The sequence below is a fragment of the Amblyomma mixtum genome, chromosome 2, assembly GCF_055824585.1.
Source record: "Amblyomma mixtum isolate Tamu chromosome 2, ASM5582458v1, whole genome shotgun sequence".
Lineage (NCBI taxonomy): Eukaryota > Metazoa > Arthropoda > Arachnida > Ixodida > Ixodidae > Amblyomma > Amblyomma mixtum.
Genome location: NC_143013.1, coordinates 132,593,658 through 132,737,836, shown reverse-complemented (window position 1 = coordinate 132,737,836; position 144,179 = coordinate 132,593,658). Strand labels below are relative to the sequence as shown.

The following is a 144,179-nucleotide window of genomic DNA, read 5'->3' as shown; positions in this document are numbered from 1 at the left end:
CTGCATGCGCAATCAAATGAATACGCATGCGCGTATTTAGACGACATTGCAGTCTTCAGTCAAACCTTCGAAGTGCACGTCGGTAACCTACATGCAGTGTTCACCACGCTCACCAGAGCAGGCTTAAGTGGTAACCGGGAGAAATACAAGGTCGCACAGAGTTCCATCAAATGCACAGGACACGTGGTGGGCAGCGGAAGACATGGTCCTGACCCGGAGAAATTAAAGGCAATTGAAGAGCGACAAGAACGCCGTTGGCGCGAAGAGGCAGGAAAACGGAAGCAGCTTGAGATAAAACGGCTTGCTCGCGTAAGGAAACTGAGGGACCTAGAGCTTGAAGCGCATCGGATGAGTTTCGAGAGAAACAAAACATTATCCGTTCTGAATGAGACTAACGATCGGCAGCCGAGAGACAGGCCGCGGCCCTTTTTGATCGCCGAGGATATGGCGAAGTATTTGGCGGAGTTCGAGCGCGTCTGCGAGAGAAAGCGCGTTGAGCGGAATAGTTGGGCACAGGAGTTGGTAGCCCTTCTTTCCCGCGAAGCGTATGACGTTATCAAGCGCTTGTTGCTCGGCGGCTTGGCGAACTGCGATGAGCTGAAAGGCTTTTTACTGGTGAGATATGACTTGTCACCGGCGGACCTTCGCCAAAGGTACCAGTGCGAGCAGAATAGCACGAAATCGTTTTACGATTTTCCCTACCAGTTTAAAGCCAATATTTTAGAATGGCTGGAAAATACGGAAGATTCGGACGATCGTGACACAGAGGTAGAGTGCGTAGCTATGGAGCAGCCCTGCCAGTGCGGTACAGAGGAAGGTAGTCCGTACATGGCAGATGTAACTGCTGCTGTAAGAGTGGAAAATGCCCCACATTCGTGAACTCAGGAGACCTCTCAACCTCTCTACCTTCGGATATAAGGTAGCCACAGCATCGGACGATGCAGTTACAGAGGTTTCGCCCCTTGAAATTGGAGTGCAGTCGAAGGAAAGTGGATCTCCTAGCGTGTAAAAAGCACGATGAGTTGAAGGGCATTGCATAAAGGATGTTCGGGTGGACACTAATGAAAAATTGGCGGGGGCTTAGCTTTGGTTAAGTTTGGTAGGTTGCGAAAGCAAAAGCGCAGCGCCTCCAACTGAAGGAACGCAGTGCGCCGCGCCTACAGGTCACGCGTGGCTACCGGCCGCCGCTGCGCGACGACTGAAAGCGCCTTGGAATGCAGTGCGCCGCGTCTACAGGTCACGCGTGGCTACCGGCCGCCGCTGCGCGACGACTGAAAGCGCCTTGGAATGCAGTGCGCCGCGTCTACAGGTCACGCGTGGCTACCGGCCGCCGCTGCGCGACGACTCAAAGCGACTTCGGTAATTTTTTTATATTCTGTTTTTGATGTTGCGACTGAGAGAAAGATAACATAATCTACAGCTGGTATGACGTGACAGCGGCAGTAGCGCCACAGGTGCGCAGCGCGGCAAACACACACCGTAACTGCGGCCGGGCTCTCTGAAGGAGCGAGTTGGTCACCCATAATCTACAGCCGGTATGACGTCACAGCAGAAGTAGCGCCACAGGTGCGCGGCGCGGCGTAACTGCAGCCGGGCTATCTGAAGGAGCGAGTTGGCCGCCCATATTCACTCTGCTAAACGTCAAACGTAACTGCGGCCGGGTCACGCGAAGGCTTGAAAGTGCGAGTAGTATTGCTTTCGCAATAAAAAATTGGCGGGGGCTTAGCTTTGGTTAAGCCTGGTAGGTTGCGAAAGCAAAAGCGCAGCGCCTCCAACAGAAGGAACGCAGTGCGCCGCGTCTTCAGGTCACGCATTGCTACCGGCCACCGCTGCGCGACGACTCGACTTGGTAGCCCATCTCTCACCCAGGTATGACGTCACGCTATGACGTCACTAGGTATTTCATGACGTCAGAGGTCATTCTAAATGTCACGCGTGGCTACCGGCCGCCGCTGCGCGACGACTCGACTTGGTGGCACATCTCACACCCTGGTATTATGCCAGTGGTCATTCTAAAGGTCAAACGCGGCTACCGGCCGCCGCTACGCGAAATGCCGTTCATGAGAGTAGTATTGCTTTCGCAATAAAAGCGAGTGCCAATGCAAGCGAAGTTAAAGAGTATGACACACTGTGTGGTGCATCGCGTTCAGCAGAAACGCAGAAACCTGACACTTTCGGTCAACGGATTCGGACGCATATAGAGTTTGCGAACACTAAGTTGGACGTTAGTCTTTGCGGCGATCGATGCAAAATGAGTGTCGCGTTTTCGCTGCGCTGTGTGCTTTATCATATTCCAGAAAGCAGCTGCAGTAGCGGAAACGCCGCAACTGATTGCAAGGCAGACCGTCATCTGCAATCGGCTGGAACGCACCAGGAGCATGACGAGAGCTGCGTGCCAGCACTCATGTCGGGAGAAAACGCTGGTTCGTCTGCGCCTAAGGAGCTAAGGTGCTGGAGGGAAGTGGACTTCGGAACCTTGTAGACGACATGGGGGTTGTAGATGTCATTCTATCCGAGAAAGATGAGGACGGATGTGCACTCAAGGACGGTGAGGAGGAAGAGCGCAGGTTTGACTAATTTAGTAAAGGCGCCATAGACAGACTTGAGCCAGGTAGCGCACGTGAATCGGCTGACAATCAGAGTGATATTGTCAGAGAGCAGCAACCTAGGCGAGAGAAGCAGCATGCGCTTTCACAGGAGAAAATGAAATGAAAGCACAAGAAAGAAAGTTTATTTATTTATTTATTTATTTATTTATTTATCATCATACCCACAGCGCCATTGTCTGGCATTACAGTGGGGGGGGGGGGGGGTTGAAGAAAAAGTACACAAATGCCACCGCGTGCAGGCGGTTAAAAAAAATAACAAGGAGATAGAAAGAAAACGGAATTATTATACATTAAAAATGTCACAGCATGGAAGAATATGAATCATTTGATAATATGGACACTACTTCCTCAGGCAGCTTGTTCCATTCCGAAACCGTTTTGGGGAAAAAAGACATTTTAAAAATGTCACTACGGCATCTGTATTCTTTAACTTTAAGTGAATGATGTCTTCGTAAAGACACATAATCAGGGTTGGCTATATATTTGGTTCTGTCTATTCCAGTTCTAGAATGAAATATATTATGGAATAATTTTAAACGCAGTACTTTCCTACGTTTTTGAAGTGAGTCCCAACCCAAAGAATTTTTCGCGCTCGTTACACTAAAATATCGCCCATAGTTATTGAAAACAAAACGAACGGCCAAATTCTGAACTCTTTCTAGCTTTTGAACGTCAAGAAAGGATTTCGGATCCCAGAATGTGCAGGCATACTCAAGTATGCTTCTAACATTTGTATTATACAGCAGTTCTTGAGTCTTTAAAGGGAAAATTTTAGCGTTACGTCGCAGGAAGCGTAAAACACGACAGGCTTTGGCAGTAACGAAATCCACGTGACGATTCCAAGACATTGAACTTGTTAAATATACACCAAGATATTTAAATTCCAACACTGAAAGCAGTCTGCTATTATTTATGTTATAAGTGAAAATATGGGGAACCTTCTTTTTAGTGAAATACATATGTACAGATTTTTGTAAGTTAATATGCATTCCCTAGTTCTCACACCACTGGGCCACTTTACACAAATCCTGTTGTAATGCATCGCAGTCACTTTGATCGTTAATAATTCTATACAATACACAATCGTCCGCAAAAAGACGCATGTATGAAGAAATACCTGAAAAGATGTCATTCATGTAAATTATGAACAGTAATGGGCCCAAGACGGATTCCTGAGGCACCCCTGATGTTACAGCCACCTCATGCGATTGTTTCCCGTTGACAACAACACATTGACGCCTAAAGCTCAAATATTCCTTTTTTTAAACGTCTTTATTAAGGCGGAAGCCTTTAATGTCTCATCGTTGTAAGCAGCAGTTGTCGACAGAAAATGTCACGCTTTTCAATTGGTGGAAACGGTCGTGACGTCACAGTGCGCGAATTTCAAACGGGGCCAATTACACTTTGGCTAGTAACCATACAACCAATTGAAGGGATCGTATAGTGATGCTCCAAGTAAGTGGGACTGAGCTTAGTTAATTGCTTAATTACCCAATTAGCCTAATTAGCTTTACTAGTCAGGCCATATAAATAAATAAAAGCGATTAAGAAATTGGTCGATCTCAGGAATCGAACCCCGGTCTTCGGCGTGAGAGACGAGCACCTATCCACTCCGCCATGCCAGCTTTTTTTTTTTTGTCTTTATTGCCTGTTTTGACAGATTACAAAAGATCATAAACAGATGTTCTGCGCTGCACACTCAAACAACAAGAACAGACATGTGTTTCACTCGCGTGAGAAAATCAAAACTGTCTCAGGGAACACAACTCTCCCATCAACTCGATAACTTCATCTCCAAAACATAGCTCCTTGTACACTTCACGTAGCTTAAATATGCTTTCTTTGAAGTAATCGCGGACAGAACGCGCATCTTCATCACAGTGTCGTACAGCCATCCTGCTTCGCCAAATACTGTGCAGGCCAAGCAGGAAAATTACATCATATTTATAAAGATCCGGCTCTATGTCCAGGAATCGTATCCCATACGGCGTTAGGGGTAAGTCTTTCTTTATTGTACGCTGGAGCACGTCCCAAAAGAGCAGCGCATCCCAGCAATCAATAAAAACGTGTTCTATTGACTCTGGTTTGCGACACAACAAGCAGTCAGTACCCCATGGTAGAAAGCCGCCATGCCAGCTCGATGGTTTGGAATGAACAAAGGCGCGTCTAGTGAATACGGTGTCTTCACTCACTCTCATCCTCCTCCATTCCCTTCCGGCGAGGTTTAGGTGTCCACCGACAAATGAGAGACAGATACATTTCCTTTCCTCAAAAACCAATTTACCGACGAGCGAGGCGTAGAACCGAATGGGCGATGGCGTTCTATGGACTCCTTGGCAGCGTTGCAAGACGCTGTCGCGTTCCACTCTTGGGGGCGAAGCTTAACATCTTAACCACACATCAGTGACCACGCTTTAGGTAAAAAAAGTGCCCCCTGAATTTTGACGGGTGTTCACCAAGATATGTGAGACAGTTACTGCGTAATTTCCTTTCCTCAAATACAATTTTCATTTTCTTCATTACGGCTCCTCTTTATCTATCTTCTTTCACTCCCACCTCCCTTCCTCTACGGTGCGGTTCAGGTGTCCACCGAGATGACAGAGAATTCCTGCGCCATTTCCTTTCCTCAAAAAGCGTTGCGTTCAAAGCGCAAGGCATCGCGCCGAACGGGTGGTGGCGTTCCGTGGGCTCCCTGGCAGCGCTACAACGCGCTGTCGCGTTCCACTCCTAAATGCGAAGGTTAAGCGTTATTAATTAGCAGTTAATTAGCATTCAGGCATTAATCAGTAATTAACAATTAATTAGTGATTTGCCATAACTTAGTAATTAGTACTCAAATATATGTGACGCCAACAGGGCCACAGAAACAGCGAAGGTGGTGCGGAAAACGCTTCCGCCTCTACCCACTTTAGACAGTCAAAGTGCCCCTGAATTTTTTCTGCATTTAGTAGGCCGATACCTAGCGGCAGAACTGAGGTGCTTCATGGAGGTTGGGGTGGGAGAGTGGTTAAGGGTGGGGGTGAGGATGGGGGTGGGGGTGAAGGTCGGAGTGCGGGTGGGGGACCGGTGTCCGCCTCTTCCTCGAGGTAGTTTCGTCCCGAGGTCGGCTCCGCGAAGTGATGGCCTGGCCCTTCATCTCACCTAATAACGTTCTCATTTATGTTGTACCAGTATAATTTTTGTATTAATAAGGAATGTGATGCAACGTCAAAGGCCTTCTTAAAATCTAGAAAAATACAGTCCACAGAATATCCCTTATCCAAAGCACTTGACAGGTCATGTACAAATTCGGTAAGCTGGGTGACACACGAGTAACCACTGCGAAAGCCATGTTGATTAGTATTTAATAATGAATGTATACTAAGATGATTCATAATACTAGTATAAAACACATGCTCTAAAACTTTGCATAAAACACTCGTCAAGGACACTGGTCGATAATTTGAAAGAACTGAAGCGACTTGAAGGAAAGGAACCGCCAGTTAACGAAAGTGACCTATCACGACAAGGTGAGAGACAAACAAGAGAAACAGTGGTGCTGCCGAAACGAGAGGAAAGGCAATCACGAGAAAGAGAGTTGCCACCGAAATATGAAAGGCAGGCATAAGAAACAGTGGCGGACTGTGCGGAGTTTCGAACCCGCCCGACGACCACAAGTGCGCGCCCAAGTGCATAATCTGTGGCGAGGCACACCGGACCGGATCCAAGGAGTGCCGAGAGAGATTAAAAAAATTACGAGGAACTTTAGCGGCTAAAGTGCTGAAAGGCGAAAGCCTGAGTGCTGCATTCTGCTACGTGATTGTTCACGGCACATTTTGTTGGTGCATTAATTAACTGCCAATTAATGACGCTTAAGCTTCGCCTTTAGAAGTGGAACGCGAAAGCGTGTTGTAGCGCTGCCACGGAGTCCAAGGAACGCCACCACCCGTTCGGCGCGATGCGTTGCCCTTTGAACGCAACGCTTTTTGAGGAAAGGAAATGGGGCTGTAATTCTCTGTCATCTCGGTGGACACCTGAGCCGCACCGTACAGGAAGGGGGGAAGTGTGAGTGAAAGAAGAAAGAGGGGCCGTAATGAAGAAAATGAAAATTGTATTTGAGGAAAGGAAATTACGCATTAACTGTCTCACATATCTGAGTAGACACTAGTCGAAAATTGTATTTGAGGAAAGGAAGTTGCGCAGTAACTGTCTCACATATTTCGGTGGACACCCGTCAAAATTCGCGCGTGGTGACGTCACCACAATTTGGACCAATCTGAAACGCGGACAATTACGCCTTGCTCGTCGGTAAATTGGTTTCTGAGGAAAGGAAATTATCTGTCTCTCATATCTCAGTGGACACCTAAACCTCACCGTAACGGGAAGGGAGGAAGATGGGAGTGAACGAAGACACCGTATTCACTAGACGCACCTTTGTTCATTCGAAACCATCGTGCTGGCATGGCGGAGTGGAAGCGTGCTCGACTCGCACTCCGGAGACCGGGGTTCGATTCCCAAGCTCGGCAAATTTCTTACTTGGTTTTTGTTTATTTATCTGGTCGGACTAGAAAGGTTAATTAGACTAATTAGTTAAGTAAGCAATTAACTAAACTCAAACTTACTTGGAGCATCACTATACGACCCCTTTAATTGGTTGCATGGTTAGCAGCCAAAGTACAATTGGCCCCGATTGAAATTCGCGCACTGTGACGGGACGACCGTTTCGACCAACTGAAAAGCGTGACATTCTCTGTCGACAGCTCCTGCTTACAACGATGAGGCATTAAAGGCTTCCGCCTTAAAAAAGCGAGGCCAAAACCCACAGGAGGAAGAGGACGGAGCGACCAACGCGGGCGACCACTCAAGCGATCGCTCAGCTCAGAGGGAGAGACATCGAGGAGCCGATCGAGGTCCAACTCCTTCCCTCCTCTACCACCAGCCGGCCCACAGGAGGGGGAGAAGCAAGAGAAAAAGAAAAAGAAGAAGCCTTCCCAGACAAGCGGCAGCAAGGTGAGCTGGGCTTCTACCACTGCTTCGCACTCGGTAAGAAAGGGTAGTGACATAAACAACACAAACAAAAAAGACCGTCGCGTCACAGAACCGAAGGACGCGAACAGCGAAGCGCTCAGACGCGAGCTAGAACTCGCTCGAATCAAACAAAACGAGCTCGAACGCAAAGTTGAGGAACTCACAAAAACACTAAAGGAACAACAGCGGGAACTCGACACGACTAGAGCCCTTCCAAAACGACAACCACAGCATCGAACGAAGGAGACCTTGAAACACGAATGCAATAGATGATGCAGCAGATGATGCAGGATATGATGCAGCAAATCCAGTCGCAAATGCAACAGATGCAAGTACAATTCCAAGGGCAGATCTCCGAGATCAGAAGCGCTTTTAGAAAACAAAAACATACCGAAAACCCTGGATTGCGGACGCAGAGTCCACGGCTTCGTCAAAGCCTTCCTGTCCGATAGAACTTCCACCATCGGCATAGGAGACCTTCGATCGGACAAAATTCGCACTCCAAACAATGGAACACCCCAAGGGTCAGTTATCTCACCCCTACTCTTCAACATAGCTATGATAGGCCTAGCTCGAAAACTAGAGAACATCGAAGGCATCAGGCATGCAATGTATGCTGACGATATAACAGTCTGGACAAACACGGGCTGTCTCGGAGAGAAGGAAGAAAGGCTACAGCAAGCGGCCTCTTGTGTAGAGCAATATCTTGCAGAAAGAGGACTCGCATGCTCGACCGAGAAATCGGAACTGCTGAGAGTCTGGAGAGGCAAGCAAAACCGGACCGTCCCAACCAACCAGGACCTAAAACTCAACGTCTACCTAGAAGGGACGCCCATACCCGAAAAGACAACAATAAGAATTTTGGGCATGTGGGTTCAATCCTACCAGCGCAGTACTCACATTTTTACATTACTGAAAGCAGCAACGCTACAAGTCGCACGCATGATCACCCGCATCACCAACAGGCGACATGGCATGCGTGAAGAGGACACACTAAAACTAGTAAGAAGCCTAGTAGTTAGTCGAATCACGTACAGCCTACCCTACCAGTGCCTCAACAAAAACGAAATACAACAAGCGGATGCCCTGCTACGCAAAGCGTATAAGACAGCGCTCCGACTACCACGCTACACGTCTACAGAAAAACTCATGGCCCTGGGATTACATAACACCTTTGAGGAGCTACGAGAGGCGCAGCTTGAGTCGCAAAAACTCAGGCTGTTGCAAACAACGACTGGAAGAGCGCTCCTGCGGAGGTTCGGATACCGCGAGCAGATGCGAGAAATGTCGAGGACGGCAACGATCCCCGACGAGCTTCGCAAGACCCTCAAAATAGCTCCAATACCAAAAAACATGGATCCCAACCTCCATCGAGGCAGAACAGAAGCGAGGGCCGAATTCATTGAGAAAACATACGCTCCTCAAGCCACGACCGTGTATACAGACGCGTCTTGGAGAGGAGGAGATACCAAAATCGCTGTAGCGGCGGTGGTCGATTCGTCTTTACGCGAAATGACCAGCGCGTCTCTCCGAGGCTGCACAGCTGCAGAGTCCGAGGAAGTAGCCGTTGCTCTAGCGGTGGCGGAGGGCTATAGAACCGGGCGGTCACTAACAATACTCACGGACTCTCAAACAGCCTGCCGAAATTACATGAATGGCAGGATAGGTCGTCACGCGCTCCGTATACTCCTCGCAGCGAGCGACAGAATTAAAAACCAGGAAGAACAAAACGACAAGATCCCACACAAAATTGTGTGGGTACCGGGGCACACGGGGGTGGCAGGGAACGAAGAGGCCGACAGGATAGCTCTAGGATACATTACTTTCCGAGCATCCGACGAGACCGCGGAACTCGCGCCAGCACCAAGGCAATCCTCGGCCATACTACAAAACTATAGAGGCAGAAGAATGCGATATCCCCCACCGCACAAATCTCTCAGCAGAGAGGAAGCTGTCACTTGTAGACAATTACAAACAGGCTCTTTCCCAAACCTACATATACTAAACAAAATGCACTCTACGATATACACGGACAAATGTCCCTGGTGCGACGAAAAACCTACTCTATACCACATCACATGGACCTGCCAAAACATACACGTTGTCCCCAAAATACAAAACCCGAGTGCGGAGCAGTGGGAGACTCTGCTGTCCAGCGACCGCTGTGAAGACCAACAAGGTCTGGTGCAGCGAGCTCAACGGGCGGCAGTGGCCAGCGGAGCCCTGGACTGAGGGCGACCGACGACTGATTAGAGGCAGACGACTTCGACAGAGAAGGCTCCTGGGGGTAGAACCAAGACGTCTCTGAAGATGCCCCCAAACCGCAGGAAAAACCATTAGTGTAAATAAAGTTTTCCCTTCCTTCCTTCCTTCCGCCGAAAAGAGAGAAAGAGCAAGCGTGCGAGAACGGGTCGCCACCAGCGGAAGCATCAGCTTCACTGGCACATGGACAGCAGCAACGTCAGTAACGTTGTTAACCCGGAAACTAGGTTCAGAATCACAGCTAAAGAAATGTTCGAGGCATCGCTATAGCGCAAAGATAAACACATAAGTGGGCCGAGGCAGATGGATCTGGACAGTAGGATAAACTGCAACAAGAAATCGTACGAGCATTCGCGCGGGAAAGAGTTTCAAGGGAGGAAACAGAGATACAAGAGAGCGCTGCCTGTGAGGCGAAAAATTAAGGAGCGGGACAGGGGTGACACTTGCGCCGAGCGAGCGCACAGAGAGCATGGTGTGCGAGGGCACGGGCTGTCATGGAGGCAGTCACGGGAGAAACCGCGGTCCCAAAGAAAACGGCACGCGCGCTCAGTGAAAACGCGTGTATGGCTCATGAAGCGAAAGATTGTACGGGGCCGTAGTGACAGAGGTAACAAGTTAACTGGCCAGAAGGAACCGTCTAAGCGCACCGCCAAGTACAGGTATAGCGACGGAAAGCCGCGAGTTGAGATGATGCCATTTAGTAGGCGTAAAATAAAAGGGCCGGATAAATGCGAATCTCACATCGGGCGGATAGCCAAATGGGCGCGCAAGGAATTAATGACTCGTAGAAGGTCTGATTCGCCACCACGAGCGAAGAAAAGAAAGGACGGTCCAACCGCAAGCGTTGCGCACTCGCAATTGAACGCAGCGACTGGCGTGAGAAGCGTACGGAAAGGGACAAGTTGCCCGTGAGAGAAAAGAGCTCGTTCTTGTCTTGTTTTTCCCGTAGAAGGTGCAATTTGTGATGTGTTGTTTAAGAAGACCCTGCTTTCGGCGGATCCCACGGCAGCTCCACTGCCATATTTCGAGGGTTTCCAACTTGACCGAGCGTTTACGCTTGCTCGCCATACTGAGATGGCCTGTTATAGGGTTTTCCTCTGGATTTCATGGCTGTGAATTGTACTAGACGCTCTCTATCCTTGCGCGTCTCGTCTTGGATGTTGGAGATGAGGTTGCTAAGATTTGCCAGTGCATTGTTAACAGCAACCATGGCAGTTGTAAATTCCTGGCGCCCTATAGTTGTCGCGTGATCTTCGTCTGTTCGCGGGTTAGTGTTGTTCTGCCCTGTTCTTTGGGCCTTTAGTTCGTCTATCAGATCGTTTAGTTTCTGCCTCAGCTCGGCGTTTTCTGCCCTGAGCGTCTGAATTATTTGTCTCAGCTCTTGAACTTCCTCGTTAGCGTCCCCATTAGCGTTGTTGCCTATCACTGCTTTCTGTGTGTTTTTGTTTTTTGGAGCAGTGGGAGAGGTAGGGAAAAGATGCTCTTATCCAGCTCACCCTGGTTGCTTCCTCCTTTTTTGGTGTGGTCTTCTTCTGCTGCTGCTTCTTTTTGGTTTCTGGATCCTCCCGGGTCCTGGACCCCGATCTCGACTTTGATCCTGATCTCGATGCCGATCTGGACTTGGATCTCGAACTGGAGTCCTCGCTGAACCAGCGTTTCCGGGCGCGGCCGCGTCCGCCGTTGTCTCCGCCGCCTGGTTCCTCTTTTTTTCTCGTCCGTGGTCTCGGTTTCCTGAGGCGTTCCTTGCACTCCTTTGCCCCTGTAGGATGCGCTTCCGTGCATAGCACACACCTGGGCTCGCAGGAGTGTCCGTCCTCGATCACTGGCTCGGAGCAGACGACGACGTCAGGTGTCGGCCATACGTCCGCCCTATGTCCGGCCTTTAAGCATGTATAACAAACTTCCGCCAGACATAATCGCCCTACAGGAAACCGGCTGCTCACTCACTCTCGCGGGGTACTCCGTCTACGAGGGGCAGGGGCAAAGCAAGGTCGCCACGCTGGTTGCGAAAGAAGTCACCGCAATCAGACACGACATCGACGGAACGGACATTGACCACGTCCTTATAGAAATCATTACCCAAAAGAGAAGCCAAGAAAGCACCTTCCTACTTAACGTGTACAGCCCGCCAAGCCAGAGGAAAGCCAATTTCAGCTACCTGCTACGCAAAGCAGAAGAAGCAGCAGCCAAGAACGGTATCGTTATTCTGGGGGACTTTAATGCCTGGCATAAAAGCTGGGGCTACGTTCGGGAAACCCAGAAAGGCAGGGATCTAGCCAGGAAAGCTGATCGTAGAAGGCTCACCCCCATCACTGACCACATCCAACCCACGCGAGTGGGGAACAGCATCAACCGAGATTCGTGCCCAGACTTATCACTTGTCAGAGGGGTAAGGCACGCAAGATGGGAAAACGACGGCGAAACTCTCGGCAGTGACCACTGCATCCTGCGCATCCATATAGAAACCCTTCCGATCAGGAGACAACATGGCCAGGCTGGGCTGACAAACTGGGAAGCCTATAGGAAATCCAGGGCACAGTCTGAAGACGCTGAGATCACCGACATAAAAGGCTGGGTCGCAAGAATCAAGACAGACTGGCAAAAACTAACCCGAATGGTCGCCCTCACTACCACCACACCCGAGGTGGACAAACATCTCTTACACCTTTGGGACGCCAGATGGGGCCTACTAAAGGGGTGGAAAAGGCAAAAGCATAATAGGCGGCTCAAGCATAAGATCGCTGAGGTCACCAGACAAGCCGAAGAATATGCGACGGAGCTCTCGATGCGCGACTGGAACCAAAAGTGCAACGAACTTCAGGGGACTCTAGGTTGGGCCAAGACATGGGCCTTGCTAAGGGCTCTCATAGACTCAACCACGACAAAATCCGAAACTCGTAAGACGACCCAAAGGATCGCGCACCAGTTCCAGGGCACTGACGAGGAACTGCTACAGAACATCAAGCAGCGTTATATCGGCAATGCAACACACGCCGACATCAGCTTGGCATACACGGGCGAAGCGAATCCCGCTCTGGAGGAACCCCTAACCATAGAAGAAGTGAGACACGCTGTGATGTCCGCCACAAAGAACACAACACCAGGGAGGGATTGCATCACCAATGCCATGATAAGGAATCTGGATGACAATTCAATGAAAAGATTCATGGAATTCGTCAATAAACACTGGGAACAGGGACCCTCCCGGACGACTGGCGACATGCGGAAATAGTAATGATTCCCAAGTCCGGAAAGTCTCCAAACCTGGAAAATCTTAGACCCATTTCCTTAATATCATGCTTGGGAAAAGTGTACGAGAGAGTTGTGCATCACAGGTTGCAGACCCACCTTGAGGACAAGGAACTCATGCCGGACACTATGTTTGGATTTCGAAAATACCTATCGACACAAGACGTTCTCCTGCAGATCAAGGAGGAGGTGCTTACTACCGTTCCAAAATATGGAGAAAACATCTTGCTCGCTCTCGATCTTAAAGCGGCCTTCGACAACGTCAGTCACAGGGCTGTGCAGGAGGGGCTCAGCAAACTGGGTTGTGGGCAGAGAATATTCAACTATGTGAAAGCCTTTCTGAGTAACCGAACCGCTACCATTGGAATAGGAGGCATCAGGAAAAAGGAACACCGCAAGGCTTTGTGCTACCACCTATGCTTTTTAATATTGCAATGATTGGTTTAGCAAGGGCGCTCGAAGAAATTGAAGGAATCAGGCATGCCATCTACGCAGATGATATCACAATCTGGGTGACAAGGGGATCCTTAGGAGAAAAACAAGAGCTTCTTCAGCGAGCAGCAGACACGGTCAACGCATACGCCGGACACTGTGGACTCGCATGCTCCCCTGAAAAATCCGAGCTGCTCAGAGTCTACAAACAAGGGTATGATCTCCAAACTCCATAGATATCTACATAGGGGAAACGAAGGTTCCGGAAGTATCGAAAGTTAGGATCCTCGGCATGTCGATAAAAAGCAACCGTCGTATTGATCACACGATCAGACAGCTAGCAAATATCACAGCACAAATAACCAGGATGATTGCAAGAATTTCCAACAGAAGAAGAGGTATGAAGGAGGAAGACACATGTAGGCTCCTTTTCAACATCGCCATGATGCACCTGCCCGGCCGACTGGCTCAGGTGGAGGGCATAAAACACGCACTCTACGCAGGCGATATTACAATCTGGACCACCGAGGGGAGCCTTGGGGAGATGGAGGACCGCCTTCAGCAGGCCGCTTCCATAGTCGATGTATATGCTGCCGACTGTGGTCTCCAATGTGCTCCCGCCAAATCAGAGCTTCTACACGTCAGGACAAACCACAAGGACAACACGTCTCTACACATATCTCTGTCGGGCGGTCCCATCAGAGAAGTGGCAGAGCTCCGGATCCTGGGTCTTTTCATCAATAACAAACTTAAGCCGGACTCTACTATAGCAAAACTCAAGAGCATAGGTGAACAGGTAGGGCGCATGATCCACCGTGTTTCCAACAAGCGGGGTGGTCTGCGGGGCAGGGACGCGCTACGGCTCGCCCATGCCTTCGTGACCAGCCGGATCCTCTACGCCGTGCCGTACCTACGCACCACCAAACAACAAGACGAGCGCATTGACGCCATCATCAGGAAGGCAACAAAGCGAGCATTGGACCTCCCGGTGGCTACCTCCAACGCCAAACTGAAGGCGTTGGGAGTGGTAAACTCCTATCAGGAGTTGCGGGAGGCCCACCTCGTGAGCCAATATACGAGGGGGTACCCAAAAGAAACCGGACTTATTTTTGTTTGAACTTATTTGTTCACATTTTAAGCACAGACCTTCAATCTCCTTCAAAGTATTCCCCACTTGCAATGATACGCTTGTCGAATCTTTGATTCCATTTTTCAAAACATTGTTTAAATTCATCTTTTGTGATGCTTGACAGTGCCTCCGTCGTTTTTTTCTTCATCTCAGCAACATCAGCGAAACGGTTTCTATTCACCTATTTTTTCATTCTAGGAAACAAAGAAAGTAGCACGGGGCAACGTCGGGAGATTATGAGGGTTGAGGAATAGGGGTCATGCCATTTTTGGTCCAAAATTGTCGTAGAGACAGGGCTGTGTGAGCAGGGACATTGCCATGATGGAAAAACCAGTCACCCGACCGCACAAATCTGGCCGCTTCCACCGCACACTGTTGTCCAACCTTTTCAAAACATCCAAGTAGAAAGCCTGGCTAACTGTCTGACCCTGCGGAACAAATTCTCAATGAACGACTCCTCTCACGTCGAAAAAAACAAATCAGCATTGTTTTGAGGTTTTGTTTCACCTGACGAGCTTTCTTGAGGCGAGGTGAATTTGAAGTTTTCCATTGGCATGATTGTTGCTTTGATTCAGGATTCGATTCAGGAACACTTGAGTTGTCCCCATAGCATCGTCCTTGTACGTCTTTCTTAATATTTCAAGAGTTTCCATTCAACTTTTTCCGAGCAAAAATCAGAATTTCACCGGCGCTCGCTGTTCACGAAAATCATCCATTGCAAAAACGACATTCACACAAAACAGTCGTCACTCTAAAACTCTGCCTAAACTAGTCTGACCTCCTTCAACGACGGCACTCGGCTTACTGACTCTGGAATGTTCGTTCTATGCGCTCGTAGTGGCAAAACGCGGTACCCCAGATGCTTTGCCGACCAAAAAATTTAGTCCGGTTTCTTTTGGGTACCCCCTCGTACGCGGCTATCGCAGACGGTTCGTGGGCGCCGCCTGCTAAACCGCTTACACATCCAACACACATGCATACCAGAGGGAACGGAGAACATCCCGGTGCTGTGGGGCCACATGCTCTTGGTCGCTCCGCTCCCTCGTAACATGGACATGGCTTCACATGAAGGCAGACGACAAGCGCGGGTTCGCACGCTTGAGAGGCAGTATGGATATAAAGAGGGCGTTTACTACGTGGACATCACAGGGCCGTCGCCCACGGGATTCTTCACGGCTGCCGTAGTCCACCGGGGAATGAATGTCGATGGGCTATCTTTTCGGGCCCCAAATTCAACGCGAGCGGAGGAAGTCGCAATAGCTCTCGCTGCCACCGATCCAAAATCGAGAACAGTTATCACGGACTCTCGCCGGGCCTGTGAACATTATCTTGCAGGCGAAATATCCCCTCTTGCCTCCCAAATTCTAAGACGCGCTCCCGCCGATCCAACTCGCACAAAAGTGATCTGGGCTCCTGGCCACCAGGGTCTACGAGGCAATGAGGCCGCTGATGCGGCCACCCGAGCGCTCACACACCGGGCTCCTCATCCTAGCTCTCCTGGCTCAGAAGCTCATAAACCGCTTCTGCGGTTCCGCGAAATCCTAATTCATTATTGCGACAGCCACCGTCTCTGCCCAGTACCTGCCAAGGGGCTGAGTAAGGCGGAGGAGCGAACTCTGCGGCGCCTGCAGACAGGAACTCTTCTCTGTCCTGCCATAGCAAAACACTTCGATCCAAACACAGATGGGCGCTGCCCGCACTGTGGAGAGATCTGCGATATCTTTCACATGGTGTGGGCATGTACTCGGAATCCTCACCTTTCACCTTCCCCCACCCCCACCCGAGAGGCATGGGAGACTGCCCTCCTCAACTGCTCCACACTGGAGTCTCAAAGGGCTCTAGTAAAGCGGGCGCGAGACGGGGCCTCGTCATGCGGTGTCCCGGACTAAGGATACCGACCATGTAGCAGGGTTTCTTGACCCTCAAACTCTCTTTGTAAATTAAAGTTTTTCACCACCACCACTACCAAACACCGCACGAGCAAGAAAAAGAGCAGTTAGAGGCAATTCTTAGAAAAGCATACAAATGCGCTCTAGGACTGCCGGTCAACACTTCGACGGAGAAATTCCTTAAACTGGGCATAAACAACACAGTACAAGAACATATCGAGGCCCACCTTCTGGCGCAGAAAACAAGACTGATGCTGTCCGCAACAGGCCGAAACACGCTGCGGTTGCTCGGCATGAGGGACGCTTTAAAAGAAATCAATAGCACAGCGAGCGTTCCAAATGAAATCAGGAGGATCATTGAGATCAGTCCGATTCCAAAAAACATGCATCCAGATATACATAAGGCGAGAAGAAAGGCAAGATCTGAATTCCACGAAAGATGCTTCGCCGGGGCAAAAGACGTATTATACGTTGACGCAACAACATACAGACACCGATACGGCTCGGTAGCCAGCGTGGTGGATCACCAGCTCAGGGAAATCAACTGCGCTTCGATAAAAACCAACAACATCCTCGAGGCTGAGGAAGCAGCAATTGCACTCGCCATCACCCAGCAGAGTGACGAGCCCCATGAATACATCATTACAGACTCGCAAGAGGCGTGCAGAAGGTACAGCAGTGGACGCATATCCACTGCAGCCATTCACATACTCAAGGCGAGGACAATCACTTTTACGAGATGCTTCATCACGTAGACACCAGGCCATGAGGCTGTCAAAGGGAACCAATGTGCGGACGCCAGTGCCCGAGCATACGCCAACCGGGAGGCGCGCACCGAAGGGGAACTGGACGCAGTCACTACACGGTTTGGAGCCATCTTAGAACACCAACGAGCCCGCCGTAGGACCTACCCTTCTCCCACAAAGACCTTAGTAGAGAGCAGTCGGTTGCCTGGAGACAACTACAGACTAATACATACCCCAATCTGAGTTTACTCAGCAAAATCTATCCTTCCACATATGCCAACAAATGCCCGCTATGCGGTGAACACCCAACGCTTTACCACGTTACATGGGCCTGTCAGAAAATGCAGGCAGCGCCGATAAACAACACACCAACACCGGAGCAGTGGGAGGCTGCGCTGTCCAGCTCGAAGCCTGAAGAGCAGCTCAAGCTGATCGACAGGGCTTGCAAGACTGCAAAGGCCGCTGGGGCCCTGGGCTGAGGGCCCCACCTACGCTGCGAGAAAGAACCCTTACACAATAAAGTTTTTCATTCATTCATTCGTTCCCGTAGAAACTGGAAGGACAAGTACAGGGAGAGAGGAAAGCGCAGCTACAGCGAAAGAGACAGAGACATTAGCTTCCACGGTAGCGAGTGTTGTCTGACATTCGTTAGAAGCGAATTAAACGCTGACGTAGACACACTAAGCCGTGCGTTCTAAGCAAGGCTCTCTCCTACCTCCTCCTGACTTACGTTTTGTCACTTTGAGCACAGCTGTCACGTTCGCTCGTAGATCAGGGCAAAATTTATGTCCTCATTTGTGGCCTCAGCTGAGTGCTTTCCTACCCAAGTGACCTCAAGGGACCAAATTTATTTTGCATACATTTTGTTACGTGTATTTGACACTTGTTTGAGTTATTACTTTGTAGTTCTGATATCGCACATGTCTCTCTTGTTGAAGAAGAAGCAAAAAGTAGACAGAACTATTGCTAGCGGAGTTTTTGTGACCTTGAAGTCTGGTGTTTTGATGGGTGACAGAAGTAAAATTGATAAATTGGTTTTTTGAGGAAAGGAAATGGCGCAGTATCTGTCTCACATATCTCGGCGGACACCTGAACCGCGCCGTAAGGGAAGGGAGGAAGGTAGGAGTGAAAGAAGAAAGAGGGAAAGAGGTGCTGTAGTGGAGAGCTCCGGAATAATTTCGACCACCTGGGGATCTTTAACGTGCACTGACATCGGCGCCTCTTGCGTTTCGCGTTGTGCTCTCGGCCCTTGCTCCTATCATGTAAATAGCCTTGTAAATACTGGATATAAACGCCCGTTCACTCACCCTTGCCTCGACCGTTCTTCGCTCAGCTCTTCGCAACAGAGGCAGCAGGCTGAGGCGCTCCAGTCACAACAGTGGTGGCTGAGACGCTCCAGACTCAACAGTGGTGGCAGCGGTGGGACGCCCCAAAGCCCCAACAATGCTCCCTCTATTTGACCCAATTATTAACATGACTTATTTTAGAACCACACATTCGGAAGTTTGCAGTAAATTGCAGTAAACAGAAAGATTGGATAATGGTATACTTCCTATGCGGTCAGGCGCCGTGGACCAATTCACACGGACGTCAGGTGAATGCAGAGTTAGATCTACAGCTGAGGCTGAGGCTGGGGCCCGAAAGAAAGTATGACTTCTCTTACTGGCCGCGCACAGGTCCAAGTTTTCGATAACCTCTACAAGTTTGCGCCCGCGGGTATCTGTGCTCCTATCACCCCCGACAAGTGATGGGTGTTGAAGTCGCCGCAGATAATTCGGGCGCTGGGCACCAGTCACAAAGCTGCTGTAGAAACAAATCCAATGATACCTTCTTCCGCGGAGACACATACACTGATGCATCAGAGAGAGTTCGGGAGCCGAGGCGTATCCTCACAGCCGCTACCTCAATATTGTCAGTGCAAATATCAGTGATGTTCAAAGCCGCATGAGGAATCTTTCGGCGTGCGTAAAACAAGGCACTTCCTGCAGGAAAAGACTTGATACCGAAATTTTTATCGGTGCCATATCGAGTCAATTATCTTCCACTTGCAATGCCAGCCTCCGAGAGCGCCAAAATGGGAACACATGTGTCTTTTAAAAAATAATTTCAGCTCTGCTAAACGACCTACAATGCCACCGCGGTTCCACTGCTTAAAAAACGGCACTTTTTGGTCGTTTTTTGTAGCACGAGGATAAAGAGCAGCCATATTAGAGGGTAAAGTTCGCTACGAAGGCGATAATCATGGGCTCAAAGGAAAGCACCAACTGCAGAAAGCTCTTCAGCGAGCTCGCTGAAGCTCTGCTGGGAACGCAAACCACGAGACTCAGAGGCACCCCCACGGGACGAGCGCTCCTGATAAGGTTGGGTCGGGACACGAGCGGACTGGTAGACAGATACGCGGACGTACCGGACCACCTTAGGAAAACCATCAACGCGGGACCATTGCCGAAGAACATGGACCCCAATCTTCACGAAAACAGACGAAAAGCGAGGGCCGAGTACGCGGAGAGAACGCTAGCCCAGTTAGACAACACCGTATACACGGACGCTGCCGTATATCCGCGCGAGAGAGAACGCGTAGCCGCGACGGTAGTGGTAAACTAGGAAGGAAACATGATCACGTGTGCCACGGCAAAGGTCGCCGGCACAGCGGAGGCCGAAGAGATTGCCGTTGCGCTGGCGGCAGCAGAAGGCTACAGAACGGGCCGATCTCTCAACATACTGACGGACTCGAAGGAGGCGTGCAGGAACTACACGAGGGGCAGGATCAGCAGAACAGCCCTTAGAATACTCAGCGGGGTAACCTCCGCCGAGGAGAAACCCAGGCGTAACCTAATCTGGATCCCGGGCCACGCGGGCATAGGGGGGAACGAAAGGGCAGACAGCCTAGCTCGAGGTAACGCATTCCGAGCAGGGCAGTCAAATGCTCCGGAGCTCCGCCTACAGGCTTGCGAGGGGGGATACGCAGAGACCTTGCACTTGCATAGGGGAGCTAGAATTAGATATCCACCACCACACAAAGCCCTAACAAAGGAGGAAGCGACCGGCTGGCGCAGATTACAGACCAACTCCTTTCCTAACCTACACATACTTAATAAGATGTTCCCGACACAATACAGAGCCACCTGCCCTTGGTGCCATGCCACACCTACACTTTATCATATCACGTGGGAATGCGAACGCAACAAAGCATTCCACCAACACGAACACCCGAGTGCGGAGCAATGGGAGAGTCGGCTCACCAGCGGCGAGCTCGCGACCCAAAGGGCCTTAGTGCAGCACGCGACTGATGCAGCACGACTCAGTGGAGCCTTGGAATAGGGGCCCACCCTTGCTGACGAGAAGCCTCAAGTCGCCAGCGCCAGAGAAGACGACGGAGACTTCCCAACCGCGAAACCCTTGAAATATCCAATAAAGTTTTCACTCACTCACTCATGGTACCAGGCTGCATTGCTGGGATATGTGACCGCAGTGCTTGATATAAAACACGCAGAAGGTCAGACAGATCCATACTACTTTTGAGCTCCTTGTTTTGCGCAACGCACTGACTCACAACTTCGAAAAAAGATGCGGACTGAGACACGCTCTTGCCCACTGCAGCTGCTTTCCTCGCCTCTTTTGTGGCAAGGGAATGACCTCCATGTGGTATAGTCTGGCGGTGATCTCATCGCTGAGTAACGTGGACACTTTTTGCTGCAGCAGATCGAACAACCGACTCACATGCAGAGGTTTGTGCTGTCTTGTTCTGGCCAGGGCACTCAGTGACATTGCTTGTTACCACACCACTAACTTCCGACTACAACGCAGGGAACTCGTCACTTCCATTTAACGGCTTCTGATTAGGTTGTGGTTTGGGGCCACTAATGAAGGACATTTCACGATGAAAGGCGCTGACACGGAAGGGGCACTGATTCCGTAGCGGTGAATAGGCGTCCATGAGCAGGCCCCCCCCCCCCCCCCCCAACCTTCTACAACCTGGTACTAGAATATGCAAGATCATCTAAGCCGCCTGCTCCCCACTCAAGAAAAGCCTCGTGGGAACACTGGCTTTCCCTAACATCCAAGAGATATTTTATGGAAATCGGCTGTTCTACTATGCCTTAGTAACTCACGTTATATTTCAGATCCGCTGTAGCTCAGTATATTGAAAAACACAGCTAATCGTGCCTTTTTGCTAGTACAGTGTACAATTAAGATCTCGGCCTACACTGATGACGTCACCCTCCTTTGACCTTATAATACGAGTACGATAAAGAAAATCAGGCTTGGATCTCTGCCTGCATGGACACAAATGTGTAACATCCTCGTAGCGACGTTGCGTTGCGACACTGTTGCAAGTGCTGCATTCTGCGAGGAAAAAGGTACATGCGTTTCATACAATTTTTGTTGTTGTTATGGGGCGCTAACAACGGGAGCTTAAGCGTCGACGCAATTTCTCCTTCTCATGACAAAGTTCGCCAACTTGTTTCGGGGTTTGTATTTTTCAAAACTACAAACCACCCCTTCCTGGCAGCTGTGATTAATAGGCCACTAAGTGTTCATCTGTCTTTTCTGGACTTGGGCATGTGAAATAGTTGTGGCGATGCATTTGGTTTACTCACTCATCGCTTTTCCTCAGAATGCCTGTACGACCTCTCTAGCAGGCATATGACAAATTTTCTGATCGTTAATTACTTCCTCTACCCATATACATGCAGCCTTACCTAGCCTTTCTTGACACCAGTGTAGGCGAGTTCAGCTTATGCAGGTTCAATCAGCCGCAAAAGTATTTTTAGAATTCAAACGTGCAACGACGCCAATTGGCGCCTAGGAGACGTTTGTGCCGTGGTGAAATCGTACCTATGCTAGCAGCGGAAAGCAACTGAACAGTGATTTGATATTTGTTATGTCGTGATCCTGTACTCTTTTAGTGCATGCTTCAGCACATACTTAAAAAGGACGTTGATATCTCGCCTTACACTACAGGGTGTTTCACCTAAGACTGCACAATTTTTAAAAATAGGCTTTTTGCCTTAGAATAGCGCTTTTTTACGGCATCGCTATATCAGCGGTGTAGTACACCAGAATACAGCTAAGACGTGCTAACAAGCAGGCTGGTTAACTAATATTGAATAGTTAACTTTTTATCTATTACGGTTAGGCTCCTTATTTATTGAGAGGCGTGTAACCCACCGAAAGCAATATCCGTATCAGTTTTTAGAATTTCGAAGACGCTGTTACCTTCGGCGCTGTGGCCCAGCAGATTTTGGCTATTTCGATAAGTTACAAGCACTGGATACGTTGCTTTACCTGCAAGCTTCGCGAAAGCGCATGCATTTTGCCGCGATGTAGCCAAAATTTGTTAGGCCACAGCACCGAGGATAACCGCGTTTTCGAAATTCTAAAAACTGATATGGATATTACTTACGGTGGGTTACACGCCTCTCAATGATTAAGAGTATTAGTTTAAGAGTAATAGTTAAGAAGTTAACTATTAAATAATAGTTAACCAGCCTGCTTAGCTGTATTCTGATGTACATCGCCGCTGATAAAGCTTTGCCGAAAAAAAGCGCTCTTCTAACGCGAAAATCCTATTTTCAAAAATTGTCTAAAATGTTAGGTGAAACACCCTGTATAAGATCCCTACATGTGATAAAATACACTGGAATTCCCTGGCAACTTTTCGTGTTAATAGGACTGTTTAGCGTGTGGAAAAGCCGAACGATGGATAAACAGGAATTGCCATGTTCAACGAGGTCATTGTTCAAGGACAGTTCATTTTAGCTCAGGAGGTATATGCTGCTGAAGGTCAAACTCCTGACTGGTTGCCCTTTCTTGTCGTGTGCATCTTCCGGAATTTTGTACGATCGTTTTTGGGCGGATCCGCCAGCGAGCGAACCGCTGGCTTTCGGCCTTCGCTCGGGCGTGGGGCGGAATGGGTGTTGTACGATCATTTTGGAGCTGGCGGACGAGGCGGATGGTTTAAAGCGTTCCGATTGGCGCACCCGGCATTGCCGTCTGTCCAATAGCATGCTCCTGTTGGCAACCTAGACGGCGCGACAACGTGGTCTTTTTTTGCTCCTCGGCGACCGCCGACCGGCACCTAGGCTGAACTTCGGCATAGCGATGGCGTGGTTTTTGAAGTTCTTGCTATTGTACGCGGCTCTAGTGAGGTAACGAGTTCTCGAGCCCTTGTACCTTCCACACCCAACAGCTGCCGACTGGAGACGTATAGCTGCCGAGTTTGAAAGCCTGTGGAACTTCCCAAACTGTATTGTAATTGATGGCAAACACATTGATATAGAGGCTCCTGCTAACTCTGGAAGTCTGTTCCATAACTACAAGGGCACCTTTAGCATAGTCTTACTTGCTGTGTGTGATGCCAAATATCGGTTCACGTTAGTAGATATTGGGGAGTGTGGTTCTCATGGGGACAGTGGCTTATTCAATGACTCTGACTTCGGGGAGAAGTTAAAAGCAGGCCACCTGTCCATACCAGAGCCGCGACTGCTCCCAGGCACTTCTGTAACACTTCCCTATGTCATGGTCGGAGATGAGGCCTTCCCACTCTCTGGAAATCTCATGAGGCCTTTCCCAGGAGCAAACCTAAATTCAGAAAGAAGGATATTTAACTACAGGCTTTGTCGAGCTAGGCGAATTGTAGAGAACGCATTTGGTATTTTGGCTAACCGGTGGAGGATCCTTCGTCAAGACATCAGGGCATCTACAATATCATTGGATGCTATAGTGTATGCCGTTGTAGTTTTGCACAACTACCTGAGGACACTGGACGACGAAGAGCACACCATATTTCAGTACTGCTCTCCAGCTGATGTTGACAGGATGGCGGAGGATGGGCAAGTAAGTGATGGCCAGTGGAGAGCTGATGCAAACACAGGTCCCTCCTTTTCAGATCTCCGGAAGTGCAGCAGCAACAACTACACAGTTCGGGCAAAAACAGTGCGAGAACAGTTCATGCGGTACTTTCTCAGTGGTCATGGGCGTGTACCATGGCAGGACAAAGTACTCGAATCTGGCTTTGTACGTCCTAAGTAGAAGGCTACATTTTCCTGGAACATGAACTCTGTGTCGCCTTTGCCATGTTCTGGCTTGCGGCTGGTTCAACGGACCCTTTCAAAGGCGTTCGGATGGCCCAGGTTCAAACCGTTCGGCCGCATTCAGTGCCCTGGCCTCGCTGCACAGCTCGCACTGCATTGTAAATAACCATCTGCATGTGTTCTGTGTGCTGCATTTAGGAATTCAAGCAATGTCTGGCTTGCAGTGGCAGCACAGCGCTAGGACGCTACATGTGTTGCGCACTTGTAGGCTGGGTTCCCATTTCTTGAATCCTTAACGGTGTTGTCGTTCTGCTGCTGCTACCAGTTCTCGGCCTGAGCCTGGTTCAACGGGCCCTTTCAGAGGTCCTCGGATGGCCCAGGTTCAGACCATTCGGCCACATTCAGTTCCCTGGCCTGGCTGCACAGCTCGCATCACATGTACATGTGCATGTCATTCTGTTGTGTGAACGTTGCCTGTAGGTTTTCATCTTTTGCGTGCACCATGCCTGATGACATTTCATTTTTTTCGTTCCTTTGTCTCTTTGTGCCTGTGCCTGTCTGTCTGTGACTTTGTTTCTTTTCAGGCTTGTGGCAAAGGTTGCTGTGAAGCTGTATGGAGGTGCTGCAGCCCACAGTGTAGTCGTGTGCATATCCTTTTCCGAGATTGTTGAATGTGTATGTGCCACTCCATGTGTTCTCTGGACTGTGTCGAGTATCACCTTGGCCAGCACCATTGTTTATGTGCCCTGATTATGTGTTTGTGTGCTTCACGTTTCCACCTTCCTATCCTTTAAATGGCTGGGGAACCAGACCATGCAGTGGCACTCTCGGCAGAACCTGCCTGCTAGAGAGTGCGGTCCCCAGGTGGCTGATAGGCGGCCTGCTGTAGTGCAGTGCAGTGATGAGCACAGCCTACAGTAGTGGTGCTTGCACCTCGCGGACCAACAGGCAGATGCAGTTTCACTGAGGAGCACCGCGGGCAACCGTATTGTGGATTCCTTTCTTCTTACAAACTGAATAAACATGCAGTTTGAAACAACTATTGCTCATGTTGCAGATTGTTCATTCCTTATGCATGCAGCCTCATGCCGTGGTGCGCTTTACTGACATCCATGTAGTGTCATATGTTCATATAAGCTCTGGAACACTTTGCATAGCAAAGGTTACTTACAATGTATATGTACAGGGCAAACCAATTCAAGAGAACCTCACCAATGCAGGGCAACAAGCTGAACACTCCTGTGAGTGTGTACTTAACAGAACATGTGTTCTAAGGTGCTGTGTTGTGGACTGGGCATTTTTGGCTTGAGCAGCACATTAACCTTTCAGTCATTTCGTTCTGACAGAACTGCTCGAGGTAATACTTGACAGTTGCATTCTTGGTGTACATAAAAGCATTGCAATGACTTTGCACCGTGCACATTTTCAAATGATGCCATGCTGCATGTGCTGCTGAACAGTAACACTACTTTGCTTTAGTTGCAGCACATTTCCAGCAATGCTGATTGCGTGAAGTTATTTGAGTACAAATGGATTTTGACACTCTATAGCATGAAGCTTCGTAGGCTGTTAATTTGTGCAACTGTAGGATCATGCCCTCCAAGCTGGGTGCTTTTGAAACCTACACTACACCTGTTCCCCATTTTTTGACAGTGCATCTTACAATAACGGAAAGTTGGGCTGGTTGGATTGAAGTATACACCATAGTGCTAAACAACTAAGACAAAGGAGAAGAGGCTTCTCTGGTGTTTGCGTTGTTTAGTGCTATGATGTATAGTTTACAGTGCATATTGAAAACAAATTGGCTTTGGTCTTAGTTGTCTCCAAGCATGTATGAGGGTCACACTGATGAATGTTAACACAGTGGAAAGAACTGGCGCGTACAATATAAGTAGTTTTAAATTTGAGAGCAGCTTTAGCGTTTGTCGACTGAAAGAGGTGGCTTGAGCACTGTATTGAGCCTTGGGCCTTCCGTCCCATCATGTTGACATTGCGCAGACCGGTTCTGTTGCAACTGGGAATGAGTCGGTTGATTCTCATCCCCCTGTGCGCCTCTTTGAGGTACGATTTCAACATGGTGTATGCACATGGTGCTTCCCTGCCCATTTGGTGCAATTATTTTTCTATAAACAGAGTAAATGCTCATTAGCATCAATACAAGTGGGGGCATATTTGCCTGAAAGAAAAGGCTACACAGTGGTAGAGCTTTTGTTTGTAGCATTAAGGCGGCGCTTGGGTGGATGATTGTGAGAAATTCATCTGTTATTGCAAATCTACTCCACCGTGGGGGAATTCCCCTGAAACACTGCACGAATAATGCTTAGTATCATAATATTTCAAGTTGTTGACAATTGTACATAGGCTCATGCCTTCTGGTTAGCATTATTACTTGGTTGGTTTTAGGGGGTTTAACGTCCCAAAGCGACTAAGGCTATGAGAGACGCCGTAGTGCAGGGCTCCGGAAATTTTGACCACCTGAGGTTCTTTAACGTGCACTGACATCGCACAGTACACGGGCCTCTAAATTTCTCCTCCAAAGAAATTCAACCGCCGCGGCCGGGATCGAACCCGCGTCTTTCGGGTCAGCAGCCGAGCACCATAACCACTGAGGCACCGCGGCGGCTGCATTATTACTGACTTCCTCAGTGTGAAAACTTAAACCTAGGCATGCCTACAGTTTTCAGCACATGCCTGCGTACGCTGCTTTATTTCAGCATCTACATAGTGGTCTTGTCGGAACAGAGTTGCAATTTGAGTGAGGAGGGGAGAAAAATAGCGGCAGCCCGCATGACAAGTGCGCTCAGCTCCTGTACAGATGGCAAATGACAGAGGACGATAAACGCTTATACAAATGTAGCGAGTCAATTATTTACTGTAACATAACATATAAAAAAAATCACCTATAGTGTGCACAGTCGAGCAAAATACGTGGAAGTAAATGTAATGAAACGATATGCAGGTAAGCATCAAGGAGCAATAAAAAATAGGAAAATGCATTACAGAGCAGCACAGGATGTATTAACAATAACTGAAATGAGCAATAGCGCTTTGGAGAGATGACATACTAATATCAGGAAAGCTCTCCTTACGTGGAGTAAAACTATTCAGGAAAATCTGTGACTGGTAACCAACCTTTTCATGGCCGTGGTTACTTGTTGTCATGGGTGAAATTCAGTGTGGTTTGTAGCGGGGCAGATATAGGGCCACTGACTTTGATGCCTGTGAGCCAGTGATGAAATGGTGTTGATTTGTCTTTTTTTCTCAATTTTATACCAGTGCAATAGCTTATGCCCATAAATATTGTGTGTCGTAATAATTGCATGGTTAATTGAATGCAAGTAACTTGGAAGACAGTGATACTAACGACACATCATGGTGTAAATATCCTAGATTGTGGGTGGGTGTATGAGGATTATTAGGTATTTGAACCAGTATACAGTGAATATACCTTTATCGGAAGGCCTTATAAGTTGCCAAAATGTAATGCTGACAATAAAAAAACAATATTAGTGCATTCTTAGTAACATTAGCAAACAGGACAATCCAGGGCATGCTAATTGTTGTTTTGGAGAGCTGAAATGCTGGTATTGATTGCAATATGGCAGACCCCATATGGCTGTCAGTGAAGGCATGTGACAAAACACTGAAGGGACGGTAATAATGCAAGTAATAAAAAGCTGAGGCCCAAAGGAATGCCTTGGCGGATGTCCGAGATAGCAGGAAAAGGCAAGATACATGAGAATTGGCAAGGGAAATCTGCCGAAGGCTGGCTGTTTAAGCTTGGATCCAGTTTAGAGCTATTGGATGCAAGTTAAAGCACGAGAAAACCAGCCTCCCATAAATAGGGGAATTGCATGCTTTTTCAAAGCAAAGAACAAAAGCATCACAGGGGGATGTTGCAGTCAAGGTGCATGTCGTGAAGAACAAGAAAAAGTTGGCTATTGCAGAAATGTCTTCTAAAAGCTTGCCAATTTGCATCAAACAACTTAATGGGCCAAAACAATCTAGCAGGGTCAAGAGTATGAAATGCGTTTGGTGATTTGCAGCACATGCCAATAACACAAATAGGGTCATAGGTGCTGGGTGATGAAGGGTTAAAAACAGAGGGGCCAGGCTATAATAAGGCAGGAAGCTATCTGTACAGCGTACACTAGATATGCCTATACAACCTGCTTCTTTTCCCGTTGTTGCTGTAAATTTCACAGAACTTGATCATAGCGTACTGTGGGGTGCACCGCTGGCAAGTTGGCATGTCGAAACTGTGCTAAGGGACGACGACAGAGCAAGAATTCGTACCCTGTGCAGTGATGTTGTTACCATCGTCTTTGTTCCTAGCGTAGCTTTACCAGCTTCAGAGGGCTTATTTTGCAGTCTGCAAGTAGTCATGTCTGTAGCAAGCAGTCACAGGCAAATGAAGGTGGTAGCAGACAGACATATGCAAGTGCATCGATGAGATCTTCTCAAAGCTTCGAGAATGTCTTGTTAAACAAACTGCTGCGGCTGACCCAGGAAGCGCCGCTGAACAATCGTTGAACACCAATAAAGCCGATTTCGCGAGCAGCTCTGCAACAATAGCATTGCGAACACATCCAGTTTCGTACCACTGATCTCCGGATCGAAAAGGACCATGAGCAAAATCAACAACAGACACTGTCATTGCCTATGAGGTGCTTCAAGACCACTGTATTTTTCTGATTGCAGTGGAAACCAACATCCCACTTAAACTGAATACTGCCAAGCATTTGTCAATATTGACTTAACACTCCTAAGCAAAAAGAGAAAAAAAGCAATGGCAAAGGTTTTCTCAATATTTTTTTCTTCTTTTTCATCAAGACTCGTTATGCTCAACTTGCTCGGTGGACAGTTTTGATTGCATAAGCTGCTGCCACACTTTTTTTTTCTGCGCTACATCAATTGAAATGCTCATGAAAAACAGACTTATGAGTTGGCACATATTATAGATTTGTACACTGTCAATCAGTCGTTATTTAAAAGCGACAATGATTCTTGTTTGTAATCGCGTAATACCATGTTACAACCTAAACCGAAATGGCTAGAGGAAGTGTTCAGTCACCCATTCATCACGCCGATATGTTTATTGCAGGCAAATGTGCGCACAGCCGGCAGGAAATAAAAAGAAATGACGCTCCCGAAGATACATTTGCACTGCACCGATGTTTTCACACAGGTTACACAGTTTCTCCGGCGAGTCGTAACCCGAGCACCCATCATCACAAAACGGAATGGAGCACCAAAGCGCAGAAGGACGGCGACATCGCTGTTGTCGCCGCAAAACAGTCCTACGGCCGTGCAGCCAAGCTCGCGTCGCGTCACGTCGCACACACGGCAATTCTCAAGCACAGTGCCAACACGAATCGCGAACAAAATGGTAACGAATGCGTAGCCAGCAACAACGTCATGTGCACGCTTCGGTCGCGATCACTGCAACCATCGCAACGAATGCGACTAGCTGCACAACGCCACGTTCATTTCAGCATTCGGAAAGCACGGCGTGCGTAGTGAGCTCTCGAAGGTGCACATTTCACTGCCTTGCCGTAAAAGCACTCGCTTCGATCGCAATCACTTTCACTACGCGGATACTAGTCACTGCTAGGCAGCTCATGCACACACAGAAGTTCACCGTGAGCAGCTGTTGTTCGCCGCTGTGCGTGATGATCCTCGCAGGAATTAGGAACGCTTGCAGCAACCACAAACAGCTCCATATAAACACTTCGTGACACCGCCAACGCGTAGGTCTTGCGTCGGTTTGAAGAGGCGCTCTGTCAACTACATCAGCGTCGATTTCAACTCGGGAAACTGTCGCTGCTCGCCGCTGCTGCACGCGGAGAAGTTCGCAGCCGCTCTGAACACTCGTAATATCAACATGTGGCCAATATAGTATGCCTCGCGGCATAGGTGCCACCACTACAGCCACGACCTATGCCTCGCTCCCCAGTTCAGTCGACGGACGGCCATCTTGCCCGGCAGGAGCGGATGCCTACGTCACGTAAAAAGCAGCCAATCGCTGCAATTCGGTCGCCGGGCGGTTCGCTCGTCCGCCCCAAAGTTGAAGTTCACCAACTTTCCTTTCGCCTGCCGAACGGGGCGAATGCCTATTGTCTGGTCGTTCGGTCCGCCAGTCCGCCTGCCTGGCGGATCCGCTCAAAAGCGATCGTACAACGGCCTTAAGGGAGCGGTGGTGGCGGGAGGCCGTATGTCCATATCGCCGAAACCGGCCTGGTGAAGTAAAGCACCGAAAGGGTCAGGAAGGTTTCTGACATTTCATGCAACAACATGATTTCTCCCGGCCTGGTGCTCGGTTTTTCTGGGGTGAAATGCTTTGGAAAAGGGCCTTGAACCGAACCGTTGCGTTGACGGGCAAGTAATTCGTTCCGCCGGCAAAGAACCCTAAATCCGCCTCGTGCGGTAAAGGCCCGCTTGAGACCCCACTTGAGACCTCCGGGTTCAATCCCCAGTGCCGTCGGGTACTCGTCGGTTTTCTAATTTGCACAAGATTTCCCCCGGACTGGTGCTTGGCTTTTCAGGGATGAGATGCTTGGGAAAGTGGTCTGTGGGTAAGAAATAGAGGTATGCAATAATTTACAATTTCATTGTCTTTTTTTTTAGCTTCTGAAGTTGTTCATTCGCATAAGCAAGACTCTCGCTATTCTTTTTAATCGGAGCAGCTTGTATTTCGCGAATTTGTCTTCAGCGCCGCTTAGCGGTGTCCTTCAGCATCTTCATTGCTTGCCGACACTCCTATTTAATCTTTAAAAAATCCATTCGCATATCATCCTTTATCTTAGCCAGCTCTTTCGTTAGTTTTCAATAACGACAAATTTCAAGTTCCTACTTGGCAGTGGAAGCAATAAGCAGTCAGCACTAACCTGCAGCAAAGAGGAGAAGTGGGATTAGGCAATGCACTCTAGACAAAAAAAGTATGGAGAGTGGTCCCGTGACGACAGCGGAGTGGTGAGGAAAAACTCTTATTCAGTGCCTTTTAATGCCTGAAAGAAATGGCTGCCGAAACTTTACTTGTTGTCATCGAGGAGTGATTGTCCAGCTCATACTTAGGGGCCAACTGTCAAGGTGCTAGGTTACAGATGTAGCGGAGCTTGGTCACAGGTCAATGACAAGATTCTTGCAACGAATATTTAAGCGTCACTAGCATGGAGTGAGGCGGGATAATTGCAAGGCTGACCCAACCAGCAGCTAAAAACAACTGAACTCAGATTGTCTTGGCTTTCGATAGCAGGGTAGAACGCACACATGCTTTGCGGGATGACGGTTGATTTGATTTGAAATTTAGGTAGCGATCCGTGTGCGTGGGGTTAGTGTACAAAGAGAAGATGAACTGCGTTCCTATTCACGTCACTAGCACGTCGGGAAACGGAAGACCGATGCTTGTTTCGTATTCCAGGGAGAAACTGATGGCCGCTTCAATATAGTTGAGGTATGCGAGGAATTCTTCTGCGCCGGATTTTTCGCGGATGGCAAAACGATTATCCCCGCACGTAAGGAATACCTTAGGCCCGTTCGTGAGCGAGTGGAGCGCCCGTTGTTCAATCACCTCCAACGCCACGATCGCTACAGTCATCGAGTTTGGCGCTGAATTGGTTGAAGAGTGCTCCTAAAGCTGGGGCTCTGACTCTTTGGCCGGTAGGCTGCAATGGTGGACGCATGCTAAAATGCGTCCGCTTCGAAATAAAATGGTTCTCGGTGAAACCAGGCCCATTTCCCCCCTCTGTTTTTCAACTATTTCTGTTGCCCCCCAAAATGCATGGTCTTTTCACAATGCAACAAAACAAAAAACATTTTTTAGTGAGATCCTCAGACATTGGCCTCCCAGCAAAGCGGTACCGCAGCAGAAGAGGCCGGGTAACAACAGCTATTCAAGACTGTGAGCGCTGAAAAGTCGGCGCACGTGTAATGGCCTCGGCCACAATAGAGACTTGCACGTGTACGTTTACTGTGTCCGTGTAGGCGTGTACGTGTACCCCTTAAGCGGTCGCCGGTTGCGCACGTGCAGGGGCGCTGCCTGACCGGAATCTTACCACTTCGCGTGCCCAGTCGGTGTCCAGTAAACCAGTAGTCGTACACGCTAGTAAGTCTCCGCTATGCTAAATGCTTGTAAAAAGAAAAAGAAAACGTGTGCAGATTCGTCACACGTGCACTAGAAGGCAAAATTCAGGCGTGTTGTCTTCAGGTACTGCAACATATCGCCGCCTTGGGCATGCCGCCTTGCGGGTGAAGAAGAGGAAGCTTTATTCGCGCATGAAAGAAGAAGTCTCCTTTCATATCGGGTCCACTTGTTTTCCCTGGAATGCCCTCCTAGAAATTGCAAGAATTCCTTCGGCACTTCGCGGGACACAAGACATGTTCCTTTTCCTTCCTCGTCGACTGGAAAATCAGGATCTTCTAACGAGCGAAGAATTCGACTGTTACGACGGCTTCGGACAAGGCGCCTTCCAGAGACGCTTGCTGCTACTCTGCGCCCTCGCAATATTTCTCAAGAACTGTCATGTCTACGCCCTCATGCTTAAAATGGAGGACGTCGACCATTGGTGCAAGCGACCCCAGCATTGGAACATGTCCACACAGCAATGGAAGAACGTGGCCATTCCCCTGGAAGCAGACGGACAGTACAGCCAATGTCACCAGTACGCAAATCCGTTCGTTGACAATGACACCAGGACGATACCGTGCACCGCGTGGGAATACGAGGAAGAGCCGGCGGCGACTTCCGTGGTAAGCCAATGGGACATGGTGTGTGAGCGGCGGTTCCTGCGTGCGGCACTTGCTTTCTTGCACGCTGCCGGCTTGATCATTCTGACCATTGCTGCTGGGTCTGTCGCTGACGTTACAGGCCGCAGACCCGTCCTTCTGGCAAGTTCAGTAACCTTGTTGGCATCGACTACTGGCCTCTTTCTCGGAAGGACCTATCTCGTGCACGCTGTGGCCCAATTCTTCGCTTCAGGAAGCGCGGCAGCCCAATTCATCGTCGCCGGCATCCTCTTCTTCGAAGTCACAACCCACGAGAACCGGCCGCTGCACGTTGTGATCGCCTGTGTTTTGGCGGCGAGTGGATCCGAGCTGTGGTTCGCAGTCATGAGACTCGTGAGAATGGACTGGGCTTCAAAGCAGGCAGTGTTCTTGGCGCCCACGTTCCTATCAGTCGCAGCTTTCTATGTGGCTGTGGAGTCTCCACGTTGGCTGATCGCCAAGGCCCGGTTCCGCGAGGCGGAGGACGTCATGCTCGCCGCTGCCAAGACCAACCAGTTTCCGCTGTGCAACACGGCATGCCTATTGGACAAGCTGAAAAGTAAAGCCACCGAATCCTGCCCTCTAGGCCAGTGTATGGACGCATTGGAGATGCTCGAGGGCACCGCAATTCGCAAGCGAGCTATGGCCGTGTTCTTCACCTATTTCTCCGCGTATTTCGTTTTGCGGCTCGTAGTCTTTTCCTCGCTGGTTCAGCAGGATCTCATGTTGCCCTGGGTCTCGTTAGCGCTGCTCGCACTGAGTTTTGCGGGGACACTGTTTGTGATTACTAGAGTCACCTTGCTGCAGTTTATCAGTGCGTGCTTCGCAGTGATCGGTGTCCTCCAGTGCATGTCGAGCCTGTCCATCGCCTTCGATTCCCTGGTTGCGAAACAGGGCCTTATTGTGTCCTCCAAGGCTCTTGTCTTTGTGGGATACTTAACGCTCGCCACATATAGCCTTGAGCTCTTCCCGACTGCGATTCGCGGTACCACTCTTGGGTGGATTCACGGATTCGGTGGTCTGGGCGGCATCATTTCCTCCGTTTGCATGCTTTTGCACAATGTTGGTCGTGAGGACTTGGCGTTTGCCATTGCAGGATCTCTGATGTTTGCCTCCCTGCTCGTTCTGCGAACGTTGCCTCGCAATACCACGGCTGAATGCGCCAAGATCACCGTCAAACGAGCATCACTTTTCAAAGAACAAAACGTCGAGCGGATGAAGAAAACACTGGAACAACGGGAATGCAGGGAGAACAGAGAACCCAGCTGCCAGAGCAGAAGATCCAGGTCCAGTACCACTACGGAGAAATCGGCAGCAAGCGCTCGCAGCCGGCAACGGTAGTCGATTTGTCAAGAGCTGCTATAGCAAGGTGTACGTTAACTTCAACTGCCCTTGAGCTTCTTTGTTCCTCTGGTTCTGTTTTTGGGCAGCGTCTGGACATAGGCGAGTGCACGTTTTTCTTGAGTGATACTGACTGTGACCTGCTGCTGAAAAGGACCGGCTTTTGAGCTGGTACATTGTGGGAGCTCGTGTGCTCTTGGGGATTTTTTTCTCCTGTTAGTAGTTGCCCTTAATAGATGGTCGAGGCACTCGAAAAGTGCCTAGCAGCTCCTTGAGCTCGCTAGGATGTATATAGCATAGACACATTCTACGCCACGACATGACGTTGGCCAGCCTAGTGAAATCTAGAAAGAAGTGCCATCGAAGAAGTTATGAATGTATTATTGCGTGCGCCATGCATAAGTAAACGCCGATTACTTTTTTTTGCGCATTCTCGTGCATTTTAAATTTTTTCCGTCATTCGTCAGCTTAAACTGCGTTAAATATGCTGTTTGAAATGTTTGTTGCTGCGCTGCGATATTTTTCTCTACACGCCGAAGTATGGTGATGTGCATCATAAAAAAAAAACAACCTTCGCGAGGTATTCGGCTGTCAGATTGTCAGGTACTATGCGTGATCTGCCACAAATCATATGAGGAAATGCTGTGAAAGTGGAAAATTGTTACTGTAATACTGTTGGCAAACTTTGTAACGCACTAATAGCGATATGCATTTTTATTTGCATTTCGCTTTTGTAGGGGCATCAGTCGGCGCCGCCACGGATTGATTTGCGAAGGAAGAGAATCAATACGGCATGTGAAAACTAGAAATTGTGAGACAGGAAGGCTGTAAGCAGCCCTTTGGAGACCGCCTCAGACCGGGTCCGGAAAACCAGAGTGATCTGGCTCTCGATGTACTCTGCCCGTAAGGCCTTCTTCCGAGAGGATGTGGGAGGGCAGAGAATGGAGTGTGCGCCCTGGGTTCTGGTCGCGACCGTATGTCGTGATATAGATCCGCTTCCGGGTGACGTCATTGGCTTCATTCTGCATGGGCTGTCGGATGGAAAATGCCGACGAATGTGGGCGAGATGTGGAGTTACTTGGTATCTGCCTGCAGATTAAGCTCCCCTAAGGCGTCAGCCGTTTGTGAGGCGGGACATACTCCTTCCGGGCTTGTCTATGAGATTTAATAATGCCGTTCTGTCCCATAGATAACTCGCCTTGCCCGAAAATGGGATAGAGTGAGGACTCCACCAATTGCCGCTCTATGTACTTGAGCGCGCACGTTATTGCGTTTGTGTCTGGGGATACCTTCATGCCCTACATGGTAGATTTGATGAGAGAGGGTGGGAGTTGCTGAGAGGAGGTTAAGTCCTTCCACTGGTGCTATTCCGCGAAGCAGGAACCGGTAGGCGGTTTGCGAATCAGTGCATTTTGTTGTGATGTCCAGATAGCGGCAACCTGCATTGAGTGCTGATGCTATGGATACCCACTCCGCCGTCAGATGTGCAGATTATCATTGTTTTAGCTCCTTCCGATCGCATGGTTACCGTGGCAATCACTTCTTTTCCCCGTTTAGGACTTATAGCCTCATCGATGTAATAATCTCATGCCTTTGGCTGAATGTGCGGATAAGGAATTCTGCGCAAAGGTGGAACCAGCGGAACAGACGCAGGACAGGAACAAGGAGGCACACGCCGGTGTTGCGTGTGTGTGCCTCCTTGTTCTCGTCCTGTGTCTGTTTGGCTGGTTCATCATTTGCACATTCTGAACCAACTAGCTCAGCAATTAACTCTATTGAAGGAATTTTGCCTTCTCTTTCTGCACACCATGTTGAGCTCGGGATGCACACTGCGCATTAGGAGAGTTAAACTAACCTGCTTGGGAATCTTTACTACGATGTGCTGCGTCTCCGCTTGTCCTATTTTCGGGTAGGGCAAGCGTACGCTGCAGAGAATGTGGCAACCCATTGGGGTCGTGCTAATTCTCTTAGTTTGGCCTGCGCGTTGGGCCTCATCTCTTCTACTGTGTTGTGTGTCCTTAGCAATGGTGTCGTTCTCGATGAACGTTGAGGCCGGCGCATAGGCCCTGCGTGGAAGGGCTGCTCCTAGGCCTCCCTGACGGAAGGGCAATAAACGTTTATATATATTATGCACAAGTGGCTGAAAACACAGGGAGCAGACAAGCATGTCTTAACATCAGAAAGCTCCTCATCAGCAGACCTCACGGGTCCAAACCGCAAGAGTCCACCACGAGCTGTCTGCAATTCGGCCATGTCAACTTTAATAGCACAATAGAACTGTAGAGGCTTTAAGGACCGCACTAAGTGGGCCAATTTCTCTCTCTACCTTGAAACCATCCATGGTTGCCCTCCAGGAGCCAGGCCTGGGCGCCACAATTCCAAATTACACGGCGTTCCAACTGGATCCCGCGTCTTGTCTTCTCGTGCAAAAAGCATACATAGCCAACTTAGTGGATTGACCTCCAGCTCGAGCATTCCTATGGTTTGGTTTATGGGAGTTTAACGTCCCAAAGCGACTCAGGCTATGAGGAACGCCGTAGTGAAGGGCTCCGGAAATTTCGACCACCTGGGGTTCTTTGACGCGCACTGACATCGCACAGTACACGGACCTCTAGAATTCCTATGTAATGATTGCTGTCCTACCACTCTGCCGCAGGGACCCGTCGTTGCATGTACGCAATATGTATTGTCCCAAACACAAGCAAGTGACTTTCGCGGACCTCTTCAGCATCGCGCTAAGAGTAGCGGGTCGCGATCCGCTGTTGATTGTGGGCGACATTAACGTCCCCAGTCAGCAGTGGGGGTATCGCAAGGAGGAGTCGCGTGGACGTAAACTGTTGGAGCTTGCGTCCACGTTGGGCTCCACCCTCCACACGGACCCCGTCCATCAAACTCGGCTAGGGAACTCCGTAACACGGGATATGTGTCCGGACTTAACGGCCACTCGCAGCATAAGACATGCACACTGGATGAACAGCGAGGAAACCCTAGGTAGCGACCACTGCACCTTCAACACTACACTACGCACACGCCCCCTCAAGCGTCCCGCAACACAAGGCCACATCTCAGATTGGACGAAATTAAGGCAAAATTTTGACTCACTTGATAATACACCCATTTGCGATCAAATCTACTGAGCATGTTCCTAACAGCTGCTGATACACCTCCGCTCGCGTGAAATTCAGATCCAGCTCTCAGTAGCGGTGACGAACGTGGAAAACCACCTACTACACCTTTGGGAAGCCCGTGGCAGCCTTGTTCGCCGCTGGCGACGCCAGAAACACAGTAGAAAGTTTGAAGTTCGAATTACTGAGCTCACCCAGAAAGCGGCAGAGTACGCGGACCAACTCGCCAACTCCTACTGGGTGGATGGATGCAACACGGCCCCGCTACAAATGTACAGCCGCAACACATGGCGTCCCTTTCGAGCCCTAATCCACCCAACCCATACACGAACCGAAACACAAACATTTGCCTCGAGCCATGCACGCTTTCTCTGGCAGCACGACTGAGCTGGCACAGAAACTTCGGCACCAGTGTCTGTGTACACCCGAGACACCCGTGGATCTGCATGCGCTTATGCGCTCAGAGAGAACATGGAGCTGGATCAAATTTTCCAGCTCCATAATCTGCGGGCGGCTCTCGCCAAAATGAAACAGGGCACTGCGTCGGGAAGGGATAAGGTCACAATCAAGCTTTTGACGAACCTGCCTGACTCAGTCTATCGGATCTCCGCGACTAAATCAATGCAATTTGGCGCGGGGACATCCCCTGCCAATCGACTGGAAAACGGCTCTGGTAACTTTTGTTCCGAAGGCAGCAAACCAATTGACACAGATAACCTCTGCCCCATCTCTCTCATCTCCTGTGTGGGCAAACTAAGGGAGACGATGGTGCGAGGTCGGTTATCTGCATATCTTGAACACAAACATGTCTTTGCAAGCACCAGGCTCAGATTCCACCCGCACAGATCAGCACAGGATGTCCTCCTGCAATTAAATCGTGAAGTCCTTGACCCCCTCGAATTCCTCCATAATGACCGAGTAGTACTCGCCTAGGATGTTAAAGGGACATTTGACAATCTAACACGTGAGATCGTACTCACTAACTTAAGCCAGACCGACTGTGGCCTCAGCAAATTCTGATACATACGGCAATTTCTAACGGGTCTTCAATCGTACATCCGCATCCAAGATAGCATGGTCGTTACCTACTCGGCACGCATGGAAATCCCCAGGGCGCGGTACTTTCCCCGCTGCTCTTCAATCTGACTGGCCCAGCTGCCGGCCCAGCTGGGTGGTGTCGCCGGTGTGCAGCACGCCGTGTACGCCGATGACATCACCCTGTGGGCTGTGCAGTGCAGCAGAAGAGACATTGAAACCCGCCTGCAAACAGTGACGACGATAGTAGACCCCTACACCTGCCGCTGCGGCCTTTAATGTTCCCTTCAAAAATCGAAATTCGTGCATTCCGCCCTTCAACAAAGTGCACAACTCAAATCTCTCTTTCTCTTGACAGTGGTGCCTTGCACGAAACTGACGAGATACAGGTACTCGGACTCTACATCCACAAACACAGATGACCAGACACTACATTGGACGAACTCCCTACGGTGGGGGACCAGGTGGGCCGCATGGTCTGCCTGGTTTCCAACAAACATGGAGGGTTATGAAGTAAGGATGCCTTGCGGCTGGCAAACGCCTTCGTGACCAATCGAATTCTCTATTAGACTACTTATCTGCACCTACGGAAAGAAGTGGAGGATGCCCTTGAGATCATTGTTCGCAAAATTATTCAGCGCGCCCTGGAGCTCCCCATCGGTACTTCAAACAGCCGGCTTATGGCCCTTGGGGTGGTGAATACTTTCCGGGAGCTCCGGGAGGCGCACCTTCCAGACCATTACACACGCTTGTCGCTAACGGAGTCGAGTCGCCGCCTTCTTACTCGACTCCATATCCACCACACTGCTCTCATAAAGACGGGTTTTGCAACCCAGAACTGTAAAGACGCATTGTCCATGTGCGACCCCTTCCAGCCAACATGTCACACAAATATCATAATGGTCGGCGCCTGGGACGAGCGGAAGCCCTAGCCCGACATTATGACAACAAAACAGGTGTGCACTACGTGGAAGCCTCAGGCCCTCACCACGGGGATGGTACACGGTCGCGGTAGTTCCCAACAGCAAAACAGTTAACGGCCTCACCTTCAGAGCCCGCAGTGCAACACAAGCAGTCTTCTGCTTGTGTACATCTAGTGGCGCCGCCGCGGTGGCTCAGTGGCTATGGTGCTCGGCTGCTGTCCCAAAAGACGCGGGTTCGATCCCGGCCGCGGCGGCTGGAATTTCTTTGGAGGAGAAATTCTAGAGGCCCGTGTACTGTGCGATGTCAGTGCACGTTAAAGAACCCCAGGTGGTCGAAATTTCCGGAGCCCTCCACTACGGCGTCTCTCATAGCCTCAGTCGCTTTGGGACGTTAAACCCCATAAACCAAACCAAACATCTAGTGGCTTCACATTCCAACTCAATATACATAATCACCGACTCGCGAGGGGCCTGTCAGAACGTTGAACAAGGCTGCACTCCCTTCCTAGCTTATCGAATCTGCCAAAATTGCATACGGGATACGGACCCCACACACCGTTACCTTACGTGGGCCCCTGCTCAGTAGGGGTTGGCAGGAAACTAGACAGCACACGCAGCCGCCTGCGCGCTCTCTCACCGGGTTGTTTTCTCCGCCTGGCCCGATCAGGAACAGATGTTCATCCGGTGTATACCTCAAATATATTGCAAAATACTATCAATATAGTCATCGCCTTTACCCCCGCCTATGTAAAGGGCTCAAGAAGGCGGATGAGCGGCTCCTTCTCAGCCTTCTCACCAATATATTGCAGCACCCAGCAGCCCTAAAACATTTCGATCACTCCTTTAGCGGCAGCTGCCCGCACTGTAGAGCGGTGTCTACGGACACCTACCACATAGTGTTGGCCTGCCCCTCCAACCCGGCTATTCCCCCATCCCCAACCCAACCCGGGAGGACTGGGAGGCGACCCTGCTCGGCTGCCACGACTTAAAAGGCCCAACAAGCCTTAGTCGGGCGCGCCCGGGCGGCGGCCACCGCCACTGGGGTCCCAAAGTAGGTTGGTTGGTTTATGGGGTTTAACGTCCCAAAGCGACTAAGGCTATGAGAGACGCCGTAGTGGAGGGCTCCGGAAATTTCGACCACCTGGGGTTCTTTAACGTGCACTGACATCGCACAGTACACGGGCCTCGAATTTCTCCTCCAAAGAAATTCAGCCGCCGCGGCCGGGATCGAACCCGCGTCTTTCGGGCCAGCAGCCGAGCACCATAGCCACTGAGCCACCGCGGCGGCTCCAAAGTAGGGACCTCCACCTAGTGCTTGTGAGGTCCAGTCCCTTACGGGCTGATCCAAGCATACTGTCGGTGTAGACAGGGGCTTATTATTTTTCAATCTTTTTAGGCTGCTCCAACCTAACATACCGGGTGTCCCAGCTAAATGTAACCAAACTTTTAAAAAAGGCGAAGTGTCCTAGTCCAGTGAAACCAACTGAGTGTTGTTCCTAGTCTTGAGTATTTTTTTCGCTCTTAAAAGTTAATGAGTTAGTTAAGTTTAATTAGCCAACTTTTTAATTAGTGATTTCAGGAAGAAAGTGTCAATAAAGAAGTTTTAGATCGCCTCGAAAAACCGCTAGTAGTGCTGTTTCCGTCAAGTTAAGATTTACGTAGCTTCATTTATAGGCCTTAAAAGAAAGTTATCACGTTACCAGCTGCTCGCTCACTTCGCTGCTCCAATGTGCACCCAAAGTCTCATCGTGGAGAGGACTTCAGAAAAAACGGATTTTATTCTTTAAGGCGCGTCTTGGGACGTTGAAGTGGCACAGTTGTCATGTGGAAGCTTTTTCTTATTGTGCGGGTTATGGTTAAAGGCCGGTAAAAAAACTACGTTGCGTAAATATTACTTTGCTGCAAACGTCTCAGTAAGCTGTTTCTCAAAGCGATCTACAACTTTTCCATTGGCACCTTGTTCCTGAAGTCAATAATTAAAAAGTTAGTGAATTAAGCTTAACTAATTAGTCAACTTTGAAGAACGAAAAAAATACTGCACACTAGGTCATGCGACTCAAACAACCCTCATTGGGTCTCAGACGGCTAAGACATCCCGTGTTTTTTAAAAGCTTGGTTACATTTAGCTGGGACACCTGGTATGTCCCTTTATTGCTCACCACCACTACCACCCATGAGTTGTTGGGACTAGTGGAAGAATAAATAAGAAAGTGCATGGGCTTGCCCGTTAGCTCGAGCTGAGCCAAAATCGCTGCCACGTACAGACATAGGAGAGTAGGAAGATTTGAGAGGGAAGATTTGAATAACAGACGCGCGTCGCAACAACCGTGTCTGCCGAAGAGACGACGCCGGCTGCAACAGTGCCGCCTAAGCCCCCCCGAATCGGAAGGTTGTCGTTGTGCTATGCTGGAAAGAAGAATGGAAAGAAATTGCACGGACCTGGCCACTGGTTCGAACTTAGCCACAATCGCTGCGACGTGCAGACAGAGTTGAAACTTGGTTCAGCGCTAAAGACGAACACAAAGAAAGGAAACGACACACATAGAGCGCTACTAACAACTGATTTATTGATATATGCAAGAAACACATTTATGGTCTTCACACGCATGCGCACAATCGGGCGGCTCCAGGCAACTTTAACCGTTTTAGATGGCTCACACTTATCTAAGCTCACATTATGTCACTGAAAAAAAACGCGGGAACCAGATAAGGAAGATACCTCTGAACATGACAATGACAAAAGGAAAAAATATATGGATGGGATATGACCAAAACATTTCGAGAATCGACAGACGAAAAAGACACGGGCCAGGAAATTACAAGACGTTATATGACGTTGTCCAAAAACATACGCTAAGCTGAGTACAAACTTATGGAAGGGTCGCTGATGCACTGGCTAGACTTTTTATAAATATGAAAGGCCTGGTTCCCGCGTTTTTTTTTTTCAGTGACATAATGTGAGCTTAGATAAGTGTGAGCCATCTAAAACGGTTAAAGTTGCCTGGAGCCGCCCGATTGTGCGCATGCGTGTGAAGACCATAAATGTGTTTCTTGCATATATCAATAAATCAGTTGTTAGTAGCGCTCTATGTGTGTCGTTTCCTTTCTTTGTGTTCGTCTTTCGCGCTGAACCAAGTTTCAACTATGTCCCACCAACTAGCCCAGTACGAAATTTTGTTAAAGTGCAGACAGAGGAGAGTTTAAAGAGATGTGAGAGGACAGATTGAAAGAACAGATGCGCGTCAGAAAACTGCGCCGCCGAAGCGACCTCGCTGGTTTTAATACATGCCTTCGCGACGCGCTCCCTATGTCCTTAGGAGTAAAAACTGAAAATTTGTTTTTGAGGAAAGGAAATGACGCAGCAACTGCCTTGCATACCTCGGTGGACAGTCGAACTGCGCTGTAAGGGAAGGGACAAAGGAGGAAGGGAAAAAAGAAAGAGGTTTATGGGGGTTTAACGTCCAAAAGCGGCTCAGGCCATGGGGGACGCCGTAGTGAAGGGCTCCGGAAATTTCGACCACCTGGGTTTCTTTGAAGTGCACTGACATCGCATAGTAGACGGGCCTCTCGGATTCTGCCTCTGTCACAATTCGATCACCACGGAAGGGATCGAACCCGCGTCTTTTGGGTCAGCAGCCGAGTGCCATAACCACTTAGCCATCGCTGCGGCTGGAAGAAAAGGGTGCCGTAGTGGAGGGCTACGGAATAATTTCAACCACCTGGAGATCTGTAACGTGCGCTGACTAGTAATGCAAAATTACCGATAGTACTGTCGATGCTCTCGATAGTTAAGTCACTACCGAACTGTGGATGGTAAAAAAAAAACTATCGATAGCGCGTACTGTCGACACTGCTATCGAAAGTACTACTTATACCGAGAGTACTATCGACAGAGTGCTATCGATGGTACTATCGGCCGTTAGTACTTGCGATAGGAGTATAAATATTAGTATCAATAACACCATCTGCCGGGCTAGTTGGTTGTGATCCATATCGATAGTACTTCGATAGTTATATCGAAAGTACTATAGATAGCACTTTCGATAGTACTACGGATAGCCGTATATATACTTCTTGCTATAAATAGTACTATACATTCTTCAAAATTTACCACGCGTATACACTGGATCCTAAACTTGGTTTCGCGAGAGTGTGGTATAAAGGTGAGGATGTGAGTAACTGCTAGGACTCGCCCGTTTTCGCAACCTACGCTTTACAGAGCTCTGCAGACGTTCCGTACGTAAAGTTGCCGGATAAAGTATTAGTGTCGCGAAGGTGGTAGTTGCGAACCATGTGTGCTAAAAGGATTTCCGCAGCGGTTAAGTCAGCGTGACGACGTCTGCAGTGCGCGATGGTGTCGTGTTAGCCAGCACAAGTTGTTTTGCTGTTTGTTCTTTCATCGGATGCAGTTCCAGACATTTTTACAAACTGTCCCAGCTACCTTTTAAACTGAACTGTCCTGCTTTCGCGTCTCAGTTTAAAGTGATAGTCATTTTATTTTAACTCTAGTATTCTCTCACAACCACACCAGTTGTCTTTAAAATTGGTTAACTTGTATACAGGTCGGCGTATAGAAGAAAAAGGCACCTGATATGGGCAGTGAATATGCCATGCTATCACGAGTCACGGCCGGTCTCGAGGGGGGCGAGCTCGCTCTTTTGAAGCGAAAAGCTTCACTAGGCTCGACAACACCGGGTCTGGCGTGCGCCGCGATCAATTTTAGCAACAGCTGCGCATGCGCGGAACCGAGCGACGTCACGCGGAGCGCAGGTGGCCGCTGCTGCCGCAGCCGTCGTCGCCGCCGCGCGCTGACTCCGTCGATGAAGCGTCGCCGCTTCTACTCCTCGCCACTGTTTTACCCTTCGCCGCTGCCGCGCGGTCGCCGCCGCCGTCCCAAGAGGAGAAGGTTCTTTCCCAAGGCGTTGCGAGAACGCGTGAGCGGCGGCGGCGGCCATAGCAGAGGCGGCCATCCTCGCCACCGTTTGACCTTTGCCGCAGCCATGCGCAGTGCACATTGGAAATTTGAAAGGAGGGGTATATAAGGCGCCCTTGCCCATAGAACAGGCGCAGACACTCGCCATGGAAGGAGAAGAATAAGAAGCAACAGTCGGACGCCATCAGCTGCCAAAAAGCTGCAGTTGGCATCTTTTCGCAGGATTTGGCATGGAGCTATTCTGTCCGCATCCCAGATTATATCCCTATATTATTTGCGGAATTTTTGCTCTTGGAATGGCCCTGCACAAAATTCCGTGTCATGTATCTCACGTTATCATCCTGGCTGATTGTTTGTCAGTTTTAGTCTCCCTTGAAACTTCCCAAAAAGATTTTTTGCGCCGCTTCCTGCGATTTTTTGTCCCGTACACTTTAAAGGAGGTCCGTTTTGTCTGGGTTCCTGGTCATGCAGGCATTCATTCCAACGAGGTGGCTGATTATTTAGCAAGGTCAGCTCTTGACGGGCCAGTAATGCATCCCGTCCCGAATTTCAGTCAGCTGGCGATCTCCAGGTTTCAGCGGTTCCAACACATATCAGCCAGGTTACGCGATCCCTTACTAAATACTACTGATTATCAGCACTTAGCGTATAAATGGAACGTCCGTTCGTGTAAAATCAGGCAGTGTGAGGTATCAATGACGCGACTGCGGTGCAGGATTCCCAGTATAAATTATACCTATGCAGATGTGGGTGGTCTCCGACAAACCTATGTGATTCATGCGGGGACGTTGAATCTGTGGACCATTTCCTGCTCTACTGTCCAAAGTTCGCACTTCAGAGAAAGATTTACCTGGAGGTCCCTCTCTCCAGGTTTTGGGCTCCCGTTGTCTCTGCCATTGTTGTTATCGTTCGGAGCGAGCGCCAAAGGATTTGCATTGGGTTCAATTTGTGGGAATCTCCATGATTACATAATTGCAACTGGTAGGTTGATTTGCTAACTCCTTTAAAAGTCTAGGAGTTTTTTATATATTATTATTATTCTCGCCAAAATGTTCTTTGTTATTTCACTTCAAATATTCTTCTGTCATTTTTCATCAATACATTTTTCAAAATTCACGTTTGGCTCCGATATTTTGTCGTAATCCTATGAAAATTTCCTTATGTATACCACTGTACCTTGGCCAATCCCCCCACGTGGGTATGTGCCAATATGAAGAGGATGAAGAAGACGAAGAAGAAGACGGCGCAGAAACACCGATCCGGATCTTCTAAACTGCGCATCCTTTGGTTCTATTCCGGGTAACAGCTTTATTCCTTCCCATCTCGCCTGCACAAAAGGTCTAGTCCGTGGCGTCGACTCCTGTATGTCTCCGGTGGAGACCCTCGACCTTCTCTCAGCGGCAGGCGTTGTTGCTGTGTACAGATGTAGCCGGGAGGTGAATAATGTGCGTATACCAACCGAATCAGTCATTGCCACTTTTGCTGGTACTTCCTGCCCGTCAGAAATTAAAGCATGGCCACTGATCTTCCGGGTCGATCCCCTTCCATCAAAGCCACTGCAATGTAACAACTGCTGGCGATATGGACATAGTGCTGGTGGTTGCAAGTCCACCTTGCGATGTTGCAATTGCGGCAATGACCATGCATCGACTGCATGCACCGAACAGGAGGTTAAGTGTTGCCTTTGCGGGGGTGATCACGCTGCAAATTCCCTGGATTGCCCTTCTCGGGCTCAGGAATCTCAAATTGTTGAGTTAATTGACCGCAAACGCTGTTCGCGGCGTGAAGCCATAATTGAAATTAAAGAAAGAGCGCACGGCTATGCGGGTGTGGCAGCCCGCTCAGGTGTCGCCCTCGATGCATCTGTCTCGCAGGCCATAGTGACTGCTGTAGAAGCCTCAATGACGAAAATGATTGAAAAGATTGTATCAACTGTCACAGAGAGCATCTCAAACGCTCTCGCTACGCAGATTACTCAGGCCATGCAATCTGCAATATCTTCACAGATGACACGTTTGCCATCGTTGCTTTCTCAACCTTCATTACCGGTCATATCGCCACCCCAGGAACCAGTTAGTCCTGATGCTCCTATTATTAGCTCCGGCGTTTCGAATGATGTCCCAGTCACTCATGATGCAGAGATGATGGATACAGATACGCGAGTCCTCAAACGCAGTGGCTCCCATATGTCTAACCCGTCTTCTCCTCAAAATCCGAAATCAAAGAAACAACAGCTGGGCTCTAAGCCAAAGGAAAATATTTTGCAGCAGGCAGTTGCTGCTGCTCAGATTGCGCCACCATAGGGGTGTTACGAATACTCCAGTGGAACTGTCGATCACTCATTTCAGCTTCAACAGATTTACTTTACCTTTCATCACAACTTAATCCAGACATAATCATTTTGCAAGAAACCTGGCTTTCACCTGAAAAACATTTCCATTTACAAAATTATTCCTCATTTCGCCAAGATCGCCAGTCAAGAGGAGGGGGGTTGCTCATTCTGGTTTCTTCAAAATTTTGTCACAGGGCCAAAATTGTTTTCCAGTTCTCTTCTCTAGACTGTGAGATGATGGCTTTAGACTTTGTAATTCCTGGGTGCTATCCCTTCTCATTAGTTAATGCTTATTTTCCTAATGGTGTGCAGGATTCAAGGCCTCTAGATCTTCTACTAGTCAATTGCCAGAAGTCAGTTCTGTTGGCAGGCGACTTCAATTCGCACCATGTATCGTGGGGATATAAGACAGATCTCTGTGGCAAACGCCTTTGGGATTGGGTTACAGATAACAACCTTATGTGCATGAATTCAGGTTTGGCGACCTTTCTTCGGGCTCAAACCGTATCTGTATTAGATTTAACTTTCTCCAGCCCTTGTGTTCCTGTTCTGAATTGGTCGACAGTTGGTTGTGGTACATCTAGTGATCACATACCTATTATTTTTGAGGTTAACTGCCGCTTAACTCCAGCGTCTTCACAGTTGAGATCATATATTAATTATAACCAGTTCCAGGTTACTTTGCGCTCTTCTCTTGCGTCAGCGTTAAGTTCTGAAGACGATCATAATTCAAAAGACATTTGCTTGGCTATTGAGGAATGCCGCAAAAAGTCCGAATTCCTGGTGCGTACATCAAAAGGGACCAATTCAACAAGGTGGTGGAATGCAGACTGTACGCGGGACTACAGACGCAGAAAGGCTGCATGGAAGAAGCTCCTCCACAATCAGTGCCCGAAAAATTGGCATGATTATAAGTTTATTGCAGCCACTTTTAAACGCACGGTTTCGCGAGCTAAAGACGATTATGAATCTGAGCGTTTCGATTTCCTGACGAAATCAGGAAACCGACGTGCACTTTTCAGATTTTTACACTCGCGGAAAAAGGTACCGGCCCCAGGTAATTTTCCCTCATGTGTCTTGACTCCGCAAGAAGCAACAGACACCATTGAAACCATTGCCAAAGGATTAGAGAAGCGTTTCTCGTCTGCACTACCTTTGCACTCCGTGTGTGTAGCGTCAGTGGATCAGATTAAGCTTTTCCCTCAGGTTACCCTCTCAGAACTTTCGCCTATAGTGCTGAGGTTACCATCAGCTGCTCCTGGACCTGATAGGGTAACTTCAAAAATGATAAAGATCCTCTTTGAGGAGTATCCTAACTCTTTATTACAGCTAGTAAATGATTCCATCAATCATGCTTGGATTCCTCCTGTATGGAAACTCGCCAAAGTGATTCCTTTACCTAAAAATAATGGCGGCGGCTATTCTCTGGAAAATATTAGACCTATTTCATTGACATCCAATGTGGTTAAATTAATTGAAAGGGTCTTGCTCCTACGTATTTCGGAGTTTGTGGATAGTGAAAATATCCTCAGTCACTGTCAAATCGGTTTCCGTCGAAAATGTTCAATATGGAATGCCCATGTTGACCTCGAAAGTCGAATCCTCCTTGCGCGGCGTCAAAAAATGCATGCTGCTTTGGTTACATTAGATGTAGCCAAAGCTTACGACAGTGTGGAACACACCATATTATTGCAAAGACTGCAGACTCTGCAGTTTCCACACTACATAATTTCTTGGCTCTCGGCGTTCCTAGATAAGAGGCAGTTTTATTGTTCACTCCATGGTGTCAACTCTGGATGGTATAAACAAACTAGAGGTGTTCCTCAGGGGGCAATCCTTTCACCCATACTCTTCAACATTCTACTGAGCTCAATTCCCAGTCATCACGAAATTCGCACGTACGTCTATGCGGACGACATTGCTTTTTTCTCGGCTGCTCCTGACATTCATTCTCTTTACGTGCGTCTGCAGTCTTACCTGAACTTGCTTGAGAGTTGGTTGGGTGGCCTACGACTCACTTTAAATGTTAGCAAATGCGCTACCCTTGTTTTCCGACTCCAAGATCCTGTTGCTCTTTCTCTAACTTACAAGCAACAAATTATTCCCCAAGTTCAGTCTTTAAAATATCTTGGTGTCATTTATGACGACAAGCTCACATGGCGCTCTCACATTGACCATGTTGCAGCGAAAGGCACTCGTGCTGTGGGCATGTTGCGTAGATTAAGCAATCCCCGGTCTGGAATGCGGAGAGATGCACTTTTAATGATTTATGTTATGTACGTCCGACCAATGTTAGAATTTGGATCAGTGCTGTTTTCTGGTTCAGCTGCTTACAAAATTCGCCCGCTTGTTCTTTTAGAGCGGGAAGCTCTACGGTTGTGCCTTGGCCTCCCTAAATTTGTAGCCAACGACGTGCTTTACCTTGAAGCTCGAATTCCACCTTTAGTATCTAGATTTAAATTTCTCACTGTTCAGACGTACCTCACGATATATGACTCAAGTTTCCACCGTTCCTCGTCTGTGTTTTGTTGCCAGCCGACCTTCTTTTTTGGAATCCACTGGCCTCGATTTCATACACCGCAGGTAGTACTGGTACAATCTTTACTTCACCCGTTAAATGTACTCCTGTCTGACATACTTCCGACACAGAAGAGTGGGCCTGCCGTGAAAATTGTCTATGATGACATTTTCCCGAAGAATGCAAAGCATTTACCATCAAGCATTTTAAATGGATTATTAGAAGACCATTTAAAAAGCCTACCTGTTTCCATAATGATTGCTACTGACGCCTCCCAATGTGATGAAAAGGCAGGAGTGGGAATATATTGCCCGCTTCTGGATTGGTCTTTTTCTGTGCGTCTTCCGGATTTCACCCCAATTTTCCAAGCGGAGTTTCTGGCGGTGGTGCTTGCTCTTCGGAAACTAGACCCTTCTTTCTCCGCAGTGGGTGTCATTACTGACTCCTTTTCTTTGTGCTTGTCCCTTGCCTCAGCTACGGATTCTCCAATCCTCAACACCTTCTTATCATTACTTCCTCCCCATTTGAGCCTTTTACATGTGATATGGGTACCGGGTCATAGCAGTGTGACAGTCAATGAAGTGGCTGATAGCCTGGCAAAAGCGTCCCTCAATGGCCCCGTGCTACCTATTCTCCCGGCTACAGCGTACATCACAGCAGCGAGGTTTCGGAGAAGCATTTTGTTAGGCATGACATCAGGATCAATTTTAAGATGTGATGATTTCCTGCATCTTCAGTATCCGTGGAGCAGGAAATCATGCCATTCGCGACAGCTTGAAGTCTCTCTAACTAGGCTGCGCTGCCGGATCCCCCCCTTAAATTTTTATTTGCACAGGTCTGGTTTGGCGCTTTCTCCCGTCTGCGCATTCTGTGGTGAACAAGAATCAATAGACCATTTTTTGTTGTTTTGTCGACGCTTCACCATGATGAGACGTCGATATTTAGAGCAACCACTGCAACAGCTTGGCCTTAGTTTGAGCAGCCCGATCATATTGTCATTTGGGGCCACCATTCTCGGTTACAGCCACAGGTCTGTTTTTACCGCCATTCAAAATTTTTTACTGGAATCTAAACGGTTACCTTGCTAATATTTTATTCTTTATTTATTTATTTAATTTTTTACACATCATTACATTTTTTTTCTATCCACCGTTACTATTATTATTATTATTATTTTTCATTCATTTATTTCTTAATCAACTCCCTCTGCTAGAGATCTTGCTGAGTCCAGCTCCTGCGTGCGTTATGCTTGCCCTGTTTCTTTTTAGTCTTTCTGCTTTCTCATAATGATTCTTTTCCTCAGCATTCTGCTATTTCTTTTTATTACTTAATTTATCTATTTATTTTTCCCCAGAAAACAAAACTAAACAAACAAGCAAAAAATCTCAAAAACTCTCTATGCACCCCTCTTCTTGGCCGCTCCCCCTCTGTGGGTATGCGCCATCCCATGAGGTGAACAACAACAACAACAACAAGAGCTGGGAAGTTGGCTGAAAAGCAGCGAGAGCTTTTCGCTTATCCAGGCTTAACCTTAGCTAAGCCAGAGCCAGCTTTTTCTCACGGCCTTCGCAATGGGGTCTGTTTCCGCCTGCCACCGCCCCGCGGTGGGGGGTCGCCACTGCCCCACCGCGCTGCTTCGGCCGTTAACGTGAAAGGAGAACGCGCGCCCGCTCCAAGTCTGTCCCGCGTGAGTGATAACCGTCAGGTCCGGATATTTTACCCCTATGCATTATGCAAAGACCGTGCAATCAGCCTCTTCGATTTGACATCTCAGATTTAGGAAACAACGGAATAATTACCGCTCGGCAGCGCGCGGTCTCCTTCAGTATGACTGCACGGTCACATGAGCTTTCGGGCAAACTGACGACAACAATTTGTACCCCTAAAACTCGCACAAAAACAAATCTGTGAGCCTCATCAGTTCGCTTACTGATCGGTATTACCCAGTGTGTAAAATTATAAGAGACCTCAAGCGTTTGCATCACGGGTTCCTTAGGATTACGAAGTGTAAATATAGCTCATGAAATCTCAAGCGCTGCCGCTTTCGTTTCGCAAAAATGTGGCTTTAGCAAGAAATTCGATGCTGCACGGATTGAGCGAAAAGAAAATTTTACTCACAGTTAAATGCAAGATGTCCAATGCAGTGCGTCCATATCCACAACTTAAATATGTTTTACGTTCAGAACATACCAGTTGGCTGAAAGACTCTTACTGAGTCTCGCGACTTACGCACATCTAATTCAGACTCTGTCCGTTTAGCACATGATTGATCAACAACTTGCGTGAGGCAGGGGCAACGTTGTGACTGGGCTGTGATTAACAAATGTCAGCGATCCGCAGTTTCAATTCATGTTGTGCGCCTCGCTGGCCCAGCCAGTCACACGGCATGGCGTCACTTGCCCAAACGCCTTTGCGTGGAAGATGTAGCCAGCGTACATGGGCATCATACACTCTCTGAATTTGGCCTATCGGCGGCACGTCATCTACCGCATGCTGATTGCAACTGACCGACCAGGCGCCAATGAACTGGTTCAGATATCTCTGTCCGCCGCCGTGATAATGATTGAGGCCGTGCGGTTAAAACTGACCGCAATTGCTTTCGTAACGCGAGGTTTATGGGCCCAAGAACGATGGATAATGCTGTTCCCAGACGCACATGGGTTTCCGGAAGGGCGTCGTTGATGCTGTTCACTGGACCTAACGCCGCCTGTATGAATTCGCCGCGATGGCTCAAAGGTTAGAGTGCTAAGCTCTGAGCCAGAGGACGCGGGTTTAATCCCGGCCGTGGAGGACGCGATTTATTAGCGCCCTAATTTTGCTATAAAAGCTCTTTTCACGTTGAACTTCTTGGCTGACATGGAGATAACGCATTTGCTTTTTGTTCTCTTTCGTTTCGGTGAATCGTTCACCGAGAAGCAGCGGAAAACAGCGCGAAATCAGGCGATCACCTGGCGCACTTTGATGAAAACGCTGAGCGTGAAATTCATACCGACGCTAGTAGTGTGGGCCTAGGCGCTGTTCTCGTTCAGAAAACTGACGCAGTGGAGAAAGTCATCGCATACGCTAGCCGTTACCTGTCCAAAGCCGAGGCTAATTATTCGACAACCGAGAAGGAGTGCCTTGTCGTGAATCGGGGTGACGCGTCCCCGACTGCTGAAGCAGAACGCTTTCGCGTGCAGGTTCGAGGAAAGGAACAAAGAAATCAAACAAAACAAAACGAAGCCGTGTTTATATTTTAAAGGAAAGGAGCCAATAAAAGATACGAAAACATCAAGGAAAACACACACTAGAAACGCGTACAACACTAGAGACAAAAAATGGCTGAGGCTTAACTTGGTTAAGCCTGGAGAATGCGAAGCATCATCGTGTCGCGTAATTTGGAGGCGCACAACCACAGCGACGGCGCGAGGTGGGCCCCCGTTTCTCCACTGCCGTGACGTCATCGTGTCACGTGGTGTGACGTCATGTATCACGTGATTTGGAGGCGCATAACCACGGTGAAGGGCTGAAGTGGTAGCTAAAGTAGTATGCTTCGCATAAAAGGCGAGAGTTCACCGGATACAAAGCGTCCCAGTTGGAGCGGGAAGGCCTTGCAGGTGACACAGACGCGGGTTGGCGAGTTGCGATGCGTCGCTGGCGTTGCGTCCAGGGAGGCGGTGGTAGAGAGCCAGGAGAGGAGGAACGGAGATGACACGGGAGACGCTGACGAACTCTTGTCAGTCGCCCCCAAGAACTGGGCAGCTGCAGCAGGAGAACTGTAGCCGGGTCCTGTCGACGGCGTTCCGCAAACACCGTAGGCTTGTGCAGCCTATCCAAGGAAGCCTTGGCAGCAAAGTGGCGATCGCAGTAGGCCTGCGTCGTTGATTCAAGGGAGGTCCACGGCAGCACAGACCCGAAGTCTGACGGCTGCCACCTCCACGCTTGAATGAGGCTTAATGATCTTGCATCGATGATCCAAGGGAAGTCATTGACAGCTCGGATCCAACGTCCGATCGCTGCCACTTCCACGCTTGGACGACTAGACTTGTGGTGCGGTGTCTTCCTTTACACCTCGGTTTCCTGCCACGTAGCCTTACGCTCCTCGTGCCTGCCTCGCGCACATTACTCGCACGCGCACACGCGCAACGCGGGGCTGGCACGCACGGCGCTCCGATGTCCGACGCACCACTGTCGACACGCCGCGTTCCATAAATCCGTCGACAGTGTAGTGTGCACATCACAACACCCTTGCCATCATCTGGGCTACATCGAAATTCCGCCCTACCTGTGCGGTCGACTATTCAAGGTGGTCAGTGATCACTACGCGCTGTGCTGGCTTGGCAGTTTGAAGGACCCCTCTGGCCGCCTCGCTCGATGAAGCCTGCGCCTCCAGGAGTTTGGCGTCACCATCGTTTACAAGTCCGGACGCAATCACTCTGTCGCCGACTGCCTATCACGAGCCCCTGTAGATGCACCGCCGCCGGACGACGATAAGGACGCCATCCTGGGACCCATCAGCTCCAGCTCTCTTGCACAACAGCAACGCTCAGACCCCGACATAAAATGCCTCATCGAATACTTGGAAGGCAAGTTTTCTTTTCCCACCCCGCCTCGTTCAAGCGAGGATTGTCTTCGTTCTGTTTACAGAATGATGGCCTCGTGAAGACGAACTTTGCAGCGAACAAAACAGCCTACCTCCTTGTTGTACCTGCAAGTCTGCGCGGAGTTCTTCAGGCTTCACACGACGAGCCGACAGCTGGACATCTCGGGTTTTCTCGCACCCTCCGCCGCATTCAAGACAAGTATTACTGGCCACGATTGTATGCCGATGCCACACATTATGTGAAAACCTGCCGAGATTGTCAGCGACAGAAGATCCGTCCAACCCGACCAGCAGGATTTCTGAATCCCATTGAACCCCCCTCAAGGCCCTTTCAGCAGATCGAAATGGACTTGCTTGGCCCTTTCGCGCAGTCAACATCTGGAAGTAAGTGGATCATTATAGCGACCCACTACCTGACCCGCTACGGCGAGTCAAAAGCCCTACCGAAAGGAACAGAAGCAGAATGATGTCCTCGTGAAGTTGCAAGTTGCATGCAATTACAAGTTTCATGCATTTACAAGTTGCATGGAAGGTGATAAATAATGTTTTAGGTCGCCAAAATAAACATGTTATTCCTGACAGAATAGTACACAATAACCGCGAGCTTATTGGTAAAGAACTGGCTGATCATTGCAATAAAGTGTTTGTCGATATTGCCGCAGAAGACAGCTGCCTTCCTGCTGTTCAGCCTACCGACAATAGCTCTGTAGAGAGTTTTGCTGTCCATTTAATAACTGAACATGAAATTTACACCACATTTATGAATCTAAAGAACAGCAAAGCCCTGGATATAGATAACTTACAGATTACGCCCGTAAAACACGTTTTGCAGCATATCGTCCCGGTACTCGCATACATATTCAACCTTGTTATAGAAAAAGGTGTATTTCCTACTGCTATGAAGAGGTCTAGGGTATCCATCATATATAAAAGCGGGGATAGAAATGGTGCGAGAAACTACAGACCAATATCTGTAATACCTGTTTTTTCAAAGGGTTTGGAAAAAATAATATCTGTACGATTAACCAAGTTTTTGGACACACGTAACTTGCTCTCAGATAACCAGTTTGGATTTCGAAGGGGACGATCAACCGAATCTGCACTTCTATCACTTAAAGAATTTGTGTTGCAAAATATTGATCAAAAACTCTTTACACTTGGTCTCTTTATTGACTACAGTAAGGCTTTCGATTCTCTTTATCACAACATTTTAATATTTAAGCTCACACATTATGGAATTCGCGGCAAATCTCTTGAATTAATTCGGTCATACTTAAAAAATAGCACTCAGTGTGTTCACCTTGGCAATCATAAATCTTCACCTCTACCAATATTAACTGGTGTACCACAAGGTAGCATCTTGGGCCCATTACTTTTCATCATCTATATAAACGATATTGGCCATATTGACGGGGGGGGGGGGGGGGGGCTAAATTTAGCGTGTACGCAGATGACAGCAGTATTTTGCTATCAGGCAGTGATGTTAATACTCTTATATCAAAGGGTAATAACATTCTTGAAAAATTAATCTTTTGGTCACGATCAAATAAGCTGAAGATCAACCCCTCAAAAGCCAAAGCAGTTATTTTTCGCGCTAGAAATAAGTTAGTTAAAATTGAGCAAGATATCCGCTGCGAAGGCCAAATTATTGAGATTGTTGAAGAAATCAAGATACTTGGCATAACATTTAGTTCTCATCTTATGTGGGACTCTCACATAGATAACCACTGCAAAAAGCTTTCAACAGTTACAGGGACATTATCACGTTGCCGTTCTTTTCTACCATCAAAAATAAAACTACAAGTCTACAATGCCTTGTTTGCCTCCTACACTAACTATTGCAATTTAGTTTGGTTGACTACATCACAAAGAAATGTCCAGAGGATATACGTACTCCAGAAAAAAAATATTCGTAACATCGCCAATATAGACTTCCTGTCGTCAACAGCAGAATATTTTCAGTCCTACAATATAATTAGCATCAAACGTGCTTACGAGTTTCGAGTCCTGCGATCATTTTATTTAGCAATGGATTCTTTCAGGCATTTCCTTAAGTCGTTAGCCTCTTTAGAACTCAATAAAAACACTCATACACGGAACACTGATCTATGGTTCATACCTCGTTTCCGCACAAATTATAAAGTGCAAACACTTCAGCATAATCTTCCAGTCATTCTAAATAAATACAAACACATAACTAAGCCTACACTAAAACAGTTACTTGACCAATTCTTGTTCACATAGCTGTACCTTTATTTACAAATTATACCAGATGTGCACAAGTGTACTCATTTTAGCTATAATTGTATAATGTAGGTTTCGAGATTGTGTGTATTATGTGTGGCTTTTCCTAGATATATTACCGGTTAACTATTTGATGGATAGTTTGTTCATGCTATTATTTGCTTAGCCTTAATGTCTTTTATTTTTTTGTATGCCACATAATTGTATTTCTAAAACAATATGTGTAAATTTCCTTTGAAGTTATAATCGACACTTCGTTAATACTGTTTTCTGTAAAACTGGTGTCAAGCTCTAAAATGTAATTCTTGTTAATGTATGTTCTTGTTAATGTATATTTTTCTACTCAGCTATTATCCATGTTTGTAGTCATATATTGTGCGTTAAACATATTTTATTCTTCTTTCAATATTCTGCATCATAAGGTCATCACCTACTGCCTCGTTGGTGGTTTTATAGGCCTTTGTCAAGCTGTCAGGAACAGCTTTTTGCCTATGAATCGCCCAGAATCTTTCTGGAAAATAAAATGAATTGAATTGAAAAAAGTCGCCAAATTTTTCGTGGAGTGCATTATTTTGCCACACGGCGCCCCCGATGAGCTCATCAGGGAAAGAGGAAAAGCATTCACGGCGTAACTGACGCAAGCGATCCTGCGTTAAAGCCAAACCAGCCACCGGAGGACAACTGCATATCATCCGCAGACCAACGGACTGACCGAGCGCCTGAACAAAACCATCACCGATATGCTCGTCATGTATGTCGATTGCGAACACAAGACCTGGGACGTTATTCTGCCTTGCATCGTCTTCGCATACAACACTTCAGTGCAGGAGACCACCCGGATGACGCCTTTTAGGCTCGTCCATGGCAGGGTGGCCACGACCACGCTAGACACCATGCTGCCCAATGCTACCGAAGAAGATAACGTCGACGTCGCTTCCTACCTTCAATGCGTAGAAGAAGCCCGAAGACTTGCCAGATTAAGGATCAAAGACCAGCAGCGGACCGACGCCACACGCTACAACCTACGAAGACGCAACGCGGAATACAAGCCGGGAGATCTGTGATAACGCAGCAAGTCGGCCGACACGCCCACATGTCTACCTGGCGCGACCATCGCTGAGCGTGAACCGTGTGACGTCACCTATGAGTATATATGTACGCCTGCTTGGAATAAAGCGATCCCATTTCCCTGGCATGTCTTGGTCCTGACGTTATAACAATTGGCGACGAGGCGGTCTACGCGCCTACGTAGGCAACGGCCGACCGAGCAGCAGGCGAGCAGGACCCTCGTCCAGCGAGCGTTCGCGGAAAAAGTACGTGCTCTTGGGTACGACTACCGCCTACAGACGCTCACGGACGCCGTCAGCTACGTTTGTGCTCCTCAGAGGACAGCATCGCTCAAGCGGCCACCGGTCCCACAGCCAACAGCAGTCCGAGCGGGACAGCTCTTCGGAGGAAACGGATGAGTAGCGAACTTCTGTACTTCTTTCAAGATGCCATCAGTGGGGAAGATATCGGACTTCGACCCTAAAACGCAAAACTTCGAGTCGTACTTGGAACGGTTTGAGCACTCTTTAACGGCAAATGGCATAGCCAATGAGAAGCGCCTCTCCGTCTTCTCGACAGTGATAGGCCCGGAGGCTTATGAAGTACTACGAAGTATCACGGTGCCGAAATCACCGGGAGAAAAGTCGTATGGAGAAGTTAAAAGTCTCCTGGAATAGCACTACAGCCCCAGAAGCTCCGTCATAGCAGAGCGATGCAAGTTTAACAGACGCATGCAACAAGAGGGGTAAGCGTCGAAGGGTTCATTGTAGAACTTAAACACTTGGCCAGGAAGTGCGACTACGGCGACTTCTTGGAAGATGCCCTTCGAGACAGGCTGGTTGCCGGCATACGGGATGAAGAGACTCAGCGTGCTGTGTTCGCGGAACGAGACTTGACGTTTAAATGCGCATGCAAAATCGCCCTGGACAGGGAACTAGCAGTGCGAGACAGTGCGCAAATGCGGTCAAGAGAGCAAACGGCATCGGTGCACGTCATGAAAGGCCGACCGCGTCAAGACTGGAGGCAAGCCAAACCTCAGAAAGGTGAAGGCAGCAAGAGCGAGAAATGTGAAAGATGCGGGAGGGGACACTCGTCGGAAGTTTGTTGGTACAAAAACTCTGTTTGTCACGAGTGTTCTAAAGTGGGTCACTTGAGAAATATGTGTCCGGCTGCTGGGGCGAAATCGAAACGGACGCATGCTCTCGAATGTTTCGAGGAAGACTCTGAGAATGAATTGTATCAATTGGTTAACTCAAACCAATCGTGTTATGAAGCGGGCGTTAACATTGAGGGGCGCACACTGAATATGCAAATTGACACGGCAGCAGCCGTCACAATTGTTCCAGAACAAGTGTACCAGTCTCACTTTTCGCACGTAAAATGTGAGCCGTGCAAAATATCGCTTCGCACGTATACTGGGGAGCAGTTACAACTTAAAGGACAGTGTGACGTGGCTGTTCGGTACAAAGATCAGAGCATGACGCTACCTGTCATTGTTGTAAGGGACAACGGAAGGCGGTTACCACCACTGCTTGGACGGAATTGGCTAGAACGTCTGAAACTTGACTGGCTGGAAATTGGGCAGGTGACACTCGAGGACAGAGTGGCGGTTCTAAAGCAGAAGTACCCGTCCGTATTCTCAGGCAGATTAGGAACAATGCAGAAATTCCAAGCAAAAGTTGTTATGCAACCGGGCACTGTTCCTGTTTTTTGCCGCGCCAGGCCTGTAGCGTTTGCACTGCAAGAAAAGGTCGAGCAGAAACAGTTGGAGCAAATCGAAACAGGCATGCTGCAGCCAGTGATGCGCAGTGACTGGGCAACGCCACTAGTCAGTTTTAAAAGAAGACGGCAGTATCAGGTTATGTGGGGATTACAAGACAACCGTAAATCCCTCACTGAAAACAGATCATTACCCGCTACCCAGACCGGAGGATTTGTACACTGCTTTAGCAGGAGGAAAGGTGTTTTGTGTGCTAGACCTTTCGTCGGCATACCAGCAATTGCCACTTACTCCCGAGTCCCGACCTTTTTTGACTGTAAACACTAGTCTAGGGTTGTTTGAATTCCAACGCCTACCTTACGGTGTTTGGTTTGGTTTATTGGGGTTTAACGTCCCAAAGCGACTGAGGCTATGAGAGACGCCGTAGTGAAGGGCTCCGGAAATTTCAGTGCGCCGGCAATATTCCAGTCTATGATGGACGATTATGAGAACAAAAGTAACTGCGCAAAAGGACGGGACAAGAGAAAGAGAACCACACGGGACAAACGCAGACTGACAACTGATTTATTCCACCTACTCCTCTTTCCATCAGCAGCAAAGCGCATGCGCACCAACCACAAAAACAAAAAACAGAAGCGACACTCATCTCGTGGAATCAAGGAACTCGAACTCCTTGCGGTACAGGTGTACTGAAGCATCGCTAATGCACTTATCAGGCCCTAACCTCGCGATTTCCAAGGCCTCGATAATTTCTCGTTCTTTCTTATCCCTCGAGCGTCCGATAATCTTAGTCCTATCGAAAAGCGGATTACAATCTCCGTCATCATGCTTGCAAGTGTGACAATGCTTAGGCAGATGCTGCCCCCTTGAATCTTCTAAGGAATTTGCGTGCTCTAATAATCTAATGTTGACGCAGCGGCCAGTTTGCCCTATGTAGAACCTACCACAACTCAGGGGAATCTGGTAAATTACATTGCATGTACACTGGACGAACTTATTCCTGTGGTTAATGCCACACTCAACCTTCTTTTGCCTATCTTTTCTCGCCAAATTGCACAAACGCGACAACTTGCAAGGTGCAGAAAAAATGACGTCAACGCCGAATTTTCCGGCGACTCTCTTGAGGCCGTGCGAGACCCTGTGAACATAGGGCATAACTTCATACTTCCGCCTCTCCTGTGCATATCCGCCCCCAGAGGTTTTGAGTTTGGGCGGAAGGACTTCAACAGGGACTCAGCGACAGCCTGAAGAAGGGCCAGCGGAAAACCAGCAGACCTAAGGCGATCAACCTGAGCCTCAAAGCTAATCTGAACTTTATGTGGACAGGACTTGGCTAATGAAGCCCTGAGGCAAGTTGATGCAATACCCCTCTTGACCAGCTTCGAATGGCACGAGTTAAAGGGTAAGAGTGCCTTTTTCGACCTAGGCATGTACGCCCAGCAGAGGTTGTCAGGATCGTTAAAAAATAATTTTAAATCTAAGAATTGCAAACAAGAGTTTTCAGGAAGTTCAATGGTAAAATTAAAACTCGGAAAGGCTGACTTAAAAGATGCTAAAACCTCCATTGCCACCTGGGCCAAGTCGTCGTTGTGGTCAATATTTAAAAGGATTAAAAAGTCATCCACGTATCGGAAAACTCGAACGATACGGTCGTCAGATAGTACCCGCGATAGCGAGCGGTCAATTTCAGCTAAAAGGATTTCCGATAAAACTGGGGCTACACATGACCCGATGCAAATTCCGCGTTTCTGCACGTAAAATTTTTCCTGAAAACTCACAATCGTTGAAGTAAGATAAACCTTAAGCAATTCCAAAAACCCTTCAACAGAAATACCGCACGCATTCTGGAAAGACACAGCACCAGAACGTTCGATACAGTTCCGGACTGCACGGAACAGGTCATCGTGGGGAAGGGAGTAGAACAACTCTTCGATGTCAACCGAGAAGCCCGAGTTAACATCGCAGAGGCTATCCCCTAACATTTCGGCCACTCGGTCTGAGCTGCTGACCTTGTACGGATCGTCGGGTGCCAGACTTCCCAGATGGCGCTGAAGGTAGCGACTGACCACAGCTTGCCAGGATCCAGTTTCTGTAACAATGGCTCTAAAAGGGCATTCTATCTTGTGGCTCTTGGCACTGAAGAACACAGTGAGCACTAGGACCTTGTTTTTCCCCACTTCACCTTTTAGCTTGTCGAGTTTCAAATCCCTTAACAGTGCAACCGCCTTTGCCTTTGCTTTAGACGGCTTTAGATCTGTTCTCTCAAAGTTCTTTAAGACAGATGTCATGGCCTTGTCACTAAAAAGCTTCTGAGGCATAACCACAAAGCCTCCTTCTTTGTCGGCCATCATCAAAGCGAGGTCAGAGTTCCTAAAATAGCTTGCCACAGATCTCACCATGGAGTGTTCTTTCTTCTTGCCTTTGAAAGTGTTGCGAATCGAATCACGCATTAACCACAGGAATAAGTTCGTCCAGTGTACATGCAATGTAATTTACCAGATTCCCCTGAGTTGTGGTAGGTTCTACATAGGGCAAACTGGCCGCTGCGTCAACATTAGATTATTAGAGCACGCAAATTCCTTAGAAGATTCAAGGGGGCAGCATCTGCCTAAGCATTGTCACACTTGCAAGCATGATGACAGAGATTGTAATCCGCTTTTCGATAGGACTAAGATTATCGGACGCTCGAGGGATAAGAAAGAACGAGAAATTATCGAGGCCTTGGAAATCGCGAGGTTAGGGCCTGATAAGTGCATTAGCGATGCTTCAGTGCACCTGTACCGCAAGGAGTTCGAGTTCCTTGATTCCACGAGATGAGTGTCGCTTCTGTTTTTTGTTTTTGTGGTTGGTGCGCATGCGCTTTGCTGCTGATGGAAAGAGGAGTAGGTGGAATAAATCAGTTGTCAGTCTGCGTTTGTCCCGTGTGGTTCTCTTTCTCTTGTCCCGTCCTTTTGCGCAGTTACTTTTGTTCTCATAATGTCGTACTAACTAGCCCCTCACCGCACTCTTCTATGATGGACGAGGTGGTTCACGCCATCCCGCACGTGGGATGTTACATCGATGACGTGATCGTGACTGGACATGACACGGCAGACTGCCAGAAGACACTGGAGCGTGTCTTGCAGCGCTTGAGTGAATATAAAATCACTCTCAATCTGAACAAATGCCGCTTCTTTCAGAAATCGGTCACGTACTTGGGTCACACGGTAACTGAAGGTATTTACCCTACGGACGCCAAGAAAAGGGCAATCTTGGAAGCACCGGATTTATTCCAAATTTCTTAAGAGCGCCTCGACTGTGGCGGAGCCGCTTTATCGGCTGTTAAAGAAAGATCACAAATGGTCTTGGACGAAGCAGTGTAGCGATGCATTTAATGATACGAAAGTCCTGCTCACCAGCAGCAAGGTGCTGGCATTCTATGACGTCAGGAAACCGCTCGCAATGCTTTGCGATGCATCGTCATATGGCTTAGGAGCAGTTATCTTTCACGAGATGACTGAGGGCGACGAGAAACCAATCGGATTTGCGTCGCGTACGCTTAGAGAAGTAGAAAAAAAGTATGCACAGTGTGAGCGCGAGGCTTTGGCCTTAATTTTTGGACTCAAGAAATTTCATAGGTACCTGTACGGCCGAAAATTCACAATATACACAGATCACCAGCCATTACTTGGTATCCTCGGGCACGACAAACGTGTTCCAACTGTGGCGGCCGCACGTATGCAGCGCTGGGCTATAATGCTTGCAGCTTACAGATACCAACTGAAGTTTAGGAAGGGAAAAAATGCAGAAGTGGCCGACGCCTTGTCAAGATTGCCCCCAGCCGGTACCCGCGAAAGACGAGGCATCCGAATGTCTGTCAGTGTTTCAATGCCTTCCGCTGAGAGCTGTCGAGATAGCAAAAGCCTCAGAGCGAAGCTTAACGCTGAGTCGGGTGGCACACTTCACGTTGAACGGGTGGCCTAGAGATTGTGTAGACGATTTAAAAGCTTACTATGTTCGCCGTGACGAACTATCCCTGGAGCAGGGGTGCGTAACCTGGGGTGTAAGAGTTGTAGTCCCAGAGCAACTGAGGGAACGTGTGCTAACCATGCTACATGAGGAGCACCCGGGGGCCAGCCGAATGAAAATGCTCGCGCGAAGTTTTGTCTGGTGGCCCGGGATCGATTTAGCGATTGAACAGTACGTGCAGCGATGAAAAATCTGCCAAGCAGTCCAACCTGCGTTCCGGCCGGTCCCTCGCCACCCTTGGCCATACCCCGCGCACAGCTGGTCACGCGTGCATGTGGATTTTGCACAGAAAGAAAGAAACGTGTTCCTCGTACTGGTAGACTCGTTCTCAAAATGGATTGAAGTATGGCCAATGCCCTCAACGTCTGCATTAAAAACCATTGAGAAGATTAGGGGTGTTTTTGCCGCTTACGGCTTGCCTGATATATTGGTGAGCGACAACGGGCCACAGTTTACGTCAGCGGAGTTCACTGACTTCCTGAGCACCAACGGTGTAAAACACGTGCGTACCCCGCCTTATGTCGCATCCAATGGGGCTTCAGAAAGAACGGTGCAAACCGTGAAAAAGGCTTCGCTGAAGCAGGTACTTCAAAGCGAGGCATCACATACGAAGCCGACGATTCAAGAAAGGATAGATAGCTTCCTCATGGCTTATCGTAACACACCAAGTAGTGTGACGGGCAAATCACCCGCTGAACTTTTTTTGAAGCGTCAGCCACGCGTCAAACTTTCTTTACTCAAGCCTAATTTTGCAAAGACCATGCAACACAAACAGGAGCAGTTAAAGGCACAACGCGATTTGGTTCGTGGGCAAGAGCGCGCGTTTGTTGTGGGCGACCGTGTTTTTGTGAAAACTGTGCGGGGTGAGAGTGTTGCCTGGGAAGAAGGTGTGGTGTCCCAGGTTGTCAGTGCTGTGACATACGTGGTGCAAGTGCGCGATGGATTGCGCTTCATGCATGCCGATCACCTGCGTCCTCTGCACGCCGACCCCAGCTCTACTCCTCCGCCCAAGAAGGGGGGTGCTAAGACAACCGACCGGTGGAAGTGTCCTCATCCCTGCCTGACACGGACCCGTCACTGTCGCCATCGGAGCCCGCCAGCGGCGCAGCTGACGCGCCGGACGGATCAACCCAGCCGGCCACGGTGGAGCCTGCTCCGCAGGAGCATACGGAGGCTCCCTAGGCCAACGCGCCACCACTGTCTGCACCAGGGGAGGAGCCAGCGGTACGTAGAAGTGCTCGCGTGCGAAGACAACCAGACTGGTATCGACCCCAGAACTTTTGAGTGATGGCTTGTAACTAAATTAAGCGGGAAAGAGTGTGATAACGCAGCAAGTCAGCTGACACGCCCACATGTCTACCTGGCGCGACCATCGCTGAGCGTGAACCGTGTGACGTCACCTATCAGTATATATGTACGCCTGCTTGGAATAAAGCGATCCCATTTCCCTGGCATGTCTTGGTCCTGACGTTATAACAAGATCGAGTTTGGGTTTGGACGCACATTCGCCGCCGAGGATTGAGTGAAAAACTTGCGCCGTTATTTCGGCCCGTACAAGGTTTTTCGTCGGCTAGGTGAACTGCAATCAGAGAGACATCCGGGACATATGTTTACGATTGTAATGTTATTTATGTTGTTTGTGCCTGAGACCGCATTTTGATCACTTGACGCACTTTTTTTTGTATATTTGAGATGTAGTGACCGTTTTGCTTGACATGTTTTTTGTATTACTAGAATGTACAGCTTAAGTGCCAAATGTTTTGCGCTTTATTTCACACGCAAATCTTATTCGTGTTCTTTTTTTTGTTGTGTTTTGTACACGTGTCCCCCCGCGCTGCAAGTAATGTATACGGGGGGTTCAGGCTGTTTCAAGTGGAAGTTGTTTCCACTTTTTGCCTGAACCAACCCTCATCAATTTGTGATGAAAATAAAAACGTTTGATTGATTGATTGACTATAAAGTCGGCCCTGACGAAATGACTGCATCCCAGCGACGCCGCGTACGACCAGAAGGTGTCCATGTCATCCGTCTAAATCCCTATTATGCGCGCTAAAGCATGTTGTGTTTCCACCCTTGGTGTTTATTTTTACACAATCCGTTTTAGTTGTTTGTGGCCGCATTATGTACTAACGCATCGCGGTCGCTGCTTCTTTGAGAGAGGAGTAATGCCGCGAAAGTTTGTAGTGTTTGTTTGTTCATTCTTCAAAGCTGCCGGCACGTCGCTTTATCGCTTTGTTTGTGATGCAAGACGCGCCTAGATTTATCTCGATTGATCGCATCCATGCGGAGTGATTCTACGTAGCTCCAATATGTTCTAGTAACTTTTGAAGCTTTATCTCGAGCATTCGCTATCAGCTTTAAAAAGAGCACGGCCGAGAGCATTGGGCATTCTGTTCGACGACCGCCGAGCGCGCTTGTTGCTACGCCGCGGCCGACTGATTCAGTTCATTGCAGGCGCAAGTCAGTCCAAATAAAGAGTGTCGTTTAGAAGCGATTCTCGCTGTTTCCTGTTCGCCGTAGTGCAGTCACCATTACGTGACAATATTTCTTGTCACCGATATTCATATAATTTTTGTCCCTGGATTTCAGAACCTTGTGCGTCTTTGAAGAAGGAAATGATTCCACGATTCCTCGGAAGTTGGTGACTTTTATTTCAATGTTGCATTTTCCGAAAGTTTTGAGGCTTTCTACAGAATTTGGTATCACCTATCAAAAGTGCCGGCTCCAGAGGCACGCAAATGCCGCACGCAGCGGCCCGCAGTGCGTCGCCCCCTTCCGCTCTAACGGCGAGAGAGCGGTGCTGTTTTGGAACCACCACTGCGTAACGGCCAGTCCACATTTACAGCTGGGAACACTCCTTCTGACGCAGTGCGTGACAGCGGCAGGGCCAATGAATTCAATGGATGGTTCAGCAGCTCACCTGGCGCGCAAGTGCAAACTTCGCGCAAAAGAATGGTGAATTAAGTCTGGCGCTTTACCTCTAGCCCTGGGTGTAAGTATTAGTTTCCTAGCATCAATATATAAATCGAGATCTTCAATGGTTAAAAGCCATAAGGAAGGCCTGATGCAAACAATAAAGGATGGTGAACACAGAAAGCAAAGCAGAAAATATAGAATAAAAATCTCTACACAAACACACTCTATTCATTCCTCGCACTACAATAGACTGGAATAACTTGCCACCACACATAGGTACTGAGGTTAACTTACAATCGTTTCAGCATTTGTTAAAACAAACCATGGGCTAACAGATTTTGTATTTTTGTTGTATTATGTGCATTTACTGAGTATTTCATTCTGCGTTGTTTGTTGTGTTATTTGTGTATATTACTAGCTTTATTTCATACTTCGTTATTACATGCATTTTGTTTCAAGTGCCTGTGCCGTATTTTCATGCTTGTATTCCCCCCCCCCCCCCTATGTAATACCCTCACACGAGGGTACTTAGGGGTATTGTAAATAAATAAATAAATATTCAATTCAATTCATTTATTTCACTACATATACGTACACATGGTTGGAGCTCTTGGGCAAAAAGCTGCTCAGGGTAGCTTGACGTGACCCAAGAGACCGTAACAAGGTAGAGCAGTGCAGATGCATTATTGAAATATGACAAAAGAAAAACAATATTATGTGCAACATCACATACAAGGAATACAGGGCTAGTGTTACAATACAAAAACTGACTCTGTTAATCGTATACTGAAACATCTTACATGTTCAAAAAGACCGTCGTAAGCGACATTATTACGCAATGGACGTCAGTACTAGATAAAAAAAACCCAATGTGATCGATTGATGGAAAGACATTTAGGATTTTATTGCGCATTTAGAAATTTTTCCCGCAAGTCGCTTCTTGTGGGCTTAGTGTCGAATTTATACTTGTTTAGCAGTGAGGGGAGGTCTGTTGCCTACGGAGCGGAAGTTCCCGACTTCATGTATTGAATTTGCAAAATATAATACCCAATAGAAAGATATAAAACACCACGTACAATTGTTTATACAGTACTATACATACAATACACAACACAATGCAAGCGATATAATAGAGCGCTACAGAAACAGAAATACAATGGCTCAGCACAGTGTGTGCCAATCAGTCGAGTAGGCGCGTCACAGGGCGCCATCGTCCCGTCCCCGGGGTCGCCGCCGCTGCATCGCCTCCGGGTGGCGTCGCGCTCCGGCCACGGCGGCCGCGTTGGCCTCGTCCAGCTTGCGCCGGATGCGCGACAGGAGGGGGTGGGCGCCGCCCCCGCACGAGTTCTGGTAGTCGTCCGCCTCGATGTTGAACACGGCCGCACTGCGCACCTCCAGGCTGGCGTTGCCCTGCGCGGGGAGGACAGGCAGGCAGTCAGGACCACTCAGACGACCGCGGCGATAGCTGCCGGAGAGATATTCTCCGGGCTACAGGCCATCAACGTCATCGGGGTGCGTTAAAAAAAAAAAATGGCGGGGTCTTAGCTTTAGGTAAGCCTGGTAGGTTGCGAAAGCAGGTGTTTGATACTCCATATGCAGCGCCTCTAGTGGGGACGCCGTGCCAAGCGGCCGCCGTTACCCGATGAGCCGAGTTGGTAGCCTGTCTCTCGCTCCTACTAGCCATGGTATGACGTCATAGGTCATTATAAATGTCACGCGTGGCTACCGGCCTCCGCTGCGCGACGACTCGACTTGGTAGCCCATCCCTCACCCTGGTTGACGTCAGAGGTCATTCTAAAGGTCAAACGTAGCTACCGGCCGCTGCTACGCGAAAGGCCGTTCGTGAGCGTAGTATTAGGATGGCAAATTTCTGAGTTAATTATTCAATACCCCATTATTATAGATACTCACGCAGCGCCCCCTCTATACGTACATTCAAAATGTTATTTAAATCAATGCTCATCAATGAACTTTAAAGATGAAAACTAAACGTATGCCTATCACTTGTTATATGTTTTGTAAATATTGCTATTGTCGAATTGTGGTTAAAGTATGCTGTTTGTTTTCGCCGAAAGCCAGTGTTTCCTAAGGAAGTCTTAATATATTGTGTAAAAAATAATGATGTGTGCTCTATCATGTAATGCTTTTGTTGATTTTTGTAGCCAGTGGTGCCGCCTGTCATCCGGGTGGCGTGGCCTCGTCAGGCAATGCATGCCTTTTGCCACGTAACCATGGACAACCTCTCCTTTGTCTGAAATAAATTCAGAATGAATGAATGAATGAATAAATAATTTAAAGCTGAACTGCATTCATGGGCGGCAGACAAATTTTCGCGCATGCAGGTATGCGTCCATTTCAGCCATATCCATCGGTCTGTGTGATGGTACAGTGGGTCATCAAGCGAGCGACAAATGCCCAATGAATTTTAAAGGTATTGATTTCTCTCGAGGAAGGTTAAGACTACGCGAATAGTGTAAAACGCAGCAAGTGGGTAAAGGCAATAATATTCATTGCGCATTGCTCTGGTATTACACGTGCGCAGCTATGGGGCTGCGAGATGCCCAGTGGTCGTCTTCTGCGCGCGTGCAGATTGCAATGCATTGTGCGACATGTTTTCTTCACCGAAAGAAAAAAAATCATGAAAGGAGAACAAAAAAAAAATTAAAATACGCTATTAAGTTCGACGTTCTGGCAATGGAAACCGTTGTGGCTTCCTACGCTGCCGCTTGCTCCTACGAAGCACGTCTTCAGGTTTTGCCTTCTGAGTCGAAGCATCGCCTGGCGGTTCCGTTCGGGAAGGACTGTCTTGCGGTTCTTTTTTTTTAGCTCTTAGAGGCTCTCACATGCGAAGCAGATGTCCGCTGCCAGTATCCATTAGATAGGTTCGCGGCGTCCCTGCCGTGCGTACAACCACTGCTGGAGCCCAGGTTCGCTGCAATTATCGTAGACTGATACTGCAGCCCTTATATGAAGATCTGACAGATGTCTAGCGGACTTGTTGTAGTACTTTTGCTGCATGCCCGTAATGTCTTCTAGACGATCGACTTCCAACGGTTTCGGTGGGAATGGTCTTTCGCTCGAGATGACAGTCCAGTACTGGCAGCCTCATTTTGGTGCGGCGGTCCATCAACCTTCGGCTGGGACTGCAGAAGGTCATCTCTCGGCAAATTTCTCCATTCTAACATGGCGCTGCAAAACTGAATGGTGCCGAACGACTATTTATTGAGCAACTTTTATTCCTCCTGAACGGCACGCTCTGCCAGGCCGTTCAGGCATGGCAGTGGATAGTGGGGGCTGGACGTCTCATTGTTGATGTGAAAGTGAGAACTGAACAGCATGAAATTTGCGCTTCAGAACGGGGGCCTGTTATCAGTGCACATGTTGCCAGGGATGCCGTGTGCTGCAGAAATTTGCGTGCATATTTGGATAACTTCTTGCGCTGTTGGCGACCAGATTTTCGGATCTCAAAAAAGAAGAGTAAAAATTATTATAATCAAGTACTGGTTGCCCCCGTGGTAAAAAAAGCCCATTGCAACAGGCTGCTAAGGTAAACTGGGCACCGATTAACTGACCATTGGAAGCTTTGCATGTCTGTTTCTGTATTTTTTTGGCATCCTGAGCAAGAATTTTCAAGTGTCTGATTGTCAGAATTCATGTTAGGACAGTGTATCACCTGTCTGGCCCTTGCCTTCATTTTGTCTTTTCCCCCGTGTGCTGCGTGTAGTAAGCGGATGACTTCCGGGCGCTTGGCTGGCGGGATGACTAGCCTGTTGCTCCGAAGCAGCAGGCCGTCCCGGACATGCATATCGTTACGGTAGGCACAAAAAGGCCGCAGGGAATACGCTAATTGTAACATTGTCTCCGGCTACTCTATGTTGGAATAACAAAGAAAATGAGTCATAAATGCATCTCCTGGTTTCATCCCGGATGCTTCGAGCTGCTCATCTGCAACGGGCAGAAAAGAAACGACATTGACTTCAACCTGCTCAGTTTCTTCTCGCACTTCTTGGTGGTAAGGAGTCAGCTAAGACAAGCTGTTTGCCTGGCTTGTACTTAACGGCTTTTGGAAATTTTGGAAGCTCTAGCCTCATGTGTTGGAAGCGTATCGGGCATTCACACAAAGTTTTCTTGAATGTTGTTTCCAGTGGTTTGTGGTCTGATTCGACAGTCCAAATATGTAATTTTCAAACTTAGTGCACCCACGGACGATTGAAAGTCTCCTTTTCAACTTGCGCGTATCGCTGTTGGGCTGCGGTTAGGAAACGGGATGACTAAGCGATCGGCTGTCCGTTTTGCGAGAGCACGGCCCCCACACCCTACTGGCTTGCATCAATCGACAATACCGCGCTTTGGCCTTGCTGAAAGTATGCCAGGACTGAAACTTGCATGAGGCTTGCACGTAGGTGCTCAAAACTACTTTCCTGGAAGACTGAAAAAATGCATGCTGTCTGTCTTTCAAAGCTCTCTAAGTGGAGCAGACAGAGGAGACATATTGAGCAAGAAGCGCAACACAAAGTCGATCATGTCGAGAAAAACTTGAAGCTCCTCAGATTTTGGGGTGTTGCTACTTTTAGAATGTCCTCGACCCTCACAGCCACAGTCCGTCTTAGGTGAGTACCTAGCCTATGTAGCGCACTCGGGGCTGCAACAAGTGATGCTTTTTTCTGTTGAGCTTCTAGGTGTGTTCTCTGCAACGCGTGAGCAACTTGAACAGGTGGTTATTCGGCTCCTGGTGAACGTTTCCCAAAATAAAATGTTGTCCACAAGCTACACCGGCAAGGCCCTCAACTCAGGTAACACCCATTCCCCCAATAACTACCGTCCTATATCACTCACGAGTATTCCATGTGAACTTCTGGAGCATGTTATGTATTCGCATCTCATCACTTTCCTTGAGTTTAATTCGTTCTTTGCGGCTGATCAACACGGTTTTAGAAAGACGTTCTCATGTGAAACACAACTTATATGTTTTACTAATGACCTATTTACCCATGCTGACATGAGCTTCGATGTAGACTGCGTGTTTTTGGACTTTGCGAAAGCTTTCGACACTGTTTCACACGATCTTCTAATTTTTAAACTTAGCATGCTTAACATTGATCCGAATGTACTAAACTGGTTTAAAAGTTTTCTTTCTAATCGAACTCAATACGTTTCTGCTAACGACTGTTCATCTTCTCACATTTCTGTAACATCGAGCGTACCCCAGGGATCGGTACTGGGACCTCTTCTCTTCCTTATCTACATTAACGACCTGCCTAAATGCATTTCCCATTCATCTATCAGGCTTTTCGCAGATGATTGCGTCATTTATCGCACAATAACTGACCACACTGACTCTATTAAGCTTCAAGAAGACCTTACAAGCATATCTAACTGGTGCGATAAATGGCTCATGCAACTAAATGCTAGCAAATGTAAAACAATGCATGTATCGCGTCGCACTAACATCACTGACAACATGCGCACTTACTTTCTTCGTGGCACTTCCCTTGAATCCGTCAAGTCATACAGATACCTAGGTGTTCATATTTCACGTAACCTGTCATGGCATATGCACGTTGAGCATGTCACTAATAACGCTAACCGGGTTCTTGGATATTTACGTCGAAATTTCTCTGCTGCGCCTCTACCAATAAAACTAACACTTTACAAAACATTAGTGCGGCCGAAGCTAGAATATGCTTGCGCAGTATGGGATCCCAGTCAAATCACTTTAATCAACACACTTGAATCCATTCAAAATCGCGCAGCACGTTTCATCTTATCTAACTATTCCCGTCACGCCAGCATTACTTCCATGAAAAACAACCTTACCCTGCCAGACCTTTCCTCACGCCGTAAATGTTTTCGACTCTGTCTTTTCCATAGAATGTATCATCACAACCCTGTATTAAAGAATCATCTTTTTGCTCGCCCATCATACATATCGTCCCGTTCTGACCACATGTTTAAAGTTGCTGTTCCATTTTCCAGAACAAAAATGTGTCATAATTCATTCATTCCCAAAACGAGCGCAGACTGGAACGACCTTCCTCCCTCCATCGCTGCCATTTCTGACATCTGCAATTTCAAGACATCTGCATTTTCTGCCGTTTTGTAAATAATATTGTATAACATGCACTGTTCATTTTATGTACCTTACCACTCCTTTCTGTAATGCCTTCGGGCCTGGAAAGTATCCGAAATAAATAAATAAATACATAAATAAACTACTCCATGCATTGCTCGCTGAAAAACTTCCGAAGTCGACGCTATGCCGGACAGCATGGGCAAAAAACCTATATGTGCCTTACGGCGTGCTCATAGTACATATTCAAGAGCTCGGCTAGTCCGACTTAACCTACCAGAACTCCAATGACACGTCCAAGGTGGAAAAGTACCTTGTCCCAGACAGACGCGGTACTACGTCTTCCAAGGTTTGCACGTGGTAGTGCTCCCCGAGGATAGCCCTGTTCTAACCTGACAGGCGTAAGCTTAAAATTGGTTTTAGATGAAAGGAAATGGCGCAGTGACTGTTTCACAAATCTCGGTGGCGATGCAAACCCCGCTGTAAGGGAAGGGATAAAGGAGGGAGTGAAAGAAGAAAGGAAGGAAGAGGTGCCGTAGTGGAAGTCTCCGGATTAATTTCGGCAACCTTGGGATCATGCACTTTTCCCATTTTATAACCACCACCACCTCCACCATGTAGCTTGACTAGGAGGTGGCTTTTAAATGTCCCCGTCACTTTCCATTCTTTGAAGCTCTGCTTTCACGCGGTGCAGAAAGGCAGGAGCGGCTCTTGCTGATTTAACGCTACCTTGAGCACCAGGTTTCAGCTGTATGTAGTAGGCAACATCCTCCTGTTCGAGGCCTCAGAAGACATCTTCAAATCTTTGAGGTTCATTACATCTGGCTGCATCAACTGAATCTATGAGGCTGATCAGGCCAAGGCGCTCTCAATGTCAGTGGGACCTCCGGCTTGACGACGAGAATTTGTACTTCCGTGCACTATCGTTTGTGGCTAAAGACCAGCTTAACCTTTTTTGATGCAATTCCTTGCGGTCCAAACACGGGTGCAGTGTAGCGAAGCATAATATTCAGGCTGGGATGTTGTGCGACTTAACATTGCCTCACGTATTACACAGCATTTATGGTTTACATGGGGTTTAACGTCTCAGAGCGACTAAGGCTAAATGCGACGCCGTAGTGAAGGGTTCCGGAATTTCGATCACCTGGGGTTCTCTAATGCGCACTGAAATTGCACAGTAAAAGGGGCTCTGGAATTTCGCCTCCATAGAAAATCGACCGCCGCGGCCGTAATCGAACCTGCGTCTTCCGGGTCAGCAGCCGAATGCCGTAACCACTGCGCCACTGCTGCGGCATTACACACCATTTAGAAGAACGTTCAGTTGGGCGAGTTGGTATAAGTTCATATTGGAAAAACAGCGCACAAAACACAGAAGGCTAGAAGAAAGAAAGACACAGGACGAGCGCTGGCTCTCTACTAATGCTTTATTAATAAAACCTCGGAATATAAATGAAGATGAAAAGGCATGACACATGAATTAAATGCAAAACATGGAAAGAAGACAGACGCGGGCGTCGCTCAAAAATGGCCAAGAAACTAGAGCTCCTTGTTAGAGAATACAACAGTAGGTTCAATAACGCAGTCGCGTTGTTCCGTTACGATAAAATATGCTTCTGCAACTTCCCGCGTGGTGTGGCCCTTGCGGGAGTATAACACATCAGCGTGACGTAACATAGCAGAGCATTTTAAGGCGAAAGCCTTTAATGCCTCATACTGCCGTTAGCAGACGCTGTCGCGGCAGCCGTGTCAACAGACGCTGTCGGCAGCTGTGTCGACAGACGCGTCGGCAGATTTGTCCGCGTTTCGGCGTCACTGCTTAAGAAGAAACTGCCGAGGGTGGGAATCGAACCAGAGCCTTTGGCATTTGAAGCGCAGACACTACCACTCCGCCACGAAGGCTCAAGGTTCGAGCATGAATAAAGGCATCTAGTGAATGCACTGGTTTCATATATAAAGTAAAAGCAATAAAGTGAAGGAAAGGAAAAATAAAAAGAAGAAAATAAACAAAAATAAAACCAAAATAATAATAAGAAATTAAAATAAAAACAATAAAAATAAGAAATAGAGCAAAAAAAAAACAAAATATGAAAAATAATGAATACATAAAAACAAACAGTGCGCCAGGAAACGCTTTCGCCTTGCAGCACTTTAGAGAGCCAAAGAGCCCGCTGAATTTTTTTTTCGTTTTCATCACTTGCTACCCTCAACAGTGTTTGACAAGATGAGACTGGTCATTGCTGTTTGCAAGATTATTTTGGTGCTCTTGCAGGCGCGTGTTCACCACTCTGCCCTGACGTATCTGTCTCCACAAGATAGGGGAACGCTGCAAACAATGCATGTGCGGCAGATGACGAACGAATCTCTGTGCGCGACACCACACCATTTATTTTTAGAATCTCTGTTTCTTTGGATAGTTGGGCATGATTGCTTTAATTTTACGGGTGCTGAAAGTACGACAGCAAAATTGAATCTTTTTCCCACTTTCTTAAGCCGTGGGATACCCGATGCCAATAGGGTAGAACAGAAAAATTTTTCTTTTCCTTTTCAGGACGGGTGCGCGGTGCTTTCTCGGTCGCCTGTCGCCTTACACGCTGATTTAACCGAGAGCAAGCCTCGTTTAGTACAGCAACCTTTACTGCGGTGAATGGGGACCAGGGTTTCACATAGCGAGAGGGGAAAACACTATTATTTTTTTGGAGCTTAGAGTGTACCAAGGGCGTCCGCAGAACTTTTTCTAGGGGGGTGCACCCGATGGCCGGGTATGGGGGAGGCGGTAGGTTAGCACCAAAAAGGAACTATTTGTGGTCTAAACTGCGCACATGAAACAAAAATTAGAAGCAGCAAATTAGTGCTAGGCTTGGAGGACAAACACTGGAATTTATTGAACAAAGAGTTGAGCTCAATATGCAAAATCCGAAAACTTAAAATCATCTAAGCGTGCTAATCAAGCTGTGTAGTTGTTTTATACTAGTGCATAAATAATGTCCGTAATTCAAAGGGGGGGGGGGGGGGGAGCCACCCCCCTTGCTCCCCCTTCCGGACGCCTATGGAGTGTACCTTGCGCTACAGCCTACGCAGCTCAGGCATCCAGACGAAGTTGGCCTCTCTATGCGAGCCAGCATTACAAGAACGCTGCGTAGGTATAAAATCTCAGCCAGTGGGGTGATTTACTTCGGCGTAGCGATCTCACGGTGCGGAAGAAATTTTTTGCGAGAATATGCCAGGGGAGGCGGCGCTCACCATCCAGCCGAAGGAGTCCGCCGTGGGCGTGGACATCCACAGGTTGCCCTTCCAGGCAACCAGGCAGTCCGATCCCGTAGCAGCGTCGCGCTTCTGTGTCCACAAGTTGTCGCTGGCCAACTGCTGGCAGATCTGCGGCAACGAAAGATAGGCTGACACTATAGAACAGTACTGGCCTTTACTTAGGGCTGCGCATCAATTTCAACGCTAAGGCCACATGCGAGTTTCGATCAGTGCACAAAGCGTCTACAGAAGTTGACCAGATGACGTAACGTGTTCTACCAAAGCAGCACTTCGTAAGAAATGTTAAAAATGACGAGTTATTCGTTTTCGTTTGGCATGCTGTGCCATACTGCACTGCAATCCGGTGCCGGCGTTTTTGGCGTCGGCGTTGCGAGCGAAAAGTCAGGAGCCTGACTGGCAGGTGGTGCCCAGCCAGCAACCCAGGAGGCAGGTGGGCCACCTAGGTCACGTGACCTTGCGGCGCCATCCCAACCTGCCCACCGGATAGTGAGCCAGCTGCCCACCGTGGCAGGTGGCAGTTAAATTAATGATTGGTCGCTCGGGAAGCGCAACCTGGGTCGCACAAGGCCTGCCGCTGGGAACACCTGCCATCCCAGGGCAATGGCGCATCGCTTAACGGCTGCACCTCTGCGCCAGGAGGGGTATGAGGACTCCAAACGATCTGTGAATGTACAGTAGAGAATGACCTTCTGCATATATATGGGAAGAAACCCATTATGCTATCGAGTCATACCCTTAAGGCGAAGCGTATGTGCCCCTTCGAGTTTTTTATATACGTAAAGGGGCAGGAGTAATAGTTCGCAACCTTTACATTGGTTTTTACGTTTATGCAGGGCAAAGCGGAAACGAATATCAGGAACGCCCTTGCAATGGTTGCAAAAACATCTATTATACACAGCACCTTTTCCACTCTTTTACTTCGGTTACCGAAGCCTTATCAAGCAGGCACGTTATGGTCACACCGCACTGGATAAGTCAAAATTTGCCGAATATAAAATTTAACATGGGCGCCCGCCTACGAACTGCGATGACTGCCTCAAGTGCTGAGCTCCTAGCTATATCCAATGCCGTTATTGTGACTCTACTGCCGAGAATGTGTTTTATGCAATCATGCTCATAAGAGGATCAGTGAAGCGTGCGCTGCAAGTTGCATATAATCGCAGTCATCGTTCTTGTCCTTAAAGGCATACTGCCGTAGGCGTTCGTTAATGGATTGCCCCATATTTCCCTACGTAGCCCGAGTAGTCTGCACAATGCAAACGCCTCTTGCGGCAGTTAACGAAGAGGCAAAGAAGTACTTTTTAGTGCATGGAATGTGGTCCAACTAAATCAGTTGTAAGACCAGCCGAGGCGTGTGCGCGTGCTTTCCACTTTTTAGTGCGCGAGCACTAAAGCCCTGATCTCAGATTTCGCCGATGTCAACTGCTTGTCCCAAGCCTCCGGCAGGTGGCCCATTTACCACAGTGCGCAGGTGATAACCTGCCTACTGGGTTGTGGGCTGCCAGCAAGCAGGCTTTACGGCCAACTATGCAAGAACCACTTTACAGCAAAAAAAAAAACTTTACGGCCACGAGCGGGTTTTCGAATTCGCGGCAGTGTGAACCCTACCAGACGATATTTCGTCAAACCTTAGATTTCAACTAGTAAGAACACGAACAGTGAATTACAAATGCAATTCAACTCGCGCAGAATAACACTCGAGAGAGTACACTACTACACGAGCATTGCACCTAAAGTGCACCAAAAGAAGAGGGGTAAACAAAACAGAACAAAATTTGTTAACCGGGCACTGCGATAGTCCGACGACCGGCGGACCATGATGGTGCCGTCCCGAAGACCGCCGCGCTGCCTCGCTAGTCCGTGGCTGAGCGAGTGATGCTGACCCGGGAGTTTTGCAGCCGCGCCTCTCCGAAGCTTAAACGGCAGCTCGGGCTGATTGACAGCTCTCAGCCTCCTTCATATATAGGAGCGTGCCGTGTCTGTTCTTTTCTTCGCGCCAAGGCAGGCGCGCACATTGTGGGGCCGCACTCGTCCCTTTCGGTTCGCTTTCCCGCAATGCACCAACTGTGGTTAGCTCCCCCGCAACGCACTCTCTTAGTAGGGTTACTCTAACAGGGGAGGGCGCTCGCGTTGCAGCGACACCAGGGCCACGAATGGCGCGTGTGCTGCTCGCGGGCGGGGGAGAGATGGCTCTCTTCTGCTCGGCACCGTAAAAGCACGCCGCCGTGTCGCGCGCGGCTCCGCTCTTCGTCAGTGGTGGTGGTGGTGGAAAACATTTATGTACAGGTATAATACAGGGGGTTATGCATGAGCTGACCCAGAGTGGGCCAGCCCTTACAAATACTAGGTGGAGGTCCCTAGTTCGGGACCCCAGTGGCATCGGCCGCCGCCCAGGCTCGCGCGACCAAGGCCCCTTGGGCCTGCAGGTCAGAGCAGCCGAGCAGGGTCGCCTCCCAGTCATCCCGGGTTCGGTTGGGGTGAGGAGTGGGCGACCTCGTGGTGGGAACATGTTCCCGCAAGCCCGTCCCGTCCGGCCTCGGAGTTTTCCCTTGCCCTAGTGTGGGCGAATATTCGCTCGTAACCGTGCTGGTGAGTCGGACGTCCTCGATTCCTCAGTGTATTTTGTTGTTAGCTGGCGTTATTGTGGTTGTAGCAATAAATGCCTTGTGTGTGTCAGCCAGTGTGTCGTTTCTTTGTTCCCGCAGAGGAAGGCCCGCCGTGGTCGGCGTGCGCTCGGTAGCTCTCGCGACCACGGGGTGGAGTCAGCGCGTTTCTGAGCTGGGTCAGCCGCACTTAAGCGGGGAGAACGTATTTATCTTCGCGATTAAAACCCCACAACATACACGCAGTATTAACATATTTGCTTTGTCATTCTCGCGCCGGGCGAGCGTACCCATTGGTCGGGCGTGGAGATTATTAGCACAGAATTCTAGGCTCTTCTTTTCGACACCGCCAGCGCGCGAACGAAGTGGAGAGGGCAGCACGCTCAAGACTACGCCCTCTCCGTCGGCAATGAGTAGCATTTAGTCCAAACTTCTCGAAAGTTCGACGGCGCGTGCGGACATGTTTCCTTTCGCGCCGCTCCGGGGAGCGAAGTGGAGAGGGCAACAAAAGCCACGAGATTAGGCGCTGTCTGTAGTTCTTGTATCAAATGTCCCAGAATTCTCTACGGCGTGCTGTGACGTGATTGCTTCCGCGCCGCACCAATCTTTCGAATGTGCGCCGAATTTACTCACACGTGTCTATTCTTCCGTGCTCGCTGCGCTGTTGAGAATCACGAATAAAGAACAACTCGCTTAACATTCTTCACTCGCTAGAGAAATCGGCTTGAGACGGAGAATGAAGAAAGGTCCACATAATTATGAACAATCGCCAATTCCAGAATGTGGAGAACCTGCCGGAAAATTTCGCTGCAAAAAAAAAAAAAAGATCGGCAGAGACGCTGATGGCTGCTTACTTGTCAGAATGGAAAGCAAGTTGTACGCGCAAGACGCAGAGGTCTGGTTGAATTTTGCGAACTGAGTTCATATGATGCGATGAGTTTTTTTTAAGACTATCACAGCGCTGACACACACACAGGCACGTATGTCGTCGGTTCGGATCCCTGTCACAAGCTAGCCTCCAACTTCACTAGCACATGTAACCTATATGTAACGAGAAATATTATGACACCACCCAGAATGCTGTAGCCCAAACGGGTGCTTTACAGTGTAAGTACGAACGTCAGGAAAACTTGAGCCATGCTGTGGTAGGGCAGTGGTCGGTAAATATAGAAGAACGGCATGTGTAGGCATGTGTAGGACTGCCTGATGTGGCGGTGCTCGGCTTACTGTGTGCGTCACACGGCCGCTTGATGACGTCACCCTATTAATACGAGAGCGATGGATGCCCTGTTCACCAAAAAATCTGCTGTCGGCGTTGTGGGCGAAGTTGTGAGCGAAATATCACGGGGCTCTGGCAGGTGGTCTCCAGATAGCCAGCTAGGAGGCGGGTGGACCTCCGAGATCACGTGACATTGCGGCGTCATCACAACCTGCCAACCGGATTGTGAGCAAACTGCCCACCATGGCAGGTGGCCGTTAAATTAATGATTGGCCGCTTGGGGAAAGCAACCTGGGACGCACAAGGCCTGCCGCTGGGAGCACCTCTCATCGCAGGGCATTGGCGCATCGCTTAACCGCTGCACCATTGCGCCAGGAGGGATGTGAGGACTCCCAGGGTATCTATAAACGTAAAGTAGGGAATCACACTTCATAGTAGTAGTAGTACAACTTGATATATAGGAATTAACCAATTAACGTTACCGCGTCTTACCCTTAGGCGGAGCTTGATTCTATCCTCGAATTTTTTTTATTTTCACTTGGCTCCAAAAATAGGCGTTTGCTTGGCTGAAGTTATTTTCGGAGAATTAACTTCCCACTCGCAAACCTTTTACATACGTCCGCAATACTCACCAATATATAGCGGGTTATTCGTTGACACACACGCACATTTGGTGACACGCACATATTCATTCTGAAATTGCAAATGTTCTAAACGCCTTTAAATAACTACCCGCAGTCGTCCTTCAAATCTGCTGGACGGAGGAGTTCTGATATTTGACGCCGCAATAACCTTTCAACAACGTGTGTCGCTTTCTAAGAACTTCTGCTGTGTCTCCCGTCAAGAGAGCCGTGAATGCATCCTGTACGCGTGCCGGAAGGACTATTCCATACTGTTTCTCCGCATAAGTCTTTGGCTTCCACATTTCTCCAGGATTTTATAGCCCTAGCGGTTAATGCGATGATTGCCGGTAAAAGAATGCGTGTAGTCGCCGCAGTTCTCGTCACAACACAGTAGTCAAAATGCGTCCGTGTATCCTCGCTTTCTTAAACTAAGCAGAGTGAAGACTGCCGTGAAAAGGCATTCTCGCGTTCGCAGTCGTTTCACGTCAGTGCAGGCATTGGTGACTGGATTGAATGAGGCAATGGGCAGGGATCCGACATAGGCATCACTAAATGGCTGCTTCTTGCTGCGTGAGATTTTACGCCGCGCACACCCAGAGCCGTCGCGCGGAAGCCCGTCCAAGGTAAGCCATCGAAGCGGTCAGGAGAGAAAGATTAGATAACGAACCTAGGATTGAAGACGGGAGAACGAAGGGGAGAAAATAGCGGGATGCTATTGTCGACAGGGAGGTTGAAACAAGAGTTCAGAAGACAATTACCAGGAGAGAAAGAAGGAGAGAGAAACAAGAAAACAAGAACAGCGGCCAAGAGAGAAAGAAGACAAGAAAGGGCAGTAAAAAAGGGACAGTGATGCGAGGAAAGAAACAAAAAGATCTGAATTTTATGCACGCCCAGCCGTGCCGCCGCCGCTCGCTGTTGGAGCCGCAAAGAAAGGAAGGAATAAACATTCATTGAGAGGCAGGAATATTAGAGCAAAGCAGGTGGAGTCTTCAGTTCGATATCTCAGAGGCTCTGGCTGATGCTGCGGAGATTATGATGATGAGCGCCTCTTGGGCTTCCAGCGTGGCGCTGGTGAGGCGGAACTCCCACTGCTCCATGGCCGCATTGGGCAGCTTTAGGTAGTGCGTGTCACATGGAGAAATGCAGGGATAGCACCGCACCATGTGCAAATAATTATATACAGTGCTGGTGGAGGCGGTGTAAATGTAAATGGCAGAGGTTTGGTAAAGAGTTTGGATTCGGCGGAGCATGTACGCATCTTTCAAACGAGGTGTTTGTGAGGAGGCGGGGAAATGCATCGATCTAGTGGTAATATCTCAAGACCCGTATAGCAGTGGGCCGAAAGGGGGTCTGGGCTGCGAGTCGTCGCTCGGTTGGTATAATCACGAGCTAGGCTGTCAGCCTTGACGTTGCCTTCTAGGCCTTTGTTAATGGGGGTCCACGTGATGACATAATCTTGATAGAGGGCACCGTGCGCTGTTCCATTGCCATCGGTTCTGTGTTTCCCTCTGGCCCCAAGTGGCGGCAGCTCGGAAGCGAAGCGCCTGGTGAGGGAACTCAGTCAAAATTACCTCATAATGACGGTTAAACAGCGCGAACACACACAGACCAAGAAGGAGACAAGACGCTGACACTAGCGCTCAACTTACAACTGATTTTTTATTCTGAAGAAGCACGGCATAATACACACACACGAAAAAACAGCGCAGATGCGCAATGTCAGCAATATCCTAGTGCTGATAAAAGTAAAACCGCTTTAAAAGCACTAGGAGATTGTTGGAATTGCGCATGTGCGCTGTTTTTTTTGTGTGTGCGAACAGCGATGCGCTCAGACGCGAGCTAGAACTCGCTCGAATCAAACAAAACGAGCTCGAACGCAAAGTTGAGGAACTCACAAAAACACTAAAGGAACAACAGCGGGAACTCGACACGACCAGAGCCCTTCCAAAACGACAACCACAGGCATCGAACGAAGGAGACCTTGAAACACGAATGCAACAGATGATGCAGCAGATGATGCAGGATATGATGCAGCAAATCCAGTCGCAAATGCAACAGATGCAAGTACAATTCCAAGGGCAGATCTCAGAGATCAGAAGCGCTTTTAGAAAACAAAAACATACCGAAAACATTAGGGAAAGGGCGTACAACCGTCCAGCGCTAACAGCTTTCGCAAACGAACAAGGCAACAGCAGTAACGCGTAAACATGATCAGTACGTATCGGCAAGAACAAGAACACTTAGATATTTGGCAATGGAACTGCAGAGGCTACCGCAAAAAGCAGGCCCTCTTAAAACAATATATAAACACACAACTCACACCTCCTGACGTAATTGCGCTCCAAGAGACTGGAATCAAGCCGACCTTACAAGGGTACGAGGTTTACGAGAGTCAAAACGAAGGTAAAGCGGCCGTCCTAGTCAGCAAAACCATTACCGCCATCAGGCACGATACCATCGCCGACACCGACATTGAACACGCGTTTGTTGAACTCATTCCGAAGAAGCGAAAGGGTCGCAGCACGTTCTTACTGAATGTGTACAGCCCGCCGAGACAAAGAAAAGCCAAACTCTTCGAACTGTTTTATGGAGCGCACAAGCTGGCAAAGAAAATGCACTGATCATCGTAGGAGATTTCAACGCCATGGACAGGAGTTGGGGATACCAGAAACAAGGCATCAAGGGAAGAACATTAGTGGAAGTAGCGGAATACTTTGGCTGCAGTCTAATCACAGATCCTGCGACCCCCACGAGAATCGGGAATAGCGTGAGCACGGACACATGCCCGGACCTCACCTTCGTAAGGAAGAGCAGGGAGTCACAGTGGGAAAACATGATGGAAAATCTAGGCAGCGATCACTTTATCCTCCGGACACGAATAGCATCCGACACCATAAGACGCCAGATTGGACAGGCGAGAATCACTGACTGGAACGCGTTTCGCGGGGCCTGCAACCAATCTGAAGGCGGTATCCAAGCACTGGAGGAATGGAGCGGCATGCTGAGAGAAACGCGAGAACGATGCACAAAAAGTCTAAGGAGAACGACAGCAACGCCCGAAGTAGACGCCCACCTCCTCAGGCTATGGGAAGCGAGACGCAGTCTCACCAAAAGATGGCGGAAGCAAAAACACAACAGGAAACTAAAACTCAAGATAGCAGAAATTACGGCAAAGGCGGAAGAATACGCGATGCAACTCGCGAAACAAAATTGGGAACAACTCAGCGACTCGCTTAGGGGAACTCTAGGCACAGCCAGAACCTGGAATCTCTTAAGAGCCCTAATCGATCCGACCAAAATAAAATCAGAAAACAATAAAGCCATCCACAGATTCATCTACTCCTTCGAAGGATCAGACATCGCCCTACTGGAGAAGGCACGAGAAAAATGTTTTGGCGATCAGAATCCACCGCGATACCAAGGAACGTATCGAGGAGCCGAAAACGAGAAACTCGACCGCCCGATAACTGTGGAAGAGGTTTACGCGGCCATAAGAAACACCACCACACACCACACGGCAGCCGAAGCGGACAGAATCGACAACGCCCTAATCCGCAACCTGAGCGACGACCTCATAAAAGAGCTCGTCAGCTTTCTTAACAAACATTGGGAGGCGGAGACGGTTCCCGAAGATTGGAAACACGCCGAAGTAATAATGATACTAAACCTGGTAAAAAGCTACAAATTGAAACCCTCAGGCCCATATCGCTCACGTCGTGCCTTGGCAAGCTTTACGAACGGGTTGTAACTTTAAGACTTCAAAATTACATGGAAGATAACGACTGTGTACCACATACCATGTTCGGCTTCAGAGCGAAGCTCTCGACGCAGGACGTTCTCCCCCATATACAAGAAGATGTCCTGCGAAACGTACCTCGGATGGGAGAAAATGTCATAATGGCCCTGGACATCAAGGGGGCATTCGATAACGTCAGCCACGAAGCGATCCTTACGGGCCTAGACAACCTGGATTGCGGACGCAGAATCCACGGCTTCGTCAAAGCCTTCCTGTCCGATAGAACTGCCACCATCGGCATAGGAGACCTTCGATCGGACAAAATTCGCACTCCAAACAAGGGAACACCCCAAGGGTCAGTTATCTCACCCCTACTCTTCAACATAGCTATGATAGGCCTAGCTCGAAAACTAGAGAACATCGAAGGCATCAGGCATGCAATGTATGCTGACGATATAACAGTCTGGACAAACACGGGCTGTCTCGGAGAGAAGGAAGAAAGGCTACAGCAAGCGGCCTCTTGTGTAGAGCAATACCTCGCAGAAAGAGGACTCGCATGTTCGACCGAGAAATCGGAACTGCTGAGAGTCAGGAGAGGCAAGCAAAACCGAACCGTCCCAACCAACGAGGACCTAAGACTCAACGTCTACCTAGAAGGGACACCCATACCCGAAAAGACAACAATAAGAATTTTGGGCATGTGGGTTCAATCCAACCAGCGCAGTACTCACACTTTTACATTACTGAAAGCAGCAACGCTACAAGTCGCACGCATGATCACCCGCATCACCAACAGGCGACATGGCATGCGTGAAGAGGACACACTAAAACTAGTAAGAAGCCTAGTAGTTAGTCGAATCACGTACAGCCTACCCTACCAGTGACTCAACGAAAACGAAATACAACAAGCGGATGCCCTGCTACGCAAAGCGTATAAGACAGCGCTCCGACTACCACGCTACACGTCTACAGAAAAACTCATGGCCCTGGGATTACATAACACCTTCGAGGAGCTACGAGAGGCGCAGCTTGAGTCGCAAAAACTCAGGCTGTTGCAAACAACGACTGGAAGAGCGCTCCTGCGGAGGTTCGGATACCGCGAGCAGATGCGAGAAATGTCGAGGACGGCAACGATCCCCGACGAGCTTCGCAAGACCCTCAAGGTAGCTCCAATACCAAAAAAAACATGCATCCCAACCTCCATCGAGGCAGAAGAGAAGCGAGGGCCGAATTCATTGAGAAAACATCCGCTCCTCAAGCCACGACCGTGTATACAGACGCGTCTTGGAGAGGAGGAGATACCAAAATCGCTCTAGTGGCGGTGGTCGATTCGTCTTTACGCGAAATGACCAGCGCGTCTCTCCGAGGCTGCACAGCTGCATAGTCCGAGGAAGTAGCCGTTGCTCTAGCGGTGGCGGAAGGCTATAGAACCGGGCGGTCACTAACAATACTTACGGACTCTCAAACAGCCTGCCGAAATTACATGATGGCAGGATAGGTCGTCACGCGCTCCGTATACTCCTCGCAGCGAGCGACAGAATTAAAAACCAGGAAGAACAAAACGACAAGATCCCACACAAAATTGTGTGGGTACCGGGGCACACGGGGGTGGCAGGGAACGAAGAGGCCGACAGGATAGCTCGAGGATACATTATTTTCCGAGCATCCGACGAGACCGCCGAACTCGCGCCAGCACCCAGGGAATATTCGGCCATACTACAAAACTATAGAGGCAGAAGAATGCGATATCCCCCACCGCACAAATCTCTAAGCAGAGAGGAAGCTGTCACTTGGAGACAATTACAAACAGGCTCTTTCCCAAACCTACATATACTAAACAAAATGCACCCTACGATATACACGGACAAATGTCCCTGGTGCGACGAAAAACCCACTCTATACCACATCACATGGGCCTGCCAAAACATAGACGTGGTCCCCAAAATACAAAACCCGAGTGCGGAGCAGTGGGAGGCTCTGCTGTCCAGCGACGGCTGTGAAGACCAACAAGGTCTGGTGCAGCGAGCTCAACGGGCGGCAGTGGCCAGCGGAGCCCTGGACTGAGGGCAACCGACCACTGATTAGAGGCGGACGACTTCGACAGAGAAGGCTCCTGGGGGTAGAACCAAGACGTTTCTGAAGATGCCCCCAAACCGCAGGAAAAACCATTAGTGTAAATAAAGTTTTCCTTTCCTTCCTTGTGTGTGTATATTATGACGTGCTTCTTCAGAATAAAAAATCAGTTGTAAGTTGAGCGCTAGTGTCAGCGTCTTGTCTCCTTCTTGGTCTGTGTGTGATTGCGCTGTTGAACCACTATTATGAATCTACACCAACTAGCTATATCCGCAGTTTTGCTAAAATTATCTCTTCGGGCAGAGTTGAGTTTGCGGGCCGCCGGGCAGCGGGCCATCTCCGTATCCCCCCCGGGCGCCGCCGACTTGATCCTTATCTTAAGATGTTTTAGGCGGCGTAGCTTTTAAGCAGACAGAGGAAACGCTGGGGTCAAAGGGCTGCCGCCCCAAAAGGTAAAAGCAGCAATGGCAGCGAGGGGTGCCGGAAGGGGATCCGTTCCGCGGACAGTGCGTACGAGTCGCGTACTCCGGCTATTGTCGGGGTTAAGTTCAATGACCCTTCGACCGCGGCGTCGAACAGTGCGAAAGAAAACTTCAGGGACACTTGAGGGGGAAGCTTGCGTGGGAGGCAGCTGAGTGTAATTACGAAGGTCGTGAGGCCGGATGGAAGTGGTCATTCGGGTAACGAGTTGTGATTACTCTGCCTCTGGCCAGAGGGCTCAGATGCACCCTGTAGTGTTTGGAGCCACAGATGATGGAAGTGGTGCTTGCGTGCTTTTGTGGTATTGTCAAAGTGTTTCACTGTGTGTGGAAAAGCGCAAAAGCGCTATTGGCTTCTTCAAAGGCATGCGGCCCTCGCGAGCAAACAAGCTCGTGGGTACCGGCGTGTCTCTGATTGGTTGTAAGAAGCCCATCTCTCATTGGTCACTAAGTTGGTCCCCAGAATGCTGGGGAAACTTATTTAAGGAGGCGTTTTGGCGCCAAAGAGGGAGACTTGGGCAGGGACTCTTGGTGGAGAGTCGGAATCGCGAGACGGACAGGGTCTAGCTTTGCGCTGGCCACGTTCCGAAGGACGAGGAGCCGCTACGTGTAGCGCGAGTTCAGTCGGCCAGGCAGGACAGGGTTTCGTAGGGGCGAGCTCTGGCCTGGCGCTCCCGATCGTCCTGAATGCTAGCGACCACCCTGGTCGATGTGTATAAGTGTAAATAGTTGTAAATAAACCCAGCTTGTACATTTCCGCAAAGAAGTTCGTCTACGTCTCATCTCCCTCCTGCAACGTGTCGCGCCCAAACGGACCCCCCATCTCCACCACCACAAAAGAGGAAGGCCTGAACCTGAGTTCAACTGGCGCAGTCGACAGGATTGGGCAGCGGCTTTCTGCGGAGGGTGAGCGACTTCAACTGCACTGTACAGAAGATTTTAAGCTGGACCAACATCTACGAAGAGGCTCCAGGATCTGCACCTTCAAGCGAACGAGGCTGGAGGTTCAAGTCAGCGAGCTGCTGTGAGAGCCGGGGCTCAACTCAACTCATCCGCATCAAGGAGCCCGCTGTCGTCACTCAGGGCGACGAGACTACCGTGGCAGAGGAAAGCAACCTTCGAGGTAGGAGACCTTTCTGCTTCCTCCGAATTCACCATGTCGGTGTAGGGGTTTCGTGCTATAAATGATAGCACGGAAAATCGAGATGGCTGCCGTGCGGTATGATCGGGAGATCATGATGCGACGTTTGGAGATTGAGAAGTTGAAGCTTCTAATTGAGCAAGAAAAAACAAAGCTTGCACAGATGCAATCAGATAAGGCAGAGGACCAGGCATGCGGCGATTTGCGTACCAAAGGTGAGCGTTCTGAAACCTGTGTCGCCTCAGGGACCGAAATAGCGGTTAGGCAGTAGGGCCCAATCGAGTGTGCCGTGCCAGAAGAGATGGCTGAGGGCATAGGGGCGTTGTTCACGCCTGTGAAGCTCTGCCTGTCAGAGCAAACTGAGATAGAGCAGACCCAGAAGGCACATGAGTGCATTGTGTGTCAACAGGTGGTCAGCACTGGGCCAGAACAGGTTGACGCAAACTCTGGGGCAGCTGTAATGCTCGACGAAGAGGTAGAGCAGGCGCGAATAGAGGCAACACTCTTTGCAGGCGAAGGTCAGCTGGCTGCCAAAGATGAATCGGTTAGCCAGCCGGAGCTGACACTTTGCGCAGTGACAGCAGATGTAGCTGATGGTGTAGCGAAGTTGGTAACACTTGAGACGCACTCGCTGTTAGAGCAGACAGAAAGAGAGCGGCTACATGATGAAAATGAGAGAGCTGATTTTGAAGAACATTTCAAAATTCGAGACGAACCTAAAACGCCGGTAGAGCTTGAGGCCAGTCCGATAGCTGCAGAAGTTTTGGCAGCAGATTGTGAGTTAACAACGAGCGATGAGGCTACATTTGATGCCAAGGAAGGAAGGAACGCGCGTTTGATCACTGCAATGGTTTTCGAAGCTGATAAGGAACTGCAGGATTGGGATAATGCATCTGTCCCTGTGGGTATCAGCGTGAAGGAGAGACAGTGTGTTTCATTGCCAGAAGTGCGCAAGCAAGCTGATGGAGTCAATTGTGAGAAAAGAAGGCTCGAAGGAACGATTTTCTTTGAAGCGTACATCGGTGGGCAGTTGTACGAAGAGCTAGCGCTACTTGAATCTCGATGCAAAACTGCATGTGAAGTAGCCGATGAGAGGCCTGAACGAAATGTAAAATTGAAAGAAGTGGAGAATGCAGACGCGAGGCCAGCAGCAATCTTCGTAGCCCGCGGGGAGCCAGTCAGCTCTACTAACCGAATAGCGGCGGCAGCCTTTGCAACTGGCGCTGTGGCGTATAATCCGGAATTTTTGTCCAATCTTCTGGACAAAGCTCTAGAGAAACATTTGTTGTTTCGAGATGTAGGTGGCTAGAATTTATTTATGCTGTTTTGGGCACCGATCTGACATGGTGAATTCCGGAATGTGCAGATTGGTTTCCAGCCTTGTGTGTGCGGGTTGAAATATCCGCTGTGTGCGCGCACGTGTGCGCGTGTTTGTGGACTGACTGGACAGCCGACGTACGTGTGCGTGCGTGCGTGTGTACTTTTGTTTTTGGACACCGTGGCTGAACTTTAATCTCCCATGAGTACGCCTGATTTGTTTTTCTGTGTGTGTTATTTTGCTGTGGATTTGCCACTTTTATTCACTGTTTACCCTCGAGGCGTCAGCTGATGGCAGTGCATGGAATTTGTTGTGCGTACAGCAAGTGTACCCACAACAATCTTGGTTGGGAGGAGTTGAGTTTGCGGGCCGCCGGGCAGCGGGCCATCTCCGTATCCCCCCCCGGGCGCCGCCGACTTGATCCTTATCTTAAGATGTTTTAGGCGGCGTAGCTTTTAAGCAGACAGAGGAAACGCTGGGGTCAAAGGGCTGCCGCCCCAAAAGGTAAAAGCAGCAATGGCAGCGAGGGGTGCCGGAAGGGGATCCGTTCCGCGGACAGTGCGTACGAGTCGCGTACTCCGGCTATTGTCGGGGTTAAGTTCAATGACCCTTCGACCGCGGCGTCGAACAGTGCGAAAGAAAACTTCAGGGACACTTGAGGGGGAAGCTTGCGTGGGAGGCAGCTGAGTGTAATTACGAAGGTCGTGAGGCCGGATGGAAGTGGTCATTCGGGTAACGAGTTGTGATTACTCTGCCTCTGGCCAGAGGGCTCAGATGCACCCTGTAGTGTTTGGAGCCACAGATGATGGAAGTGGTGCTTGCGTGCTTTTGTGGTATTGTCAAAGTGTTTCACTGTGTGTGGAAAAGCGCAAAAGCGCTATTGGCTTCTTCAAAGGCATGCGGCCCTCGCGAGCAAACAAGCTCGTGGGTACCGGCGTGTCTCTGATTGGTTGTAAGAAGCCCATCTCTCATTGGTCACTAAGTTGGTGCCCAGAATGCTGGGGAAACTTATTTAAGGAGGCGTTTTGGCGCCAAAGGGGGAGACTTGGGCAGGGACTCTTGGTGGAGAGTCGGAATCGCGAGACGGACAGGGTCTAGCTTTGCGCTGGCCACGTTCCGAAGGACGAGGAGCCGCTACGTGTAGCGCGAGTTCAGTCGGCCAGGCAGGACAGGGTTTCGTAGGGGCGAGCTCTGGCCTGGCGCTCCCGATCGTCCTGAATGCTAGCGACCACCCTGGTCGATGTGTATAAGTGTAAATAGTTGTAAATAAACCCAGCTTGTACATTTCCGCAAAGAAGTTCGTCTACGTCTCATCTCCCTCCTGCAACGTGTCGCGCCCAAACGGACCCCCCATCTCCACCACCACAAAAGAGGAAGGCCTGAACCCGAGTTCAACTGGCAGCCGACAAAAAAATAAGAAAAATTAGAAGAAACACTTAAGCTCGCTTTAAGGGTAAGACACGATAGCGGTAAGACACGATATCGTGGTTCCACGAACCACGATAACCCTTTCAGGGCGATCGTCACGGAAGAAGGTTCGTGGCAAAAAGTGGTTTCAAACTACCTACAGCATTCCTTCGAGGGCCTGGTGCCTGCGGATCTTTTTGTTGTGCAGGGTTCAATGAGCCTGGTGGAGTGCCTCAATCGCGGTTTTCCCGGCGCTAATGCAGCCTTCTCGGTGGACATTGTGGACTTGTTTTATTCTGTGCCCCATGACGAACTTTTTATTGCTGTGCGCGAATTAATTGAAAGATCTGGGACAATTTCCTTCCAGAATAAGTGTGGCATCACTTTAGAATCCTTCCTCGAACTCTTAAAAGTGTACTTGAATTCTACGATTGCACAGCATGGAGGTGATTATGTTGTGCAAAAACATGGAATCTGTATTGGCTCCTGTGTTCCGCCTGTGCTGTGCAACATTTTTTAGCAAAATTTGACTCGATGCTACAGGGCTCTCTGAACGACACACGTGTTGTTAGGGTTTTTAGATATGTTGACGATTTTTTAGTAATTTTGAACTTACCCGAAACTGACCAGCTTACCCTTGTGGCAGACCAGATTTTAAATATTTTTAGCACATGTTCTAAGAACTTGGTTTTTGCGCATGAGATTCCTTCTGACAAGACCATTAGGTTCCTGGATTTAGAATTGACTTTTCTACCCAATCAACACGTGTGCTAGAAATATGCGCCCAGGTCTAAGAAGGCACTGTTGCCGTATGATTCGGCCCATTCTAAGTTAGTGAAGCGCGGCATTGCAAACTTGTGTTTTTTGAATGCCTTAAAGAAGAGTTGCCCTCATGTGATGCAGCAAAGTCTGGCGGAGCAGGTTGAACGGCTACAATGTTCTGGGTTTCCTCCCTCGGTTTTGCTGGCGGTGGCGGAATCCTTGGGGAAAAAACTGAAGTCATCTGCAAAGGCTGCCAGGCCAGTAGAAGTGAAAACAAGAAAGTTGGAAGTCATGCCTTACTTCCACAAGACTTCACATGGTCTGAAAAAAGTGGCTCAGAAGTTTGATGTCACTATGGCATTTTCTGCCCCTTGCAAACTGTCCGGTTTGTGCGCCCAAACCTCTGCAGACCTGCGCAGAACTGGTGTTTGCAAGACCAAACACCAGACTATGTTCACCACATGCGCAGTGGGCGTGGTGTATTCAATCCCATTGTCATGTGGGAAAATCTACATAGGCCAAACCGGAGCATGCTTGAATGAGCGCCTGAGGCAACATCGCACAACTTTGGGCACTGGCGCAGGCAGCAATCTAGCCTTGCATGTAAAGGACTGCAAGTGTACTCCTAGTTTTCACACTACCAGCATTATCGGGCGGGGGAAATCTAAACGTGAGCGTGAGCTTTTGGAGGCTTTCCTGATCAGACAGTCTATAGACAATCTATACATTTATGGCCATACACTTTTAGTAGACTTTTGTCTATAGACAGTCTATAGACTATGAATAGACAAAAAACAGTATCTATAGGAAGTCAGTACAGTCAGTAAGAAGTTTATACACTGTCTACAGACCATTTTTATACGCTGTCACTGTTGAGGCTTGTGCTACACAGGTTGCTCTTCCCGTGTGACCTCTCGGGACCAGTCATTAATTTAGCGGCCACCTGCCACTGTGGTCAGTTTTCCCACAATCCGGTGGGCAGGTTGTGATGACGCCGCATGGTCACGTGACCTAGGAGGGCCACATATGTTTATTAATGCCCCGGGATTTTTCCCTCACAATGTCGACGCCGATGACGACGCCACATTTTGTGCAGAACAGGAGTCTTAACGCATTTCATTATCGTCATCAGCCCGACTACGCCCACTGCAGGGCAAATGCCTACCTCATTTCTCTCGAATTAACCGCTCCTTTGCCAGTTGCTGCCACCGTATCGCCGCAAACTTCTTTATCTCATCCGCCCACCTATCTTTCTGCCACCCCCTGCAACGCTTGCCTTCTCTTGGAATCCACTCCGTTACCCTTAAGGACCAGCGGTTATCTTGCCTTCGCATTACATGCCCTGCCCAAGCCCATTTCTTCCTCCTGATTTCGACTAGGATGTCAGTAACACCCCTTTGTTCCCTCACCCACTCCGCCCGCTTCCGGTCTCTAAACTTTGCATCTGACAATTTTTGTTTCATAGCTTGTTGCCTGCTCCAAAACTTAAGCTGGACCCATTTCGTTAGCCTCCACGTTTCTGCCCCATAGGTGAGTGCCGCTAAGATACAGGTAAAATATGTGGTTTAACGTCCCAAAGCGACTCAGGCTATGAGAGACGCTGCAGTGAAGGGCTGCGGAAATTTCGACCACCTGGGGTTCATTAACGCGCACTGACATCGCACTGTACACGGCCCTCTAGAATTTCACCTCCATCGAAATTCGACTGCCGCGGCCAGCATCGAACAGAGACTTTCGGGGGCAAGATACAGCTGTTGTATACTTTTCTCTTGAGGGATATTGGTAAACTGCCATTCTATGATCTGAGAGAACGTACCAAATGCACTTCATTCTTATTATTCTAGTTATTTCGCTCTCGTGGTTCGGATAAGCGGTCACTGCGTGGTCCAAGTAGATGCATTCCCTTACCACTTCCAGCATCTCGCTACCAATTGCTGCCTTTAAGACAACAAAGCCAGGAACGAGCGCGCGTGGTTGGAGCAGCAGCTGCCTAGCCGCAATGCTGCGGTGATGCAGAGGATAATCGCCGCGCTCTCGAGCCTCGCCGTCGACGGGACCCTGCTGCGCCAGCCGCGGAGGAAAAAGCAGATCGGCGGCTTAGCCAGCCCGAGGAACGGCGGGCGACGAAGAGCTCGCATGAGCGAGAATGGCGCCGGAGGCAGCGTGTGTAAGGCGAAGCTTCCAGAAGAGCAGTCTGAAAGGACGTTCGTGCTAGGAATGCGGCGCTGCAGCGAGGGCGTAGCAAGCGTGAGCGCGAAGTAGCCGCCGGCTCACGGCGATTGTTTAAGTGGGTCGCTGCTTAGTTTAGCCATTTTCTGCTGCGCGCAACCGTTATATCCAACAAAACTTCATGCTGGGCTAGTTGGTACGGCATAGTTGAAAGTTGGTTCAGCGCAAAAGACGAACACAGAGAAAGGAAACATAGCGGAAACAAAGAAAAAATAGCGCTCCGTGTGTGTCGTGTCCTTTCTCTGTGCTCGTCTTTTGCGCTGAACCAAGTGTAACCGTCATCGTTAGGAGCCAGTGCTGATTTGCCGCGTTTGCATTTGTGCAATCGCCATCAAACTTTGTTTCGTCTTTCCATGCTGCGATTGGTGTGAATAGACCGACTGCTAACCGCATAAGCCCAGGGCGAAATTCCACACGGACGCACCTTGGAGAAGGGCGCGTACTTCTGGAACACACCCGGAGAGAACGAGGCCGCTCGCTCGGGCGTCTGGTTGTCGCCCACGTAGACGGTGCCCAGCGCCGAAGCGCCCACAAGCAGCCGGCTCAGCCGAGACGGGTCGCTAACCCGCACCAGAAGGGTGGACAACACCGAGGACTGCGAAGTGTGTATGCAAACGCCGTTGAGGCCAGCCCCACATTGCGGTTTTCGTAGGAACATATAACTTCTGATTTGCTTAGAGGTTCTAAACTACACAATTTGTTTCATAAGCAGTGAAGGAAAAATGGTTTGGTTTCGTTTATTGAAGGTTTTAATGTCCCAAAGCAACTGAGGCTGTGAGGGACGCCGTAGAGAAGTGCTCCGGAAATTTCGACCGCCTGGGGTTCTTTAACGTGCACTGACATCGCACAGTACACGGGCCTCCAGAATTTCGCCTCCATCGAAATTCAGCAGCCGCGGCCGGGATCGAACCCGCGTCTTTCGGGCCAGCAGCCGAGCGCCGTAACAACTGAGCCACCGCGGCGGGCGAAGGAAAAATGGATCAATTTTAACTGGAGAGCGTTAGTACCCACGTGCTGGAAAAATTGTCTGGCGTCGGCGTGGGAGACCGGAGCGGCCTGAGCAGCCGGCTGATCCGGCAACCTGGTGGGCCGCGGGGGTCACGTGACCCTGTGGTCTCATCACAACCTGCCCGGCAGATTGTGAACAAGCTGACCGCCATGGCACGCGGCAGTTACATCAAAGATTGGTAGCAAAAATAGAGATATGAGGACTCGCAGTGATCTATGGATCTAAAGTCGAGAATTACTAATTCCGCATATATGGGTGTTAACCCATTAACCCTATGGCATGGTATCCTTAAGGCGAAGCTGAAGTGTCCCCTCATGATTGTTTTGTTTACTTTGAAAGTCCATATGAGGCTGCAAGCCTACAATAAAAAGATATTTTTATTCTTGACTATGTAGTACCGGTAGGTGAGTATCCTACCGGTACTCACCTATGGGGCAGAAACGTGGAGGCTAACAAAGAGGGTTCAGCTTAAGTTAAGAACAACGCAGCGAGCTATGGAAAGGAAAATGATAGGTGTAACCTTAAGAGATCGGAAGAGGGCGGAGTGGGTGAGGGAACAAATGCGGGTTAAGGACATCCTAGTTGAAATCAAGAGGAAGAAGTGGGCTTGGGCAGGGCATGTAATGCGAAGGCAAGATAACCGCTGGTCCTTAAGGGTAATGGAGTGGATTCCAAGAGAAAGCAAACGTAGCAGGGGACGGCAGAAAGTTAGGTGGGCGGATGAGATTAAGAAGTTTGCGGGGATACAGTGGCGGCAACTAGCAAAGGACAGGGTTAATTGGAGAGACATGGGAGAGGCCTTTGCCCTGCAGTGGGTGTAGTCAGGCTGATGATGTGATGTAGAAGAGCAGGCTGGAAGGATCACTGTTTTGACAAATATTCGTGGTGCCTGCCACATGGCATAAGAATGCACCTGAAGTGTCTCGAAAGTTGTCGAAACGGGGAAATCATTGCTAAAATTAGGAATCTAAGAGAGTTTTGATATTTCGCAATGCTTTTCTTAGTGGGAACATGTCGGAGTGACAGACACCAATTTTCCGCTTCTGTGGTTTCAATTTCTTAAAAAAAGATCAGTGAGGCGTAGCGAGGTCAGCCAGATGAGGTTACCTTGCTTATCTAATTTATCTCAGAGCATAATCTCATTTTTTGTCTTATTTTTATGCATTTTTGAGACCATGCCCTTGAGCAGGTCATTCGCAGCGTTCAAGCGCAGGACATCGTCCTTGGGGCATGGTAGAGCTGATGGCAGAATCCGTAAGTGCCTCCTTGCGGCATTTATTTATTGGTTTATTTATTTGAACAAACACCTAAAGGCGCTCACTAAGGGGTATTACACAGGGGCGTGAAGAAATGCAAACTGGACAGGGGACATCTAAGATGACATACTGAACATGGCAAACTGAAAAGTTTGGTTTGGTTTATGGGGTTTAACGTCCCAAAGCGACTAACTGAAAAGTAAACAAAATTGTAAAATTCCAACAAATTTTTAGGAAAGGCAAATATTTTTATGAAGAGCGAACACGGAGCAGCTTCGTGGTGCGGCGCAGATCCTCGAATTTAAAAACTGCTCTGTGCCTTAAAACAAAAAGTATTCCAGTTATACTCCCTTAAATGTACAGTAGAGTTCTACTCTTGCAATTGTAGAGTCTTATCCAACGTACTGTCTTACATATCTTTTTTTTTTATTATAACTACCTCAGTTACGCAATTTCAGTCGCAATAAGCGGCAAAAAGTACTTTTTTCCGAGTTTAAAATTTTACTATCGATACAATTTGCGTCGTTTCCCGCCGCAGTGTTGTAATAAAATTCTTCACATTTTAGATAGGATAGGATAGGAAAACTTTTAATGTCCGACAGAAAGAGGGTAGCCAGAGGGCTACCCGCCTAGACGACGGCCGAAAGGTCTTGACTCTCGGCGGAGGCTTCGGCCAGTCAGACGAGTTGTAGCTGAGTCGCCGGGTCGGAGCTCAGTAGTAAGGTCTCCCATCGATCTTTCGTGTTTATACCTCGTCCTTCCCGGGGGGGCATGAGGACCGTCCTATAGTATGTGGTCCAATTTTAGACTATGCGTTAAAATAGGTGCAATCACTGCACTAAGGGCAAATTTTAATTTAACTTAAGTTCAAAATCCTATGAATTCGGACTTATAAAGTACTTAAAATGAATGAAATTCACGTGAGATTATTAAGTATGCGGGCGCAGTGTTGTTTAAAATGTTTTTACGGCGATATCTAAAACAATTGTTTTCCCAGTTTTAATTGCTACGCTTTGTTTTGCTATCAAGCGCGAAGATAAGACGCCAGCCATTGTGCGAAATTTTTTTTTGCATGAAATAAGTTAGGAGAGCACTTAGTGCAGTGTCACGATGGGCTCTGATTTATTTTGAAATGTTTTGCGAACATTGTTATTGTGTTCTCTGAGGCGCTCGTTCAGGCATCTGCCCGTCTGACCTTCCGGTTTACTTCTGGCGGACGAGGAAGAAGGCTTACTAGTGCTACCGTAGCATTTAAATGTATCTAATGGCCGAGGAGCCATTCTTTAGCCGCTTAATGTAGCAAAGGTCTCCTTGGCTAAGATCAAGGCAAAAGCCAAGAAAACATGTAACAGGCATAACCTTGATATCTTGACAAATTGATTCGACAAATGTAAAGGACTCAGTTTACAGCTTTTCTTTAGTGCCAGGAGACACAAGCCGGAGCTGCCTTTCTGTGTAATCGTATCTGAGAACGGCACGTGGCAAAAATCAGTAGCTGTATTTCTTAAGATTTTAAATTCATTGACCTTAGAAGATCCCTTTCTGGTGAAAAAATCACTGGATGTAATTCGGGTTTTAGAAACCCATAAGAACAAAGGCCTCATGGCTTGCTCATTTGATGGTAAATACCTTTATTATTCACTGCCGCATGATGAGCTGTTTTCATGCATCGAGGAATGCAGCGACAAACATGAAGTTGTTGCCATTCAAAATGAGGCAGTCCTCTCCGTCGCAGGGTTCTTGGAACTACTTGAATTGTATTTAAAGTCAACATATGCCATCTGGGATGGTAAACTTAACTGCACGAAAAAGGTGTGTGAATCGGTTCATTCATAGCGCTCGTGCTTAGTGATCTCTTGCTCGTACAAAAGAACAGAAGGCTACAACGACAATTAGAAAGGTCAATGATGGGCACTGTTTTCGGTTTGTTGATCATTTCTTTGTTCTGTTAGACGCCGATGTCCATAATTTTGAAGCAGTAAAGCAACAGATTCAAGATATTTTTGTGCAGTGCGTTCATCCACTCACATTGACTTCTGAAGTTCCTGACAATGACGGGATTAGATTTCTTGACCTTAGACTCAGCTTTATGCCAAATCATACCTGCTGGTCGTTTGAAACGCGAAGCAACAAGCCTCTACTTCCATTCGCATCGTCCATTCCAAGCAGGTTTAACGCGCCGTGGCTAAGACATGCTATAACAACGCTGTAAATAATCATGCATTCACTCTCGACAAGATAGTTTCAACCACCAAACTGATAGCCTTGTGAAGGCAGGATATCCCAAGCAACTGCTCGTGTCCGTACTAAAGCGATGCTCGCAAGTTTAAGCAAAAAACAAAAAGAATGATCTGACAGAGTCTGCCAAGGTAAAAGAAAAGACAGCAGTTGTTCCATACAATAATAAATTTTCCCGTAAACTAAAGATAGTAACGTCAGTTTTTTTTCGGCTCCCGAAAGGCTTGAAAAATTGTGCAAGCAAGTTAACGACGAATCCACTCCACAAAAGTGCTCCATAAAGCATGGGAATCATTTTGTTGCATGCGAAGAAGGTGTCATATACTCCATTCCACTTTCGTGCGGAAAACAGTACGTCGGCCAGTCGGGCAGATGCCTGAAAGAGCGTCTGAGAGAACAGAATAACATCTTCGAAAAACGTAGCGCGAAACACAAGACACAGGTAAGGTGAAGACAGGACACGAGCGCTTCTCACGACTAAATTTTTATTAGGAAGGATAACAGAATATATACCACAGATATGGAGGCGAAGAGAAAGAAGGAAACAACAAAATAACAACTCAAAAAAACAAGAACAAGACGAGAAGATAAAGGGTCGTTTTTCCTGCAAAAATCGGGGATCTGTATCGGCTCACGGGTAGCTCCGGTTCTGTCAAACATTTTCCTTAGCCAAATCGACAAAACAATTGAGAGGAATCTGGACGGCCTATCATTGAACATTTTTCGGTATGTTGATGACTATTTGGTTCTTCTTCCCTCTGATCGTTTCAATCACTCGGTCGTTGACGTTTTAAAGGTATTTAAGACATGTGGTCAAGGTTTGAGTTTCACTTTCGAATTGCCTAATGAAAACTCTCTTCAATTTCTTGACTTATCTCTTCATTCTGGCAATAAGCATCTTTGCTGGGGCTACCACCCTAGGTCTTCTAAACCTTTACTCCATTTTCACTCCGGGCATTCTAAAGTAGTAAAAAATGCAATTGTCTCCTCATGCTTACGCTCTGCTTTACTTAAGTCTTGCCATGATAAAATAGCCACAAGTTTTCATGAACAAGTTAATAGATTGACTAAGTCCGGTTATCCGCTTTCGTTGATTAGCACTAGTTGCGAAAAACTCCTGTTGTGGCTCAAGGGCAAGGATGCCAAGAAGGCTATGTTATTCGACGCGAAAAAGAAACCTGTCGTTTTGCCCTATGTACATCGTTTTTCACATGGGTTACGAAATGTTGCCAATCGTTACGAGGTGGGCACAGTAATCTCAGCTCCCGTGAAGTTATCTGGATTGTGTGCGGTGGTCAGAGCGAAAGCAGAGGGATTGAAAAGTGATCATCGTTGCCATGTTAATCACAAATCAAGGTTCGTGCCATGTAAAAAAGAGGTGATTTATAAGATTCCTCTTTCGTGTGGAAAATTCTATGTAGGGCAGACCGGGCGGTGTCTAAATGTCCGGCTGTTTGAACACAGAAATTCTTTGACGCCAACAGCTCTTGAAAATTTACCGAAGCATTGCAGGGATTGTAAATGTCACCCCCTTTTCGATAAGACTGCTGTTCTTGACAGGGCATATCACCAACGTACAAGGGAGATTATTGAAGCGTTCTATATCGCGAAAGGGGGGGGGGGAGTGTATTAGTGACGCATCGATCGCCTTAACAAAAAGTGAGATTGTGTACCTCCAATCGGTTGTCAAGTAACTGTGCACGTGTTTTATATTGCAATGCTATGTACCTGCGTCCATCGCCGACCTCTTATCTTCTCGTCTTGTTCTTGTTTTTTTGAGTTGTTATTTTGTTGTTTCCTTCTTTCTCTTCGCCTCCATATCTGTGGTATATATTCTGTTATCCTTCCTAATAAAAATTTAGTCGTGAGAAGCGCTCGTGTCCTGTCTTCACCTTACCTGTGTCTTGTGTTTCGCGCTACGTTTTTCGAAGATGCAATTGCTCCGACTAGCCCAGTTCAGCTTACTAGAACAGAATAACAATGTTCAGTGGGCAGTTAAAGATCATCTCGGCATCCACTGCCGAGATTTTGAAATGTGGAAGCACAAGGTTCTGGTATTCTGGCGTGGAATGACCGACGACATCATGCCCGACGACATCATGTAGACACTAGCCCAAGAGGAAGGACATTGCTGCTGTCGTCGGCTGTACTGAAGAGCACTGGGCTCCGCCGAAAAAGTCCTTTCAAACTTCTATTACGCATGCTATACGTTTTGAAAGCAGCACTTATTAAATTACATCACGGAATTTAAACAACCCTACTCAGCAGGGGTGGCACAATTGAAGATAGAAAGTCCTTTTTCGCGCTAACAACATTTTCTAGGATTCATTGAACAACCCGAATACCTTACGACTGCGACGGCAACCAGTCGACTGTGTTTTTAAAACGACATGGCAAATGCACTCGCCACTTTCCTGGTAATAATCCTGTAAAAGCTAAAACGGGCCTGTTTGAATCGGCACGTCTATTTTTCTTTTCCATAGATACCACTGCGGAATAGTTCGGCCGGCGCCAGCCACCTCTTAGTGGGCGCGAGGTGTTGGGGAACCTGGAACGAGGGCACTCACCACGTCCTCGACGCCTCGGGGCCTGCGCTGCCCTTCGAACTGGTAGGGCCCCGGGCAAGAGCGGTACTTCTTCGAGTGGAGCTCGTGCGTCGCAGAGATCACCAACAGGCGTGGGCTGCGGACGGTACAAGCATCATGGGAAAGCTGCAGGGCGCTTAAACGTTTTGGAGAATTTCTCCGATATTCAAGGGTTAAAATCTATGTAGGCTGTAGGTAAAGCATGTCTTGTGTTTTTGCACTATGATTTGAAATAGTGACGTAATCGACGATTGAAATTAGCGCTTCTCCTAAATGCACCGGAGGAGTGCAGGGAAACTCAGCGTGGCGTCACGGAAGGTATGATTTCAATTTCACCGCTGTCGTCAACTACACCCTGCCCATACTCGTTAGACGCTGCCAAGCAACTCTCGGCAGGGTTTGCCTTCGGTGGCGTTGGTTTTTTAAGCATGAAATGCTCTTAGCCCCCGTTGTCGGCAGTGTGGTGACGTCACGCCGAGACCGAGAGCCATCATCCGGGCACTGAAATCCACTCATCCGGGCACTGAATTCCAGTCATCCGGGCTCTGAAACGAGAACATCCGGGCACCGTACGAGACTTAACGAGATTTAACGAGACTCTCTAAGCCCTCCTACGCGACCGGCATGCAAGCGCCGGTTGGTCTCCAAAGGAGTCACAAAAAATAACTGCTGCCAGTGCCTTCTCAATGTTTATCAAGATATCAGTCGCTGTGCGTTTGATAATGCACGCAATTAGAATTTCCGATTTCTAATAACGCATGCAAAAAGCACATAAATGCCACGATACACTTCGTTGTCATACGTGATCTCTTAGGGGCTTCGCGCATCGAAGCAAAGCCGCGCAGGCGCACAGGGGCCCGGGGGATAAGCGCTGCGTTCAAAGGGCAAGGCATCGCGCCGAACGGGTGGTGGCGTTCCTCCCTTCCATTATGTTGCGGTTCGGGTGTCCACCGAGATGGCAGAGAATTACTGCGCCATTTCCTTTCCTCAAAAAACCTTGCGTTCAAATGGCAAGGCATCGCGCTGAACGGGTGGTGGCGTTCCTCTCTTCCTGTACGGTGCGGTTCGGGTGTCCACCGAGATGACATTAGGCCCGTAAACATTTCATGCTTACTCTACTCTCGGTTACGGGAGAGGCAGAGATTTTTTTTTGAGGAAAGGAAATGGCGCAGTAATTCTCTGCCATCTCGGTGGACACCCGAACCGCACCGTAAAGGAAGGGAGGAACGCCACCACCCGTTCGGCGCGATGCCTTGCCCTTTGAACGCAGCGCTTCTCCCCCGGCCCCCTGTGCGCCTGCGCGGCTTTGCTTCGATGCGCGAAGCCTCTAAGAGATCACGTATGACAACGAAGTGTGTCGCGGCATTTATGTGCTTTTAGAGCGCAGCTCTTTGGCGTCCGTTCCTGGGTTTCGCGTCGGCGTCGGCCTCGTAACCAGCTCCGCCCCCAATGTCACGCTTTTCAATTGGTCGAAATGCTCGTGACGTCACAGTGCACGAATTTCAAATGGGGCCAATTGTACTTTGGCTAGTAACCATGCAACCAATCAAAGGGATCGTATAGTGATGCTGTAACTAAGTTGGACTGAGTTTAGTTAATTGCTTAATTAATCAATTAGCCTAATTAATTTAGAGGAGAATGAAGAGGTCAGAAGAAAAGAAAAGAAAGACGCGTGCCGCAGCGACAACAGCGTCCGCGGAATGAACGCTGCTGAAAAAAAAACAGATAAGTACGAAGCCGCGTTCCCTCCACCACCACGCACTTCCCCACTCAGTAAGACGTTGCTCGTTTCATATACGTTGTGTCGAACATCCTAGACAGTTCCAACAATTGACAGGTTAATGACAGAACACGATGGATAGAAATACAATAATATAAATATGAAATAGCCTAATTAACCTTTCTAGTTAGACCGCATAAATTAATAAAACCGAGAACGAAATTGGTCGAGTTGGGGAATCGAACCAGGGTCTCCGGAGTGCGATACGAGCACGCTAGCCACTCCGTAATGCCAGCTGAATGGTTTGGAATGAACAAAGGCGCGTCTAGCTAATACGGCGTCTTCGTTCACTCCCATCTTCCCCCTTTCCCTTACGGCGAGGTGCAGGTGTCCACCCAGATATGCGAGAGAGATACATTTCCTTTCCTCAAAAAATAAATTTACCGTCCAGCAAGGCGTACAGCCGAATTGGCGATGGCGTTCTGTGGACTCCCTGGCAGCGTTGCAAGACGCTGTCGCGTTCCACTCTTACAGGCGAAGCTTAACATGTTAACCATACATCAGTAACACACGCAGACAGCCAATGGACGCGTCATTCGCTGGCAGCACTTGATTCATCATTCACAACCACATTCTTAACGTACGCTCCCTTGCCGCACATGCCAAGGACGTACACCACGATCACATTCTGCGCCATTCCTCTGTACTTTGCTTTGCTGAAACCTGGATGGATCCCGAAGAGCCTCTCGAAATCATAGATTTCCTATACTGCTGTGCTCCTCGCAGAGACCACAACAGAGCGGCGGGAGTCGCTATCTACTTGCGCACAGGTCTCTCTGCAATACCAGTCGAAATGTTTGGCACGTCACATGAAGTTGGCGAACTGTGCGCCGCAAAGTTGCCCAACGGCTTGCTGGAATTAGCTGCCTACTTCGCCCCTACCGCACTCACGAAAGACGTCGTGCACTTCCTGCAACTCGCATTAACCGTCCATCGATCCACACCGATGTTAGTAGTGGGGGACTTTAATGTTGACATAAAGACAAACAGCAATTTCCTAACACTTATGCGGGAGAACATCCCGTTCCTCTCGCTCGTAACGCGTCCCACGGCTGTGACAACCTCGCGAGGCACTTGTATAGATCTCGTCTTTGAGAATTAAGCATTGGTGTACCAAGTCGAACATATATCAGTCTATTTCTCCGACCACAAACCTTCCTTCATGACTGTCAAGAACTGTTAGTGGAGTCTTTGTTAAAGGAATACGTGTGAAAAATAAAAAAAAAATTCTGTGATAGCGCATACATGTGTTGCTCGATTTCTTTGCCTCAATCTATCGAAAAGGTGAAACAGCTTATTTGCTGCGCTCAAATTTCGGATTAGGAAGTAACGTAATCGTCGGTAATTTTTTTTCCTTCAAAGCAGGTTTTTGTGCGTTAAAAATGTACCGATAGCTTCGATGACGTCATCATGCGCCCCCACTTAGCGTTCTGCGCTGCGGAGAAGCTTGAAGGGCGTCCGGATTTTAATCGGCGATTGCTTCACTATTTCAAGTGCTAGCCCAAAAAGAGCTCGCATGCTTTACCTTCAAGTTTCACACATTCGACCCTCTTAAGCTCGTTGATTTCTAAAACCTATGCAGTTTTCCTTTAATGCGGCTGACACCGTGCGGCCCAGAGGTGCCAGCCATTTGCGACAACTGATCAAGCTTTCCGTGTTTGAATTGAATTTATGTTTCGGTATCTCAGCGCCTGTCTGCAATTTGGGCTGCGCAATTAAACGTATGCTTAAGATATTCAAGCAGTGTCATAAATGAAATGAAATTTAAGCGCACACGAAAAACGCACACAAGAGGAGATACACACAGGACAAGCGCTACAAGCGCTACAAGCGCTTGTCCTGTGTGTATCTCCTCTTGTGTGCGTTTTTCGTGTGCGCTTAAATTTCATTTCATTTATAGCTATGCACCATCTAGCCCAAACTGAAGTTTTGTTAAGCAGTGTCATGTTTTCATTATAATGCCCACGCCAAAGTTCAAGAGCTGGTAGGATGTGTAGTTTTCTTTTCTAGGCATAGCCCCTGCAGAATAGTTCCGCCGGAGCCAGCGACCTCGCTTTAATATCTCGTGTAGTACACGTGCTGACAACACGCCTACCCTAAACTCGCCAAAGAAGAAAACGCTGCCAAACGATGCGTGCTTGGAGGTTCATATTTAAAAAAAAATTAAAAATTAAAACTCAGGCGCTTGTCGCTCCAGGCGTTGAATCGCTGGGACTGATTTTTTAATTTTTCGCATAATAGTGAAACTTTGCACTCTTTCTTTATCTGTCGAAGATTTTGATCTTTGCACATAGCAGCGAGGCATTTAGAGCAGTCGCAGTATAATCAAACCGTAGAATTAACAGCGAAGGGTCGAACACAATTGGCGCGAAATGGTTACCACCGCTTGCGCTCACCAAATAAGGATAGGTGGACGAACTCTTGTCCCAAAAAACCTACTCTCTTCACTGTAGTATAAATAATCGCTTTGGAATCAAGCACTACTTCGTTTCGCAGGAGCGAAATCTTGCGCTATTTTGGCGGCAATGCTTCTTGTTCACGGCATAATTTAAACGGCAGCCTTCACCTCCGGAGAGTACCACGGATTGTTCGCCGCGCTTCACACCATCGAGCCGGACCCGGGAATTAAGCGACTCACAGGAGGGCGAGGTATTCGTCAATGTCGTGGTAATAGGTCAGCGCCGGATCTGCCGGGACAACCAAGGTCAGCTGCTTGTTGTACTGCACGAAGAAGTCGTGGCAAATCTGCAACGCAGGGCGACAAACTATATTGACCAGCTGACATGCTGTTGACTCTGGGTGCGAGGACCATTCTCATTTTGAATGCTGTCAGTTGCAATTATTCGCAGCGTATTCAGCCCTTCAGTGCCCAGTAACATCAACTAGTGACATACAAAATTTACGTTACGTAAATAATTCCACATAAACCAATCCCCCAAAAATGTCATGTATGTTCCTGGTTTACCGGGCTGAGCGATGAAAATATCTGGCGTCACTCTGAGGAAGCGATGTTAAAGAGGGGACAAAAACGTACAGCTGGCAGCAAAAGTTTACTGGACGCGTGTTTTCGAATAAACCGTTACGGAGGGCAGTTCAGCCTACATACGTGCTTTGAAGGCGAAAACATAAATTTTTAAAATTTATATTTTCCCTTCTTTTCTAACGACACACCTACCCGCTAGCGTACACTCGTACGGCAACGCGTTCACCGCGTTCATCTTTATACACCAAGAAGCAACGTGGTTGTGTGGCCTATTCGAAAACCACAAAACCGCGCTGCTGCTTCGCGAATAAAGGTAAACCTACTGTATTCCTTGCCTTACGACTGCACGCCCATAGGACATTAAGGAATACGCTGTTTTGTGGCCCATGGCTAACGAGGTTGTTTCGCAATCTGTAAGTCCTTGGTTCAGTTCCTCGCACCTTCGGAAGAAATTTTTAGTGTCCGTCTGTCTACTCGTTTGTCCGTCTATTCGTCTGTCTGTCCGTCTATTAGTCTGTCTGTCTGTCTGTCTGTCTGTCTGTCTGTCTGTCTGTCTGTCTGTCTGTCTGTCCGTCTGTCCGTCTATTAGTCTGTCTGTCTGTCCGTCTATTTGTCTGTCTGTCCGTCTATTAGTCTGTCTGCCTGTCTGTCCATCCATTAGTCTGTCTGTGTGTCTGTCTGTCTATTAGTCCGTCTGTCTGTCTGTCCGTCTATTAGTCTGTCTGCCTATCTGTCCGTCTATTTGTCTGTCTGTCTGTCTGTCTGTCTGTCTGTCTGTCTGTCTGTCTGTCTGTATGTATGTATGTATGTATGCATGTATGTATGTATGTATGTATGTATGTATGTATGTATGTATGTATGTATGTATGTATGTATGTATGTATGTATGTATGTCTGCATGTCTGCATGTCTGTATGTCTATCTGCCTGTCCGTCTATTCATCCGTCTGTTTGTCCGTCTGTTTGTCCGTCCTTCCGTCCGTCCATCCATCCGTCTGTCTGTCTCAAGCCGGTTTTGTGGCAGGCTGCTCACCGTGTCAGGCGGCAACCCATTCAATCGTGAGAGGCTGCAGAGCAACCTGGGTTGCAGCCGAACCCAGGCAACTCAAGCCCCACCGATGGCAACCACCTGCCTTGTGCCACTGCTCATCTGCCCACCGGGTGATTTACTTGCGTAAGTATAGCCGGTTATAACCAGGCGAGAACCTGGGGTGGCAATTAGTTTGTATTGGAATGAACAGCAGCGGTTAGGAAGAGAGCGTGTTTCGAATGATGCCTGCACAGTAGCTAAACGGAAAAAGTTGGGGATCTAATTAGGCGGTAGACTGGTACCACAAAATAAGTCGTTGCTACACTCGGGAATTGAGGTCATGCTAGTTCACATATCCGCATTTGGCCTAATTACCGAAATCGACTGACATTTTTTCTTTGCCGATGACGCCATTGGAAGGTTTTGAGCACCACCCTTCCTGGACGCTGACAACGACACGAGTTTCGTTGCTGATTGGACATTCTTGGCCGCCGCGGTGGCTCAGCGGTTATGGTGCTCGGCTGCTGACCCAGAAGACGCGGGTTCGATCCCGGCCGCGGCGGCTAGAATTTCTTTGGAGGAGAAATTCTAGAGGCCCGTGTACTGTGTGATGTCAGTGCACGTTAAAGAACCCCAGGTGGTCGAAATTTCCGGAGCCCTCCACTACGGCGTCTCTCATAGCCTTAGTCGCTTTGGGACGTTAAACCCATAAACCAAACCAAACATTCTTGATGGAACAGCGCAAAACATCGGGACAAGAGACAAGCGCTGACTTACAACTGGTTTTTATTTCGAAGAAACATTGCTTCTTATACCTTCTTCACCCTCTCAAAAAGCACATGCGTCGCAACCATATCGTTCAAGCGTCCACAAAAAAGCATAAGACAAATAATCACAGATATTTATAAAAAATATCTGTGATTATTTGTCTTATGCTTTTTTGTGGACGCTTGAACGATATGGTTGCGACGCATGTGCTTTTTGAGAGGGTGAAGAAGGTATAAGAAGCAATGTTTCTTCGAAATAAAAACCAGTTGTAAGTCAGCGCTTGTCTCTTGTCCCGATGTTTTGCGCTGTTCCATCAAGAATGAATAACCAACATGCCCAAGCTGCTGTCCTGATTGGACATATAAGGCGTTCCCCTTAAATAAAATTACTGTATCGCTGCCGCGCGACCGAGTAGCCTGGTTATGATAGCAGCGGAGGAGCATGAACGTATAACTTAATACCACGAGACCCTTCTGGCAACGCACAGAAATACCGCACTTTCGCGTCCCTCATTTTTTTCACTCCCTTCGAGAGCAAAATAGTCCGCTGAAATTCTCTCACGTCAGCAAACGCATACCTCCCGGATATGTGTGTTACTTTCAGCATCATCACAGAGATGGCGCCACTATACCAGTCCAAGAAATTGGCGTTGGCGTTTGACGTCCGTTGCAAACAGCGAAGCTGTCACTGAATTTCTTGTAGCTGAAAAGGCAAGCGTTCGTCGTATTCTTAAAGATTTGTGCGCTGTACATGGAAGCTCTGCACTCAATAGAAGCATCGTTGGAAGTTGTGTCAAGCGTGTCAAATGGTCAAAAAGTGCCGAAACTGGTCTGTACGATCAAGCGCGGCCTGGGCGACCTGCCACGGCAACCAGTCCGGAGACGCTGGAGCGCGCCGACATCATCAACGTGGCTGACAGGCGTATACGGTTCGTTAGTTGGCTGATGAGCTGTCCGTAAGCAGATGAAGCGCGGCGGGAATAATCGAGACTGTGGGATATTCCGAGGAATGCGCTGGGTGGGTTCCACGATACCTAAACAGCTGAGCACAGAGAGAGCAAAGAAAAGTAATTTGTTCCAAGCTGCTGGAGCGTTTCCATGTCGAACAGAAGGTTGGTTTGGTTTATGGGGTTTAACGTCCCAAAGCGACTAAGGCTATGAGAGACGCCGCAGTGGAGGGCTCCGGAAATTTCGATCACCTGGGGTTTTTTAACGTGCACTGACATCGCACAGTACACGGGCCTCTAGAATTTCTCCTCCAAAGAAATTCTAGCCGCCGCAGCCGGGATCGAACCCGCGTCTTTTGGGTCAGCAGCCGAGCACCGTAGCCGATGAGCCACCGCGGCGGCCAAAACAGAAGGTTTTGTTGTCTCGGGTAGCGATCCGTGATGATACGCGGACTCATCACTTTGAGCCAGAAACCAAACGACATTTGATGGAATGGCGCCATCCAAGTTCGCCGAAAGCAAGAATGTTCAAGGCGACTGCGCTGGTCAGAAACATCATCGTTACTGTTTTTCTGGGACACTGATGGAGTTATTCTTGTTAATGTGCTGCCTAAGAGCGAGACAGTAAATTCGGACACACACATCAAAATCGTACAAAAACTAAAGCAGCGTTATCAGGGTGTCCGAAGTAACAGACAGCTACGGAGATTCTTCGCCTCCACAACAACGCTCGCCCTCACACCAGCCTGAGAATAAAAGAAGCGATCGCCAAATTTGGATGGACTGTACTGCCCCAGTCCACTTCACTTCACTTCAGTTCACTTCACTTTAATACCTTAAAGACCCTCGTTAGAGGGTATTACATAAGGGGTGGGGCACACAGAAATGAAAAACAGAATGACTCCTTACAGACCTGACTTAGCGCCGTCTGACTTTCATCTTTTCGGGCCCCTAAAAGATGCGCTTCGCGTATCCACATTTGAGGGCGACGAGAACGCCATTCGCGCCGTGAAAACATGGCTGCATGAGAATAAAAAAAACTGGCACAAAAGCAGGCATGCATGCCGGTGTTCCCAGGTCGACAAAGCCATGCAAGTGCACGGAGATAACATTGAAATATAATATGGATCCGACAGACATACGGCCGTATTACTTGTGAATATAACAACTTCTATTAACCGAAATTCGAGAAAAAAATGGAGGGCATTTCTTTTTGAAGAACCTTAGTACATATTGTTACGTAATTCGCCGAGTGAAGACCATATAATTTACGGTCCGCAAACCAGCCTGTGGGAAGAAGGTGCGCCTACACAGGCGAATTGGCGCGCCAATAGCCTCGACCAGACTGCAACCAACATCCTGACTCCGCTTGCCAGGCGCCATATGTTGACCATTGGCGCCCTCCATACGAGTGTTACCGCTGTGGCATGAACGGACATATATCCCTATACTGCCGTCGACGAGGCCCGATGAAACAACACCATCGCCCGTGGCCGAACACTTTTCTCGGCCCCGACGTTAAGTCCAGCACCCAACGGCAACATCCTCTTGTGGTAGCTACCGCGTGGCATCGCTGTGAAACGCCTCGCCTGCCTCTGACCGCAGCCTGACTCCACCACCTTCACGTCAACGACGATCACCATCCGCTCGACGCCGCTGTCCCCGTCCGGGAAGTTAGGCGGCGCGGCCGATGGAGGTGAGGTCACTGGCAAGTCGGTGTCATCAATACCTCTTCTCGTGTTCATGCTAAAGAACAAACTTGAGGTGCTTATCTCCAGAATTCGAGCTATGGGGTCAGCATACACCGGTGAGACAAATAGGTCTGATCTTTAAGAATAGTTTTGGGACGAAAAGTAATGTTCGGTCGAGATCAGGCTGCGTTGTTTCGGGGTGTTGGGGCATCCATTCTGTGACGGGGGCGGAGAGCTCAGCCCGGCCAGGACCAGCTTCTTTTTCCTCCCTGTTTCCTCCGCTTCGTCGTTGACACAAAGCACGTCGCAATATGTCAGCCAATGCGCCACGACTCCTTGTGCCTGATTTTGACGGAACAACAGGAGAGAGAATTTACTTTCTGAAAAAAAAAAGCAATTTAGCCCATCTGTACACTTGACAACTGCCTTTCTGGTTGCCCTTGTTTTCGGCGAGTTACTTGCTAATGTCCAGTTTATCGTAAATTCGCTAGAATATGCGTTTTCATGGGTTACTATCCGAGCAAAAAGAAAATGTATTCGACGCTTTTAAAAGGGAGGATTTATGGCGCTCCTCCTGACGCATAATGTGCAGCCTGAATTGTTAGCGTGTTTATCGGGCTAGTTGGTGATCCATGGCAAGGAAAGCTGGAAATACAGCGCGAAATTTAGAGGACAGCGGAAAGACAACGACAACCGCGCTAACTTCAGCTTAGTTCCGAAAGCAGGCTACATACTCGTACGGACTCAATGGGCGGGGAGGCACCTGAAAAAACTGCTGTGCTCGCATACACCGCAAAGTACAAAATCAATCTGACATTACATGAGACAGCCAATGTAAGGACAATTTCATACACAGGAAAAAGTTAATGCAGAGCCAAAAGGGCGTTTAAAAGGTCAAAAAGGGCGATACGAAACAAAGGGTTCTTCAAGTTCTGAATTAAGAAGGCAAAAAGGCAGACATCGAAAAACGTAAAATCTTGAAAGCTCCGAAGAAGACAGCACTACGAAATTACTCCGTTAACATGAGGCTGAAATAAATTTGCGTTTTGTTAAAGCTATCGAGGAGTGCTGACAATCTTTTCCTAATCTCAAGATATGGATGGCTTCTGTTATTTCACCAGTGATTTTATGTAGAGACTTTGGGAGAACAGTGCATCCACCGAAAAATGGACACAGGAACATGTGGGACATTTTAGGCAATGCGCTTCCCGTTTGACCCGCCGAGATGGCTGAGAGGTTAGGGCCCTCAGTTACTGAGCTGGAGTTCCCGCGTTCGAACCCGGCCGCGACGGCCGCATTTCGATGGGGGCGAAGCGAAAAGACGGCCGTGTGCTGTGCGATGTCAGTGCACATTAAAGTGACACTGAGGAGAAATTGAAGTTGGCTTGTGACGATGAATACCAGCTCCTAAACATAAAAACACCACTATTTCAGAAAACAAAGCCCTTCTAGGAAAGGGCAAGAACTAATATACAGGTATCGCCGCCACAGGCCAATCTCGCAAGTACTTACAAGAGTGATAATGAAATAGGAAAAAAAAGGAGCCACAGATCTCTGAGGCTGAAAAATGTGCTTGAAGGCTACTTGTTTGATCGATATTGAAGTACAGAAGTTTTTTTTTTTTGAAACAACCAGTGCACTTTTATCGCACGAAGAAGAAACAAAAAAGATAACCTGAAATTTGGAAATCAAAGAAAACCTGCATTTGGCGGCGCAACAGGCGGCTTGAAGAGTTTCGCTCTGCATGCCCGCATAGTTTAGTTATGCGCCTCGACTTAGAAAAGCGGAGCAGCAGAGGACCTCCAAGTGTCTTGAAACTTGGAAAAAACCACCTAGGCGCAAATAATTTCACAAGGACAAGAAGAGGCGAGGAGACAACGGTCTCTTTTTGTCCTTGTGAAATTATTTGCGCCTAGGTGGTTTTTTCCAAGTTTCAAGATGCAAAACAAACTGCTCCGTCAGCATGCCTTACTGACCCCCAAGTGGCTCTCTGAGTGGTCCTCAGATAAAGTTCTTGCAATAGCACGCAACTGCGACAAGGGAAAAGAGCTGTGTGCAGCCAATGTTCATGGCGGTTCCACGTTAGCAAACGCACCGCTCGGTGCGTTCGCTTAGTCAACGTACCAAGACGCTGGGCTCATAAACAGCCCTACGAGTATTATTATTACAGCATTTAAATATATGCACACGTACCACTCGCTACACATCAGTCGTGACGACGGCTTGGTTGTGACAGCGACGTAGCCGACTCATCGGCGCTATAGGACTTGCTTGCCAGACTCGCGGCCTCAGCCCTCAAAAGAATCGCACGCTGTGTGGAGTTGAAGTCAGTGAATGCAGACCGCGGTTCTTCAGGAGAACTTCGTGGCCGGAATCGGGAACGGGGTCCACCGTAACGGTGGCGCAAAAGTAAACGAAGCGATGAAGGCTGATAGAGGCCTTCAATGTCCGGCAGGCAGTAGTTTTCATTTCGGCTGCTGCACAGCGCTCGCTACCAGCGATAACGGAGCCCTCATTTCCGGTTCCGCCGCTTTATGCCACTGTTCTCCCATTCGTCATCAGAGACTCCCTAGTTTGAATCGTAGCGGCGGGAAAAAGTTTTTCAACTTCGGAAGTGGACGAGGAATCAGCCATCGCACTCGCCATATCAGATCATGATTGCGGGGTCGTTGTCAGTGACTCGCGCACGTCCATACAGAATTACGCCAAGGGGTGAATATCCGTGGAAGCCTGCCGAATAATCAAGAATCTGAAACGCTCACCGGACAACAAGGTCGCGCTAGTTTGGTTCCCCACACAAATGGGGGACGTCTCTTCGCATTTCACCAACCTCAACGAGGTTGCTCACTCCGCCGTACGTGGTCTCGCAAACCGTGCCGCAGAGAGCCATGGTGAAGACGGGGGGAGAGACAGGGTGAGAAACTTCGATGACTTAACCAAAGCCTTCTACCCGTTCCGCCGGACTCTCCCTCCGCCTAACAGCAAGCTATGCAGAGCTCAGACAGTCGCCTAGAGGCAATAAACAACAAACACGCACCAGAACCCGGTGCAGTACAACAGGATATACCCCGAAATATATAAAAACAACACGTGCACGGTCTGCAAGACAGACGTAGCGGCACTTAAACACATAAGCTGGGAGTGTAAGGCCCAACCAACTGGCATTAATCCTGGAACCCTCTCGTCGAGGTGGTCCGCCGCTCTGCGCAGCTCCAGCCAAGTCTCCCTTTTCTCCCATCCTATTGGGTCGGTATCTCTCTTCGCATGCAGGAGCCTGGAGAGTCCTCGCCCAGGATGACGCTAGTTGCACAGGAAAAGATATGCCCATTTGTCGAAATAGTGCTTAGAGAACTGAAACTGGCTTCCCTGCCCACCCTCCTCCTCCCTTTTGTCAGGTTTCTGCTTCTAGGACTCCTTTCATAGCTGTTTTCCCATGAGGTTCTGCACGAACTTGCGACAGCGACAAAATCGATTTTTAGCGCATGAACATTTTAGACATGGATCTTTCTAGAATAACGAAAGCCGCAACAACAATAACGAAGAGCCCAGTAGCAAAAGCCAGCCAGAGCCTGTTTTCCCTCACTAGCAGACTTAGACGAGTTAGGCTCGTCATACGCCGACTGTCATTTCTGGCTCCTGCCGAGCCCAGCTTGTCGTGTGTTCTGGCAGTCGGTGCCTAGACTGGTTTAAGGCAAGTGGGGCTCGCTGAAAACTACTTTCTTTTTGGTTTGAAAAAAGATGGTAGCACGGGTACAGTTGACCATTGCGGTACCATTTCCAAATAAAAATGCGGCAGTTAGGAGTTATTGCATTATTGCCATATTAAACCTCTATGCTTACAGACTGCTGCGCGTGTATACAGTTGAGCAAAAGCGCCATATTGACACCATTTCCTCTCTGGCTCCTTTGCATCAGTCCGATTCACCATATCCGCATCGCCACAAACCACAATGGGTTTTACCATTTACAAGAACTAGCTACGGTCGTCAAAGAATTAACTACCAACTACCGTATTTACAAAACCAGTTAATTGAAGCAGACGTAAACCTCCGTGAAATCACCATCTCCTCTCTGCGTAGCATGATTGTTAATTTGGTTAAACGCTAATACATCAACTCCTCCTGCTTTATGAATTGCTCTCCACTCTTTTTGTTATTTGATGACTGGCCGTCTACTGTGCTCATACCCCTTATTCGTTGCTGATACCCCTTGTTGATTTATGCTTATTCTGTTCGGTTATAGACATTGCTTATATTGATGTTTTTATTCATGTATGACGATGTTCAATTTAGTTCCTCGTTTTCTGTCACTGCCGTCTGAACAGGAGAGGAGAACTCCGTCAAGCGGATAGCAGCTTTTTTTCTCCCCTCCTCCATCAAATTGTATTTGATTTGGTGGAAATAAAGTATTATTATTATTATTATTACTAATTAAATAGAGTGTAAGGAGTAGGGAAAAACGGTCAGCTACGAAATGTCTACTCACCGAGTAACGGCAAGAAAGAGAGTCTATTACTAGGACCACAGAGATTTAAGTTGCTAATGATGTGATCTCTACATCTGCGTACGCAACAGTTACCATTGGCACGACTGCCGTCCAGAATACCGGTATTCGAGGGTGTCGTCTACTAATCTGGGCTCGTCGCAGAAACTGAACTAAATTCCACTGTTGCCAACTGACGAGATATCGATTTGCCAAACTTTATATCCACTAACAAATTCTTGAAGTTGGGTTTTCAAAGTGGTTAGAAGAACTTGTTGTTGGGCTAGTTGGTAGTTATTCATCATTAAAATCAAAGGCGCCAAACCATACACACACACACACACACACACACACAGGAGAAGAAAGAAAGACGAGACAGAGCGCCTCGTCTCAAAGTGGTTGCACAAGATTGTATATTGCAGTAAAAAAAGCAAGCGCGAATACTAGTTTGGTTCTTCAGTAATTTAGCCTTAAAAGGGTGAACTGTTACAGTGGTCGCAGGGCGAGAGGAAATGTTCTGCGCACTGATGATGCAAAGTCTGTTTTCCTACTCCAGAGCATTCAGTGGCTCGTAATTTTTTTTCTTGGTGTGATATATGGATCACCGATGAATAGTTATTTTCTACTCTGTAAAAAAAATATCCCTGGTTCTTTCCCGTGTCCTCCGCATACTGTTTTGGTAGAACAGCCTTTTGTGCTGAACCGCATGCTGTGCTGGAAGAATACATTCTCCAGCGCTATCTCAAATAGCGCAGGAGCATAGCGCTGTTGCGCCCACACGTGCGACACCTAGAGACTCCGACCTACAACAGACCCTACTCTCTACGTCCCACTATCTTCTACGCATACTCAACGGCTTTGAGAAGCCTCGTGATAAATATATTAACAAAAGCAGTCTACAGTTAAGGCAGAAAGCTGGGCTAGTTGGTGTTAGGATGGAGAGGACATAGTAGTAGCGCTAAAAAAACAAGGACGACAGGGTAGAGAAAGACAACACAGGCGCTAGACAACACACTAGCGCCTGTGTTGTCTTTCTCTACCCTGTCGTCCTTGTTTTTTTTTAGCGCTACTACTATGTCCTCTCCAGTCTACAGTGCAAAGGTGCTTTCCAAGCGTCAACATTGTACCACTTTTAGTGGTTGGCTCTGCTTCATTTGGAGCGGAGATGTGCAATGCAAACTCGTTACCGCCGTTGCAGAATCTTTAATGCGTTCGTCTGGTGAGCGCGATCGTGCTCAGCAGCCGACCACCTCGTGGACGCGGTATTGAGTGGAAAAGACAGAACTGTGCTGTGCTATGTCAGTGCAACAAGAACCCCTGGAGGTCTCAGTCAATTCAGGGAGCTTAACGACATGGTCTCTCATAGCTCAGGTGCAACTTTGGGACATTAGAACTCGCACGTCATGACATAACTTACCAGTCCTGTTCAAGCTTATTTGAGCAAACGCATGTCTTCGCTGAACGTTAGCCATTGAGCGCGTTACTTCGTGTGCACGGCTATTTTCAACCCGCTAAAAAAGCGGTGCCACATTGACAGACAGTAAAATTAACTGCTAACAAACTTTTTGTAATAAGGGAGCAATTACTCATTGGCATCCACCCGAGCGCAGCCATACGGCTACAAAGGAAAGCTGTACAGCTTTCTCAGAAACTTCGTAGGTTAAGAAAAATTCGTCCTGGTCCGGGGTTCGAACCCAGGACCACCGCTACACCGGAGCAGTCGCTCTGCCAATTGAGCTAACCAGGACGGCAAGCTTATGGTAGGACGAGAGCGAATTGATCAATAACTCGAAGTGGGAACTGCGTTGGTCGAATGTTTTAGGGGAATCCCCCAAGGTGGAGTAGATTTGTAATAAGGGAGTAATTACTCATTGGCATCCACCCGAGCGCAGCCATACGGCTACAAAGGAAAGCTGTACAGCTTTCTCAGAAACTTCGTAGTTAAAGAAAAATTCGTCCTGGTCCGGGGTTCGAACCCAGGACCACCGCTACACCGGAGCAGTCGCTCTACCAATTGAGCTAACCAGGACGGCAAGCTTATGGTAGGACGACAGCGAATTGATCAATAACTTGATCAATAACTACTCCACCTTGGGGGATTCCCCTAAAACATTCGACCAACACAGTTCCCACTTCGAGTTATTGATCACATTTTTATACAGTAGTGGAAACAAACATCAACACTGATGGTTTTGAAATTTGGTCATTGGCTAGGAAGTTCCGTTAAATTACTACTCGTTGAGAATAGAATACGCAGAATAGTCATTACACACGCTTAATTTCTTTATTATGCGACTGTCTCTGTGTGTAGTGGCACAACCACATGGCTGAAGACAAATCAGATTAACGGAGCTTGAGTGTTTTGGCACATAAGCGCAGACAATACATTTTTAAACAATAGGGGAAACAAATATCCACACTGATGATTTGCAAACTTAGTCATTGGCTAGGAAGTTCCGATCAATTACTATTCGTTGGTACAAGAATACGCAGAATAGTTATTACACCGCTTAATATTTTATTGTGCGACTGTGTCTCTGTGTAGTGGCACAAGCAGATGAAAAATAAAAATTATCCCCTTGAGATCTGCCTTATGCTGACCGTTGATAAGTTAGAAGAGCAAACTGGTCCTGAGACAAGGTTTCATTGCGTCAATGGCGGCAAGGTCGCTTCACTTAAGAGGTCTGTCACTGAAAAACGCCCAAAGCTATCGGGTTGAAATGAAGATAGCTGCTTTTCTTTGCACTATTACTATCTTGTTAATGGTAGTTTTAGTGAATGGGTTCCAAATAACATAGACATCTGCAGAATTAGTTTTCCATGCCAGTAGGCGGACAGAAGGAGAAGAAAGTTTCAAAGCTGTCCTCAGAAAGAAGGACTTGCGACTAGCCTTAGCTACTACACAGTCAATGTGCCAAGCCCAAGTCAGGACAATAACAATCCAGAGTCTGAGATACTCAAAACGGGTTAGTTCGGAAAGAAATAGGTTATAAAAGCGTATGAAAACTTAGGCTTTCGCTTCTAGTGCTAATAGACATAAAAATAGTCTTCTGAAATTTTACGGACGTTTTCAAAACTATGCACCACCCAACAAGTTGACTCAAAGCAACATTCAGCAACTCCTGGTCAGTGTTGTTTTATCTTCCGCACAACAATAGACAGTCAACAGAATGAAGCTTGACCTTAACGGGAATACCATCCAGCACACATTAATAACCAGATGAAAAGAAAAGGTATGAGGACCGAGCCCTGGGGGATGCCAGAGTCGATTGAAAGTCGATCTGAATGGTCATCATTTAGAAGTAACAAATTGTGCCTGGTTCTCAATATGCGCTATAAATTTAGTCAACAATCATATCACCTTGCTGATTTATAAAGTAGTTTTTGGTGAGAGACTTTGTCGAAGCAGTCGAAATGTCCACAAATACAGCTACTATTTGTTACTGATCATTAAGTGGTTTCGCACAGTCATCCATTGACAGAACCAGTCGGAAACATCTAGAGTAGCTTTTTGAGAACCATGATAACGCTTTGTAAGAATATTCTATTTGTCCAAAAGTTTTGAGAAATGATTATGAATGATGTGTTCGAAAAGTATGGATATCGTTTATATTAAGGAAATTGGGCGAAATGTTTGACTGCAGTAGGAGACGTTATCTACGCTTAGCTTATCGTAGATTAGCTGTGCCTTGGCGCCCTCCTCTGTCTTATTCGGAACTTTTCCACAATTGTGTCCTTATTTGCCGAACAGGTTTGGAAAAGTTTTCAAAAGGGTGTTTTTGAGTTTAAGTCATGATCGTAATATCGATATTTTTTCATGAAAGTCGGGGAGCTCTAACCTTATTGGTGGCACCTTGCTTAGTTCCTTTTTATCAAGCCTCTAGTCGATTCGTTCGTTCATTACTTTTGCCCTTCTTGGCTTGGCACCACGATAGGCTCCACTGTACCGTAAACCGTCCGGTTATTCCACCTGTCTGTTTGTTAGGAAAGGTTGTTATGGACCGCCGATATGGTATGCTATAGCAATGGAGACAAGTAAAAGAAGTGACTGCGTTTTCTTTATTCTTTATTCGAACAATACCTGCAGCCCCACTAGGGCATTACAGCGGGGGGCACGAAACATCATAAAACAAATCCACAGTTTTGCGGCAAACTACGTCTTCTGGTAATACGTTTCAATCGTTTATGTACGCGGGAAAAAATGATTGTTTAAGCAAATTAGTGCGGCCTTGGTATGGACGAATCTTCAATTTTTTGTCATTTCGAGACGAAACATAATGCGGTTCTTTAAAACAGCGCAAAAGACAGGGACACAGATCGAAAAGACACACACAGCGCTGTTTCTATCTGTGTCCCTGTCTTTTGCGCTGTTTTAAAGAATCATGGTTCACCAACTAGCCTGCACGTCTACCCTTATAATGCGGTTGTTGCAAGTAATTTGATGCAGTGATTCCCGTTTTACTGTGAAAAACGCTAAGGAACAATTTAAGCTTCAGATTTTTGCGCCCTTCATTTAGAGGGTACCAGCAGAGTTCACGTTTCATATTGGTAGTGCTGAGAAATCGATGAAACTTGCCCGTAACAAAACGAGCAGCAACAGATTGTATACGCTCAGTTGCGTCAAGATGCACACGATGGAACGGCTCCCACACAGGGCAGGCATACTCTAATATCGGCAGGACGTATGCCTGATACGCCGCCTTTTTCACTTCCATAGAGGCGTTCTTTAAATTCCGTTGCAAAAATCTCAGAGCTCTTCCCGCCTTAGTGGATATATTATGTATATGCGGAGCCCACGTTCCATATTCAGAAAACGTTGCACCCAGATATTTGTAACTCGCTTCGTTTTTTACAATTTCCAGCATATATCTCTTAGAAAGTTCGTTTCGTTTCCTTGTGAAGCTAACTTGAACACACCACATTTCATGCTGTTCGGAAACAGAGAATTTTCCCGACACCACTGTTCTATATGGAAGATATCGTCCTGGAAATGTGTAGAATACGTCTCATTTCTCACAACAGAATACAAAACACAGTGATCGGCATGCAGTCGCATTTTAGAGACTAGTCCATTTGTGGAACCTGTCTTATTTCTCACGACACAATGCAAAACACAATAATGGGCATACAGTCGCATTTTAGAGGTTATTCAGTTTGAAATACCGTTAAGAAAAACAAGAAAAAGCAACGGACCCAGAACAGACGCCTGGGGGACGCCAGATGTAACAGATACCAAACTCGAGCTAGTGCCATTTAATACCACCTTCTGTTTTCGTGAAGATAAATAATCTGCAATCCATGCGATAATAGTGTCATCAAATCGTGTTCCATTTCCATGTTGCCACATTTTGAAACTTGTAGTTATTGTGTGTTGTATTACTTTATTTGTATTCTACTGAGTGCCTCCTGCTAACTATTGTATAACGTTTTTCTTCTGTCATTTTTTTGTTCTTTTGTGTGTTTTTTTGCGCTGTTCTCTAACTTCTATGTACTGCCCCACTCACACAATGCTCCAATGTAAAGGAGCCTGTGAGTAACTTGAATAAATAAATAAATGTTGAGATTTTCCAGTTCTGTATTAGGACTGAATGCGAGACCTATCGAAAGCGTTCTGAAAATCCGTAGTGTCCGTAGTGTGGGCGCTGCTCTACTCCATGACGCAGTGGAAACGTGAACATCCTTTAGCCTGTCCTGAAAGTTAGGCGGATTAATGCTGAGTAAAAGAAGGCAGATGCTGACGGTGGTAGAGCAGGTGATGTGCTCCTCCTGAGAGGGCTCGAGAATTTAGAGCCGACAGTAGCATGAAGGGATATTCGCAATGTTGGCGGAAGTGTTTATAGGCTCGCGCAGTCTCTGTCAGAAAGTGAGGTGGCTTCAGGAAAAGCGATGTTCCAAAATTTCTGTAGAATGAAAGATCTTTGATTAGGTCACGAAATAAGCAGTTCCAAACAAGGAGACAACCACTGCTTCGTGTTAACCTAGTTGCAAAACGGTTAATGCAGACTTCACAGCAATATGAACTTCCAAGATGTAGTGTTTAGTGAAAGAACCATCACACCCTGATGTGCAGGACATGCACCTACGACGCCAGTTTAGACACCTAGCGGTAATGTGCAAGCTTTCGCCTACAATGTGGTGGCTATCTTCCGTACTGTAGACAGCAAGAAAATGCTTAAATCAATTTACCTAACTTTGTAATGAACGTGTCATGCTTAATTTGCGACGTGAGCTGACTCCTGTTTTGTTGAAAAAACAGAAGACCATCTCCATAAAACCACCACCGCGTATATTTTGCTCCTTCTTTCCGATACACGCGCACAACATGCGCGCGTGTCCATTCTGTTAGGCTTGTATGGTATGCTGTCGACCCAAAGCTTCTTTTTAACGGACCGCCAGGCAAATACAGTTTGGTTTAAATGATGTAGTGATTCCATTCGCATTTTTTTATTCTTCGCCCTTGGTCATCACGTGTGGCGAAGAAAGCGCTGTTGTCGTCTCGAATCTTGTACTATGTTTTGCGCTGTGATTTCTAAATGTAAGCTGACATGTTACCACATCACAGGGCTCTAGCCTAAAACGAGCAGCGAACGGGAGCCGTGGCTTCGCGTGAGGCAATGACCAAGGGCGCGAAAGTAGAAGAAAAACGAGTGGCATTAGAGCCATTTTAAAAAATGGCAGAACCATTTCATTAAACCGTCCCCGTGTTAAGATTGCCGCACGCATGTGCGGGGTTCCGAGGAAAAGGGCGCACCTGCACGAAGACGCGCACGTTGCGGACCGCCTGGTCGGCGGAGATGCGGTGCATGGCGACCGCTTCGCCCAGGTCGAGCACGGCGCCGTCGAACTCGTGCAGCTTGAGGAAGCTGGTGAACTGCAGCAGGAACTGGTGCCGCGCGTCACCGGGTGCGTGCAGCACGCTGGCCAGCACACGGGTGCCCACGCCGCCCAGGCCCCGGCCGCTGAGGCGCACGTGCAGGGTCATCCTGGGCGCCATTGGCTGCCAATGAGGAAGGCTGTGCAACGCTAGCTTGAGCCATTAGCTGGAAGAAGAAAGGCTGCTCGGCTGCGTTTTTTTTCACTCTTTGTATTTTCAGAAGCTAGGCATTCAGCCACAGGACTACTTCGAAGGGGACACAACCAGACCTTCACGACATAAACATAGCCACCGCATCAGGCCAATATTTTCCGGCACGAATTTCTGCGAATATTCATTTTTCCCAAAAACAATATCCGACTGGAATTCTCTACCTAATGACTCACCTCTCCTGTCTTCAACTATTTGAGAGCCTACATATCTGAGTGTATGGCTAGAAATGATGATTATTTATTAAGACTGCATAGTGTGCTTCTTTGTCTATGTGCCCGTGTTTGGGGCATGTACTCTCACATAGGAAAACTTCTATTTGCTCTGTAACCTTCTTTATTTATGCTATTATGCTTTCTTGTCGTGATTTGTAACTTCACCATTGTTGCTGATCCTAAGGAATAGTACTTACTAACAAATGTATGTACCCTCTCCTGCTTGGACCGATTCGGTCTGCAGTATTCTGCAAATAAATAAATTAATAAATAAATGCCGCCAATCAAGGCCGCTAGCGGAAGTGGAAATAAATGCTAAGCTGCCCATGACAGTCTCTTCTGTGCCTGCTTGGCAAAGTACTGTGCAGAACAAATTTGCCCTGTACTGCAGCTTGCAGGCAGGGTGGGCACAAAAAACTTGTAAAATAAGGTTCACCACAAAATTCTCCCTCATACTATCGACAAGACAATGACTACAGCAATTGTTTGCGGACCCCATGACCGGCATCCGTCGCTGATGCTGCATCGTGATGCCTGTTCTGTGAGGATGGATGAATACCGCATTTGTGCGTGGCGCCTTCAAAACCGACATGCTCTCGCGTTTGTGACGAACAGCAGTAAAAACTTGCCACTGCCTAGAAACTCTGCGGCCGTGCTGATGAGAGATGGCGGTAGTTTTTTCTAAACCCTGATGATTCGAACCTCACAACGACCGTGTAAGTCGGCCAACACGCGGGTTTGACGGCGGAACTTTAAAGGGAGCGGACGTTCAGCAGCTGTAGCTCTGTGCGACATACCGGAAGCATATACGAGTACACAACATGGACATGGCGGCTGGAGACTCTGCTAAAGCGGAAAAAGAAAAGTAGAATGGGCAATTGACGCCTTAACCGAAAGCACCGTCAGTGCCGGCCTGGTGACGTCACTGCTCGTCCGGTGACATCACTTCCTTCGAGACAATGGGAGTGCTCCGGTCTGGTGACGTCAGCTCCCTCCAGCCGAAAACAATTTCAGTTTCCAACAACGCAGTTTTTTCCCGAAGACGCTTGAAATGATGTCGCATTACAAAGGTCGACAGGGCAAGGTCAAGTCAATAGGGAGTTTTAGAACAGGGCACCCTTTGGTTAAGGGGATAGGGAAATTGCTGGGTGGCAGTGCGCAGGCGTTGGACAGTTAAGCTCATAGAGTTACTGTTCTCCGGATGCGCGCAGGCGCACTGCTATCTCCCTATTCTCCTAACCGATAGGGTCTCGCTGTTCTAAAAGTCTCTCATGAGTGCTGCTAGGACCACATATAGCGCGGAGAAAAGCGGCAGACCTACAAAAATTTTCATGATCATTTCATTTGTTGGGAAAAAATCAGCTATTACTGTTCTGTTTTATTTTTGATTTTTCTCAAGGCCGCAGAGTTGTTTCTCCCCAACCTTTGCACGGTATTTTCTGAGACAGCTAAAGTACTCCCTGCTGATGCTGCCACCGAAGCGTTTGCGTTATACATTTTGATTTGCTCAATTTCTAATTTGGACATTGTCAAATTACCTGAACCCTCATGGCGCTAAAATGCACGCCTGTGTGCGCCACTTTTGAGGTATTTTGTATACGCACCCGACGTTGGCGCTGCGCAGCTGCCGCAGTGCGGGCAGCTGGGTCACCAGCTCTCGGTCGTCCAGCGCGCGCACCCTCAGGTCTCCGTGCACGGTGACCCAGTCGTAGACGAGCGCAGAGCACAGCTGCGTCGGCACGTTGGCCACCGTGTAGCCACCGCCGCTGCGCGGGTACATGCACCACATCGGACCCGTGTCAGCCAGCTTGGGTGGAGGCTCTGCGGACAGACCCCCCCACCCCCAGACAGCTCACATATCGGCCACGGTGTGATCCGACAGCGAGATGAGAGCCCTGTCCGTAGTGCTTCGGTTAACTTCATACGCCGGTATTCTTACGTACCGCCGCACAGTAATTTAATAACTATAAGTTTCACTTTGTATTGCTGTGGCGGTAGCGGCTACGAGCATGACTCATCGCAGTTCGAGCTACTGAAGCCGTGCTCGTGTCTCCGCACGTATTAATGCGTTTAGGAATACGCGGTATGTTTTAAAAGAAGGCGAGACACAACAAGAGGTCTCCAGTGAGAAACAAACGCCGTTTTCTGAGATTATTACTTATATTAGTAGAAAAAAGCCACGGCAGAGGGCGGCGGGTCTGCGAGTAACAAATGAACTGAAGCCTGCTTTGATAACAGTTTGTGGTAAATCTTTAAAGGCGCCAGCCGGATATATAACGGGAATGGTAGCTCTTCAAATGCAACGGCAAAATATCTCCAGCACACAGGAGGCTATAATGACGAATGATATTATCTTATTATAATATGTTAAGCTACGACTGCCCAAATCGCATTAGTGGAAAAAATAGAATTTCATCGCCAGCTTACAAAAACAGGTGGGACAACTGGTTGCGCCATCTCTGAGGCATTTTAATGCTGAGGCGAACAAGAAGCGAGGCTCTCCGCCTTCTCAATGACCTGCCTTTCTCGAAACCATGCGACCACCCCCGGATCCAGGCTGGCATTTAGGAAATTATTCATCGGCTATCCGGATCCTCCCCGGAGGAATTGACATCGGCAGCCACATCGACCAAGAGCGTTTGCACCCCATAAAAAGGCCTCGTCCCAAAGCCACCAATAGACCGTTCTCTACATCACCCATTGCCCGTTGCCATGCGCTTGAAGTACCCTCGTCATTAGTCAGCTGTAGGACGCGGGAGTTCTCGTTTACGACGTACAATGCTGATGCCCTCTGTCCTAAAAACTGAAGCTGGAAGTACTGCTGCAAAAAAGTATTTCAGTTGCTGCATTTTTTGCTTTGTTCTGTTTGTTTACGCTCAAAGCCGCTGGCGCTCGGCTTTATCATTAGACAGTTTTAGCTGAGCGTTTTTACGGCCAGCGGGACGGAGCGGGCGAGTGGATACACCAGCGGAGAGGCGCACGAGAGAAGAGTGGCCGTCTCGTCGAACGGAGTCGAGTCGCTTGCTCTGCTGCTCCACCTAACGGTCACTATTAGAGCTCTGTATCTCACCAATGCTCACCTATGGGGCAGAAGCGTGGATAGTAACGAAAAGGAATGAACTTAAATTGAGGAGAACGCAGCGAGCTGTGGAAAAGAAAATGATAGGTGGGACATTAAAGGGCAACTGCATAGTTTTTTAAAATCGAGCTTAAAGGTGCCGAATGTATGAAACTTGCAGGCGAAGCATGAGAAGTCCTTCTGAGCTAGCATTTGAAATGGTGACGCAATAACCAATTGAAATCGCCATGTCCTCCAAGTTCTTGCGCAGCTCGCAGCGCCAAGTGGTGAGGGGGAAGGGGGGGAGGTATGATGACGCCATCAAAGATACTGGTACATTATCAACGCATAAACGATTGTTTTGAAGGAAAAAGATACAAATGCCACCAAAGGCAAAGCCCGCCGAGAGCTGTTTGGCAGCCTCAAACAAAGCACGGCGGGGTATGGTTGACGGCAGCGGTAATTTGAAATTTCGCCTTCCATGACGTCACTTCGAACTTGCCCGCACTCCACCGATGGATTGAGAAGAAGCCTAAAATTCATTCGTCGATTACGTCACTATTTTAAATCCTAGCTCAAAAACACTTGGCATGCTTTGCCTACAGCCTGTATAGATTTCAATTCTTGCTATCGCGGAGTTTTCGAAAAGCACTGCAGTTGCCCTGACGTTAAAGGGATAACGAGGACAGCTCACCCCAATTGTTGCTCTAGCAAAGGTTAATTCTATGGCTGTTTCCGGCTGTGTTGACATTTGTCCAGAAGCAAAAGACGTTTCATCGGCAAGCAAATGGGAATAGGAAATGTTCCCTCCTGTTGATTCAAGCCCGTGACATCGTTAATGAAAAGGACAGTCATATTTTGAAATGCAGGGAGATGTAGCGTGGCCTCCGGGATACGGGATAAAACGGGGTCCACATAAAGGTGCACTGAAGAGGAATCTGAACTCGTATTTTTACCGGTGGAACTCGATCTACACGTTCCGAGCGTTCTTGGAAACTTCGAATTACTTCCCTGCGTGGCCGATATCCCTAATTTAAATCAAATTACCATCGGGCTCCCGACTTTGTTTTTTGAATTTCCCGCAAACGGTGGGAGGAGTCGACCAACCTTTCACCCAGTACCGTGGCGGCTTGCCGCTCTGCCATCGGCGGAGTGATACGTAGTGATCGGGGAAAGCAAAGAGTCCATGCGTATCTTTATTTCCGTGGGCCTAATTTGCAGCTGTGTAGTCTCTGACTAGACCTATTTATTCATGCAAACATAGAAGAAACAAAATAAATGTGAAAGCAAAGTCGCCACGCGACTTTGTTGGAGTCGACCATGGGAGGAGTCGACGGTGGGAGGAGTCGACCATGTGCTGGTCGACTCCTCCCACCGTATGAGGGGAAGTCAAAAAAAAAAAAAAGGCGGGAGCCGGACGTTAATCCTATTTAATTACGGTGAATCGGCCGCACAGGGCAATAAATTGAAGTTTCTAAGAAAGCTGGGAACATGTAGCGGCGAAAAGACGAGTTCAGATTCCTCTTCAGTGCACCTTTAAGCATTTTACCTGCGAATATAGCTGCACTTAAATTTCGTTTCTTACCGTTTTCTTTCTTATAAAAGCTCCGTCTATATATTCGGCCAGAATATACTATGTAGGCGAGAAATACTTTTCGATACAAACATTAAGTGGCGCTTGAAAAAAGGTTGAGGTGGCGTACAGTGGCGGCGACGCCCACGTTTGTTTAGCAAAGAGGTGGGTGAGATTAGGATGCGTCGGAATAAAGGCAGTTATATATGGATATGGAAGGGAAGAGGGCACAGAGACGTCCAAAGAGAACAACAGCTGCAGCCAGATAGCTGGGTTTATGGGTTTAAGGGGGTTTAACGTCCCAAAGCGACTCAGGCTATGAGGGACGCCGTAGTGAAGGGCTACGGAAATTTCGACCACCTGTAACTCTTTAACGTGCACTGACATCGCACAGTACACGGGCCCCTTTAGAATTTCTCCTCCATCGAAATTCGACAGCAGCGGCCCGGACCGAACCCGCATCTTTCGCGTCAGTAGCCGAACGTTATAACCAAGAGTCACCGCGGCGGCTCTAAATAGTTGGTGTATACAGCTCACGACAGGATGATATGGACGACACTTAGCAGAAACAGCGATCCACATAGACAGGTCGAATAAGCTGAAAAGGAAGATAAACACGGTGCTTCAATTTAACTTTTTAAAGGAAGGATTTTTGAGTGACAGATGCTTACTTTGGCGTCTGTAGTGAGATGCATAAGAAGACGACGAAAGCGTGATAACAATGAAGCTGGCTAGTGAATTCTAATAAAGCTGCTAATTACATTACTGTAGAAATTCGTAAATTATCGTCAATACCATGTATATAAATTTTTTTTGTAGATTTCTGAAAATGGTGTTGTCGTCAGCGCTGCAGAGGAAAACAGTTTTGCCCTTCTCACACGCGCAGCCTCAACCGCGGCGGAGATGAGCGCACGGAGGCGCGCTTAAAAGCGTCCGTTACCCGGCGCCGAACGGGCCACCGCCACATGAAGTTCTGCCGTGCACAGCCCTACTGGAAAAGAGGCGCAGTCGTGGAGCATTCAGGCGTCTACCGTCCCTAGTCCAGGACTCCTGTGGCTTTAGCGGCAGCTCGGACGAGGGCTCTTTGGCTCTCTAACGTAGAGCAGCCGGGCAAGGCAGCCTCCTAGCTCTCTCGGGTAGGTGGAGGAAAGGGGGTTAAGCACAGTTAGAGGGGCATGCCCACACCATGCAACACACGTCCGAGAACGCGCACCCACAATGCGGGCACTCCCCGTCAAAAGCCGGATTAAAAAATTACGAGGAACTTTAGCGGCTAAAGTGCTGAAAGGCGAAAGCCTGAGTGCTGCATTCTGCTACGCGATTGTTCACTTCATATTCTGTTGGTGCATTAATTAAATGCCAATTAATGACGCTTAAGCTTCGCCTTTAGGAGTGGAACGCGATAGCGTGTTGTAGGGCTGCCACTGTGTCCATTGAACGCCACCACCCGTTCGGCGCGACGCCTTGCCCTTTGAACGCAACGATTTTTAAGGAAAGTAAATGGCGCAGTAATTCTCTGTCGTCTCGGTGACACCTGAGCCGCACTGTACAGGAAGGGAGGAAGTGGAGTGAAAGAAGAAAGAGGGGCCGTAGTGAAGAAAATGAAAATTGTATTTGAGGAAAGGAAATTACGCATTAACTGTCTCGCATATCTCAGTAGACACTAGTCGAAAATTGTATTTGACGAAAGAAAGTTGCTCTGTAACTGTCTCACATATTTCGGTGGACACCCGTCAAAATTCGCGCGTGGTGACATCACGACAATTTGGACCAATCTGAAACGCGGACAAATACGCCTTGCTCGTCGGTAAATTGGTTTTTGAGGAAAGGAAATGTATCTGTCTCGCATATCTCGGTGCACTCCTGAACCTCGCCGTAATGGGAAGGGAGGAAGATGGGAGTGAACGAAGACACCGTATTCACTAGACGCACCTTTGTTCATTCCAAACCATCGAGCTGGCATGGCCGAGTGGTAGCGTGCTCGACTCGCACTCCGGAGACCGCGGTTCGATTCCCAAGCTCGGCCAATTTCTTACTCGGTTTTATTTATTTATCTGGTCTGACTAGAAAGGTTAATTGGACTAATTGGTGAAGTACGAAATTAACTGAACTCAAACTTACTTGGAGCATCACTATACGATCCCTTTAGTTGGTTGCATGGTTAGTAGCCAAAGTACAATTGGCCCCGTTTGAAATTCGCGCACTGTGACGTTACGACCGTTTCGACCAACTGAAAAGCGTGACATTTCTTGTCGACAGCTCCTGCTTACAACGATGAGGCATTAAAGGCTTCCGCCTTAAAATGTTGCACCAGTGCCGGGCGCAGTACCGTGATGGCACCGTGAGGGAAGAAGCCAACGCTTCTCGCTTTTGGTTAGCCCTTTAGCAGGGGGATGAAAGCGGCTATGCTGTGTTTGATAAATGTGAACAATTTTTTGCGGGTGATAGCCGGATTACATCCTGATACCTCAGGCGGCGAGTGTCGAGGTGATGCCCGGTGGTTGAGCGCGTGGGCTGAGGCGTCTGCAGCCTCGTTTCCCTCTAGTCCCGCATGTGCTGGGGTCCAGGTGATGACATGTGTGTTCGGGCGATCCCGGTACTCGCGCATATGTAAAATTTTGGCGGCGCGTTGAGATATGCGTCCTTGTTGCAGATTTCGACAGGCTTCCCGGGAGTCGGTAATGATAACCCGGGGGTCTGGTTCTGCAGCGGCGAATGCTATGTCGACCTCCTCGTCGTGTGTAATGTTGTGGGCAAGGTAAGTGAGTCCCTGAACGTACGTATTTTGATGGATTACAGTGGCCGTATGCCATCCCCCGTGGTGTGTGCTAGCAGCATCCGTGCAGAAGGCTCCGTAGCGAGAGCCATAGCGGTCGTTAAGGGAAGTCACGCGCGCAGTGCGACCGCCCTCGTCAGACTCCTTTGTCAGGCACTGTGGCAGGGGTTGGACCTGTGGCGCGTGGCGCCAGTCCTTGGAACCGTGGTCCTTTCCTATATGCATGCGCTTTGTAGGGAATATGCGGGCGGTATAGGAGGCTTTTGCCGGCTGAGGATTTGCTCAACCGGAAGTATTGATTGTTAAAGTGCGCCTCGCTTAGCTCCGCAAAGGTTTTGGCCCTCCCGAGATCGATGAGCCGTTGATTGGACGTCGTTATGAGGAGGTCGGTGGCGCGCTCATAGATTTTGCGAAGGATAGGCTCTAGGGCATTCTCGTCATATTTCCGCAAGTGGAGATAGGGTGCCGAATAGAGTATCCGGCTAGTTAGCATCTTAACCACACACGTTTGTTAGATACTCGGCGGACCATGCGGCCCACCTGGTCTCCAATCCCGCGCAGCTGCTGCAAGGTTGTGTCGATCTTGCGGTTGCGGTGAATAAAGCCCCAACACTCTTACCTCACCGTGTTCATGGATAGGGCCGCTAGCAAGGAAGAGGCCAGTTTTGGGGATGCACTTCAGGTTGGACCGAAGGTGCACGAATTCTGATTTGATCGGAGAGCATTCCAGGCCACAGCGGCGAGCGTATCCGTACACGATAGTCGCCGCTTGTTGCAGGTTGGCCTCGATCTGTCCCAACGAACCATGTGTTGCCCAGAGCGTGATGTCGTCAGCCTACACGGCATGCCTGATGCCTGGGACATCATTAAGCAGGGGGGGGGGGGGGGGGTAGAGGTGAGCCATGACGAGAATAAAGAGGAGTGGAGTTCCTCTGGCACATAGAAGGTGCGGGCCTGGTCTCGAATACGTATATAGGTTTGCCGATCAGTGAGAAATTGTCCGATGTATACCTAAACGTCTTGTGGCCACAATTCGTCTGAGACAAAGGTGTGAGGTGTGAGGATGATGTCGTGGGTCACGTTGTTAAACGCCCCCTTGAGGTCCAAGGCGAGGACCACCTTGTCACTGGGGAGCTCGACCGGATGCAAGACTTCCTTGTGTAATTGCAGCAGAACATCCTGCGTGGATCGGTGTGGGCGGAATCCGAACATGGTGTCCGCAAAGGTGTGTTTGGATTCTAGATATGTTGAAAGTCTGTCTCTGACCATAGTTTCCATCAACTTCCGCACACAAGAAGTCAGTGAAATAGATCGGAGATTCTCAATATTGAAGGCTTTTCCGGGTTTCGGTATAAAAGTGACTAATGAGGTTTTCCAGTCCATTGGAAGGGGTGTGCCCCCGTCCAATATGTTGTTAAAGTAGTGAAGAAGGCACAGGTATGCCGGGTCCGGGAGGTTAGCAAGGAGCTTAGCCATCACTCTATCCCGCCCGGGCGCTGTGCCGGGCTTCATTTTTGCCACGCCCGCTTTTAGGTCGTAAAGCTGGAACGGCCTGCCCAGATCCTCATTCTCAGAGCCTGCATATGAGTATGCCGACCCGCGGGAGTCCTGAATGCTACAGAGATATCTCTGAGCGCTGTAGCCAAATTAGAAGTGGCCCCGTCGGAAGCGTGAATAGCTCTCTGTAGGTGTTTCTGGGTTTCGTTGCGTGTTTCAGCCCGATCGATCAAGGCGCGAAAGAGGCGGCATGTGCTCCGATTCGACATTTGTCGTGGCGCAGTATTAAAGCGGTTTACGCAGTTTGAGTCGGCGAGTTGGCCCGCATACTCAGCTGCCTGCTGGTTGAGGGCCGCGATACGAATTCTGAGTTGGTGGTTGGGCTTCTGCCGGTGCTATCGGCGGAGGAGGCTATGCCGGGCCTCCCAGAGGTGCAGGAGGCGGTTGTCCACCGCCGGCGTTGCCTCTGAGAGCTGAACATGTTGTTCAGCCTTACGTAGCTGGTTCACCAAATATTGAGACCAAGATTCATAAGCTTGTTGGGCTATAGGTTTAGGGTTATTGTGCTCCGAGCTAAAACAAGTTCAGTATAGGAGTGTAGCTTCTCGATGTAAGCGTGTGAGAGGTTTCGTGCAGTGTTGTGAGGAGGATGCAGTGGTCGCTACCGAGTGTTTCCTCGATGTTGTGCCGATCCGCATGTCGTATGTTTTTGGTGAAGGTAAGATCCGGGCACGTTTCCCGTGTTACGCAGTTACCTATTCTGGTGGGGTGAGCAGGATCCATGTAGATGGTTAGGCCCAACGTGGAGATAAGCTCCGCCAGATTTCGTCAGCGTTTCTCCTCTTTACGGTAGCCCCAGAGAGGACTGGGGGCATTGAAGTCCCCAACTATGAGCGTCACTGGGGAGAACATTTGCGCCGGTCAATGATGCGCGCTGGGGGAGCGGCTGCGTCAGTTCCGGTGAGAATAGCGCTTTCTTAAATCTAGAAACTGGTACGGGTTTTACTAAAGGCTAAACACCAATGTTTAAATCAATGAGTAGCGAAGCGAAGTTAATATAGATTTTATTTAACTTGCTCGATAAGTAACATTCTCCAGCTGCTTTTGATGGGACTACCGGTTAGACTCCCATATTGAAAAAATCGCTTTTCTAGGTAAAAACAATTGTTCTCAATATTGCCAAGTGACAGTTTATACAGAAGAGTTCAAGTTTAGAATGGGCCACAATGAAACGTCCCCGACCTATACCTTCTCATTTACTGTTGAAGTAATCAGCTTTTTTTTTTCTCTTGAACGCGTTCCAATCTGTCATTGAGCGCATTATTTTCTGTTGTTTTAGGTTTCATTTCCCTTCTGCGTGCATATCGTTAGTGTGAATTCTGTGACGGCACTGCGCCCGTGTTCTCAAGGGGCAACATTTAATGCCCTGTTCGGTCATAACCCGGTTCCTCCTCAAGGAACTAGCGCGGTTGCAAAGACGGACGCATATTCTCTTGTCGAAGTGTTGATCAGCGGACCCAGACTTCCCTATCTTCCTTTGTTCATATTAGCGTGAATGATGCTCGTGAGAAATGTACAAAATAGCGAGGCTACTCAGGCACAAAAATTATGGGGCCGCTAAGTCCCCTTAAGAGGGCAATGGGATAGCGGCTCGTGTTCCACATCCATTTCACACGAATGGAAATTGATGAAAACAACGACATCGCAAGCAAGCGCCAGAGTGGAAGTTGAATACGCGTAATATCCGGCCGCGGCGAGGACGTAGTGGTCTAACGCATTGGCCAACGATGTTGATCTGTTCACACCGCCGCAGGATCTTGACCCACTAGCGGTCATAGAATGTTGTATTTTCTTCAGTGCGCACTCCACCGACTTGACGCTCTGACGCCCCCTGTTACGCTTGCGATCTTCGGTAGCAACGTCGGTATTGCCCCAGCCTCCCAGCTCCTCCGATGGTGATGGATTTTAATAACTGGCGCCCGCTTGTAATTGGTTCCATGATTCACGTGACATTGATGACAGCACAGCTCTATCGACCAATCACTAAATTTCATGGCAGAGAACACTAAGGATTGATATCGACGACAGCTTAAATGCAATCGCATTAAAAAAGAAATGTCGCAGCGGAAACGTCGTCCGCCAAGAGCTTACCTACAATTTTTTGTGCCCCTGTAAAGAAAGGAAAAACCTTTTATAAACACCTTGAAACTCTATGACTATCTTTCATATCTTGAAACTCTATGAAACTCTATGAAACACCTTGAAACACTATGACCATCAATGAGTACCCTTCCATAATTAACGAAGCTGAAACTTGTAAAACCACTTGTCATTCCGAAAAGAAAATGAAGATGCTCTTTATGCGTACTACTGACCCATCAAATACTAGTGAAATGTAGTGTTTAGAGTGATAGCCTCACTCCTGTCATATTTTCTTTTGTGTTGCGAACTGTAGCGTTACTGGTCTTTTTCCTTTCTCTTTGTAATGCCATGTGCCTTGATTAACTTTCAACTACTGTGCAAATTGAACTGAAGAATTTGTTGAGTTTCAGTGAATATGGTCACCCTTCTGTCTTTGATGTGTGACCCAGGGTGAGGCCCCGTCAGGAAAAATGTCAGCAGCTTCTGCCTTTTGTCCCATTTCGTGGGCATGTACTGTGCATACAAGTTCATGTCTGAATAAATGATTGATTGATTGATATCTGTATATAGCAGTCAGCGCAATGGCATATTCACAAGGGCGGCTGTCTTTGCTAGCGCTGTAGGTTCTAAGTAGAACATATTTGTTATAGCTAAGAACAGGACCGGCAGGTAGCGCGCGTTATATATAAAATCAATTTGATGCAAGAAAACACGGTTCCTTTAATTAGGAAACATCGCTCGGAGGTACGGGGCTCACCTGCCATTCTTAAGATTCAAAAGTGCGCAAGTGTTCAAATGTTGGGGAAGTAACTTTCAAGAATTGAAAAAACAACAACCTTGAATTGCAATAAAACATTAAATTGGGCTAGTTGGTTACTGCTTGCTGCAATCATTTTCTTAACAGGTTTAAAATCACAGACACTACATCAGACAACACGCAACTAGTGTTTGTGTATTTTAACCCGCTAAAGAATGGTTGCAGCTTGAAATGAACCTTTTTTTAATTCGGCATCAGAGGTTTTCTTGTAAATTCACTAAAGGCTACAGATACAGCTGACATCGCCCTTGTTTCCAGAGAAATGCTTACGTTCAGTTCCAACAAGATGTGACACAAAGTTTCTTTGCGACGTGTATCTCTATTAGGACGCAGTTCGCCTGGAGAATGGAGCTCGGCTAGTTGTTTCCTCGTCTGCAGTTCCAGTATCTACCTCAAAAAAGAAAATTTCAGTGTTGCAGCCACTTGCTTGTCAATTCGTTTTATGGTGCAGTGAAGTTATAAGGTATGTATACCTACGAAGTTGACCGAGATGAAGGGTTGGTTTGGATGTGAAAAAAAGTTGCACAGAAATATATGATTAAAAAAACTTTGTAAACACGAGAAAGGAAAAACAGTAGCGCCGAAACACACACAACTTTGTGTGTGTGTGTTTCGGCGCTACTGTTTTTCCTTTCTCGAGTACAATGAACCATCTATCCCAAATAGAAGTTGTTTTAAACTTCGTAAGATGGTCGAGAACCTACGTTTGGGCAGTACTTCTCGGAACACAGTGCATTAGATACGCATGTTGCTCTGAAGGTAAAAATCTGAACAATGACAGCGCTTCTCTATTTGTGAAAAATTGTCTGAGGTTTTTTTTGCACATTATTTTTCATTCTGGAATTTCTGCGCGTTTTTTTTAGACCTGCGGCAGTGTTTTGTTTTTTAAAAAAATGCAGTCGGAGTTGCCAGGTGCATATTCATGAGGCTATTGCTCTCTCTTATGCTATAATGGTTAGCACTATAAACTCAGTAGCAAGTAAATTGCCGCAAGCCGCATACTGCTGCTGATGGGCCTTTAAAAAAACGACGGAACATTATAGGACCACGAGCAACCCTTTTGCTGCTTGTGGTCCTTTCGGTTGCTGACTCCCAACTATGAGGGACACCGTAGTGTAGGGCTCCGGAAATTTCGACCGCCCGGGGTTCTTTAACGTGCACTGACATCGCACAGTACACAAGAAACCTTTTCACAACTAACCAAATACCACATCGAAATGACACAAGAAACACTTCTTATCGCCTGCACATAACTCTAATTACGGCAAAACAAAATATGAAGGTCTCTACGATCGCTGTCCCGAATTCATTAATTTCATGACTTCGGAAACAGTCATGAAACGTTTATGCCTTCAAAACCGCTTTCTGTCAGTTCATGAAGTCACTGTAAGCATCGCCTACGGACTTTGTTTGTTTACTCTGGGAGTAAGAAAAAGTAATTTCGAATGATATATGATGTTTATTTGCACTACTGAATGTTTCGAATGTTCTGTTGTAAAGGAAATAACTGCAGCTACTTACACCTGTTCTTCACCACACCCAGCGTTCCTTAACATGCTACGTTTTTGCGAATGCTACGCGTACACTTGTTTATTTATTGAACATAAAACATGAAATACAAACTAACAACTTCAGGGACCCAACAAACTTTGTTTAAGGGTCCCGACCGCTATAAGCTAATACATATGACGTAGACGACAGCAACAAATAACGCAACTATTTAGCAATGAGTATTACAGCAGTAGGCACTGGATAATAGAGAAAATATCAAGTAAGCATGTTATCTTTAGACCAAAACCACAAAGCAAAGCACTAAAGAATGCAGACTAAGATAGTTTCCTCAAAAGATCTCCCCGTCGTGGCCGCGTTTGGAACCACCTCCTGTATGCATATCACACCCGTCTATTCTGGACGAAGCATTTTTGAGAGGGAGACCGTCGATGAACGCATTTTTTTCATATAATTGAAGGTTTCACTCTAACAATCAAGATATTCGCAGCTGACCCGACGGCAGTGTAGACTAGTTTTTTTTTTTACTGGCGTTTTTGCTATCGTGAAAAGCATTCCCTATTGTTTTTTTTTGTCAGCCTTAACTGTTCGATGTGGTCGATGGAAACACTTAAAAAAAAATGTTTTGTTACATATCAGAAGATGGACAATCCTCCAATTTTCGAACTTTTTTTCGGAGAATGTTGGACACGTTTGCTACTGCTACTTGCTTTGCGTGTAATAAAACTGATCTGACGGCATGAACGCCGGTAAAACAAGCTTACAATACCGACCACTCAAACTCTGATTGGTAGCAGCGAAAATCGCTGGTCACGAGCGCGGTCACTCTAATGTAGGTGTGAGCATACTCACTCCCTGGACTCGACATGTACAGGTATATGGAGCCCACGAAGAGTGCTATGAGCGTCAGGAAGAGTGCCGAGCAGTAAAAGGCGACGTTATGCACGGCCGACTTCTCGTACGGCTCGTAGCCAGGCCGTATCGGTAAGGCCCCGATATCGCCGATGCTGCGCCTGGACGCGGCCGAGGGGGAAGCAAGGAAGATTAGTGTGTGCTGTTGAGATAGCAGGCTCCGTATATTCTGCGCCATCATCAACATCAGCCTCACTGCGCCCACTACAGGAGAGATGTCTCTCCCATATCTGTCCAGTTCGCCCTGTCCTCTGCCAGATTCGGCCAGCTTGTCTGCGCAAATTTCCTGGCTTCATCCACACACCTGACGTTGCGCTTCCCCTGCTACGCTTACCTTCTCTTGGAATCCACTCCGTTACCCTTAAGGACCAACGGTTATCTTGCCTTCGCAGTGCATGCCCTGCCCTAACCCATTTCTTCTTTTTGATTTCAACCAGGATGTAATTAACAAACGTTTGTTCCCGCACCCACTCCGCCCGCTTCTGATCTCCTAACGTTACACCTATCATTTTTCTTTCCATAGCTCGCTGAGTTGTCCTTTACTTATGCTGAACCCTCTTTGTTAGCCTCCACGTTTCTGCCCCATAGGTGAGTACCGGTAAGATACAGCTGTTATATACTTTTCTCTTGAGGGATAATGGTTAACTGCCATTCAAGATCTGAGATAGCCTGCCACGTGCGCTTCTCGTCACATTAGTAAGTATTAACAGTTTACTAGGGATCATAAATAACAGCTTTCTAGGGATACTAGTAAACTGTTATTTATGATCTGAGAGTACCTGTCAAATGCGCTCCACCCCAGTCTTGTTCTCCGCGTTATTTCGTCGTCATGGTCCGCAAATTCAGTCACAAACAGCTCCAAGCTCCAAGTAAATATATTCCTTTAGGACTTACAATGCTTCTGTGCCTGTTGTGAAGTACTGTTCTGTTCAAAGACTGTCGAACAACGTTTCAGTTTTCTGCTTATAATTGTTAAGTCCTAGCGTTCTCATTTGCTTGTCAAGGTCATGCTTTGCAGTTCATCCACTGAGTTACTTAGCAAGAGAATGACATAAGTTATTTGCAGATTAGTGAAGTGTTTTTCAGTGAAGTATCATCCCCAACTGTAGTTCCCAGTCCGGGTCTCTGAATATGCCTTCTGTAAACACGGGGTGAATCTTGCCGGAGAGCTCGTGCCTCACTGCCTGACATTCCTCCTTAATATGATCTTCTCCTTTCGCTATGGAGGGCTATGCTAGCTGTGCAGCTACTATAGATATTTGCGATTAGTTTTACATATGCATCTTTCATACCCTGTTTCCGTAATGCCTGCATGACAGGTTTTGATTGAATAAATTTTCATAATCTATCAAGGCTATATATAGGGGTAGACTAAACTGTGAGCATTTCTCTATCAGAGAGTGGAATATGGTATATTGTGCAGGAGTCTTACTAAAGCCAGCATTGTCCTTGGTTGATTCAGACCTAAAGCTGCTGTGATTTTGTTAGCTTTTACCTTTGTTAGTTTTTGTTAGCTTTTTTATTTTTTAGATTTTTGATATATTATAGTTCATTTTTTATATTTTTATTTTTGCATATTGTTTTGTTACCTTATATATATATATATATATATATATATATATATATATATATATACATATATTGTAAGCACAACATGCGATCTTCGTCTTCATCTGTACATATCCGTCATCATCGCTCATCTTCTTCTTCGAAGGGTTGGTCGCCATACTTGCGGGTGCCATTAAAGCTCGCTCCATCCTGCGCTCTGTCTCCCGTCTCACAATATATATATATATATATATATATATATATATATATATATATATATATATATATATATATATATATATATATGCGAAATTGAGAAACGCTTCGTTTAAGTAAAAATTTATTTGGAGTCTACGTTTCGGACAGAGCCTGTTCTTTTTCAAGACTGAAGTTACATGGTTCTTCCTTCTCTTCATAAAGGGTCTTCATCTGTACAGGTGTTGGGTGGCTCAAGGAACAGAAAAAAAGAAAAAATAACAAAAATACACAAACGGAACACGGGGGGAAGAGTAAATGTCGTCGCCCGCCACCCACGTATGCGGTCGCGGGGAGAAAAGAAAAAAAGAGAAGAAAAGAGGGAAAAAACCGGGAAAGGAGAACGGCGAACCTGAGGACTCAGGTTCATAGTCTTCATAGTCATTCATAGTCTTGCGGGGGCTGGTTGCTATCCTGCTGGGATCGCTTTTGGAGGATTTGCAGGAACCAACTGTGCCTTAATTTTCATGAGAGATCATTGCGGTTATGATGTACTAAAGTAACATAATTAGACCTCTTGAGATAGGGACTAGCACTGTAGCCCTATCTATTGAGGTTTCTGTGCGAAGTGGTATCCACTCCGTTACCCTTGACGACAATCGGTGGTTTCACCTTCGCATTACGTGCCCTCTTCCTGACTGCTAGTCTCTACCAATTGGACTCGCGTCCTCTAAAAGAGTCCAAGGTTCTGGGGCCTTGGACACAACCTTCCACACAAAGGAAAGTGGTGAAAGCACTCCTAAGATTCTTAAAGGACTCGGGTTGCATTACCGTTTATAATCTTTAAGTTTTTAGTGCGTGCCCTCTGTCCCTTTGACATAGTGGTCGCGGGACACTTGGAAAACTCATTCCATTGCCGCTCTTTCCTTTTTCTCCCATTTTTTCCCCTCCCCAAGTGTAGGGTAGCCTGCTGGGCATCGTCTGGTTAACCTCCCTGCCTTTCCGTACATTTCTCTCTCTCTCTCTTGAAATAAGAAATAAGCAATAGATCAATCTACTTAGCGATATCCTTCCAATTCGATGCATTAGGGATGGACTGCTCTTTCTTTTGCCTGTGTGTTTTTACAGAAAGTGACAGTGGCAGTAGGCCAAATAATACGTGATGTGCTAGCACACTCACCGAGGTGCATTGACGAAGACAGCAGAGCTGCGAGCCGGAATACCCCTGTCCATGAGCGGCGCTGAGCGAGGGGCGGCTGCGACAGAAAGTTGCGCACGGAATTCAAGAGAAGGGCTGCACAGTACTTTGAGGACGTCGCTTGTCTGTACTTTTCAAGCAATGCCGATTTAATCAAGGTCACCGATCACGCTGAGACATAAAGGATACAAGGGAGGCAGCAGGCTAATCTGCAATTCTTACAAAGTAGATTACTGGTGCTTACAAAGTAGATTACTCGCATATCAGAACAGATTCTGAAGTTTCTTTTTTTATTTTCAGCTGGACGATATAAGGAGGAGAGAACGGGATTTCGCCTTATTTGCGATAAGGACGGCTAGCGCTGACATGAAAAAGAAAGTTGTGAAGAGAAATATTAACATGTCGAAAAGTACTAACACAGAGTAGTAGTTTTTTTTCAGTGTGGGATGGCCAATGCAATGTCAGAGACGACGCTATACACTTCACGAGTTATTGGGTATGGATTGCACCACTGCTCCGGAGAACAACATGCGAATTACCATCTCAGTTGTGATGATTCCAAGTTTGCGCGCGCCGGAAGATACAGCAGCTATCTCTTATCCAGGTTGCTCTTCCCGGGCAACTATTCGCGTCCAATCATTAATTTAACTGACACTTGCCGCGGTGGTCAGTTTGCTCAGACTCTGTACGGCAGGTTTTGTTGACACCACAATGTCACGTGACCTAGGTGCCCCAAATAGGTTGCTTCTCCGCGGATTTTTCGCTTACGACGCTGACGACGACGACAACGACGCCGCACTTCCCACAGAAGGCAAGCCCTAACGCTATCGCGTTAAAACTTGACTAGTTGGATACCCCAGGATGAACCGGCTCTGAACTCATGTCGGAAGTTAACAAAAAAAAAGAGTAACAGACAGTTCAGCACAGCTAGGTACGGAACATCGTGCAGTAGCACTAGTTACTGCGGGCAGTTATTTTTTACGCGCTAAAGCCTTTCTACCTAAAGGCCTTTACAAGGAAGGCATTAGTACTTCGGGCAAAGGCCTGGGTAAAGGCCTGAAGGCCTTCCCTCAGGTGAAGGACTGCCACGTGTACACACCTAGGGACTTGTGAGCCGCCAGCCACAAAGCAGTTTTCTGGGACGTAGGTACCCCCCCGTCAGAAGTAAGTTTTATACAGTCTGTAGAGTGTCTATAGGCGTCTGTCTATGAAGTCTATAGACTGTCTGTAGGCAAATCCAAGAGAGCAGTCTATAGGCAATACAAATGCCGTACATAGACAATGTATACATTTATGGCCATACACTTTTAGTAGACCTTTGTCTATATACAGTCTATAGACTATGAATGGACAAAAAGCAGTATCTATAGGAAGTCAGTAGAGTCAATAAGACGCCTATAGACTGTCTATAGATCGTTTTTATAAGGAATACGGCCCAAGGGGTGTGCTTTTGAGACCGGCATCATTCCTCGTTATGCATCCTCAGGGACTGTAATCACTCTAAACAGCAATGGCTTTGCGTCCTCACTCCTCCCAAGCTTTGGACTGCCGGATGCTTTAGGGATCCCTGCTAAATAGCTTAGAAGCAAACAACTTGGTTGCTATTCTTTTGACGGGGGCTGTACGTGGGCCCTAAATCTCAAAATGCGCTTAGTGGTGGCACCGGTCTAAAAATTAACAAGCTGCTTACCACTGGCTAACGCGATACTAAGGGATAGGTGTGATGTATTCATACTTTACGATATATTGCGATACAGAATATTTTATTTATTATTTTCACATACTGGAGCCCTGCTGAAGCTATATCAAGGCTTGAGAATAAAACCCAATGCAAGAATATCAAGAAATACAGCAATCAAAATTAGGGACAATGATGCTGAAGTACAGAAAAAATTCATTTAATGGGAGGGAACGGTTGGTACCTGGTAGTGACTTCCAAAATGAAACTGTTTGAGATAAAAAAACTGGATTTTAAGCTGTTTGTAGGCGCATAAAGGGTGTAATGTTAAGAGCATGATGTCTCCTACTAGAAAAATATTACAGAAGGCGATATATTCGTTACCGGAGAGGCATCAGGGGGATTGAATAATGCCTTGAAAAAATTTAGGAGTGGACGTAGCGCTGTTCACGGGGAGATGTGAGATTAAGTGAAGACATGGATGGCGATGACGAGAACTCGTAGTCATAGGGCCATAAATAAATCTAATTGCTTTGTCTTGGACGGCCTCAACTCTATCAATTTCGTACTGCTTGTAAGGATTCCAGATTAAATTATCATTGTCAAGTATGGGGCAGATAATTGTTCTATGTAATAGTAATTTGGTGTCGCACGGGAATTAGCCAGCGTACAACTCAAATAGCCTACTGTTTCCGGAGCTTTAGTCGTGATGCAATCAATGTGTTTGGAGCAAGACAGGCTTGTGGTGAAAGTGAGACCAAAATATTTGTATTGAAAAATGCTTTGCCGGCAGCTATCTTTAAATTCGTATCTGAAAAAGGACGTGAAAGTTTTATTGTCACGTTGGTATTAAGTGGCCTAGGGTCAACAGCGGCGTAGCCCAGGACGTGCACTTCCAGAACTCTTCCACAACACACACTTCTTCCTCTCCTTGATTGACGCTTTCGTCTCCAGGAGCGCTGGCGTCATTATCCTCCTCCTCTGAAGGCATCGATACGATGCAGGAGTGGTCTCGAGAAGAGTTAGTGCGCCCTTTCGCAGTAGGGCTTCAGGCGAACCACGTGGACCACCTCGGGGTGAAGGTGGCGTCGAGATTGTTGAGTCTCGTGAGGGATGACTTCATAATTCAGGGCTTCAAGGCGGAGCACTATTCGGCAAGGGTAGAAATAGCAGAGCAAGAGCTTTTGACTTAGTCCGAGTCGTTGGATTGGGGACCAAACCCAGACAAGATCAACCGGGAGGTATTCAGCAAGCCGCCTCCGTAGGTTGTAGCGTTGTGCGTCCTAGCCCTGTTGGTCCTGAATTCGAAGCCGTGCGAGTTGGCGGGCAGCTTCGGCGCGTTGTAAGAAGGATGCAACGTCGTCATTTGGGTGGTCGTCGTCATGAGGCCGCATGGCATCGAGTGCTGTCGTCACCTGACGTCCAAAAAGGAGGCTAAACGGCGTCATGTTGGTGGTTTCTTGTACGGCTGTATTATACGCGAACGTTACATAGGGCAGAACGTCGTCCCAGGTCTTATGTTCCACGTCCACGTACATGGAAATCATGTCTGCAAGCGTTTTGTTTAGACGCTCCGTGAGTCCGTTAGTTTGAGGATGATAAAAAGTCGTCCTACGGTGGCTGGTGTGACTGAAAACTAGAATATGGTGGCGGAGTTCAGAGTAAAAGGCAGCCCTTCTGTCCGTAATCAAAACTTGTGGAGCACCATGACGGAAGACAATTTGATGCACAAAGAACTGGGCTACTTCTAGGGCGGTGCTACTCGGAAGGCATAACGCGTGAGATAATCAGTGGCAACGATTATTCACCTTTTGCCGGAGCCTGATGTAGGGAAGGGTCCGAGGAAGCCCATGCCGACTCGTTGAAACGCTTGCGAAAGCGGCTCAAAAGGGCCTGAGGAATCCGGCAGCAGTGCGCATCTTGACACAGTCAGTTACGTTTCCTGCACTTTGCAGCTACAAATCCGGCATTGCATCGACCCAAGTTCCCGGGATCAGCTGTTCGCCGTAACCGGACACGCGCCAGATCTGAGTCACCACCCTGAAGGATCGCGGACCTATCGGTGGCTCCTGCGCCTGCGCCAACTGCTGACCCGCCACCTGGATCACCGTTAAATAGCTGCAGTACGTCGTACGGCACCCTAGGTTGGCAGCAGTGCGCATCTTGACACAGTCACTAACGTTTCCTGCACTTTGCAGGTAAGCTGAATCTTTTAGGCACTCTGTCCGTGGTTTTTGTATGTTTGCACTGCTGCCAAATAGTTTCATGGTCTGCACGTATTTCTTTTTACAATCGTAAACCACCTTTGCGCGAGAGTAGTGTATTTTTCATTGGTGCTTCCAAGCGTGCATCGTTTCTTTTTTCTTTTTTTGTCATCTGCTGTGAACCATGCCTAGCGAACTTCAGAAATTACGGGATGAATTAAGAAAAGAACTTGCGAAAGACATTGCGGCATTGCGAAGCGTTCTTGAACGTGACTTGAGGAAGGAGCTGCGAGAAGTTTCACAGAGTATAGATTACTGTAGCAAGCAATACGATGACATGGTCACTGAGTGTGCTGCGCTGAAGGAAGAAAACAAATCCTTAAGGGCTGAAAATGCCGCGTTGACCTCTGACCGTGATGCGCTACAAAGAAAAGTGTCTGACTATGAACTAAGGCTCAACAGCTTGGAGCAATATTCCAGGAACCGGAACGTAGAGATCACTGGCCTGCCGGTAACCGAGAAGGAAAACCTTCCTGAGGTTATTGAGAGGATCGGGGAAGTTTTGAATGTACCCGTGACATCCGACGACATTGAAGTGTGCCACCGTGTGCCTACTAAAAACTCTTCGTGCCAGAACATAGTGCTACAGTTTCAGAAACGCTCAAAACGCGACGCCTTCCTTGAAAAAGCCAGAAAACAAAGAATTACCACGGGCGATCTTGGGCACCCTGGTGAAGATGCAAATCCTGTCTATATAAATGAGCACCTGTGCCCTTCACTCAAGAAGCTGATGGGACTCACTGTTGCTCGTAAGAAAGATAAGCAATGGAAGTTTGCGTAGACGAGGAATGGCCGCATCCTTGCTAAGAAGGATGTAACTTCGTCAGTGGTCCGGATCGATTGCGTCAATGACCTAGAAAAGAGAGTCTGAAGATTTCGTGCGCCTACTGAGATCTCCCTTTTGATTAGGCATGGCTTCCCAGTTCTTTCTACCTGCCGATATCAATTGCCTTTTTGAAAAAACAAAACAAAAAAAGTAACGTCATTCTTTCATCTTAACGCACAAATCTTAACGCACAATCTCTGCGCAGTAAAAAGGATGAAATAATCGCATTTCTTGGCTTGTTTGATTTCGAGTTTGACACAATATTATTCACTGAGACCTGGTCATGATTCACTGAGAACTGATCATGAAGCCCTTATCATGCCGCATTATAACTCATACGTGCTAAACCGCCCAAATAAAAAAGGCAGTGGAGTAATAATAGCTGCAAAAGAATCCGTTCGGTGTTCAGTTCCTCCTGACTTTACTAAATCCTGTGAAGATTTTGAAATACTTTCTCTAAAGGCTGGGCAGAACATTTTTTCTGTTTTGTGCAGACCTCCATGTGGTAGCATCCCAAACTTTCTTTCATTTCTTGACACTTTTTTAACATGGATAACAGAAAACAGATTTTACTTAGTCCTTGGCGGCGACATCAACATAGACTTTTCTACACCCTCAACTCAGCAGCGTCAAATAAATAACCTGTTAGACTGTAACGGTTTCATTAATGCCATCATTGATCCAACGCGCCTGTCCACATCGACCGCAACTTCAATAGATGCTTTCATTACAAATTTGCATGACAAGTCAATCGTGTCTGGCGTTATCTCTGGCCAGGTTAGTGATCACCTACCTATTTTTGACTTCATAGATAGTCGTATAACAAAGTCCAATAAAACTACTCAGCAACAGCGACAGTTAGTGAATAAGGATACCTTGACAGACTTTCGGTCTAGACTTGAGCAAATACACTGGAGTCCAGTTTATGAGGTTACAGATCCTGACAAAGCATATGATATATTTATAAGCATCATAAAACCGGTATATATTGAATGCTTCCCATATCGGAGCACCAGAAAACCAAAGAGTGCTCGTAAGCCATGGATAAACAAAACAGAAGCCAACAGCCGCAGAAGCCAAGGGGCACAGGGGATATTTTTTAAAATTAATTTATTTATTTTGTGGTGTTGATCAATTTAGAATATTACTGAATATGTTATCGCTTAAAGCTAATTGATTAGAAAAGCAGAAGAAAAAACAACCGCATGCCGCCGGTGGGATCCGAACACGGTTAGGTTACTTGTAAACATAAATACCCCCGAAAGCAGAAGATTTGACAGCCGTCGCCGTAGCTCAGAGGTAGAGCACCGGACGCGTAATTCGGAGGTCGTGGGATCGAATCCCACCGG

At 47.9% G+C, this 144,179-nt stretch overlaps 2 protein-coding genes and 2 pseudogenes across 2 annotated transcripts; 2 read left to right on the top strand and 2 right to left on the bottom strand.

The window, feature by feature from the left end:
• The first annotated feature begins 32,736 nt into the window (after nt 1–32,736).
• Nucleotides 32,737–34,464, top strand: LOC149360942 (solute carrier family 22 member 7-like). Its single transcript, XM_089567958.1, has one exon. The coding sequence runs from the start codon at nt 32,737–32,739 to the stop codon at nt 34,462–34,464; it is 1,728 nt and encodes a 575-aa protein (XP_089424084.1).
• A 23,118-nt stretch (nt 34,465–57,582) lies between these two features.
• LOC149360941 (uncharacterized) lies at nt 57,583–64,219 on the top strand (annotated as a pseudogene).
• A 2,492-nt stretch (nt 64,220–66,711) lies between these two features.
• LOC149360939 (endochitinase-like) lies at nt 66,712–138,105 on the bottom strand. The gene is made up of 9 exons (XM_089569424.1): nt 138,045–138,105; nt 131,893–131,910; nt 122,442–122,658; nt 120,290–120,521; nt 104,278–104,384; nt 99,842–99,956; nt 93,196–93,366; nt 75,158–75,289; nt 66,712–67,257 (listed from the first exon to the last, which is right to left on the bottom strand). Exons 1-9 carry the CDS (start codon nt 138,052–138,054, stop codon nt 67,045–67,047), a joined length of 1,215 nt encoding a protein of 404 aa, XP_089425550.1. The 5' UTR covers nt 138,055–138,105; the 3' UTR covers nt 66,712–67,044.
• On the bottom strand, nt 126,505–129,148 carry LOC149360940 (uncharacterized; annotated as a pseudogene).
• Nucleotides 138,106–144,179: the final 6,074 nt, after the last annotated feature.

What these genes read in the sequence shown, in the direction of transcription:
- LOC149360942 (XM_089567958.1), top strand. Translation starts at nt 32,737, where the DNA reads ATGTTCCTTTTCCTTCCTCGTCGACTGGAAAATCAGGATCTTCTAACG.
- LOC149360939 (XM_089569424.1), bottom strand. An exon ending in CTGCGCAGCGCCAACGTCGG is followed by an intron (nt 120,522 to 122,441) that starts GTGCGTATACAA and finishes AATGGCGCCCAG; the next exon opens with GATGACCCTGCACGTGCGCC. An exon ending in CGGACTCCTTCGGCTGGATG is followed by an intron (nt 67,258 to 75,157) that starts GTGAGCGCCGCC and finishes CTCCCCGCGCAG; the next exon opens with GGCAACGCCAGCCTGGAGGT.